Source organism: Thamnophis sirtalis, unplaced genomic scaffold (genome assembly GCF_051295495.1).
Source record: "Thamnophis sirtalis isolate CommonGarterSnake01/CBP01778 unplaced genomic scaffold, rThaSir2_p1.2 scaffold_6, whole genome shotgun sequence".
Lineage (NCBI taxonomy): Eukaryota > Metazoa > Chordata > Lepidosauria > Squamata > Natricidae > Thamnophis > Thamnophis sirtalis.
The window spans coordinates 119,643,468-119,787,646 of NW_028261386.1; the positions used below are offsets into that span (position 1 = coordinate 119,643,468).

General features: G+C 37.2%; 2 protein-coding genes across 2 annotated transcripts; both read right to left on the bottom strand.

The window, feature by feature from the left end:
- Positions 1–11,562: 11,562 nt before the first annotated feature.
- Positions 11,563–61,343, bottom strand: BCKDHB (branched chain keto acid dehydrogenase E1 subunit beta). The gene is made up of 11 exons (XM_087718822.1): positions 61,154–61,343; positions 58,863–58,940; positions 58,221–58,289; positions 57,067–57,200; positions 52,300–52,455; positions 50,815–50,923; positions 47,261–47,358; positions 46,672–46,782; positions 33,550–33,636; positions 17,413–17,560; positions 11,563–11,846 (listed from the first exon to the last, which is right to left on the bottom strand). Exons 1-10 carry the CDS (start codon positions 61,284–61,286, stop codon positions 17,420–17,422), a joined length of 1,116 nt encoding a protein of 371 aa, XP_087574948.1. The 5' UTR covers positions 61,287–61,343; the 3' UTR covers positions 11,563–11,846; positions 17,413–17,419.
- A 14,893-nt stretch (positions 61,344–76,236) lies between these two features.
- TTK (TTK protein kinase) lies at positions 76,237–120,421 on the bottom strand. The gene is made up of 22 exons (XM_087718823.1): positions 120,373–120,421; positions 111,303–111,446; positions 110,258–110,483; positions 107,091–107,197; positions 104,904–105,047; positions 101,797–101,893; positions 101,627–101,708; positions 101,414–101,511; positions 99,517–99,604; positions 96,752–96,863; positions 94,750–94,928; positions 92,789–92,955; positions 92,305–92,425; positions 89,486–89,578; positions 87,756–87,913; positions 87,511–87,662; positions 85,002–85,126; positions 83,813–83,893; positions 79,424–79,600; positions 79,120–79,210; positions 78,803–78,900; positions 76,237–76,849 (listed from the first exon to the last, which is right to left on the bottom strand). The coding sequence occupies exons 2-22, from the start codon at positions 111,442–111,444 to the stop codon at positions 76,760–76,762; spliced, it is 2,628 nt and encodes an 875-aa protein (XP_087574949.1). The 5' UTR covers positions 111,445–111,446; positions 120,373–120,421; the 3' UTR covers positions 76,237–76,759.
- Between the last annotated feature and the right edge of the window lie 23,758 nt (positions 120,422–144,179).

Sequence of the window (144,179 nt, forward strand, 5' to 3'; positions counted from 1 at the left end):
TGGGCTTATATTTTTGCCCATGCAAAAAATGTGGCACGGCATTAATTTCAGGACAGGTCATATTTTCGGGAAAACATGGTAATAATACCTAGGCTTAATGGATGTTTAATAATTATAACAATTTACATTACATTAGATTAATGATACTAATAATGGGAAAAAAAACATGGAATTGAAAATTATTAGAGAATGTTGTCAATGCTAAAATAATAGAATGACTTAGAATAGGATAAAAAATAACTCTTTATTATTGGATATATTGAAGATGATATAATGAATCATTATAATATTAATGGATATATATTTAGAATACCGTGTCTAAATTGGAGAGACATAGTGATAATCAAACAACAATGTATACAAAGATATCTTGATTGACAATATGTGAATTCTGATAAAATTCAAGTGATGACTATGGAAAGGATGCAGAAAGACCTTGTAATCAATTGACACACTGTATATAGTTGAAGAGGCTTTTATGTTACATGTGTTGTGTGTTTGTTTGAAAATAAAAATTTTATTTAAAAAAAAGCAGTTTACCTTCAAACGCATCCCTGATTTGATTAAACCGCAGAGACATCAAAACATCAACAATAACCAGTTTCTTTGCTATCTTCTTTCCAGTATCCTAAGCTTGCATTCCCATTGTTATAAAAAAAACAAAAATAACTTAAACCTGAGAGGTTATTTACCCATTTGACCACCTGTAATTTTAATATACATTTCACAGAAGTGTCTTTGAAGATTATCCTAATTTTTGGTAATCTACTGTTTTATCTTGGAAGTAGAAGAGAAAGTGCTTGTCTTTTAAGTGGGACTAAAAATGATTAAATGAAATGTGCTTAATGGTGTTTTTGAAAAAATTACTTGCCAATATTCGTATAACTATTGCTCAAATCTTGTCAAATTTGCTAGATTTGATTAGAGGAAGCATTCAATGACTGCTATCCATTTAGATCTGTGCTTTTTAAACTTTTTATGCCATAGATCCCTTTCAGAGGCTGCTGAAACCTATCAATCTGTTTTCAGAAAAACTGTGTTTAAATGCATAAAATAGAATACATACACTTTATTATTATTTGAGCAGATACGCTCAAAAACAGTTATCATGGCATTAAAAAAATTAACTAATTAATTAATTAGTTACACAAAGCAGCATCCAAATGGATGCTTCTTTATGTAGCCATTAAATAAATAATAAGACAGTAAGGTTTTTAAAGGTACAGTAATTTTAGATAGATTTATTAGCCTAGGAAACATTTTTGGTCTACAGCCCATAAATTACTTTGGAGATTATTGAGTGAAAAGCTACACTTCTGTTACAGGTTAGTGAAAATAACACTGTAATTTTTCCCCTACTTAAGTTCACAGACCCCATAAATCTAACTACAGAGATCATTGGTCTATGGTCAAGAACGTCTAATTTAAGTGCTGTGCCAAAACTTTCTTCAAAACAGAATATATGTGACTTGAAATATGATCTGCAATCTGAAATGATTTGTGCTTGCTATGTGACCTGCTCCCTTAGAATTCAGAGTTGCAGAATTCATTTTGAGTAAACAGGAATACCTCTAAAGTGGTATTCCACCAGTAGGATCTATAAGAGCAAAATATAAAGTTTAATTCATTCTCTCTTTGTTGTATATATACTGTACGGCTATAAATACAAAGTGGATTTACACAGCTCTGGTGTGGTCCTCCTGGACTCTTGACTCCTGCTTGAAGAGCAGATGTCAGATGTGGCTAGGAGGGGCTTTCAGAGTTTTGTCTTGGACATCAGTTGTACCTGTTCTTAGATCAAAAGGCTCTGCTCACACTTACTCATTTTTTGGTCACTTCCCAACTGGACTACTATAAAACATTTCATATGGGTCTACTCTTGAAGACTATCCAAAAACTTCAGCTGGTGCACAATGCAGCGGTGCAGTTTATGCGCGCCCCTAGAATGGCACATATTACACCTTCGCTTTGTAAGCTGCATTGATTACCAGATTGTTCTGGATGCAACTCAAAGTGGTGGTTAGGTTAGGGTTAGGGTTAAAGTCATTCATGGCAGGAGGCCAAGTTATTTGAGGGGGTTATTTCCCAATTGTATCTGCTTGCACCATCAAATCCAGCAGAAGTATATACTGTGGGTCCCATTTGTGAAAGAGTTCCTGTACATCTGCTGTGGCATTCATACTGAAATGAGATAGGTTCCATCTCCCCCAATCTTGTGAAAATCCCTTAAAACTTGGTTGTGTCAAGAAGCCTGGGCATAAGAAAATAGTAATTTGATTAAATTTTATTAGTAATTCCATATCTGATGATCTGATGCTCAGTCTTTTATTATAATCTTCACTTTTTGTAGTTTTGAATGTTTTTAAATTTTGTATAGTTCTTTGTATGCCATCCAAAGACACATTGCAAGTTGATTGGCCATTACATATAACTGTTGTTTTTTAAGAATATATTCTCCCAATAAACATCCCATAATATAAGGGGGGAGGTAAATATCATATATGACAAAACAATTGCTTCCAAAATTCTTATTTTAGCAATCTGGCTTTCTAATGCAATTCGCAGCCTTCTAAAATTGAATGGTATCCAGGAGTGTAAGCTGATGTTGCAACGATATGACATGCAATCTTGGAGCTCCACGATCGCATTCAATATTTCTGCCACTGGACGGTCCTTTTGGACCTATACTGTCCCGAAGAGACAGTGACAGAGAAGAGTAGGTCCTGCTGATCTCAGGGACACCGCAAAGTCCCTGATTGATCCAGGAGAAGCTCTTTTTTCTGATGATAGAAATCCAACCCTGAAGCTGCTGAAGTTGGGACAGCTCCGGAATGGAAATATAATGAAAGAGAAAGTGTGTCAGATTGGTGAGGAAATTTTATTATTAGAAAAGAGACTTTTTCTCCATAAATCTGCTATTTAAAGAGTACTGTAACAGCAGAGAGAAAAAAGTAACACTGCCACTTTAAGGCTGGAGGCCTTCAAAGCCTTTCAGTTTGTTTATTGAGAGTGATAGTGGAAAGAGCACATGGAAAGAGCACAAATTGTTTACAGGGGTGCTCTTTTGGAGTTTCTATTAGTAGCTGGACTGCAGTCAAGATAAAGTTTTGACCTAAAAGACTATAAAGAATTTGTTTTGAATACAATAAAAGCCTTGAATGCTATAGTGGCAGTGTTTATAAATTGGAAGGATGGAGCAACATGAAAAAGAAACATTAATATTGCAAATGATTATGTTTAAAATTCATAAAATATTAGTAATTAGAGAAAATTGAGGTGAGACTGGATAATGCAGAACAAAGAACAGCAAAAAGAGATGGAAAAATTGATGACATTTATCAAAGGAAGAAAGTTGAGGACAGAGTTCCAAAAATTGAAGGAAAAAAGGAACAAAGAGGTAAGAAAATTGTTGATATTGACAGCACACTGTCCGTGATTGGAAATAGTAAGAGTGGACTATGGAAAGGGGAGATAGGTGGACTCGAACTCTACCTCAGACCTCAAAGTACAGAAGACAAAAAAAGAGAAAATTTGATGGAAGTAAGGAGCAAAAACCTTGATTGGAACATTGGTGATAACCAAAGATAAGTTGATGAAAGAAACAGATGGAAAGTTTCGAGTGCCCATAAGATATACAAGATATGAGCAACAAGCTGCGAAAAGAAGTCCATAAAAGACCTACTAAGAAAACAACCAGAATATTAATTTCACAAATGACATGAGATATAAAACTGCACTATTACTGGAAAGATACAGGTTGATGTAGTGAAAGTTTACAATAAAAATTGAGTCAAACTTAGTTAAATTTAGACTATTATATATAGCCATATAAATGAGTAATAATGATAATAATACATATATATGTACTAGTTTGAGGATATGAAATTTTATACAAACTGCAAATGAGAGCTATGAAAGGAGATGTAAAAGTTTTTGTTTTTAAATATAATCAAATTTTATTTAGAATATGTTAGAAAGATGAAATGTTATTGGATGATTTTAGGAAGATTTAATGGAGTGCTATTATATAGTTTTATTTCAAGTTAGAATATTTCATACAAAAGGTTGTAAAAGTAATTTACAGTCAAATGAATTTTTAATAATTATAATATTTTTATATAATATACTGAATTGATGATATGAGAATTTGTTTGAAATGAGTTGATAATTTGTGATTTTATATACATTTGAAAGTGAGGATTATGGAAGAGATGCACAAAAACTTTACAACCAAATGACATGCTATACGTGATTGAAGAAGGTTCTATGTGTTATGTATTGTCTGTCTTTGTCTGACCAAAAAAGAAAAATATTCTTTTTTTTTAAACAAGAAATTATATACAAAGATTTTTGGGTTTGTGGAAATACCACCCCAAGAAAATAGAAATTAAGAACTGGAAGAGACACCTGCAGCAATAGAAAAAGAAAGGAAGAGAGGAAATGAGAGGAAAAGGAGGGAAGGAAGGTGAGGAGAGGAAGATGGAAGGGGGAAAGTGAAAAGGAGAAGGGGAAGAAGGGGAAGAGGTAGAGAGAAGTAGAGGAAAGGTAGGGAAAGAAGGAAGGGAAAGGAGAGGAGGAAAGAAGTAAGTAGAAAAAGGAGGGAGAGAAAGGAAGAGAGGAGAGGCGGGAAGGAGGAAAGGAAGATAGAGGGAAGGAGAGGAAGATGGAAGGGAAAAGGAGAGAGGGTAGGAAGGGGAAGAGGAAGAGAGGAGGAGGGGAGACGAAGGAAGTAGAGAAGGGAGGGAGGGAGAAAAGGAAAAGAGAAGGTGGCAGTGTCAAAATAGGCGAGGGATGGTAAACAAATTAATCCGAATGGAATATTACAATTTTATAAATGGAATGACAAATATATTAGAATTATGAATGTTAAAAAAGTAATAATTATGTGAATGTATATATAGAGAACAAAAAATAAAAAAAAATATTTTAAAAAAATAAAATTGAATTGTATCCTATCTGTTACTGCTTTTATTCTTTTTCTTTAATATTAAAGAAGAAAGAAGCAAAGATGTGTGACTAGAAGATACAGAATAATCATTGAATTATAGTATATTATAAAAATTATAGTAAGCAGACATCATGGCACTCATAATCCATAATGGCTTGCTTGTATTTTTTCCTTGCTGACACAATTTTAAATACCGTAATTTCCACTTACCAAAAAAAGAGATGGCAAAATAAAAGTGTAGCAACAAAAGACAAAGTTTAATGCCCTATCTGGAAGTTAGTGCTGTGTCCAAGGTATTCCAGCTATACTTGGCTATTGGGATTTTAAAAATCGTCTGGCACTTTGGCATCAAGTGGCAGCTCAGAAATTCTGGAATTCAGAGCCACAGTTCTTCTTTTCATACTGCTTCCTAATGATATCCTCAGGTGGCCTCAGGAGTTTCATGTAGTTAAATAAATTGAGAGGAGGAGGAGGAGAAGACTGAACCCTGACACTTGATGGTTTGACATCTCCTTCTTCAGCAAAACTAAATGGAGTGGTCTTCCACGAAGGACAGTGCCTCCGACTGGCAACCTTTTCAGACACTCCAAAATGATACTAAATGCCACCAAGAGATCTAACAGGATGAGAAGTGGTAGCTATCTCCGTCCACATCCCAACATAGGTCATCCAGAAGAGTAATCAATGTGGTCTACGCTCTGTTATGAAGTCCAGTTGCATCTGTTTCAACCTGTTCAACCGCCTTCTCAATAATCTTTCCAAGAAATGAGGTTGGGAATTAGACAAGGTTATGTCCAGAGATGGCTTAAAGAGGATGTACACTGCTGAGTTCTTCAAGACAGGCATCATTACCATTTCCAATACCCATGCCAGTGTCTTTCTGGCCACCCTTATTATTCAAGGAAGGAAAAGGTCTGTTTAGAATTGAGTTGATTCTGGAGAACTCTGTCAATTTCCTCAGTGTCATAGATTTGAGAGTCCCAGGTGGCCTCATAAGATGGTACTTTTGTCTTTTTAATGAAACTATTCATTGTATATTCAGTTCAAAACTCCTCAAAGTATTCAGCAAACTGTTCCCTTACCCAAAAACAATGTTATCAATTGCCCTGGCTAGCAGCAAGCCTCAAGAGAAAACTTATTTCCTATAGAACCTTAACTAGTTTCATTTTTGAAAAATCACATCTTCCAATGTATATTATTTTGAAATTTAAAATCTGCTTTGTAGACTCCTTGTTCAGTATTCCACTACCCATATTGTTGGACACAAAGCATAGGACATTCTTTCTGAAGCAATTCTACCTATGGAAATTTCTTTCTACAAACGTGAGGTGAATTATTTTTGTTTAATAAAGATTTTTTGTGTGTGTCAGGTTGCTTGGTTTTTTTATCACTAATTACTGGCATACAGTTCTCAACAACAAATGATCTATTAGGCTTAAACTGAGCATGTAAAAACTATACTCAAAATTATTCTAAATATAGTACACTATAGCAAAACTCAACTTAAGAGTGTTAACATTTAGTCATAAAACTCATAGCACACATGAAAAAACAAATCTTCCTCAAATTGATTTTGTATGAGTGGATACTAGTACTGGGTCATTTAATTTGAAAAACTTAGAATGGTTATATGCATGAATAAATATCATTTTGACATTGGCTGACTGAAAATTTTCCTATTACAAGAAACTTCTCTTCCCATAAATCACATGCATTAATCAAGAGATAAACTGTAACACAAATCACTTCATTGCCCTAATACAGCAAATAAAAACTTCAAATTAATTTTGAAGCTATAACTATACTAATAAAATCAAACAATCACGATACATATTAGGAAATCAAATACAGACATCTTTCCAATAATAGCATAGGAAAGGGCATACTTATAACTTGGCCATAAAACATTAACAACAAAAAAGTACATTATTTTTCTTTTAAATCATTTGCTGACCATTGGATTCTATATCGGGGGAAACATTTTCATAACTACTTTAGCAACTGTGATTTGTGCCTATCTAAAAATTCAACTTTGCAATCCTTCCACATCCTCATTCATCTTCTTTGCTAGCCAAAAGACATTATTATCTTTTTTTTTTAAAGAGATAATGTTCATTATGTTGGAGGTGAAATCTTTTGCAAAACAGAAGCTATTTTGGGAATTGATGCAATACCACAAGATAGAAAATAAAATACTGTAATGGAAAAACTACCACAAATAATATTAAATGCTATCTAGCAGAACTGCAAAACATTTGATTTATGGCAAACAGAAGGTTAGATGTTCTGTACGAGTTGTCAACATACTTCATTGCAAATATTATTTTAAAAGTTATATTTGAGAAAGTCCCTATTTTAAAAAGTATATGATGATCACTGCTCCATATTCTCTTGGCTTATGAGTTTTCAAGGTAATAACTTTTAAGGTGTCGGTTGTAGTCCAAACCAAATATTTCACCACATAAAAAATAAAATCATGGGGAGGAATTTGGGCTTTAAAATTCTGATCTATAATTAATCAATCAATCATATTATACACAAGACAACCTAAAGAAACAAAGTATATACAGTACCTTCAATCCATATTGACGTTTTCATTAACAGTTCCCACTTATACCGTATAGACACAACTAAGTGGACCTAAGCTGAATGCATATTTTTACAAATCGCTTTGCTCCTACATAGCAAATTATTAAAAAGAAAGAATATTCTTAAACACTGAATTCTTACCTGGCTATATGTAGACATAATATGGTCAATTCCAAATTCAGAGTAAAATATATATATATTTGAACATATTGTTCAATGTTGGTCCACTACCAGAATCAGTTATTTCACTGAACTAGTTTTTATACTTTCCAAGTAACAAATCTGTAACACTTTTATCAAATGAAAACACGTAAAAAATAATGATCGTTAGCTTTTAAAACAAAATGTTTAAATTATTATTTGTTCTTCGATTTAGTTATATTAAAAAGCTGGCAAGTTTTATTTTAGAGAAATGCAATATTGAACTATGTTTTTGCTTGTGGTTCCATATCTCCTGGAAAGCAATATATCATTTTTACATCCACAAGTAATTTTTTTTTTGCACAATAAACTCACAAGGCATGTATCCTGCAGAGCAAAGGCATTTATCCATAAATACAGGTCAAATAGATGTACAGTGCCATCTAGACAATATTTAGGGAGCAGCAGTCCTTCTGTGAATAAGTTGCAATAATCAAAGCAGTGCATCCAATTTATATTATTATAAATGCATTAAACTGTAGTAATGTATGTTCTTTGAACAGAGAGTGTGTAGTAACATTCAATGTTTTAGAGTAGAGACAAATCTATGCAGAAAAAAAATCATATTTTTCTCTAGAGTTATTTAATGTACAAAGTAATTAATGTATTGCATGGGGTAAATAGAATCATTAATTGTCCAAGTTAACTTTTTGCATGACAAATCCTTATGACTTAACTTCAGACTTATCTGAAGATACATTTATATAATTTAAAAACAAAAATACTCTTTATTAAAGATAAATTTCTCCTTAAAGAGAAATTGGATTTAAAAAAACTTTTTAAATTCCCCACATTTCAAATATCTCATAAGCTGCCCAATATTATTTTCAAGAATACAATGAAGCACTTTCATTTTAAGGAACAATATAGTGTTGTGTGAAGATTTGAGCCCGAGATTTAATCTCAAGAAAATTTAGTGGGTATTCCAAACTGTTCACTTTCCCAACATTGAACATTCCAAGGTTTTCTAAAAAATTGATCCAAATTAGGGCTCAACAGCATATTTCACTGCCTATTTTTATATAGGTAGTGTTGCTATTGGGATATAATACTGTGCTGAATATATTTCAGTTTATGTATACAAACTCAGCTGTAGTAAGGAGGTGACATTTTTTGTAATAGTGTTGAAACATTATGGAACAATCCTCATCTGGAGATTAGAGAAGTTCTCACTGGAATGCTTTGTCAAAAATTTAAAAAAATATTCACCCAACTTCCTATTTATTTTTCTAGTTACTATAATGATCCTTTATTTTAAACTTACTGGCCTTATCTTTGTTACTATTAGCATTACCCTAATATAAGACACTTGAATATCATCACATGAAAAACAGTTGCATATAATTTCTTTGATTTTAGGGGGAAAAAATAGCAACAATGTAATTTTATTTCAAAACGTTCAGGAAAGGAATAAAATGTGTTATCTCAATTTTCTAGTCAAGATCTAGCCAAGAACTTTTTCACCTAGTAATAACTGGATCGAAATGGGAATTATTCTACTAATGCCTCTGCTTTCAACCCAATGAACCCAGCTCTTTTTAATTCCATAAGAATACACTCCATACATTGCAAGTTTCAAATCTCCCAAAACAATCATGGTTCCCGTTTTACAACTTTGAAAAACTTAACTATTCTTTCACATATATTTTATTCTGTATATTCTCACAAGTACACATCAAGACTGCCGTGTTAACATCTGAATTGGCTAGAATCCATTAATTTTGTATTCACATTCATTTTTGGTATGTCAGACTGAACTGCTCTGGATAGATTTAAAATTCTTATCTAGCAATAAAATAGTACTCTGAACTGCTCTAAGCACATTCAGGTCTTGTCATAATTTTCGGGCAATTTGGAAAAGTAGAGGATGATGAAACGTCTAGAAAAACACAAAAATTCCCCTCAGGTTTTCTATGTAAGAAAAGTACTGAATTGAGGAAAGATAAAAGAAATTATATATTATGCGTGACAGATCTAGTTCTAACTGCAGGGAATTATTTTATAAGAGATGTTATGACAATGCCTGCTTGTTCTTACTTCTCTCCTGCAAAGTATTTAAAAAAGGGCTACAATAGCCATCAGTTTGAGCTTGTGTTATCTTTCTCATGTTTTCCTAAGATAAGTTTCCTTCTTTTTCATCCAACCTTTTCCTGTTAATTTTCCTAAAATCCTTTTCTGTTTGCTTGTTTTTTAGCTTTTGCTTCAATATTTCTTGTTAAATGTAGTTTTACCTCAGAAATGTCATCTTCCATTCTCCCTTATTTGTTCCATACTATTTTAGTTATAATTACATAGATATCATTTCAATTTGATATCAATTTTCTGTTCCAGACTGGCATAGTTATGCTGTTCCATGTGTTGAATATTCACTTCCAGCATCTTGTCAACACTGGCCGCAATTCCTAAGAATGCTACGAGACCTAGTTTCATTAACCTTTGGAACAGGTTAATGGAATGGTTAATGGACCAGGACTCAATCTTGGTAACTTTTAAGACACATCCTTCTATTCCCCACTATCCTGTTACAGCTAGCTTTTTGGATGAGAAGCGAAACGTCTTCAAAAGAAAAAACAAGGAAGTCCAGGTGCCTCCTGGAAAAGACCTTTGGGACAATATTAAGACACATGGACTTCAATTCCCAGAATTCCCCAGCCAACATGTTGCCAAGGTTAAGAAAGCCTGCTCTAGAATGTCTCCATTGTCTATCCCACTGTACAACATTCTTTGTTCTTTAAATAATATTCCTAGGACTTACTATTAAATACTTATTAAATAATGCAAAATAATCACTATAAACTTCTTTTTGAAATTGGGTACATTACTTACATCTTAAGGAGGTGTTTGCATTTACAGGTTTCTAGGAAGAGAGCCGAGGTGGCACAATAGTTAATTGCAGCACTGCAGGCTACTTCAGCTGACTGCAGTTCTGCAGTTCGGCTGTTCAAATCTCACCGGCTCAAGGTTGACTCAGCCTTCCATCCTTCTGAGGTGGGTAAAATAAGGACCCGGATTGTTGAAGGCAATATGCTGACTCTGTAAACCGCTTAGAGAGGGCTGAAAGCCCTATGAAGCGGTATATAAGTCTAACTGCTATTGCTATAGGAGCAGAATGATAATATCTCATCATCACTTAGTTTTTAGTACAAACAATGGAAAAAAGAACCAGAAGATGGATGTGTCTACCCTATGAGTAATCTATGAGTCTGAAATGCCAAATGCTTTCTTTGCTAACGAGAGTTATTATGCATGCAGATTTCATTTTCATTCCCTTCTGTCAAAAAGCTTAATAATTTATCACTTCTTAATTTTGCAATGATAATCAACAGAGGAGGGAGTCTTAGGCTGATAGTTACAAACCAAATCAAATGAGGTAATCTCTGAAGTGCTTTGACCTGACTTCTTCCCAAATTGCTGATCATGCCAGACAGAATAAATCTAACCAATCAGTTTAATTTTCACACAGCAACGAAATATTATATTTCTTACATTTCTTATAAAAGGGATCAGATTAGGCCAAATCAAGTATGTCTGGTTTTTTTAATTGCAAATTATTGAAATGATCACGTCCAGCCTCTCAAGAAGCCATCTGTTTACATGAAAGAATTTGTCTTACTCTTTATTGATGCACCTGTAATGTATATGTCAGCCTACCCTAGAGGATCCTTCCAAGTGATTTTTGGAGAGCCCCAGACAACCTGCATGAATACAATAACCAATGATGATATGAACACTCTACTGTATTTAGGATTAATACATACATAACAAGTCTACTGTAAAAACTGCAACATACATTTGTCAGTTAAGGCAAAAAATTAGACCACAGGTCTCTTGATTACAATTTATTAAGTTCAACCTGAGCCTTGATTTGCATGATAAAACAAGTTAGCAGTCATGTGCAAAATTGGGAAAGAATCAAAATAAATATTTTACAACAATCACATGGCCATATTAAACTCCACACCTGACAGAATTTTGGCTTGATGACTAGTTCAGGTTAGTATCCAGAAAAGAATCTTGGTTATTCCCAATAAAGAAAAAACAAAATAAGCCCAAGTTTAATGGCAACCATTCCGTAGATAGCAGTTGGATTTTCTTTTTTTCCTTTCACCTTTAAAGGAACAGAAATAGAATATGTTATAGGTTTTGTTTAAATATCATTTTAAATAAACACTTTGAACTAATTTTTAACTTTTTGCAAAGTAATTTACCAAATTTTTTTATTTGGTTCTGAGATCAATTACCCATATTTTTCAGAGTATAAGACGCATCAAGATTTTGAAGAAGCAAATTAAAAAAATGTTTTTGCACTCTGTAGACCTCCCAAAAACGGCCCGCTTTTTTGCAAAAATGGCCCCTTTTTTTTAAGGGCATGAATAACCTTTAGGAGATTTGTAGAGTGCTCCTGGGGGATGGGGGAGGCAAAATTGAGAAAACAAATGGCTCATTTCCGCCCTCCCCAGCCCCCAGGAGCACCCTGGAAGCCTCCTAAAGGCTATACACAGCCATTTTGGTGGGTGGAGTTTCAGGAGGCAAAAAATGCTGTATTCAGTGTATAAGACGCACCCAGATTATCAGCCTCTTTTTTGAGGGAAAAAGGTACGTCTTATATACCGAAAAATACAGTAACTATAATCAATAAGAAAACCAACAACTTTGCAGAAACTGTCAAATTTGTATATATTCTACAGTTTAACTTTGTACCATACAGAGGCTGCGTTAACTTTGGTTGAGTGAGGGATTTACTGAAATATATAATTTCATTGGGGATGCCTAAACTTGAATCTACAGATATTCAGTAAATCTATATAAACTTAGCGGACTGACTTGCATACGCTACATTTCATATTTACCATTGCCAAAATCCAAAAGCGTGTTTATCTGTATACGATGCTTTGTAAGGCACATCTAGATGGACTTCTAGATCTGATGATGTTATCTAGCTGGGTAATGAAATGTCTGCGAGAAAACAGCCAAGGTCAAAGAGCACCTTGGATGCCCCATTTTAACCCTGAGCGATGAATATTCTCTTCCACTGCCTCTTTACTTTATAAGGATGTTTACACTATGTGAAGATGCATTGTTTTCAGACACATTCTTCATAATATGGGAAGAAAATAAGAACATTATATCCTCAAGCTTACAGTTACAAAGGTTCTGGTATTTATGGGTTCATCTTCATTTAAAGTGACTAAGCAGACAACTGTAAGCTACATAACAATTTTTTTAAGAAGCCTCCTATGATCAAAAAAGTAGACTATGACTCTCGGTGCCCCCCCTCCCCATCCGAGATCAAGGCCTCAAAGAGCTCCAAAGAAAACGAAATACATAAAGCAAGCTAGCAATGTTTATCCCAGGAGCAGGTAAGTATTACTCATATCAAAAATAAATCCTGCTATTACTATTTTTGTAGCTTTTCATGTCTTGTCCAAGCTTTAAAAATGATAAAAGAAATAAAAGAAATTTCAATTCCAGAGCTTTTCTGGATCTCCACAGTAAATGGCATTTGTTCTGAAGAAACTCTGGAGAGTCACATCAATCCAAATGTAGGTTTAATTATAAGGAGAAAAAGTAACCAGGTCTACTTTGGTAGATAATCTGCCTTAGCAAATATTTTATCATTTGTTATATATTAGAATTCTTAAGTTTCTACTACTGTCCCCTTGGCTGGTCCTGCTAAATATTACTATGCAATATTTCCTTAAAGGTAAATTTATTTTTGTTGAAGAAATGAAAAAAATATTGAGAAAAATTCTGAATCCATCTTTTTCATATCACTGATTATCTTGACATATATCACAAATGCCGGAATATAGTCCTAAAATATTTAATAATATTTTTTCTAGCAAGGCCCTTAATGACAATTACACAAAGCAAGTTGAAGCACATTGCAAACGGCTTTATGTTGAGACACAATTGCTTTCCTCATAATTGGTGTGTCGGTGTGCATATGCATATAAACACATATATTAACTACAACAAACTTTTACTCATTCTAATACTTCTAATAGTATTCAAACAACCCATACAAACTATAAGGCATTCCTTGGCACCACAAATGGGGAATTCGCTGTGTTACTATTTATCACAAAAGTTTGTGCATATTTTGAAAACGTTATAAATTCATATTTGTACTGTAGCTTTTAATAGGTTCAGGGAAGGAGGTCACAAGGTAGATCCAAAATATTTGTTCTGCAAGAATAATTCTGAAAGGAGCAGGCAGGCTGAATCCTCTCCATGACATATACAGATGTTAAACCAGACATTTCAGTGAATAATAATTCTACTTTTCTCCTGTGCCTCATTGAACAGTTCAATTATTTCTCATTCTTTATGCTACCATGCTGGCTATGGCCACCCTTTCCCTGCCCTGTGTACTCATGATAGTTGAGAAAACTATCTACAATATAACTGGGAATAACTGAAGATATGTGATGTCTGAGGTCTCTTTTTATTTCATTGCAATGCTTCCTACAATTATTTATTATTCTATTCATAACAAGAGTACCACCATGTTTTTTTTTGGGGGGGGGTATGTTTATTGAGTTCAATAACCCTTCAGTCTAAAGCAGGGATGTTAAACTCAATTTCATTGAGGGCCGCATCAGGGTTGTGGGCATAGCCAGAGTGAGCTTGGCCAGCTCAACGTCAATCATATCGGGGGTGCCTGTGGTGGCCAGGCACTCTACCAGAGAAAACGGGCTCCCGAGCTCTGTTTTCAGCTACAACTGCCTCCCGCAACGTTTTGCCAGGACCTCTGCTTTCACTGGCAGAGGCACTGCGGGCCAGTTCTTCACTGTTTCCAGGATGGCCCCATGGCCCACATCTTATCACCCCATGGGCCAGATCTAAGCATCCTGCGGGCCAGATCTGGTCCCCAGGCCTTGAGTTTGACACCCCTGGTCTAAAGGGTCTGTAGTGCATTATTCAGGTGACCCTTTCTTTATAATCTTATGAAAATTGGAAGTAAAGGAGCGGTAATGGTTAAGAAGACAAATAATTAAGTTAAATTGAAGAGACTGAATAGAAAGGGAGGGAGAGACAGAGAGACAAAGGGAGAAAGAATAGGATTGATCTTTCAGGACGTTCTAAATTACATCAACCACTAGTCCCAAAGGTGCTTTTTCAAGAGGCAACTGGACTTTCTGGTTTTTCTTTGAAGACATTTCGCTTCTCTTTCAAGAAGCTTTTTCAGTTCTAATTGGATGATGGAGAATGGAAGGATTTATACTCCTTGCAGACAGCTGGCCATTTGCATTCTTTTAGGGAGTTGCTAAGGTTTACCTCACTAAAAGAATGCAAATGACTCACTAAAAGAATGCAAATGAACAGCTGTCTGCAAGGAGTATAAATCCTTCCATTCCCCACCATCCACTCAGAGCTGAAGAAGCTTCTTGGATGAAAAGCAAAACGTCCTCAAAGAAAAAGCAGAAAGTCCAGTTGTCTCTTGAAAAAGCACCTTTGGGACAACCATGATCTGGATGACTGAGAATCTCCATTGACATTTACCCCAACCACATTGCTCACAAGGCTGGGCCCAAGTGGATTCACCTTCTTCCTTAGAAAATAAGCTAGCTGATAAATTTGTCAACAAAAGCAGAGGAAGAATTGGAGGGAATGCAAGAGTAGGAGAGAGGGGAGGAAAGGGAAGAAGAAGGGAAGAGCAGAGGAGAGGAAGGGGAAGGAGAGAAGGGAAAGGAGAGGAGGAAGGAAGGAAGGAGAGAAGAAAGGAGGGAAGGAAGGAAGGAGAGAAGGAGAGAAGAAAGGAGGGAAAGGAAGAAGGGAAGGAAGGAGGAAAGGAAGGAGGGAAGGAGGGAGGGAAGCAAGGAGAGAAGGAGAGAAGAAAGGAGGGAAGGAAGGAGGGAAGGAAGGAGAGAAGAAAGGAGGGAAGGAAGGAGGGAAGGAAGGAGGAAAGGAAGGAAGGAGGGAAGGAAAGGAGAGAAGAAAGGAGGGAAGGAAGGAGGGAAGGAAGGAGAGAAGAAAGGAGGGAAGGAAGGAGGGAAGGAAGGAGGAAAGGAAGGAAGGAGGGAAGGAAAGGAGAGAAGAAAGGAGGGAAGGAAGGAGGGAAGGAAGGAGAGAAGGAGAGAAGAAAGGAGGGAAGGAAGGAGGGAAGGAAGGAAGAAGAACTAGGATTGTTGTAAAATAAGATGGGTGTATGGGATGGTAAGAAAGCAATCTCAATTATATTGTCAATTGTAGGGGAGAAAAATTGTTATAAATACATATTATTAACAAGTTATGAGATTATATAATTGTGAATGTATATATGAGAAATAAAATTTTTAAATTTTTTTAAAAAAAATTGTCAACTCAGAAACCAAGGACACCCAGGTCATGTGGAGAAATATCAGGAAAAAAAACAGAAGCAAGCTACACCATTCTTAATTTTAATGTAAAGTATATTGCCCTGCTACTACAAAAGAAAGCAAAAAGAGTGGCATGAGAAAAAGCAGAAGAAAGCAAGGCTAAGGAATAGTTAAGTACCAAAGCTTTGTTGGACCCATTAAATCAGAACTTGGATACTTAAGACCAACTCACAATGGGAGATTCTCTGCTGAAGCTATTTCTATGACACCTTTATCTTGAAAATGCTGCATGAATGATTGATCCCCAGAATAAACCCAACCGTTATGACTAAGTCTACTGTGAAACGTGACTTCTATACTCAAGACTGTTTATGGGGAACTTTGCCTGTGTTACTGCCTGACCTCTTGCAACCAATATGAAGAATTAGATCCTGATTTATGGTTTTATGAGCAAGAATAACTGTAGAGTGGTTTTCCTGATTTATGACCGCTATGAAAGCCAGTCTAGGAATAAAGACAGCTTTTCCTTCTAGAAAGGTTCTTATATAACAACCTCTATGCATTATTTTCAACAAGTAATTATATATTTTTATTAAAGAGAGGTAGGCAACTTGTGGTAGTTCATATGTTGCTGTATTGACCAATTCCAGGAGAGTTTGTCATACGTTCAATGATGAACGATGCCAAGACTTCTATCAGAGATATCTGGAAAGCTGAAATTTATTTATTTTTCTTATAAATAAGGCATTTTCAGTTTTATTTCTTCCTATATTTGGTGTAAAACAACAGGTAAAACTGTATACTGCATTTCTAACGTGAGTTTAATAACACAAATAGCTCAGATCAAGGTTTAAGTTTGTAATCTGAGATCTCACTGCATTTTTCCCTATCAAAACTAAGGGTGAAAATGAAAAGTAAAATAACATCCCAAATCCTTCCACATCCATCCCGAAATGGTGCTCTGTATCTTTCAGTCCTATTTCAGCTCTTAAAATTCCCCTCCAAAAACACTCCAATACACTCCAATCATTATCATCATCTTTTTGGTGACATGGTTACAGACTTTCCAGACCTTTGGAGGAACAAGTTGCAGCCATCAATCTCAGGGAAATTGCTCGATCTTGTCCTAAGTGTTGACTGTAAACCTATGAATTGTGCTTACAGTTTACTCTCTAAATCCGGGGTGTCAAACTCACGTCATCACAGAGGCATCACATGACGTATTGGGACTTTTTTCCCTTTCACTAAACCGGGTGTGGCCGGGAGTTTGGCAGTCCTACTCTAAATTAAGGATCAAAATCTTAACATATTTCCTATACGTAGTTCAGCCACCATTTTAGATTTAAATTACTTTGGGAATTTTTTTCTCACCTGGACATCAATAATTAATCATTTTCCGAACTGCATCATAGCACTTCCATTTGTCTGGGATATAGAATGGTTCATAGATGTGAGGAAATGGAGTGTCATAACCACATACTCTTGTAATAGGAGCTTCTAGATTCAAGAAACATTCTTCCTGTTAAAACAAAACAGTAAGAAAATGAGTGAAGTCTATAAGATCATTCTTCACATTTTAATACTTACTAAAATATACCACATTGAGATTCCTGAAATTCAAGATATAACCCAAGGGGAAAATTAAATCTTCATGGAAAATCCATTGAAGTTATCTAGAACATGCATATGCAAAGTAAGATATATATAGAGAGAAATGGGATCACAAGATATTAAAAACAAACAGAAAGACAATGGCTGATGTGTTTTCTAAGGACATATGAAAAGGATTCTGCTAAAGACAAAATGCTGAACAGCAGTGAATATATTTTTTCCTAGAAATACAATTTTACATTCTTCATTTGATCTGTACCGTATTGATCTAAATACAAATTTTATTTGGAAAACTGAAATAAATAACCTGTCATGAAACAAATGTTAGGAATAGTTTACATTGCTTACATAATATATGTATGTACAATAAATCAAATAATATATGAGAAGTCAATATGAAATCTGCAAAGATTATAGAGGACAGAATTTCAGGTAGTGGAAACAAGGGAGTGAAAGTGCAGTTGTACAAGTAATTTTCAATTATAGGATGCTCAATTTCATCTAAACGCATGCACTAAAGCTTAAAACTGATTATTCTACTAATTTCCTAATTCAAAATGAGTTTGAACAGAAGATGTTAAATCTTCTAATTGTGAATATGTCTCATTTTTCTACTACCTGAGTTAAACAACTGCCTTGATTAAAATTCACATGTGGAATGTCCAGGATCTCATCTCAAATTGCCCTGTGCATTGCTGTCTCTGAAAGCTAATCTAGTTTATAGAGGTCATCATTAAGATGTCCTAATGCCTCTGGATAAATTAAACATGTTTATAAAAGTCTTTGTTTTCTTTTGTTTTTACCTCCAATAAACACAAAACAAACAAGTGCTTACAATCTAAATCTCATTATTTAAACCTAACTCTTTTTTGAGCATCGTAAATGTACTGTCAAATTCAACAATCCATTTTTTCCTGGTTCATATAAGAAATACTCAAATTTAATTTCAATACTTTCATAATGTTGTGTCATTTTATTAGTTTAGATCCATATGAATTTCTGCAGAATCTTAACATAACTAAACTGTAGAGTTATATTCATTTATGGTTAGGTACCTTACAATTTATTCTAATGTGCTTATTGTCAAACAATTGTAAGTGTATAGAAAAAGTGCAGAAACAGCAGGTTATACTCCCAGAAAACACCAATATTTTAATTATACTATCTATTTTGTCTCTGTGAATGTACAGGTGAAACTCGAAAAATTAGAATACCAGGAACCCTTTGAAGGTGTTATGGCTTAATTAGCTGATTAGAGTGGGACACTTTAAGCCTAGAATATTGCATCTAATATTCTAATTTTCTGAGATTGTGGATTTGGGGTTTTCATGAGCTGTACGCCATAATCATCACAATTATGACAAATCACAGCTTGAACTATCTTGCTTTGCATGTAATGAGTCTATCTCATATATTAGTTTCACCTTTTAAGTTGCATTACTGAAATAAATGAACTTTTGCACGACATTCTAATTTTTCGAGTTTCACCTGTATTAGAGATGGGCAAACCACTCCAGGGCTGAAATGTTCCAGTCCCAAACATTTGTTTTGATCTTGGACACCTGTTCTAAGGTAAAATACCTAGAGAGGTTCTGGAAGACTACCAGAAGCTCTTTCAACTTTGAAATGAGGCATTCCTTATGAAAGTTTTCAAGTCAGATTGCTTTTTAAGGTTGGGTCAGGTGCTATGGAACACTACCAATAAAGGCAGAAGATACATTGGCAAAATATGCTGTGAGTTCAAGATGTTTTAACTATGCGTTAGAGATGTCTCTGTCCGTGAATGCAAATAAATATGTCTAATGCCTACATTTTAGGACAGCATTTCATTTGGGAGATCAGAGAAATGTAGAATAACAAGAAGACTAAGACCCACACATTTTGACTTGCTAATCATTTAAATCTCACGTCAAATCTTTATTCACACATGCTTTTGATGTGTGAGCTGGTTTGCCAGATGGATACTGTATGTTTATTTATGATCCAAGAGTAATCATCAAAGTAGCATTCCAAAATGTTGCGAATAAAGGAATCAACTTTTGTTTTAACTATTTGTTTTTTTGTTTGGAAGGGAAATGTATTTATAACTTTTATATTAGCTGCTCATCTTCTAACCCATTCTGGGCAGTTCCCAATCAAGAGTTAAAACAACATATAAAATCATCTTAAAATTATAAAACATTAAAAACAACAAAAATGTTTTATTTACTGATTAATTTTTGGTTTTAAATCCTGCCTTTCTTTTGGAGCTTAATGCAACAGAGGATTCCTGCCTCTCATTTTATCCCTCAAGCGCCGTCCTTGGAAAGTAGCTTGGGCAGGAAACATCTTAGCTCATAGATTTGAGATGGGTCTCTGTATATTAACTACAGTGCAATTTTTCAATTTCCTTGTTAGTTTTATTTAACCTTTTGTTAATTACTTATCCACTATTCATGAGAAAATAGTGAGGTATAATTTTAAAAAAATATATCATATTAGCAATATTACATTACATGTACAATGCTAAATTATATTTCAACAGTGAAGCAGAAAAATAGTTTATACTGCCCCTCTTCTTATAATGCACTGATAAATCTTGTCCTGTTTCCTATATAAAACTATATATGTGTAGCAAATACAGAGCTGGCATAAATTCAAAGGCAGTCCTAGCCAGTTATATATCTTTGAAATTAAATTTTGTTTAAAAGTTATGGCAAACTTCTAACTAAACAATTATTATATAAGTGTCACTATGGGATTATATATCTTTGAAATTGAAGCTCATTAAAAAGTTATGGAAAACTTCAGATGGCTAAAATATCGGCATATCTTAAAGATCACTCAAATGAGAGATATAAACGAGACTGGGGAAAAAGGATTGACTATATACAAAATAAATACGGGACCAAGAAATTCCAGTTAGCCTATGCTTAAGATCAGAAATGATATAAACTGTTTAAAGTTAGTTCAGTAAGAATAAGCTAAGGTCAATGTAGAATGTCATTAATTTCTTTATTTCTTTTTTCTCAATAGATTTTAGACTGTGTTAGTTAAAAATCCATACCGTGTACGGGTTCTGGGAATTTGGGGGGGGAAGGAGGAGGGGGGCTGGGGGGGTGGAGGGAGGGAGGGGCATACAAAAAAATTGTACTTCAATGTTTTAATGATTGACGAATGATGAAATATTTGTGTTTTTTAAAAGAAATAAAACTCTTTTTCTGAAAAGATTAAAAAAAAATTATGGAAAACTTCTAACTAAATATGTAATTGTCTCAATGTAATCATGTTAAGAATGTGTTAGGATTCAGCTATTTAATGTTTATCAGACGAACCGTAGATCTATTAAATAGTCACCTCATAATTAATTCAGACTTTGTTTTCCTTGAGAAACTGCAAGCATAGAGGTTTCAAAATAATCAGCAAGAATGATCATACAGTACTACATACAGAATACTCAACCTTGGAAGGATCACCTATGCAGGATCAGCAGAAATGAGTCTGCAAATTAGTTTGACATTATAGGAAGATGACTTGATTCAAATAAGGCAAATACTGTAGTCTGTTTTATACCTACTGAAAAATGAATTTCTTTAAAACCAAAACTTTTTACACTTACCATTAACATATCTATTTCAAAAACAGATTTTTCATAGTTATTTTTTTTTACCAATCAATACAAGTATAATGTTATACGCTATTTATTAGTTTCTTTTTAAATTGCTTTCTGAATACAGTCAACATATATAAAACATATACTTTTGGCTCTGGAATTGTAATCTAGGAAACTCAGCATAAAACCGCAGTCCTGCCGACAAATAGATGATTGGAAATAAAAAATATTACTCAAAATTTTAAATACAGAAAAAAGTAAAAGCATAAAAAAGCCTAAATTGTTGCCTGCCTGACAGATCCCAGTGCATAAATGTATATAAGAACTTTCAGACAGCTGTTTCCAAAACTAATTAGTATTTTGGCAGCGATTTCTCCAGCATTTGTTCTCCTAGTACCAATCGTGTTTGAAATCTTGAATAATACCAAAGATAGCATCTAATTTACAATGATCCGGCTAGGAGAACCACAACAATTTTCTGATTCCAATCAAGCTTCTTCAAAAATGTCAACCTTAGATATGAGACCACTCCTCAAAGTCAGACCCCCACGTAGAACACAGAAGGCTAAATTAAATAATATTGTAAATATGATCCCTTTGTGTTATGGGGTTTCAAATGACTCTCTCTCAGTCTGATTCACAACACAGATGCTGTGAAGAAAGCAGGAGGAACAGAGATGGGTTGCTCCTGGTTTGGCCCAGATCGGGCAAACTGGTAGTAGCGGTGGCTACCCACCCAGGTGCTTCTGCACATGTGCAGAAGTGGCAAGTACGCCTGAACCACTAGTAAAAAAATTGGCAACCCACCACTGAGGAGGAAGGAGTATTAGACACATTCACCACTTTTGAGTTATTTATAAATTTAATAAAGTTGGGATAAAATAAAACAAACTGAATTAAATTAAATACTCCTCCAACCATTTCAGAGCATAGGACTGGTTCCAAATTCCCATTCATGAATGAAAAGATTTCTTTTGGAAGAGTTTTTCAGGAAACACAAGGGAATGGACAGATCGGTCTAAATTGTCTCTGCAAATTTCATTGGTTGGTTTTCTTATAAATAGAAATCAACTTATGTGATGCCTGTGTCCAACACTTATAAGGAGGAGTATGCCAAAGCTTCTCATGCCATTGCACAATTTGGGTAGAGAGTATGGAACATAAAACAATTAAGGCTTAAAGGTCAGAGTGAATTTACATAGGATGAGGTCACAAAGAGTCAAGTATAATCCCAACAAAATCCTATGTTAATGGATATGCTAGTTCTGCTTATCTGCTTTTCACATATAACATCATTGTAACCGTTGCAGGACAAATTAATAAAGCAGAAAACTGGCAATATATTTTACAAACTAAACACAGGTTTACAGTGAAATATCAACAGAAGAGCACGGTTTACAGACACACTGCAACAGGCTTGTCAATTTAAACTACAGACAGTGGCATAAATATTTCACTTTTTTCCCCCCCAAATGCATTTTAAACCCAAGTGCACTTAAAAGAAAGATTATTTTTTATATATATAATACACACACGGCATTCTAACATGCACATTTTAAAAATGAAACGTGATACTAGCCTCTTTTTAATAATACACCATTCAGTGCTAGCCACCCAAGGGGCCTTCCAGGAATGAAATCCAGAAACTTGGGCTTGTAGATAGCTCCTTTGTGTGACAATACCGAACAGGAAAAGTTTGGTTGCATGTGGATGAGCAGCCAAGCTTTACATATTTAGGATTCATACATTTTAGCTTTCCAATAAAAGCATGGAGCTTTCAAATTATTTTCTTTTTTTCAAGTTCATCATCTGAGTTGTCCTTGGAATATCATATACGCAAGCTGTTTCTCGTATTCTATTTGGACTGCGCTGACACTGTATTTTAGCTTTCCCAATCTAATAAATTATAACTCTTCCCACTTGAATTAAGGTGAACAATTAAAATGAAATGTAAACTTTAAAATGGTTTACTTTTGCTATTCAAGTACATTTTTGTTGCTTTCAATAATTTTTTTAATTCCTCATTGCATAATAACATGCATTCAGATTTTTTTTTGCTTAATTTTTTTCTTTAGCATAACCTACATTTATTTTTCTAGAAAAGATAGTTTAAAATATGTGGAATTTTATATATTCGTTAATTGTCTGACTTCATTTGTAAAACTGTCACAATGAAGAAGAGAAAAATATAGATGATGTAAGATTAAATATGTTTCAATAAAGGAGAATTAAATATGTATTTGTGTTTAAAGAGCCTAAGGAGACAAATCCCTAATCTTTCTTTTCTCCACAGGTGAATATTCCATTTCATGTTGATAGATATAGATACATAATTATAGAATAGCAATTTCAACTGACAATGTATATTGAATCTTTGGTAAAACGGTGAAAAATTTCCGCTCAAATGTATGCATTTTAAAATGTAGAATTACATTTTGTGGTGCTAGTTTCCAGAAGCAGACAAGAAATGCTTAAAGAAAAAGTGATAATCCCTTTAGGAATTATTTATATCTACAGCGTTCGTTACAAAGCGCTTGATTTAATACCCTTAATTCTTAGCACATGTTATTTAAATTTGAAGACTGTTTAAATTTTAATAAATATTTGATATTGCCTTATTATTATAGTTCGAAACTGTGATAATAGTTAACTGCACATGGGAAAAAAATTATCCTTCTTATATTTCAAACGTAGCGTAAATCTCTCCTTAACGGTGAGATTATGTTTAAAAGAATGCAATGGGGGAATAAGAAAGGAAAAAGAAAAACATCTGTGCTTATACAGCTAGCCCTGAATTACAAAGTACCCTTCCAGGACTAAGGATTCCCTTTTTATTAACATGTGGTGAAAATCTTACACTAAAATGTGCTTCCTACTACAGATTTAGACAAATCAAATAGGTTAAGAGGAATACTGTCAATACAAAATAATTTCTGAAATACTCTGGGCACATCGTTTCAAGTTTGATACATTTAATTCACAATTAAATATACTGGAAATATCCCACTAGGGCTTAAAAACATGACAAACTCACATTGTAGCAGATAATGCAAAAATATGTGTTCTTAATTCCTTTCATGAAGACAAAATATCTAATTGTTGCAGATACTTTAGAAGCTAGGTTAGTGGCAGTTTGTACTGGGTAAGAACAAGTACAAAAATGACACATGGTTTATTCAGCTAGCAATGATCAATAATACTGTTCCATTTGCATCTACAAAATTATCAAACACTGTTTTAGATGGTTTAGTTTATGGTAATTAGTGAAACAGCACTGGTATTAATGCAATGACCTTCAAAATGATCTATAAATTCTAAAGCCTTACTTTACTATTAACTAAAGTTCTGGGACATTACATATACTAAAAGTATAAAATAAAGGAGAAAAAACACTAAAAAATATCTTTAGAACATATTGAAGTATTAGCCTACATATGAACTTAAAACCATATTTATTTAGACTTAATTTATATTGTCATTAATTAGTTTTGTCCACTTAGCTTCTTCCCCACTTCACTTCTTTGATATTACTAATAAGTTGCCTATACTATAAGCAGCCAGTAATATCAGCAAGCTACATTGGCAAAAATGATCTTTAATAAGAAAACTTACCCTTTTCACATGTGCTTTCTTAAAATGTATAGAATTGATCAGTTTTAAGAACTTCAGTTTTAAGAAGAGATTTTCAAACTGTTTACAAATACCAACTATGAAAAATGTTTAAAAATCCCAAGTACAAATTTGAACCAATATGAAAAAAAGTTTATTTACCATAAAACTAATGCAAACAAACAGCATAGCCAATGGCAGTATAAGATGATTTAATATTAACTAAACAGAAACTCATAACAAAGGAAAAGTCTAGACTTTATTTTTAAAAAAATGTGTTTAAAGAATACAACATGCTTTAATGCAAAAGCAAATTTAATTTTAGCTATTAATGTTTTCAAAGTCAAAATGTACACTCTCTCTTGAACTAAAATGAATCCTTAAGTGTTGAATTTAAATTATCTGGCAAAGCCATCAGTTCCAAAGTGTGTGTGCTTGTGTGTGTGTAATATTTAGAGCCTGGCTTCATAAAGATGCTTTGCACATATGTCCTAATACATCACATAAACTACTACGTTGGGGGAGAAGAAGGATTTCATTTCTGTTTCTACAAAGTACTCCGTAACAAAGGTAGAATTTGCATCTACTGTTTGTTAGGATGGGACCATTTCAATACATTTGAAAATCTTACTAAATGTGCAGTTAAGGTTATAGGCAGAGCAATTATTAAACAAAAGTACTACTTCAATATAAATAGATGTGCATATTATTACTGATTATTACCAGCATATTTGCTTTACTATATAGATATATATGCATCATTACTAATATATTGATACAAATTGTTATATTTCTAGTAATATAGAACATACACTAACAGCTTCAAATTATTATTTCAGTTATTTGTAACATTGCAGAAACTTAAATAATTCAGCAAGTTGGTGAAAATAAGATATAACAATTTTAATTTACATATTTCCACAAAGTTTAGACTACTATTCTATAACAACTGAGAAGCTATATCCAAATACATGAGTTCCTGTGGTGTATCATAGTCATTCTCCTTCAGTCCCCATTAGCAAAATGTAGTATTAATTTAGCTTTCAATAAGTACAGGTAAAATGGAATGTTAACTTTTAGATTTTTATTTTTGCTTAAATAATACAACTTACATTTTAATAAAGTTAAAAGAGATGTTATCTTAAAACACAGCAGACAAAAATACAAAATAGTATATTTAATATACTAAAATACTAATTACAGAGTTTTAAAAATCAAATCCAATAAAATGCATATTTTCATAGAAATAATATTGGAAGCTGTTGCTATTTGTATCATGCTTCTATACTTTGGGGAAAGTGTAATTTCATTTTTGAATGAAAAAACATTGCACATACTTTTTAATGTGTGAAATACTGCAATTCCTAGGATGTTCTAAAATATTGTATGTTTCATAAATTATTTCCTGTCAACATTTCTGCCTGATTGCAGACTTAAGCAGTTCAAAGATGGTTGGGTTTTTGCAAGTTTTATGCAAAACTTTTCTAGCTATGAACAGTTAATGTCAACTTGCCAGGAATCACAGGTGCATAGTGTATAGTACCAGTTCAAAAGTGTATCACTAAGAATAGAATAGAATTGGAAGGATGTACAATAAATAACCAAAACACTGTTTAAATTTCTATAAAATTATTCTGAAAATCATGAAAGTTGATTAAACTAAACTAACATTGTTCTATGTTTTTATATTTTACCTTCTAGGAAATGTTATGGAAAAATTTAATTCTTAATCAAATTAACCTGTTACTTACTAAATGACCTTAGTAAATAAGTATTCTTCAGACAAACACCCACCTGATGAAGTATAGAACATGAAAAACTTGCCATTTATTCTAGACTGATGTATCTCAAAACTATTTTACCCATATATCTAAAAATGAAATGAGTGACACACTGATTTCTAGTAATATAGAACCTACACCAACAGCTTCAAATTGCTATTTCAGTTATTTGTAACACTGCAGGAATTTAAATATTTCAGCAAATTGGTGAAAATAAGATCTAACAATTTAAACGTATACATTTCCACAAAGTTTAGAATACTATTCTATAACAACTGAGCAGCTGTATAAAATAACTTTTAAAAAAACAGTACAGACTAGCTCCATTTTAGAGTTAACAAAAGCTTTTAACAGCCAATACGATTTGATTCTTTACACTATAAACCTATATATTTCAAACCACTTGAAGATCTTAAATCTATGAGGATTACAGCTCTAAGAGATTAATTAAAGTAAAAGATCATTACTCACATTTTACTCATTTCTTTTCTTGGCCTAAAAACAACGTATCTTTTAACAAACATTTCCAAGTTTTTATTCTGGCTGAAATAAATAGTTTCCTTCCTTTACTCACCTCCTCCAACTCTAACAAAATCAGTATTTTTTGGAATATATGTTTGTATATTTGTTCCCAGCAGCAAACTTTTCCCAGGGATAAACCTCTTTGACATTCCCCACACATAAAATTTTCGTTACCAAACAGTTCTGATAACTGTTTACATCGGTGGTAAATTCATTTTTTTTTTACTACCGGTTCTGTGTGCGTGGCTTGTTAGGCGTGGCAGGGGAAGGTTACTGCAAAATCTCCATTCCCTCCCAATCAGCTGGGACTCGGGAGGCAGAGAATAGATGGGAGCGGGGCCAGCCAAAGGTGGCATTTGTCGGTTCTCCAAACTACCCAAAATTTGCACTACCGGTTCTCCAGAACCTGTCAGAACCTGCAGAGATTTCACCCCTGGTTACATGTAATAAAATGTTAGGGTTAACTTTCCAAACTGATAATGTAATAATGTTTAAATTAGAGGTAATTTGATGTGATAAAAATATCAAATAAATCAATACCTACAACTAGTCTGAAATCAACCAAAATGACTTTTAAAAAATTGAAATTCAAGCTGACACATTAGGGCAGAGGTCACCTTGAAGTTAAATTATCAATAGGTTATGCATTTATTCAAAGTGTCATTATTATCCCACTGAATTGTATCTTTCAACAATTATCTTCCATTGGAGACAGTTAAGTTCTCTCCAATTCCTTTTTAAAATGGTTCTGTGAAAGGAATACTAAAAGATAATTAAAGAAATGGCTGAAGATATTTGAGTGAGTGGAAATTTCCTACAAGTTTGAATGCACTCGTATATATCATTTTATTTGAGAGATTTGGAAATAAATACTTTATTAGAAATCAGCTGGCCTGCCCTTTCTGGCATGCAGATATCTCTAAATGTTGAGGGGAAAAAGAGCTGAAAAATTGAAAGACTATACAGGTTTAAAAGATTGTAGACCAGTGGTCTGTATAAAATAAGGAAAATCCATAAGGAAAAAAAAGAGGTTAAAATGGTTCTCACTGACAGCCATATGTTTATTTAATTAGTTATCCCATTTCAAGAGAGCCCAACTCCATAGGCGGCTTACAAATAATGTTAATTTTCAAGCTAATTTAAAGAAGCTTTGAAAGAAGTTTCTGTATAATCAAAACTTAAAACACATAAGCTAAAAAAATTATAGCACAACACAAATACCATCAACTAGCAAGCCATGCTTTCACATTTTGATACGTTAAGCCTATATACATTTTTTGAACCTGAATGTTATATTCCTGGTTTCCTTTTGTAAGCATTGAAAGCATGGTTGAAAAATATGGTTGAACTAATCATGAGAGTTTTTACCTCAGAAACAAAAAAACTATAACTGAAAATTAGAAGAAATTGTGATTTAAATCCATTTATTATTTCTAAAACATTATAGCACATGTGTTAGCCTTATATTTTGTACTAAATCAATTTCTTCTGCTAAAAGTAAGTAAAAGGCATTTTCTTTGTAAAAGAATATATGATAATCTTTCAAATATAAATATCCCCATTCAATGCAGAAAATATAGTCATTTCATAGTCATTTGATCACACAGTACTTTAATTTTCCTAGAAATTTTCCTATCAGACATATAGGACATATTAATTTCATGTTTCTTTCCTAAATACAAAGTAAGTATTTAACCACATCTACTGACAGAATGATAGGCTAAATAATCACATCAAGTATTCAGAAGATAGTTCTCAATGGAAGTACATCTACATGGAAGGAAGCATGCAGTGGGATGCCTCTAGATTTCTCTCTTCAACATCTTCATAAATGATCTACATGAAACATAAGGGGAACTCAACAAATTTGCAGATAACACCAAGCTGAGGGGAATAGCCAACACTTTAAAAAACAGGCACAAGATTCAGGAGGATCTCAATAGGCTTACAAATTGGGTCCTATCCAACAAGATATACTTCAATGGTGAAAAAAGGAAGATTCTGAACTTAGAAAAAGGAAAACCAAATGCACAAGTATAGACTAGGTGGCACCTGGCTCAACAGTAGTAACTGTGAGAGGGGGCTCTAGGTGTCCTAGTGGATTACCACTCAAGTATGAGCCAGTAGTGTGCTGCAGTTGCCAATGCTGGGCTGTATCAATAGAGGGACAGTGTCAAGACAACAAGAAGACCACACAACATACTTTGTAAAACAAATTCTCTTCCCAATTAATCTATACTAATCAAGAAGAGAACCAACCTAGAACTAAGGAGAAATTTCCTGACTGTTACAATAATTAATCAGTAGAACAACTTGTCTCCAGAAGTAGTGGATGCTTCAACACTGCAGTTTTTTTAAGACAAGATTGGACAACCATTTATCTGAAATGATATAGGGTTTCCTGCTTGTTCATGAGATTGGACTAGAAGACTTCCAAAGTCCCTTTCAACTTTCTTATTCTATTCTTTTGTTAATTAGGAATTGGTTACCCAAACAAGGTAAAAAGCTAAAAGCCCAACACAATAAGGGGAAAAAAAGAGTGCTTTTCCAACACTACCATTACAACGTAGGCTCAAAGCTGAACTCACAACCATCCTTGATCAGATTAACTTCTAGTTTTTCTCTGCTTGTCTGACTAGTTTGCCAAGAACTTCAATGATAATTAGGGAAATGAGTCTTATCATTGTCTACAGGTTTAGCCCATAAGCCTAGATTCTTGCATGCACATAATACAGGTAACTTATTATTACTGAGCACCTTAATACTGGCTGCTTATCTATAATGAAACATGAAGATTTGGAAATTAGTGTGTCTCAAATTTCATCCTTCAAACTCTGTGTCATTCAAACTGTATAATTAACCATTAATATGTCAGTCCTATCTTTATTCAACTGCTTCAGGCTTTAATTTTGTCCACATAAAAGAGAACAACTCCACATAAAAGGAAATCAAAAACTGTGGCTGACATCTAGCACCTGCACATAAATGCTATATGAACGCATGGGTATTTATTACCTAATATTTCTTGCTCTACTGCACAAGGACACGAGATGCAGGTAAGTATGCATCATATCTGGACCCAAGAGTTAACTTTTTTTTATAGCATGGTAATTTCAGCCATTGTTATAGGTTATAGAAGCATAATAAGTATGAACTATCTAATCAATATGGAAAGAATTGTGACAATGCAAGAGAAGAATGTCTCAGCCAATAAGAAAATGTTAAGTCACATGCAATTCCACAAATATAATGAGATCTCACTGCTTAAATTCATGCACAGTGAGCTCAAAACTAAAACACCACACCAAAATATCAGATAAAATCATTTTTCTCTTTGTCATATTACTTAAGAACAAAACAATTAGAAGACAAATAAAACATAATTCTTCTTGTTTCAAACAACTATAACCTTGAACAAAATCCATTAATTATACTGACAGAAAAGATGAAACAGAAAAGACTATAAATTGACCTCAATGCTAATATCATTTAACCTAGGAGTAGTTAGTCTCTAATAAAGATAAAATGGACAGCGTCTCTGGTCAGACAAGATACACATTGATTATATGGTGATATTCAACACAAACACGTATATAAAATGCAAAACAACATCCATATAGTAAATTGCAAGAATTGTAATTTTGTTTCATCCTTCAAAATAGGGATGCCTTATTTCTTTCTCACAACCTGAACAACATAAAGATATGAAAATGTGTAATTTATTTTAACTGGACATGATGTAAGTTTTATTAATTCCATGTGCAAAAAAGAAAAGAAAAAGAAAAAACAGCTTCAATTTCAGAGACTTTCTGGCTTTCTTACTACGCATTTCATCCAAAAAATGGTTTTTATAACTGTTTTTCTTTTATATTCATGACACACAACATGTCTAACACTGAAACCTTACTTCCACAGTCAAGTAAATATATGTTAGAAATTAATAAGATCAGCTCTTCTGCACGCCTAAAGCAACATTCCTCTGTGAATACGTTTCATAAATCGCATATCAAATGTATCTTATTTTTATATACTGTATGAAAAATGACAATGATATATCTACAGCAGAAGGGAGAAACTATAAGATGAAACAAAAATTTGAAACAGGAAACACCATTTCCTAAACTCTTATGATTTAAGACTTTGTAAATCTTTATTTTTTTTTTAAAGAAAAAAAAGATGCTTCATAATATATAGGGATCTCTTTATCCAGGCTTCCATAGCAACTTTGGCAACTGCTCTCAGCTGTCTTTAGAGAGTTAAACATTAATAGCCATTCCACTTTGCATTTTTCTTAGCAAAGCACTTATCTTTTAAGGATTATTATAAACACTCTGTTGTGTTTTTAAAAAAAATAAAATCAAAGGATCTTGTCTAAAGGATTTCCAAAACTCTACTTTGAACTTGACACCAAGCAAGAAACAGGAAGAGTGGATATTTTTCCTGGTATTCTACTTCTTGACCATTTGACATAAGTAGGGGAAAAAACCTGCACAGCTGGTATTGTTCGTGGCCCTTATTGGGCCAAGGCAGGGAGTAAGGAAGCATATGACCCCCAGAAACTCCTGGATCACATGATTCCTAACCTCATTGCAGCCTGGTAAAGAAATCTGCAGGATTTCTCCCACCGCATTTGGTAGAACCCACCCCCACCCACCCCCCAGGCATTTTTCACAGAATAGCATATCTACAGTTTTCAATGGTTTTCTACCATTACCACAGAATGCTATAAAGAACAGATGTAGTAAATTTAGGATTGTAACCTAAAGCTTATAAACACTATGAAGCCAAAGGCAGAGTAAGTTCTCAAGAACTTTTTTTTTCATAATTATTAGAGCAGAACAGTGTTATTTTTTTTTCTATAGGATGAAATGATCTTGAAAAGCAATCATGACCGATATAATCAATCAGTTAAAAAAAAGTAGCAAAAATAACTTTGGAAGATCACAATGTTCAGATTTTAAAAATACAACGCCACAAGTAAAACGAAATGCAAGTTGATTTAGAGATAGTTTCAATAGACCGAGATTTTCTCTGTCACTTTTTGAGAAAGTTGTCCAACTTCTCTATTTGCCAACATTGTTGGATACAGAATGACACTGAAAGATTATTCCCCGCCTTCCAAATACAAGTTGTGTAGCAACCACTTACAATTGTCTATCTATTTGTTTAGATAATTTATACGACTCCCCATCTCACAGAAATGATTGTAGGTGGTGTGCTAAGATATTAAAACTGTATACTGTTTGTCAGATTTGCTGGTTAGAATCTTTACTGGTTTTTCTTCTGCTGCTTCCCTTTACTCCATAGATATTCCATCAATTCCTGTATCTTTCCGACTTGCTAATAACTATCATGATCTACTTTTAAATTCTAGTACTAAGAATGCGTGTAAGGAAATATTTTGGATAATAAGGTGTTGTGACTCGGCAGAAACCTCCTGTGAGTTGTTTCGGGATGCACACAGGAGAAGGGCTGACTGACTCACAGGAGATGATAACGAGCAGCTGTGGCTCGTTAGGATCTCCTCCTGCAGATAAAAGACGGATGGTACCACGCCCTGGTTGCAGAAGTCAACGTTCCAATTCCGTTCCATTTCTGTTCTAGTCAAGTTCTCCGCTTGTTTGCAACCATCGAGATAAAGCACTTGGATAAGTGATTTGATTTATATAATCCTGTTTTGCTGTAGTTTACTTTTGCCAGAGCATTTATCTGTGTTTATTTTGGGCTCGCAGCCAGCAAGAGCCGGGACTGATAAAAGTATTCCTTTGAAGTTCTGTTTGGCTTTCGTTTTTGAACGGACAAGGTGGGGGGGGGGGGTCAGAACAATAAGGTATCTTGGATGTTGCCATTTCCACCAGGGCAGCATTTCACTTCCACCTTTTGTTTTTGAATCAGTTACAATGTGTTCAATCAATAACCATATTAAAAGAGTATCCTCAAAGTCTCATTGATAATGTTTGTTCATTGACTGCATTCAACCCAATATTGCTATTTTCCTCTTGACTATGGGAGCATTATTACTATCTATTGTTTACAGTGGTATGGTATGACCGGTACGCCCTGGTACAGGCCATACGGGTGCCTGCTGAGAGCACCATCGCCCGCTCTCCTTACCTCTTTTTGAGATGACCGAGGCATTTAAGCACATGCATGGGGCATATGGCTCCAAGCAGCTGGAGCGTCACAGGCGGTGGGTACGCATGCGTGGCTTGGTGGGCGTGGCATGGCTTGGTGGGTGTGGCAAGGGAAGGATACTGTAAAATCTCCATTCCCACCCCACTCCAGGGGAAGGTTACTGCAAAATATGTATCTTAAAATGTATTTTTTTTAGTTGTGAAAATCCCACTCAAGTTGAGTTTCTTCAGAAAAGAGCTCAATAAATTTAGAAATTACCTGCACTGTGGAGCTAATTTCTGATGCAAAACCTCCAGTAACAGGTGCTTCATGAGTGATGAGCAATCGTCCAGTCTTTGCCACTGACTAAAAAAAAAAAAAGGGGGGGGGGGGAGAGAAAGACTTTTAAGATTTATTTATAAAGACACTTTCTATAACTAAAAAATGGCATAATACAGGTAATCCTCGAGTTATGACAGTTCACATAGCGACTGTTTAAATTTATGACATAACCCCAAAATACTTACAACGCAGTCCCGAACTTACAAATGCTACAGCACCACGGCAGTCATTCACACATACGGACGACTGCAGAGGCATTGCAACATTGCACCCTGCCTATTCCCCCCCATCCGCTGGGTCTCCACAGGCATTGGGCCTGTAGAGACTCACTTACCTTGTGCCGATTTAGCGAGATGTTTGTTCCTTTGCTACTTCGGTGCATTCATGGAGAACAGAAGCCTAAAGTATTACGAGATCATGCAAGATCTTACGCTGCTGATCTCACATGATCTCACACTATGCAGCACTTTAGACCTCTTTTCTCTGCGAACCAAGGCCTGCATGAGATCCATGGGAAAAGGTTTTGCAAATGGTGAGGCTTTTCCTCCGTTTGCAAAGCCTTTTGCTGTGGATCTGGTACAGGCCTCAATTTGCAAAAACAGAGGCCTAAAGTACTGTAGTGCGAGACCATGCAAGATCAGTAGCACAAGATCGTGGCCCTCAGAAGCTTCCAGTCTTGGCGCCAAAAGTGTTTGCAAGCCAATGGGACGCGAGTTTGCTGCTCCAAAGTCTCATCAGCTGGCAAACACTTTTCGCGCTGAGATTGCAAGCAGGCAAAGAAACCGCAGCAGAGAGACTGGAAAGAAGACAGTTCGCTAGATCTTCACAAGGTAAGTGACCCAGTGCGGCAGGATGGGGGGAGCAATTGATCCAAGGGAAGGGAGCATAAAGTATCTCAGTGGGTCGGGAGAGGACCGGGTGGTCTGAAGCATGTAGCTTGCTCCATCACTAGCCCCCCTCATGGCCTTCCCCACCCTGAGATACCTCATGTGCACTTAACAACCTGCACATTTGATTAGTGAATGCGTAGGCAAAAGCAGGGAATGATCACATTCATTTCACGTGATTCACACCAATGAATCCTCGGGTTACAAATGTAATTGGCAGGCTTCGTTACATTTGTAGCTCGAGGATTACCTCTTAAAGGCATACATAAGTTATTTTGAAATCCTGGCAATCCAAGTTGATGACGATAACTATAGAAAGCATCTGGGTTGGGAACAAATTGTTTAACAAGCTATGAAACAAGTTATAGCCACTCTATTAATATATTGAGATAAATAACATATTATTTAATAACTATTAAACTTTTCCAAAGTAATGTGTGCAACTTTTTTTGAGTTCTGTGTTATACTGTTTATATTTTGAAAATACTAATACATTAAAGTTTCCAATGCCAAATAAAAGATAAGAAAAATTAGAATATTAATATATACCAAATACTTTTAGACTAAGAAAACTCATGCTTACATTATATGCTACTTATATAAAGAACTTGATCAGCACAATTTGCCCAATGCTAGTAATATTCTTTACATCATAATCAAATATTATTTTTAAAGTGGTCTAATGCAGTGTTTCTCAACCTTGACAACTTGAAGATGTCTGGACTTCAACTCCCAGAATTCCCCAGCCAGCGAATGCTGGCTGGGGAATTCTGGGAGTTGAAGTCCAGACATCTTCAAGTTGCCAAGGTTGAGAAACACTGGTCTAATGCTCTTAAAACTAAAGCCAAAAGGCTCTATATTATTTACTTTAAAAAAACATTTTTCCATGGCAATTTACAACTAAACCCACATAAAACATTGAAGCAGTACAAATATACAGTATAAGACAATAAAACAATAAAAATACCAGCCGAAATTAATATTTCTTGACAACAGTGTGTTACAAATCAACACACTGATTTAAATGCTTACGGGGGGGGGGGGGAGGTTTTGTCAGTCAAGGCCATTTCAGAGGCTGGCAGATGCTACAGGAAAAGTCCATTCTCTGATAGCTGCTTGCCTCATCTCAGCTATAGGTACCCCTCCCCCCGAGAAGGTGAAAATTATGTTAGATTGCAGATAAGAACACACTTTCAAATATTATAGTAGTCCTAAGCAGTGAATGTAAAGGTAAAGGTTCCCCTCACACATGTGATAATCATTACCGACTCTAGGGGGCGGTGCTCTGTTTCAAAGCAGAAGAGCCAGTGCTGACTGAAGATGCCTCCGGGGTCATATGGCCGGCATGACTGAACGCCTAAGTTGCACGGAATGCTAGTTCCTATTTTTCTACTTGCATTTTTTACATGTTTTCGAACTGCTAGGTTGGCAGAAGCTGGGACAAGTAACAGCTCACTCCGTTACGCAGCACTAGGGATTCGAACCTCCAAACTGCTGACCTTTCTGATCGACAAACTCGGCATCTTACCACATCCTTTTTAAACATAAAGCAGTGAAGGGCTTTATAAATTAATACAACACTCTTAACAAAATCCAGAAATGAAATGGAAGCCATGAAAAATGTACAAGAATATATTCACAATAACCAGTTCTAATTAAGTAATTCATAAGAAGCAGAATCTAAAGTTGGCCATGTTTGAACATAAGTCTCAATGGTTTTTTTTTAACAAAAAAAACCGAAAACACCCAAATGTGGCTTACCTGGCTTTTTATAATGGAACAGATGGGCTTTGCCATGTGATTTCCTTATCAGATGTTCAACAACATATAGATAATTCTACTGCTTAAGATTAAGCTAAGCAAATTAATTCCAGTTACTCATTTCATTAAGCAATTTTGTGTGTGCAAGACCTAAAGTGACACCTTATCTCTTTCATTTTAGAAGAGCTCAAATATTCTGAAATAGTTGTTGTTACAACCTCTTCTTCAAATTCATTTGAACAGATCAAATTCCTTCCTAACCCATACGTAGGGCTAGAAATGGCATATCTGGAAGACAGAGCATCTCATTTCGACTGACTACACAATAATAAAGTGTAAATTGCAAGGGTAAAGACTCCCTCAAGTCAAATTCAACTCCTGTTGAGTGCATGTACAACACATTAATCTTATTTTCAAGTTAGAGCACTGACAAGTTCAAAGCTCTGACTGGCAATAAACTGGCTGGACCAGAAGATAAAAGAATTAGTCTTCTTTTTTATGTTTTATTTGGTAACCTAGCCAGCCAAGCAACTGGTAATTTTCCTCCTGATGGAAGTTGAATGGATGGAAGTTAGAAGCTTTATCGAACTACCTTCTGGAAAGTTGGGAAATTTAAATTTATTGTTTCACAAAGCAAGATTCAGAATGTGGTAACCACAGATTTTGCTTTTAACTAATTTCGCCTTACTCAATATGTCTTGATAGGTTTAACAGATTTAAACATACAATTGTCAGAGTATGGTAACTATCCAACTTATGGGCAGTTTATGAATGATAAAACATTCTTGTCCTCTAGAGGAAAAATACCTTTCCAAGTTATTAAAAAACAGCATGGAAATTGTGTGCAAGTGGGGAGGGAGAACCTAACCCAGACTTCTTCATAAGACTTAGTAGTTCCTCCATCATACTTTACCCTCATCACAGACTGGCATTTATAGAGTTTGTTTTATATACTTACACACATGTCTCTCAAATTATGTTATTTAAAAAAAACAAGTCTACATCTATAACTTGCTCAATGGAGCGAAACAGTATAATGTATTCAATAAAAATGTAAAAATTATTCCAAAACAAATAATTGCCCACAGCAAACTGAGCCTAGTCCTTATGCTGCAATTCTTAACACATTCACTTGAGATTAACCTCCAATGAACTCAATAGAGTTTATTTGTGAAAAGCAGAGATAATACTGGTGTGTCAGAGACTTGAAAAGCACACCCCCCAAAAGTTAAATTTTATAACTATTAAATAACTACCCTTTTCTAGCACCTTAAAGCTACAGGACATGAAATTAATTTTGAAGGAAGCAGGTTAATCTTCAAAACAGAACACTTCAACAAGAGAATAATTATGGAAGCTATCAAAATAGAGAATGAATAAACGTGACGATATATCCCGCCTACCAGACATCTAGAAACCAGCCCTAGTCAACAAACAAGCCCCACCCACCACCCAGGCCGTTACAACACGAAACAACAATAGACACACAGCCAGCACCAATCAGCACCAATCAGCACCAATCTACCAATCATGATACAACCACACAACCAATCATTTCACTTACTGAAACAAAGCCAGCACTCCACCACCACCCCATCAAGCTCCAATCACACTTTAAGTACAAAACCCAGTCTGAAGATGACAAATGAGACCTCACTGAAATGTTGCCAAGACAATCTCAATCTTACATGGGAAAAGACCTGAATACAACAAGACCAGCATACCTACACCTGTGAAAATCTACAAACACACACAAACACACACACACACACACACACACACACACACACACACACACACAAGCCAGGAATTAATGGACAACCAGAACAGAGGTGCAAGTTAATTTCATTAAGAATATTTCTTAATATCAAACCACCTACCCATCCAACAGAATAAGGAATCCAGGGGTGGGCTTCCATAATTTTAGCAACAGCTTCTCTGCCCTGTTGCTGGGTGAGTGTGACTTAATTGGCCTCCTGCACCATGGCAGGGGGGCGTTTTCGCCCTCTCAGGCTCCAGAGGCTTTCCTCATGCCTCCAGCAGGGTGAAAACGGCCTCCCCCAAGCTCTGGAGGCCCACCAGTGGCCAGAAACAGGCCCATTTCTGACCTTCCAAAACTTCAGGGAGGCCCATTTTTCACCCTCCCCAAGCCTCCGAGTGGGTCATGTACTTACCTGACATCCCAAACCGGCCACGTGGGGTCTCCTGGAGGGGTGGGCGGGACCAGCCAGGAGTGGGATTTGGGGGTTTTCCGAACTGGGCAGATTGTTAGCTAGAGGTTCTCCCGAACCCGTACGAACTCACAGCAGCCCACCCCTGAAGGAATCCCAGCACCCATACTTCCACAGTGGTTTCAATTCCAACTAGTAATGTATACAGAAAGATATTAAAAGGAAAAAAAATTGCACTCATAACTCATGAATTGGAATGTAACCAATCCTTCAAAGTTCCAGAAATTCTTAGCCCAAAGAAATATGAAAGACAAATACAAGAAGCAGCCATTCTCTCTGTCTACAACTTCATTTTAACACTATCTAGCATGAAGTTGAAGAAATCAATTCTGCAACAACATCATGGGTATTCTCTGACTGATGCCTCATATTCTTGAGCAATCGTTAAGGAAGTCTAATTATTAATATGTATAGCCATCCCTTCTTCATATCCTACTTCTTATTGAATAGAGCTAATTATTTGTATGCCATTCTGTTAAAAGAAAAAGTCCAGTGCTGTCTAAATTAACTTGGAAGGAGCAGGGTACTTGCTTTTAAAAAACGTCTTTTCCTAAGGTTCAAGAATTAAGGAGCAGATTAAAAATAAAAGGTGCTGAGCCATTTAAATATTGTCTCATGCCACAGAGAGCTTTAAAGGCCTTGAACTTGCACGTGGAAGCAAATCGGGAGTCAGGGCAGCTGGCTTGTGCTGTGACATTTTGCAGTAGCCGAAGCTTCTGAATGCCTTTCAGAGCTAATCCCATGTAGAGCACATTGCAGTAGTCGAGACAAGAGATGATTAAGGTTTGAATGACTGAACACAGGGAGCCCTGATCCAGGAAATGCTGCAGGTGATATACAAACCTAAGTTGTAGAAAAGCTCTCCTAGCCCTGTCAGCTTCAAGCAGGAATCACAAGTACAGGAGAACCCCTAAATTGCAAACTCAACGTAAACAGGTTAGGACCACCACGTGCAGAACTAAAGATGAGAACTAATCTGTATCTTGAAGCTCCATGCACGCAAAGCAGGGGTGGGTTTTAACCGGTTCGCGGCGGTCCCCGCGAACCGGTTGGTTGGCAAACCCGGAAGTAAGTAACTTCCGGGAACGGCAAAGGGCCCACCCGCCCGTGCTCCTTACCCGGTTTTGACGGGTTCTGCGCTTCCACGCATGCGCAGGACGCATACAGCGCCTGCGCGATCCTCCAGGAACAGCTGGAGCATCGCACAGACACTAGTACACATGCGTGCACTGCGCGCGTGCACGAGGACACCGCCGGCCTCGTTCCAACCGAACTGGTTGGAACAGGGCGAGAAACCCACCCCTGACCCAAAGCCACTCAGCCTTGCGAGGGTTCACTGGCAGCCTGGACACGGTTATGCTTAGTAATTATGATTAGGCTTTAAATTTAAATTAAAGGTGTCCGTTTTATTTCATCTTTACACAGTCTAAATCATTTCATGGTAAATAATGGATGTACTGTATTTTTCAGACTATAAGACACACCGTAGTATAAGAAATACCATGATTTTGAAGAGGTAAATTTTTAAAAAAAGTTTCTGCACTCTGCAGGCCTCCCAAACCCTCTGCACGACTCATTTTTTGCAAAAGAAAAAAAGGGGGGCCTGCAGAGATTTGGGAGGCTTTTAGAGTGCTCCTGGGGGCTGGAAGGGGGCAAAAATGAACAAAAAGGCCTGATTTTTACTCATTTTTCCACTCCCCAGCCCCCAGGAGCACTTTTCAAGCCTCCCAAACCCTCTGCATGTCCATTCTGTATTCACTGCTGTATTCAGTGTATAAGACACACCTAGATTTTCACCCCTTTTTGGGGGGAGGGGGAAAGGTGCATCTTATATCTGAGAAATAGGGTATATATTTATAAAATTGTGAGTCTTATTTGTTATACTTTACAACAAAATGATTTTCAGTATTGTATTGTGTATTGCATTTTGATAACTTTAAGTTTATTATGAGCAGTTGACTAGAAAAGAGGCTTACATAAAAAATAAAACCAGTCTTACTGGTATTATTCCAATATCCAAGGCCAAGAAGAGACTCTCTCTTAAATCTTGAAACATTCCTATTCTGTTTTTGTTTTCCTTATAAGGGTTTGGGGGCTTCACTTTACCCTCTTCTTTCTCCACCATGCTACCATTCCTCGTTTAAATGCTTCTGCTATAGGTCAAAAATGGATAGGAACTACTATTCCCTTTATATTTTAGATATAATCGTTGTCCTCACAATTTCCATTCTCTTTTACACTGTTCTTAATTATAGTAATTCCTACCTCTCCCTTTTCAAATTCCTTTCTGTAAATGTAAAATTTTACTGTGGTTAAACACTTTCCTCTTTAATTGTTCCTTTCTTCTTTTTCTATAGTCTTTATTGATATTGGATAGTTATTTTATTTTTCTTCCTCCAGAGAAATTCAATTTTCTTAAAAGTAACTCTCACATTCTAATGTCTTCCATTCACTTAATTTTCCTTTTGATTGTCCAACTGAATCCTCTCCTCCCATTTTTTGTTGGCAACCTCTGTGAGAATCAAGCTCTCACTTAACGTTTTTTAATTATTTTATTATTTTAACCCAAGCACTGCAAATCTAACTTAAATACTAAACATGCATTTTATCTATCAACATAATCAACTATAAACCAATATAGTAGTACTAGTTAATCTGATTTATGTACTTCACTTTCTTGAAGAATCAGTTCTTTCACAATGGATGTTGACCCCAAGACATATGGGTAACAACTTAATTCCTTGGCATGACAGACAACTTATCTAAAAAAAGAGCCACATCATCTAGAACCAGAGGTGGGTTCCTACCAGTTCGCACCTATTTGGTAGAACCAGTTCGTCAAATCTACTGAACCGGTTAGAAGAGGTTCCACCAGTGGATCCAGAAAGCAGGCCATACCTACAGAAGAGGTTCCAAAATTTTTTGAAACCCACCACTGGTCCTTGGATATGATTATTCTACATTATCATGCTCATATTTATAAAACTCAGTGCCTCTGTGAAAGGTAAGGATGACTACTGCGTTTGTGGTGCAATCAGAACATTGCGTGTGTTGAAGTTGTTTTAACGCAAACCAAAGATGCCTTTTAAAAAAGTTTACATCATATTCTTATGCATGCCAGTGCTGTGTGTGAGGTAACTTAAGGTGGTTCTGACAAGTGTCGTCGGCATCTTCATATCCGGTCACATGGGTGGCAAGCCACTCCCACAAAGGAGGCCACACCCACAGAGTAGGTTCGAACAATTTTTGAAACCCACCACTTGTCTAGAACAGTGGCCCCCAACCTTTTGGACACCGGGGACTGGTTCCCTGGAGATGGATTTTTCCGGGGACCAGAGAGGTTGTGGTTTGTCATGCAGCCTGCATCCCATGAATGGCGCTTTGTTTGTTTGTGCAACCCAGTTTCTGGCATGTCATGGACCGGTTCTGGTCCACAGACTGGGGGTTGGGGACCTCTAATCTAGGGCAATGATGTGTGACTGCAAATATCCAGGCAACCAATAGGAAGAATTAATTAATTTAATTTAATAGATTTATAGGCTGCCCAATCCCGGAGGACTCCGGGGGCAAAGAAATCTGTTTTGTGTCTGTATTTTTTCAGCCCAGAAAAATAATAGCCCTATGAAGTTGTTGGTGGTGATGATGTGGTAGTGATAAATTTGTGATCTGCGGTTGCAAAGCAGTTGAAAAGCAACTATGTTGGGCAAATGTATTTTCAGATCATAATCACAGAAACTTTAAGTCTGATCAGAACAGACTCAACTGAACAGTGAATTTCAAAATCTCAAATGTCAACAAGGTATATCCGAGATTGATGTTCACAAATCCCTCAAAATGCAGGTTGATTTTAAAAGAAGTATTTCGAGATAGAGAGCTGATTCCACTGCGCCACCTGCTTTGTGGAATATGATTCCCTGGAGATGAGATTGGCCTTGAGCCTATTGGTTTATTGTAAGGCTCTGAAGACAGGCATTGGGATTCAGGAGTCTAATGGAGTCGATATAGTGGTTGCACTTATCGTTTTGAAGAAAGGGCTTATCTTAGCTGTTTTAGAGACTTTATTATGTTTTTAATATGCTTTTATATTTTTCCCTCATTTTTCAATTGTATTTTTTTTTGTTGCTTTCATTTTTGTTTCAATTTTTTGTAAGCTGTCCAAAAACCTATATATGAGATGGGTGGCTATGTAAATTTAAGTAATATTTAAATTGTTGCACACCTAAACTGTTTAAGAACAGTTCCTTTGCTTTTAGAATAAAAAAGGTATTGATATATGAAATTATAAATGAAAAAAAAGAAACTACAGTACATAATCCTATATATCTCAATTAATTTACATCTCATTTTTTCAGTCTGAGTACTAAAGGTTTCCAAAAGAAAGAAAAACAAAAATTTGATTTTGCATTGCTAGAATGCAATTAAGCAACTAATCTTGCATTACCCATTGATTTTGGGGATAATTAATCAAAAAAAGTGTTAAGAGAGTGTACAACAAATACATGGAAAATTGCCACCTTATTTTTAGCCTCACAAATTCTTCTCCCTTTGTATAGTTTTATATATGTCTAGATTTACGGGAAAACCTCAACTCTCTCCACAAAAAACCTTCAATATGAATAATATTGGGTAGAAAATAATGTCACAATAATTATATTACCTTCTCATGTTTAAGTTGTTACAAGACGTATCTTATTTATACTGTATATACATGCAGTTTAGCAAATACTACACTTTAAGATCATTAATATTCTCTCAAAAATTGAAATTTGCGCTGTAAAATAAAACAAGTAACAAAAACAAATACTATTATCACATTTACAATTTAAAAATATTATGCCAGAATATAAATTTGCAAAAATTTGTATTGCTTTTGTAGAAAGTTATCCATGCCCTGGACTATAAGAGTTAAAATAATATCTCAACCCTTCATTCTGCAATGCGTTTTCTAATTCCCACAAATGAACATAGACTCAGCAAAGCTTAAATTGTGTTTAGCTTACTTATGTCTATGAATGCTCTTACAAAAAAGAATAATCCGTGCCAATGGAATCACAAGCTGAAATGGAGAATAGGGAACAAGAAAAAGTTGGTTTCACTAGATGATGGATGCCATCATTTACAAAGAAAAAATGTCTCAAATGTAAATGTCATCCCCATGTTCAAAATTTAAAAGAACAAAGAACCTCTTCCTACCCTTAATCATACATTTTTAAAGGGTTTTAGGAAGCTGCCATCATCCAGTGTTTCTGGAATGCAGCAACTTAGGCGGATGACTTGTGGCAGGCACCTGCCAATTTTATTTCACCATAACTCAACATTTGATCGACTATTACATAAATCTCTATCAAATTTTTAAAAAAAAACTACTTGTGTAGAAAAATCTGGAAGAAAATGACAACTTGAGATGAATGCAGACATGCTTTTATGGAACTAAATTATAGAATTACCCAGTGTTTTCCCTTTTCATTCTTCGGAGAAACCTAGAATTAAGAATATAATTATAACTACAAAGCAGGCTAAGGATTTCAACTAATATGCTCTGAGTAATCTTGAGCTATGGGTTTGGAAGCCTTTTGATGATAGAGATGCTCCATCTTTTGACTCCAGACAATGTGACACTTCCCCATGCAGAAGTGGTTTATAACTTGGCTAATCCTCTGGGCTCATAGGACCAACTTGAAGAGCAGGTGGCAACTGTGGCTTGGGAAAAATCTTCATCTTGTGCTCCAGTTAGAGCCTTCCCTACATGAGGAGGTCTGCTTATGGCCACAAATGATTTAATCAGCTCTTGCTAGGATGAGTACCACAAAGCTCTTAAAAGAACAGTATGTCATCTAAAATGTAATGGCTCGTCAAGCGATGGGAACTTCTACATCATCTTAGGGAACATAGGGACAAAGCTCTCTCAACCACTTTCTTCCTTTGGTGGGGGGGGATACTGTTCTCCCTAATATTAGGTTTGTTTCCATTCTAAGCCAAAATATGAAATCTGGACTTTTGATTAGTGCATTCTGTGAATTCAACCACTCTTGTTTGTGAGCCATGGCTGTAGATTACCATTATATACAGGTAGTCTTCGGATACAACAGCACCTTGGACCCAGATTGTGGTCACTAAACATTGTAGTTGTAAAACAAGGTATTGCATGGCTTAGCAAAAGCACTCCAGGCAGTCCCAGATGTCGTTCTAACTCCAGGACACATTAAGTGGGAAGGAAAGGGAATCCCAGGTAAGGAGCCCCCCCTTCCCCATTGCAACAGGGAAGTGGGGGAGGCCCAGCAAAGGCTATGTGCAAATTGGGGTGGGGGGTGATCCAGTTTTAGCACAAGTTCAGGAAGACTGGGGAAAGAGAGTATGGGCTGCATGTGTTCATGTGTGGAAATGCAGGGGAGCCTGGAAAAGAGGACATGGTATGCATGTGTGCGAGTGCAGGGAGGTCAAACGGGAAGGTGCTGGTGGATGCATATACTTATGTAAGTACAGGAAGGCCCAAGAAAGGAAGATGCTGGTGGGCAGTGGTGGGTTTCTGCCTGTTTGGACCAGTTTGGCTGAACAGGTGGTGGTGTGGTGCCTGGGTCACTGGAACCAGCAGCGACCCAGGCCTGCCACACCCCCGAATCAGTTCACCAGTGCGGGCATGAGCGAAGCGAGCAGGGCATGCGCAAAACGCCCTCTCAGCAAACCGGTAGTAAATCCGTTAGGAACGAACCACTGCTGGTGGGTGTATCTGTGCGAGAGGGCGCTTGCAGGAAGCCAGCAGAGACGGTCAGCAACAGCAATCATGCTTGCAGTAGGTCATAAGTGTGGGCTGGTTGCCAAGAATACAAATTTTGGTCATGTCACTGAGGGGGTCCTGCAATGGCTACAGCTTTGAGAACCAGTTGTCAATCACTTTGTTCCATCATAACTTCAAACAGTTGCTGAACAAATTCAAGGATTGCCTCTTGAGTTTGGAATTGGATTCCATGTTTATTTAAACATAATTAAGGAATTCATGGTTAGCACTACAACTGGATCCAGCCCCTGATTTATCTCTAGTGAAAAAGAAAACACATTTCTAAATCAACAGTACTAAGCGATTTCATCTGACAAGGACATTTCTTATTACAAAGAATTTCGAACAGCCTTTCTTAGATAATAAGATATGGGGAAGCAATCTGTTATGGTACAGAATACAAGAATTCACTGAAATAAAATGCAATAGATGGTAAAATGTATTGGTTTTTTTTAAATATAACTTAGTTCAAATTAATACTCAGTACAATCAGTTTTGAGAAGCATATTCATGATCTACAGGTGACCTATTCATCATTATCTTGAGATTTAATAATATATTACTAACATGAAATTATTGCAAAAACAGTTCTAATTATGAAACAGATTAAATACTCAAATTATTTTGAAAAAAATAGGATCAGCTTTTAGAAACTACTACTCAGTAAAACATATGTAAAACCCAGATTCAATTGATCTAACAGAGACCTCTAGTGGTAGGAACATGGTTATACTATTTGTAATTTTAGAAAAACCAAAACTGTAACAAATGTCTATGGAGATTCTCAGTCATCTAGGTCATGGTTCTCCCAAAGGTGGTTTTTTTCTCACCAAGACGCTTCCCCGCATTCCCAAAGACACAGTCTACATTCTTTCATATTTGGGACTGAAATAAATCCAACATCCCAATATATAACTGTTCAGAGACCAGAAACCAGAGGCGGATTTCTACCGGTTCGGCTGAGTAGGTAGCAACTCAGCCTGCCATGCCCCCGAACCAGTTCTATCAGCACTGCCATAGGCGCCGCTCTCGTTTTTTCCTTCTGTGCATGTGCAGAAGCATTTTTTACTACTGCGCATGGACACAGCAAGCATGCCCGAAGCACGTCCCTGAGCGAACCAGCAGTAGAAGCTGGAACCCATCCCTGTCTGAAACAGCACTTGCAACTCTTGGGGTGGGGGGACGGAGTGGGGTGTAATTAAAGGCTCAAAATCCCTCTTCAAAACCCACATTTAATGTTTTTTTCTAAGAATTTGGTTTCCTTGTACCATAGATTTCCATATATGAACAATAGAGGCTTGTTCAATATATTTTGTATCAATTTTACATATTACATTGTATAATAATCAGATCATTATAATAGAGTTTGATTAAATGGATATGAGAACATGAAATGTACACTTACCTTGCACACAGTCTCTGCATCCCAAGGCAAAATCGTTTTCAAATCAATTATTTCACAGGAAACTCCTAATTTTTCTTGTGCCATAACTGCTACCTCTTTTATAACATGAACCTAAATATTAGGAGAAAGTGTGCAATAAACTTTAAAATCTCATGAATTTCAACAAGATTTAAGTCTCACTAACATTCTAATCCTATCTATTTGGGTCTTATTTAATTTCCATCACTTTCGTTAGAAGAATATTCTAGAAGATTTACATACACCCATAATGGAGGGCCGAACGAAACATAAATATCTGATGAAGTGATTGCTTCAGATAGCAACACTATCCAGATGAACATGGCAATAAAGTGATCAGCAGTTCAGCAGTTCAAATCTCACCGGCTCAAGGTTGACTCAGCCTTCCATCCTTCCGAGGTGGGTAAAATGAGGACGCAGATTGTGGGGGCGATATGCTGACTCTGTAAACCACTTAGAGAGGGCTGAAAGCCCTATGAAGTCTAACTGCTATTGCTATTGCTATTAGGAACTACTAAGAAGTATTTGGGGCATTTCCCCCACCCCTCAAATCCTAAAAAATCTTACTCACCTGAGTACCCCAAGCCACCAAAGTTACATCGCTTCCATCCTGAAGCACTTCTGCTTGAGACAAAGGGATGGTGTAAGGCTCCACAGGGACTTGTTCCACTAAATAAAAGGAAAACAATGAAGTTTATAATTTGAGTATCTGGAACAGAAATACAGAACTACAACTTCTAGCAGCCCCAGTCAGCATGTATGTAGTTGAAGGATGCCGGCAAAACTTGAAGGGACAGCATGTTCCCCATCCCTGATGCAAGATTTCTAAATTTAGAGCCATAGCGGTAACAGAACTCACGAGAGTTCCATTCTGAAGAATCAGAAATCCAGTGGCAATGTGTGGAGATAAAAAATTAATTCACTTGTGTCAATGGGAAATTTATTATCAGTTGAAGCTATGAGTGCAGAAAATAAAAAAAATAAATCCCAGATGTAATTTAGGAATTTCCGTTGATTATATCAGAAAATTATATCAGAAAACTAGCAGAACAGCATAAGATTTACTGAAAAACTTAACCACAATTAAAAGTTGGATGAAATCCAAGTTTTGGAAGGAAAGGAAGCAATAACTAAAACTCACTACAAATTTAATAGGCCGATAAGTGCCCTTATAAACCAAAAAAAAAAATATCTGTTTGTGTTCACAATTATTCAGATATATTGCAGTAAAAACAAACAAAATTAAATATAGAGATAATCCAACAAGATCCCATTTTCACAAGCACAAGTGCCTATCTCTAGGACTGTATTACAGTTCAGCCTGAACAACAGGGCGTCACAGTAATGAGAAATTAAGCTATGCATGATATATACTAATATGACAATTTATGAATGGGGGTACAGATCTAACAGCAATGGCAGAAAGCCAGCAGCAATGGGGGAACTATCTAACATAGTACCCATCCTGTTCTGATTATTCATATGCTGAACTTTTATGTGCATGCAAGAGATGGATATGTAGTTTCAGAAAAATAAGACACCAACTAACTTTACTCCTTCACAGAAACAACTGCCTCTTTTTAAAAGCCAGTGCCAACTGTCAATTGAATTGTTTGCTTCCCTTCCTCTCAACCTCATTCTACTATAGAAAAGATATTCCCCCAATCACTTGTTTCTTGGGGTTCACCTACTAAATTTTCTCAGTCAAAACATTTTACGGCAAACTCCTAATCTTTGGAGATGTCTTTCAGGGATGCAATGTTTGGATCAAATTTTCAATGAATCGCCATACTCTTATTTACTATTCAGGAACCAAAACTAGTTTAGCTTAGGGTGAGAGTACAAAATTATTTCAGTTTCCACTCTTCGGAAATCGAGGAAATGGAAAATGAGATAAAAAGATCTTATATTTTATCTAGTACAGTCTACAAAGCTTGTGCTTATTCTTTGTATGTTGTAAGAAGTTTGCAAATTGAAGTCTCTGCACTCACAATCTGCATCCTTCTTTCAAGTCAATCTTGGGCTTGGAAGCACATATCCAGTCAGACTTCAAGAAGTCAATTCCCAAATCCCTTGATAGAATTCCCTGATGAGATTATGCCTTATTGCATAATTGTATTTTATGGAAGTACACAAGAGTTGGCACTTAAAACTCCACTTCCTACACTTGTACAATTCATCCACAATTCATTCCTATCTTAATCATACTGAGTTCATGTAGTCTGACGTCACTATGGAGCATACTGATATATCCCAATATTCTAACAGTTCTGCTATTACGGTAAATCCATAGGCAACCTATTTCTTCGTTGTAATTGTCACTCAATCTCTTGATACAGTAAAGCTATAAGAGACAATCTAATAATCTTTAGAAAAGAGCCTCTTCGTATATTGAAGAAAATGTTTTGTTTAAAAAATATTAAATTGACAATATATAAGCAACCATTGCAAGATTCTAGTTCTTACTATGAAACATTGTTACTAAATGCACTAGCTTGTTTGCTCGTTTTAAATTTTTTAGAAAAAGTCAATTTTTTCTAACCTTCACATAATTTACTTTAAGTATTTTCAATTGTTTTACGCTTGCTATTTTTCTTCAACTTGTTTGCTTTCTATATTTTGTGTATCTTCTATTTAGACTAACATTCTCACTACTTGGAAACATTATAAAGGCTTGCATTTATAATTGTTATTTTCATTCAGGTCTTTAAATATTTTGTGAACACTTAACTATAGATATAGATATAAGCTACAGCTACATAGACATAAATTTGGGAAATATAGGAAAGAAAATATTTTATATTTCATTGTATTAATAAATGTTATTATTCAGATGCATTAATCTGTATCTGCTCATTCATATACAAGTTTTAATTCTATTAAACCTTAATTGTAGTAGGAAATCACGTGTAGATCTTGTGACAGGATATTTTGAACACTGATTGAAAAACTGGTTGTTTTTAATCTTACTTGCCACATCACTATAACAACCACTGATGCAAATCATTTATTTCTATACTATTTATGTCATATAAGGTGGAATTAAATAGAGCTGAAAAGGTCATAAGAACAAATTCTCCGCAAATTTAAACTTGATAATGTCAAGATGACTCATTTTTTCCTCTAAGTACCGCTATTTGCTTTTGAATCATTGAACAATTCATTTGAAAACCCTTTATTATTTAAAGTTTAATTTCTGAAAAACAACTGTCATGTTTGAGTAGAACAGTTTCTCAATACCCCAAATTTGTGTTATAAATACTAAAATCATAAGAATGTCCTTATAATGTAAATTACCTGTCTTACATAAAGCAGTACTGTTCAAAAATAAAATCCCCCAGTTATTTAAAGAGGTCATAAATATATGCACCTTATCATAATTTCTATATCTCACAAGCTAGGGAAAGAATTTTGGTTGAATGCAGATTCAGCTTAACTCAATTAAACCAACTATAAATTATCAGTTATGACTATATGAACTATTATAACTGGGGGGGGGGGGAATTCAGCTTTATTTTCTTGTTTCACTTGACAGCAGTTAGGGATATGTAGAATATTCCAAAAATGAACCTTTTCCATGCACAGAATAGCTATTTTTCGTAGTCACTAACCAAACCAAAATTGGAGTGGAATGGTTTGTTCATGCATTGAACGAAACTATTTTCATTTTGGTAGAAATGGTATGGGGGGAAAAAAGACAAGGAAAAAAACAACAAAGTCATCAGAAGTTGAGGGGAAACATAGGAGAAAGGGAAGTTGCTTAGAAGGCTGGGGAGTTGGTGGGATATACTGCACTGGATACTGAAGGGAGGCAGGGGACAGCTCATACCTGAATTGAGATTCCATGCTTGTTTGTACACCACAGTACAACAATGACTTTATAGTATTAGAAAATGCACTGCAATGTTTGACCAACACTAAATATAGTGAGAATAACTCTTCAATCAACAGGATGGTCATTTTTTAGATATAGTTAGTAATACTGCACTGAGCAATTTATGACTGAACTAGATGATATACTGTATAAGGTCTGTTCAACTCATACATTCTATGTTTCTACCATCATGTGAATAAATAAGATGTAGGTTATATTTTTTTACCCTGAATACAATGAGAAAAACTTACCTGCTGCTCTATACATTATTTTAGGTTCAAAGAATATGCAAGGGTTTTTATCTTCTATACATGACAATAACAGTCCCTTGGCTTCAATAGGTCCTCTTGGAATAACAATCTTCAACAAAATGAACACATAAGCAAGTTAGGGAGTATCTTGACTAGGAAAAATATCAAAAGTAAAAAATAAACATTGTTCCAAGAGATAATTTCCTATTTCAAATTATCCCATTAAGACTCAGCGAAAAGATGCTAAATGAATGGCAAGGACAAATAAATTTATCTGGTTAAATAAATGACCAGGCATTAAAGAGTTTTTAAACTGAGTAAGAAAAAGGGAGATTGGTGGCACCAAGTTATACTATCAGGGTAATTATTCAACCTGGATTACCGACTCAATTAGCACTATACACATGGATTGCATCTATGGAAGAAGTAGTATGTGCATATCTATTTATCAATCTCTATCTCTCTATTTACCTATCATATCAATCAGATCCTATTAAAATATGATTAAGAGACCAAACATGTCAATGTCTGTATGATTAAATAGATGTAGAATTTAAGCAGATAACTGGCATGCAAAAATGGGAATATCAATGAAACCGAATATCAACTTTTGGGTGAATAATAGAGAGAATGGGTACAAAATGTTCTATTGTTCCAATGATGATTATTAAACTAGATAAATATTGAAATACAAAATGTAGATGTAAAATGTACATGTCAAAATGTCAAAATGAAAATGGAATCATAAATTGTATCTGGTGGCAAAGTCAAAAAAACTCAGTTGCACTGATTAAAAAAACTACTATCGGATGGAACAAGTTTTAAATGTTGCTTTTCCTTTTCCATCAGTCATTTTTTTTCATTATTAGCAAACATCATATACTTTCAAAATACACTGTTATATATGAAAACTGGTATCAGAATACTTTATACTTCTCACTGGAAATCACATCTACTCTTTCATTAGAGGAATGGCAGCTGAAACTAAGGGAACACTAATCAATATGAAAAATAACTACATATATGAAAAAAAAGACCCAAGTCTGATCATAATTTAAATTTAACCCAGAAATCATTTATGAATTTATGTACATAGCTTGCTACCACATCCAAGATTTGAGTTTCCTTAAAATAAGATTTTTAATCTCTTTAATCAGGGTCAATCACTACTTAGCTATGCTTTAACATGATTCAAAAAAATAGCTTTGAAGGTGTTAAACTGACACAAAATTATATTTGTTGTAATCCAAGTTGATATATAAGTATAAAACAAGAGATTGGTTTTTCTTCCAAGGGGATTATTTTATAAATACATAGGTTTAACTTTACCTTGTGGTGCATTATTCTGCTAATTTTCCTGCATAATATTTGTATTCTATAATTTCCTTGTTTTTAATATAAAAACTTTTTATATGTAACCTTTTATATTTAAAAAGAATTATTTGAACACTCTAAAAGACTATCTAATAAATGATTACTCTGTACCTTCAGTCCTGGACAGTGAGCAAAAAAGGATTCTGGGGACTGCGAGTGATACAATGCCCCATGACCCACACAACCCCAAGGCGCTCTTATTGTAAGGCTTCCACAGTTAAAGAGATCTCCAGAACGGTATCGATACTTTGCTGCCTCATTAACAATCTGAAGAAATATAGAGATACATTTAAGATTACATGTGGTTATCAAGACATATTTATGCAGTTAAAGCACATTCATGTTCTACTAGAACTGTAGTGGCACAGTGGTTAGAATACAATACGTCAGGCTACTTCTGCTGACTTCGGGAGTTCGAGTCTCACCGGCTCCAGGTTGACTCAGCCTTCCATCCTTCCAAGACCAGTAAAATGAGGACCCGGCTTGTTGAGTGGCAATAGTCAACTCTGTAAACTGCTTAGGGTGTAAAGCACTATGAAGTGGTATATAAATCTAAGTGCTATTGCTATTATAGCTTAGGGAGAAACAAGGGGCAAATTTTGAAATTATGGATACTATCAACAAAAGCGTAAAGAAACTAATATGAAGCAAGAGCATTATGTGCACAGCTTGGAGTTGTACAAAATGAAAGAAGGAAATCAAAATAATGATAATAATATGCAAATTAGAACCTTACATGGAAAAAAAGATGCCAGATGTACAAACTAGCTGTAGAAAAGAAACACAAGCCATGATTTCTGGTGCAATCTGGATAATTGAGAAAGCCAAAGAATACCAGAAAAGATGTCATTGCTTCCTTGATTACAGAAAGTCCTTTAATTGTGTTGATAACATCAAGCTGTGGAATGTAGTTAGAAAAATGGAAATCCCAGAGCATCTCATTGTCCACAATTCTGACAGCCAAAAATGCAAAGGATTTGCAAGAAACATGATAGTGAAAAAAATAGTACTAAAATTAAATATAAAGAAGACCAAGCTAACAACAACTGGTAGAACAACCAGGATTGACAACAAAGATACTGAAGTGGAAGATAGTTGTTGTCTTTTAGGATTAATCATCCCTGAAAAGGAACAAACAGTCAAGAAAAACACTGCTGACAATTATTTCACACCACAACCATGAAGGCCTTGGAAAAGATATTCAGATACCATGATGTGTTTAAATATTGTCCCCACCACCACCCTTCAGTGGGACCCATCTATCAGGGAAACCTGGTCAATCCAATTATGAGACAGAACATACTGCTTCTGTTTTTCACCTTTCTGCCTTAATCCAGGCAGTTGATTTTGCAACAAACTATTTTTGTGTTAAATATATGCTTTACCCACAAAGAAATAAAGGGAGACTAGTATAGATCAATTTCAAACTATTTAGCTCTCATCACAAAAAAATCAACACTTAATCTCTCCCCTGGTACAATTGACAAAACAAGGAGAACCCATGGCTTAGAGGTTAATACATCTACCTAATATGCAAGCAGTCAGGGTTTGAATCCCAGAAGGATATAGTTAGCTGATGAGGGCTAAATAGCTTCTATATTAGTCTCCCTTTATTTCTTTGTCAGTAAAACATAAATTTAACACATGATATGTTTATATCTACAAAGACAAGAAATGTTGAAGTCATAGTATTCCTTATGATACACTATGGAATCAAAAGTTGGACTTTAAGAAAGCAGGATCGGAAAAATATTGAAGTTTTTAACTTGAATGCTCAAGAAGACTCTTGAGAATAGCATATTTATTATAAGTCATCCAGAGTCATTTGGTTGAGTTGGATGACTACAGAAACTGAATAAATAAATAAAAAATAAACATAAGAACAACATATCATGAATTAGCATGAAATATGTTATCATGAACAATAGGGTAAGATAAAAACAAATAAATAAGATTAAAACAAATAAAAACTAGACCAAAGCAATCCACTTAAGGAACGCATACCCAAGCTCACATACAGGTAGTCCTTGACTTACATCATCTTATTTAGTGACTGCTAGAAGTTACAATGGCACTGGAAAAAGTGACATGAATGTTTTTAACTCTTACGACCATGGTGATTTACATTCAGATGCTTGACAAATGACTCACATTTATGACACTTGCAGTGTCCCGGAATCATATGTTGCTCTTTTGCAACCTTCTAACGAGCATAATCAATGGGGAAATTAGATTCACTAAACAACTGTGTTACTAATTTAAGAACTGCAGTGATTCACTTAACAAAGGTGGTGAGAAAAGTTGTAAAATGGGGCAAAACTCACGTAGCAAATTTCTCACTTAACAACATAAATGTTGGGGTCAATTGTGGTTGTAAGTTGAGGACTACCTGTATTTTGGATATATTACACAAGGACCTAATTCTCTGAAGAAGTCTGTAAGGCTGGGAAATGTAGAAGGAAAGAAAAGGATGACTAGCAGCCAGGTAGATTACTCAGTTATAGAGGCAATGCATGCATTGTTGGAAGATATGAAAGATCAGGTTAGGGACAGATCATCATGAAGAATATCTACAGACAGTCGTCGACTTTTGACCAGAAAAGACCGAGTGGCTGTTGTGTTTCCCTCCCAAGAATTGGCCAAGTACTCCATCTCTCAGGCTGGGGGGTCAAATTATACGCCCCTCAGACAGGGTTCGCAACTTGGGGGTCCTCCTGGACCCACAGCTGACCTTCGAACATCATTTGTCAGCTGTGACCAGGGGGGCATTTGCCCAGGTTCGCCTGGTACACCAGTTGCGTCCCTACCTGAACCGGGAGGCCCTCACAACAGTCACTCGTGCCATTGTGACCTCTAGGCTGGAATATTGCAATGTGCTCTACATGGGGCTGCCCTTGAAGAGCATTCGGCGACTCCAGCTAGTCCAGAACGCGGCCGCGCGAGCGATAGTGGGTGCACCTCGGTTCACCCACGTAACACCTATCCTCCACGAGCTGCGCTGGCTACCTGTGGATCTCCGGGTGCGCTTCAAGGTGCTACTTATCACCTATAAAGCCCTACATGGTAGTGGGCCTGGGTACTTGAGAGACCGCCTACTGCCAATCACCTCCACCAGACCGATTCGATCGCATCGATTAGGCCTCCTCCGAATCCCATCTTCCAGCCAGTGCAAACTGGCAACTACCCGGAGGAGGGCCTTCTCGGTGGCTGCTCCGTCCCTTTGGAACGAACTCCCCGTGGAGATTCGGACCCTCACCACCCTCCAATCCTTCCACGCTGCTGTAAAGATCTGGCTGTCCCGGCTGGCCTGGGGCTAAGATTATAGCCCCACTCGAATGGTGTGATTGTTGTGGTTTTTTTTCTCTTTTAATATGCTGTATTGTTTACTGTTTGTCATTTCCCCCCTCCCTTTTGAATTGTGAGCCGCCCTGAGTCCCTTCAGGGAAAAGGGCGGCATACAAATAAAGGTAAATGAAATGAAATGAAATGAGTTGCTTAATGATGATTCAAACTTACAACAGCCTCTCAGAAAGGATGCTCTATAGCTTTTCAAGCAATTCCAGCTATCACAAAATACTATACCACCACCATCCCTGAAGTCATGTGATTGTAATCTGGCAACTTCTTAGCACTGACAACCAGTTGACAAATGCTCAGTGATCAGGTGATTGACATTTGCAATCTTCCCTGCCGGCTTCCCAAGGAAGTTTTCCATTTTGCCAAACCCCTCTCCTATTTGCAGCCACTTCACACAATCCATATAGGGAATGTATGTGTTTTTCAGTGAATTCAGGAATTCAGTATAGGTTCTATTGGTACAACTTCAAGCTATTGTTCCAGTGACTGAAGTATTTAGAGATGCTTTCTCTTTATTTGAGCCAACTACAAATATAAAATTGATTTTTAAGTCTTAGAAGTTACTTGGGGTTCTCAAATGTGACAATGCAGCTCATTTTATCAAGTAACAGGCAGTTGCAATCATAGATGTACCCCTACCATCATTATTTCTTACTATAGCAATAGCACTTAGACTTATATACCACTTCACAATGCTTTACAAGCCTAAGCGTTTTTATAGAGTCAGCTTACTGCCCCCAACCGAGGTGGCGCAGTGGTTAGGGTGCAGTACTGCAGGCCACTTCAGCTGACTGTTATCTGCAGTTCAGCGGTTCTAATCTCACCGGCTCAAGGTTGACTCAGCCTTCCATCCTTCCGAGGTGGGTAAAATGAGGACCCGGATTGTTGGGGGCAATATGCTGACTCTGTAAACCTGTAGAGAGGGCTGAAAGCCCTATGAAGCAGTATATAAGTCTAACTTCTATTGCTATTGCTAATCTGGGTCCTCATTTTACCAACCTCGGAAGGATGGAAGGCTGAGTCAATCTTGAGCTGGTGGGACTTGAATTGCCAAACTGCTGGCAATCAGCAGTCAGCAGAAGTAGCCTGCAGTACTGCACTCTACCCACTGCACCACCACATTTCCTATGGACTCCTTCCTATGGATTACAGGAAGAAAAATATAGCACTGGTATGCTCATGCTTCTGACATTACTTCTTCTAGAAGCATTACTTCTATAAAAGAATACACACATTCTCTTCAAGAACAACATATGAGGATTTTCAACGGTCCGTAGCAGAAGTGCCAATTCTCTTTTTGCACGTTAATTGATAACAGCAAGCTCTTATCAACATATTCTCACAATAATTTTTGTTCCTTTGGTAACATACAAAATGGCACAGATCCTTCAACAATTCTAAATCATATTCATGGAGCTCCTTTCAACTGTCACTCCAGTCACATTTTCGTTCTTTTAAAAGAGTCAATATAATATCTCTAAATTTCTTTCTAATTTTTGAAGTCTTAAAATATGCTCTAACCTGATCAAAGGCGGGGTAAATATAGTCAGCAAACTGGATTTCGGCGATAGCTGTAGCACCAGTAACTGCAACTCCAATGCCAAATCCCACAATTCCTTGTTCACATAAAGGAGTGTTGAACACTCTGTCTTTACCTATAAGAGATTTTTATTAATAACTTTTAAATGAATGTATATAAACCAGGAAAAAATATTTTAATACATGGTATCTGATGGAATGAAAAGGGCTTACACTGTTTGTGTATTTTTAATTAGTCTTTAACTAAAAGTAGAACTAAAAAGTAGTGTTGAAAAGGGCCACTGTATCTCCAATCCTCTTCTCTATGGAGGAATCAGAATTAAAACACTAGAGACAGATTCGAAATCCATTACTTCCCTGGAGTAATTGGCATCACCCCTCAACTGCTCTTGTAGTCTCAAAGCTTTTTCTAACATTCTGCTGAAATCTGTCCTGTTACTCAAAATCTATAGACCATGTAATACACACTGAATTCCATGTACTTCAGGCATTTTAAGAGTGTGGTCATATTTCCCTTCAATGTCCTCCCATGGTTAACTATTCCCAGTTCGTAACTTTTCTTCTAACTTTCTAAATTTTCCTCAATAATCTATGCAATAATAATATCAAAACTAGATCGACTAATTTATTTTATGTAAAACTATGCCTGTGCAGCTAGATTCCTCAGTAGAACTCCATACTCGGCATGTATGAGCAATGTATTATTTTCCATAGAAGTTATTGTTATATTCTTCTGAAAACACCTCACATACTTTTCTGTCAACACCCATTATATGTAATGCTCTCTCCACCTAGATGAGGTGAACTCCCAATCTAGGTTTGTAATTGTTTTCATTAATAATTAGAACGTTTATCATTTATTTATTTTATCAGATTTAGATTCCATTCAAAGTGCCTCTGGATGGCAAAATAATATCCATTTGCAAGACATTTTCCCTAATTCATGCCAGCCATTCCAGTAACTACTCTAGAGTTATATAAAATCACGGTTTTAATCGATGATCTCAATTTTTCATTATTGCTATTTATGTTTATTTATTGTACACCAGTGAGACCTTTATCAAAATGAAAAACATAGTTTTATGAAAATAATAATGTAACACGAGATATGATGAGTTATTAAATTGTGAACTTACCAAATTTATCTCTCAAGCCAACGGTACATCTGAAAACTCCACCAAAGGATACATCTTCACCAAATATTACTGTGTATATTAGAAATCAAGGAAATAGTTGTTCAGAAAGGAAACTGGATTGTTAAAATTGAAAGTCACCTTCATCTAACTTTTTTTTCTATCTACTGTACTTGTTTTTCTTTATATAATATTAATTTGATGAATGATAAGAACCAAGACCTTTCATAAACAATCCTGGAAATGACAGGGATTAGCCAATTTACACAAACCATGAAAGAAATGACTTTCCATTAAAGCTGTCCTTTTTAAACTTACTTCATTTCCTAATTTCTAGCAACAAAGGCTATCTTCAATTTTTTTCCAGCAAATAAAATTATATTAATGTAGCAGCATACAACACTGACCTACGCTTCAAATTTAAAACAGAAATTTTACTTAGGAACAAATTCAAAGCCTAAATATAATTGTTTTATCATCCAAAAATGATACCATGGAGAACATATGCAGATAATCTTCAGAGTAACATAATTGTGTTTGCCTTGCATAGTATGGTAGTGAGTGAATTGTGTAGCAGTGAGTATTCTCAATTGAAGAGGCACTAAGTAAAAGTTTCTCTTAAACAGTAAAGCATAAAAAACTTACCTGCAGTTGGATCTCTAGATAAGGCATTATCCAAGGCACTTGTTATAGACTGGAAAAGGTTCATTTTTTGTGTCTGGCCTGTGAAGAGATTATTTGGTTAAACAAGGCCAACTATTGAACTTATTGCTAAATGGCACCATATAAATTGCTAAATAGTATCATATAAAACACCAAGATCCATTTGGAAAACTTTAAGACTTGTCAGTTTCCAATAGGATTTCCATCTGTCTTCCAATGTAGGTATCACTAATGTAAGTACTCAATGACTGTGTTTGTTCAACAATGAGTAACAATTTGAGGGAATAGGAAGGGAAATCCACAAAAATCATCCCCTTGGTTGGTTAGCCAGTAAATAAAAGTTCTCCCAGATTAAAAGTTTCTTTAAAAAAAAATCATTTCCATTTATTAAAAGATCTTGCTGGTTCACCTGCTGCTCATGTTTACATTTTATTATAATTATGATTTAACCCTTAATTTTTCTGAGATCATAGATATCTCAAATTCTGTTGATCATAGAATTCTCCTGTCCAGGCTTGGTTAGCACAAGGAGACTGGTTAAAGTTGTGGTTTATACTTTAGTTAGGAGATGGAGGGGAATTCCCTCAGAACTAAGCAGCTCTCTGCAACACACCACCTTAGCATGGAAGGACCAGTAATAGATTAAAGTCCCAGAACAGGAATTATGACATTTTAAAGGTGACCTCAATTAGTACATATCATATATAGGTCTGGCATAAGGTGTTACTTTCACTCCTACCTAAAGCGGGCTTTTTAATATCACTCATGTTCTTTCCGTATTCAAAGGGACAACGAAATGCAGATCTTTTGTCAAAATGATACATCAACATGCCATGATGATGATGACAGAAATGGAAGATTGAAGGGCACAAGAGTGTAGCTCTCTGTATTTACAAAGGCAATCAATGCAACACTCCACAGAAGGTGCCAGGCCTCAGCTATGAATGAGAAAGTGCATCTACAGATAGTCCTCAATTTACAACAGTTCATATAGTGACCATTTGAAGTTACATCATCACTAAAAAAAAATGACCTGACTGTTTTTCACACTTATGACCACTGCAGCATCCCCATGGTTAAGTGAATTACATTCAGATGCTTGACAACCAGTCACATTTATGACGGCTGCCCTGTCACGTGATCCCCTTTTGTGACCTTCTGACAAGCAAAGACAACAAGGAAATCAGATTCGCCTAACAACCATGTTACTCATTTAACAGCTGCAGTGATTCACGCAGTGGTTAAATGCAGCACTGCAGGCTACTTCAGCTGACTGCAGTTCGGCTGTTCAAATCTCACCGGCTCAAGGTTGACTCAGCCTTCCATCCTTCCGAGGTGGGTGAAATGAGGACCCAGACTGTGGGGGCGATATGCTGACTCCGTAAAACCGCTTAGAGAGGGCTGAAAGCCCTATGAAGCGGTATATAAGTCTAACTGCTATTGCTATTGCTAACTGTGGCAAGAAAAGTCGTCAAACGGGGCAAACCTCTCATTAAGAAATTTCTGACTTAACCACGTAAACTAGTGGTCGTTGAGAACTACTACCTGCACTCGTAGTTTCCTCTTCTATAAAATTCTTCCCATAAGTCCTTTATCTGTCTCTCTCTTTACTTTAAATAAGGGGAAGGGACAACCTGCATTTATAACCAAGCAACTTGGTAAGTTGCCATCTATTTTGATGTATTGTCATCCCGCACGATTTCCTAAACAACCATAGCTCGTTTGTACTACATCAAACCAGTGGCTGCATCTACACAGGTGGTGGAAACTTCGTTTTAGGCTGCAAGGGAAGAGGAAGTGCTTTGTGACTCGCCTGCAGGGCTTTTTACAGGCACAAACCCAACACAGCGGGGTCGCCGTTGTCATCAGACCCTGGCTTAACCCAGTGTTTGTCAACCTTGTCAACTTGAAGATGTCTGGACTTCAACTCCCAGAATTCCCCAGCCAGCATTCGCTGGCTGGGGAATTCTGGGAGTTGAAGTCCAGACATCTTCAAGTTGACAAGGTTGACAAACACTGGCTTAGCCTATTGCGCTCTTAAAGGCTTTCGAAAAAAAAACCGTCTCCCCTTTTGCAGAGATGCCAGTTTCCCCATCCCACCATCCAACTGGGAGGGGGGAGAGCCGCAGCAAGTGGGGGGGGGGGAGTCCTTCCGACTGACTCGCTTCTTCCCCTTCATTCGCCAAGGGACTGCAAAGAGGTCGGGAGGCAGAGGAGCAGCATCCGCTCCCTTATGATACTAGCACGGACCCGGGGACGATGAAAGCGCTCACCATATTGGGTGGGCTCCGGGTCCGGCTGGAATGCGAAATGGGCCGCGCGCCTCCGGGGTGTTGACCCCGTAGCGAGACGGAGCCGAAGGCTGGAGACCGCCGCTCTCCGGAGCGCGAGACCGGCCAGCGCCATCTCGACCACCGCGGGGGTCCCGTCCCTGGGTCGAGCGCGAGCACGTTGCGGGGCAGGCGGGGACCTCTCCTCCTCTCATTGGTCGCTGCGCCGACGATAAAGTAACCAATCGGAGCCCTGCCAGCTGGGGCGGTGCGTGGTGCTTTTTTGTTCTTTTTTAAAGGAGCAGAGCTTTCCTTTAAGAACGAGCGAAGCTGGGCTTGATTTACGCGTGCGCAGAGGGCGAGCGTTGATACGCCAATGGAGTAAAAACCCAGACGGTGAGAGGAGAGTGTTTGGGCGGAGCGTTTTGTAGGGTCAAGAGAATCTGTTGTAGATTTACACTTCGGGTTCTAGTTTGATAAGTAGTGCCTGAAGCTAGTTAGTAATAAGATCGTATAGACGGCATGTTTTCCTTTGCCGGGAAAAGCAAGCGTCATACTCCAATGTTGTGGTTCGCACCTTGGTAGCAACGATAATACAATACAATAGCAGAGTTGGAAGGGACCTTGGAGGTCTTCTAGTGATCTAGTCCAACCCCCTGCCTAGGCAGGGAACCCTATATCGTTTCAGACAAATGGCTATCCAACATCTTCTTAAAGACTTCCAGTGCATATCAAGCCATAAACTAACTACACATAGCAACATTTACAACAAAATGCAATGATGCCAGAAATATATGTGCAGTGTTGTCATTGGACAAATGCCACCTTTACATATGGTACTTGTGTTCTGACATAAATCACGGCATTTATATAAAAATGTCTTTTCTTGTCTCCCTTGTCCATGGGTTTGAACCATGTTCTAAATTAAAGCAGGCCATGGTTAATCTAGATGACCTATAAAGTCCCTTCCAACTCTGTTAATCTGTTAAATCTGCATAGCATGTAATTGTTGAAGTAAAATAATTATTAATTGCTACAGAGGCTGATAAGAGATGCTTAACACCTTACACAAAGTAATGTAGTAATTTTGGAAGATGGGATCAGGATTGCGTTACTGGTTTAAATAACATAATTATCAAATCCCTACACTGCCCATCTCACCTGAGTGACTGGTTTGTAAATAAAAACAGAAATAAAAACAAAGTTAAAAATTTAGAGGGTAAAAATGTTAATGAGTAAGAGGGAATGCACTCCAGTGACCAATCACCTCCGCCAGGGTTGCATATCATTCCTAGACTCCCATGCCAATTGGCAGAGCCAGTGTGGGAAGTTATCATCCAGCCCTCTCCCAGAAAAATGAAATATCCTAGGAAATATTGAAAAGGCAGAATATTTCTCTGGATGTGAAAAGAAACATGTTTCAAAAGACAGAATAGTTGCCTATAGCTTTTTGCCCATCCCCAGCTAATGGGCCATTAAGATGGCCAGGCTAGCCCACTTTACATAATAAAGACTTCTCCTCACTGCAGCTGTAGGGGGAAGGGATATTACTCAACTGACCACAAGGCAACTGAGAACTCATCACAGCCTAGAGAGTAGCCCCCTGCATGGCACCATGGGAGTCTGACAACCAGTCAGAATACATTTCTTACACAGGAACAGGAAACAGAGAGGTGGGACTGAACAGGTTATAAAAAGCCTAGCAAGCCCCTTCCTCAGCCCTTCTCTCTTCTTCTCCACCAACACTGAAGCATGTGATCACCTTTTCTGTTCAGGACTCAAGCCATGTGGCCCTGTCCAACAATAAACCATCTTTCCAAGCAGCCTCCATGTCTCCAGTGTCTTCTTCCCCACTTGGAGCTGAACCCAGAAGGACATTTCTTTCAACACCAGATCTTGATCTTCTGGAAGTGCACTCTTGTCCCAATCACATTGGGAAACATCGTGTCCCAATTACATTAATTCATCCCACCTGGGGTGGGTCAATGCAATTGATTAGATGGAATGGGCCTGTTGAAATAAATGTCCTTTTGAGTTCAGCTCCAAGTGGGGAAGAAGACACTGGAGACTGCTTGGAAAGATGGTTTATTGTTGGACAGGGCCACATGGCTTGAGCCCTGAACAGAAAAGGTTATCCGTGATTAAGGAATCTATATTATAATCTGCAAGTACATATGTGTAGAGTCAATTTGGTTAAGACACCTGACTAGAAACCAGGGGATTGCCAGTGCCAGTCCCATCTGAGGCACAAAGCATGAATGACCTTGGACCAGTCAGTCTCTTTCAACTTTCAAATGGAGAAAAGGCAAGCCACTTCTGAAAAATGCTGCCAACTTTTAAGCAAACACGTTGAATACTGGATTATACTTTCTGGTTTTTCTACATTAGCAATATATTGCTCTTTGCATTGAATTTGCAATGTTTAGTCATATTGTGGTACACAGATTTGTTCCTAGTTTTGGTAAAGATGCACAAAATCTTTTTTCCCGCATACAGCATTTCAAAAATATGCAGAGCATTGCTCCCACCTGTTTTCACAACGTTTCTTGGCTCTCAATATTTGTGTGTTTCGGATTTCTGCTCCTCGGACTTATGATGGGCTATTGGGTATTATAGATATTGAGCAGATACATCCTTAGATTAATTGGCTTGGATTGCCTCCCTCAGTTTCTGGGAGAAACTTACATGAGACTGATGTTTATACAATGTTGAAATGTTATTCTTTCTTTGTTATGGGATCCACTGATCATCGACTCAGTTTCTGTGATGTTTAGATTCCTCCAGGTTTGAAGCTGGAGGCAGGACAGCACCAGTGGGGTGACACCAAAGAGATTACCCTTGTAAGGGGCACTGCACGAATGACTTCAGTATGGCATCATACAATATCATATTTCTGCTGTGTACACAAAATAATGCTGATGGTAACCTGGGATGGAACAAAAAGGTTTAACAATGTAAGTATTAAAAAAAATTGCTTCAGGGAATTATTGCTAATGAAATAGATATCTTGTGCTTTTCTCCTCTTCTGAAGAATAGAATTGTGAGGTTCTAAAAAATGTGTCCAGCAACCTCCTGGTATTGTTAAATGTCAAGGTGGTAAACAAAAATAAAGTTGTATGTCATTGTCTTTTTTCACAATGATTCTTTACAAATGTTGTTTTACAAAAAAAATGATATTTTACAATGATTCTTTACAAAGTTATCTAGTCTACAACTTTGAGATCAGATGTTCTTCCAGTCTCCCATCCAAGTACTAAATGTAAATTATCTTAGTATCAAGTAGTGAGCAAAAATCTATCCATGACTCATGAACATACCTTTTATTTCACACAGCCACCCAAACGATGCCCTCGACGTGATGTCCCGATGCCTGGAGGCTGTGCGGATCTGGATGGGGAGGAACAGGCTCAAACTCAATCCCTCCAAGACTGAGTGACTGTGGTTTCTGTCATCACGATTTGTGCATCTTGTTCCCTCTTTGATGATAGGGGGAGAAATTTTAGCCCCCAGAGGGGGCCCGCAATCTGGGAGTCGTCCTGGATACGCAGCTTAGTTTAGAAGAACATCTGACGGCCGTGACCAGGGGGGGCCTTCATACGTCAGTTGCGCCCCTTTCTGGATCGGGATGCTCTGTGCACAGTCACTCATGCCCTCGTCCTTTCTTGCCTAGACTACTGCAATGCTCTTTACTTGGGGCTGCCCTTGAAGAGCATCCGGAGGCTTCAGCTGGTCCAGAATGCGGCCACGCGGGTTATCATGGGGGTACCTAGGTGTTCCCATGTTACACCCCTTTTAGGCAGCCTGCACTGGTTGCTGGTTGTCTTCCGGGTGCGATTCAAGGTACTAATTCTGACCTTTAAAGTGCTCCATGGCTTTAAAGGTCATAAATTAGGCACCTGCGAGACCACCTACTGCCACCAGTAGCCTCTCACCGTCCAATACAATCCCACAGAGTTGGCCTCTTCAGGGTGCCATCGGCCAGACAGTGTCGGCTAGCGACCCCCAGGGGGAGAGCCTTCTCTGTGGGAGCACCTTCCCTCTGGAATGAGCTGCCCCCGGAGCTTCGAATAATCCCCGACCTCCGGTCCTTCCAACGCGCCCTAAAAAGTTGACTTTTCCAGCAAGCCGGCCTGGCCTGAACAGAATAAAATAAATGATTAATTTAATTGTTAATTTTAATCTAATTTTTAAAATTGTATTGTTAATATTAATTGGGTTTGTTTTTGGATACTTTATTTAATTTCCTTTTTAACTTTTGTAATATGTGTTTTTTTTAATGTTGTACACCGCCCTGAGTCCTTTGAGAGAAGGGCAGCATATAAATCCAATAAACAACAACAGCCAGGTACAAATGACTTAAATTATCACATTTTGGATATGAGAAGTTCAAATTCCATTGAGAAATCCATAACACTGAGAAAAGTGAAAGGAAGAATGTGATGACAACCATTAGCATGGTGGATGAATTTAGTGCACTGTTTGGAAGATTTGAAGGACCAAACTGAGGACAAATTACCCTGTACAATATCTATGTGGTCACTAAAATTCAACACTGACCTGATAGCAAATAATATTTAAACTAATAAAGCTCAAACAATGCAGGTCTCCTTTAATACTTCACTTATTCCTTTCTCAACTCTAAATTTCTATTTGCACAGTAGCTGGCATCTTAAAAGGATCACTGTTTTCAGGATTAGTTGATTGCCAAAGGATCTAAGATGCAACCAACAATTATGTGGCCTAATAATTGACAGTTATATAAATGGGGCAATGCTATGCTAAGGTAGATTAAAAGGTCTGAAGTAATATCCAGAGTAAAAAATCCTTGGGAACAGAATGCCATGTTTGAATTGCATGCAGATCATGTTTAAGGGTTCTTGAAGTTTCTTCATAATATCAGTTACAACTTTTGATCTCCAGTGATTTTCAGTGGTCTTTAATCCTGCCTCTTTCAAAGGCCATCATTTGTCAGTGCCTTGCTAAATCCTAGGTGAAGTAAGTCAAATGTAGGCTGTGTTGTGAAAACCCAGATTCTCGATGAAAACATCAGAGTATGTTAATACTTAACTGATCAGTTGAAACACTGCATCTGATGAAGGAAGCTGCAGCTCATGAAAAATTATGCCGTTTGTCAGAAAAGACGCTAGGCAGGAGAGGAAAAGCTGCAGCTCCGACAATTTTTGAGTTTTTAGGATTCAGAATGAAAATTTGTCCTAAGGAGCAGGGGGGGAGGGGGTTGCTGCCGGCATTACTTTGGCACTCATTGCCAAAAAGGTTTGCCAACACTGGCCTAAGGCATCCTCAAGAAGTCAGCTTAATATTATAGCAATAGCAATAGCAGTTAGACTTATATACCGCTTCATAGGGCTTTCAGCCCTCTCTAAGCGGTTTACAGAGTCAGCATATTGCCCCCAACAACAATCCGGGTCCTCATTTTACCCACCTCGGAAGGATGGAAGGCTGAGTCAACCCTGAGCCAGTGAGATTTGAACCGCCGAACTGCTGAACTGCAGTCAGCTGAAGTAGCCTGCAGTGCTGCATTTAACCACTGCGCCACCTCGGCTCATATTGCAGACTTTTTATGAGGCTGTCCAGGTCATATAAAAAATGCTGACAAGATTCCTTTGGATCTCTCTCAAGATAATTTCAGGCTACTTTCAAATTTAGCAATTGGTGCAGAACAGCTTTAATGCAAATTCTAGATTTGGTTTGGAAAATTGATTCAGTTTAATTATTTAAACCCATTTAGAAAATCAATATGAATTGCCAAATTGGATCAACTTAATCTGGATTTGCAAAAAAAAAGGCCTGTTTCTACATATGACTAGTAAAAAAGTTCAAAAGTACCTCTTTAATCCAATATTTAGATTTGAATTTTTGTTTTCAGAATATCAAGTCCATTCGTGGAATTTATCAAACTGCTTTCACATTAAATTTCCAAACGGAAGCATTTTAAATTCTTAAAATTTGAAAGCATTCTCAGCTTCAAAGTGATGCAGAATAAATACACATGCTTTAACATGACAGTTTACATAAACCACCACCATTAAAATACTGACCTACCTACAATGGTGAAAGCTACTTGTCCTGTTCCAGACTGAGTAATCTCATAGTAGCAAGATACAACTGATTTAATGATGGGATTGTAATTAAAACATCTAAGAAGGCAAACAGAATGATCAGCTGTGCCATCACATACAAGTTCCAGAAAAAACACAGCGAAGATGATCAGGTAGTCAGGGGGGAAAGTCAGGAGGGATAATACCAGTGGCAGCCAGGAGTCCCAAAGGGGCTTTTCCAAAAGGCAACTGGACTTCCTTGGGTTTTGTTTTGAAAAAAAAAATCATTTCCTATCTTTCGCTTCTAAGATTCTCGGATAAGAATGCCAGTCAAATGCCTGAATATTTTTTTCCATATTCCTTTTTTTTAAAAAAAAAAGAAATTTCTGATACAGCATAATTACTTTGCTTCGCTCATTACAGTAATACCTTACTAAGGCCTTAGATTAGCTTTGCAAATTGGGTACATCAAGGTTTAGTCAACGTGCCATGATTAAATAAATCATCACTTATTCACTGCCAATAGAGCCCTGTTTGTATTTACACAAATGAATGAATAGTTGCAGAAAGTTACAAGGGGTTCAAACCACATAGCAAAATTATTTGTGGCTCAAACATAGCTTGGGATCTTCTTTGCGCCAAGCAGAGTTCATAAACTGGTTTCAGTCAATTTGCTACATGTTCTCATACAGTATTCAATCTGTAATCAGTATCGCTCACTCCTGGTTTGGGCCTTAATTTTTAATTTTCAAAATAGTAGTAACAAATCATTGTTGATGCACCCAACTCACAGAATATCTACAGGGATACTTAATAGCCAATTCACTCACCTCTGCACTTTCAAAGCAAATGTTGAGCTGCTGTTCTTACCCTTTATAGCAGCTGAGACGTGACCCGTGAAAACAGTGAATGACAAAACCGCGCCCCACTAAACCGCGTCACTGATGTCATCAACGCAGCGACAACAGCCAGCGCGGAGAAAGAAGGGCTTTAAATAGCGTGTTGAAAGAAAGCGGATTCAACTTAAGGTAAGGGTTAGGGTTAGGGTTAGGGTTAGGTTAAGGGTTAGGGTTAGGGTTAGGTTAAGGGTTAGGTTAAGGGTTAGGTTTAGGATTAGGTTTAGGGTTAGGTTTAGGATTAGATTTAGGGGTTAAGTTTAGGTTTATAGTTTACAGCATGCTTCTATCTCCGCGCTGTTGTCGCCCTGTTGATGACGTCAGCAACGCGGTTTAGTCGGGCGCGGTTTTGTCGTTCGCCCTTTTGTCGGTGAACCCTGAGACAAATGTAATTCTCTGCATTTGTGTGTATGAAAACGATATTCCTCTTTTGCTAGTGAAGTGTTTTCCATCAGCTGAATTGGAAGTTCTTTTCCCTTCCCCGCCTTATAAGCCCATTATACCACAACCTGTTTCTAGTCCCCTACAAAAATGACTTTTAAGAAAGGTAATTACTTTTTCTGCCTCCAAAAGCTCCAGCAACTAAACAGACAAGTCAGCCTATTTTGTATTTTTCCTTGATTTTCCCTTGCATTTCCATACCGTGATGTCTTTTTTACAGGTAATTCTCGACTTACAACCGCAATTGAGCCCAAGATTTCTGCTGTTAAATGAGTTTTTGCACCAGTTTACAACTTTTCTTGCCACCACTAAGTGAATCAATGCAGTTGTTAAGTTAGTAAAATGGTTGTTAAGTGAATCTGGCTTCCCACATTGGCAGGTCACAAAAGCTGATCACATGAATCCAGGACACTGCAACCCTCATAAATACATGCCAGTTGCCAAGCATCCCAATTTTGATCAGGTGACCATGGCGATGCTGCACATTGTAAGTGTGAAAAATGGTCATGTCACTTTTTTCAGTCTTCTTGTAATTTGAACAGCCACTAAATGAACTGTTATAAGTCAAGGATTACCTGTAAAAGGTAGCACAAAACAGGTTTGGCAGCTGATTGTAGCAGTTCCGTAGATGGCTTCATTCAATATAGCAATCAAGTGTATTATAAAGAAAGGCTTAGTAGATCAGCTCTGATGTCAAAATAGACTGATTAACAAACATATTTATTGGGCCATATTTCTCACTTTCACTAGTAAGAGTATCAATTTTAGCAATTGATGCGATTACAGTACGCTTAGTTTGTGGAGAAACTAAACCTATACTTAATCAAAAAAATACCGTTAAGGAAAATTGAGGACAAAAATGCCACCCATCAGGTCGCAATAAATGGAAAAGAGACTCATACAAGCAAGTTTACCCAATGCTTGATAGAATTAAGTGGCACGGTGGCTAGATTGGAAATAGTTTTCAGCATGTTGTCTGACACATGTTGATCCAACAATCTTCCTTGTCCATTTGATAAAATACTAACACAATGAACAATACTTTTACAGATTAAGTTGACTTCATTTACTGAATGAGGGGAAAGAGACACTGTTGTTCCCTGTAGTGATGTTATCCTTTAAAAGAATGAGCCACTAGAGGTGGGAGATTTACATTAAGATATGCTTTTGTGGCCATATCTGGATTTTCTCTTCTAGTCTCTTGTTTGGGCAGAGACTATGTACAAAAACTGCCTTTCCTCTCTGCTGTCTTTTCCCTAAAGCAGATAAATGCACATGTGGATTTGGTTGCGTAGCTGGTGGTTGCTTCCTTCTTCGTTGTTTAGGAAGATCAAGAAGGCGCCATTAGGGAGACTTCTAACTTATCACATCTCTTCCCTTAAGAGAGTACAATTTGTCTATACAACATATAGTTGTATAGGTTTAAAAAAATACTAGGGCATTTATGTTAAGCCAGCATCAAACAAACGCGATTAGGGTAGCATATTGTATAAATATAGTCTATAATTTAATTGGTTATATTTCTGCTGTTAAAGAAACTTTGTTTTTCTTTAAACAAATCTCAGACTTCTCAAAGCCTAGGGAATTTTGGGCTGAGATTTAACTAAAGTAGATGCACACCCCTAATATATATGCATCCATGCAAAATTTCCTTTATGGTTTGTTCCATTGTATATTGAAATGGAGCAAAATTAGACTACACAGATGAAGAAAACGATAGCGTATTCATTTTCAAGTCAATGTTAACAGCACAATCCTATGCTTTCTTTTCCTCTGTTCAGTCATGTCCAATTCTTGGAAACAGCCCGGATAGGTCCTTGCCGTTTCCTTGGCAAGGTCTTTCAGAAGGTGTTTGCCCACAAAAGAGCCGAGGTGGCGCAGTGGTTAAATGCAGCACTGCAGGCTATTTCAGCTGACTGCAATTCTGCAGTTCGGCGGTTCAAATCTCACCAGCTCAAGGTTGACTCAGCCTTCCATCCTTCCGAGGTGGGTAAAATGAGGACCCGGATTGTTGTTGGGGGCGATATGCTGACTCTGTAAACCGCTTAGAGAGGGCTGAAAGCCCTATGAAGCGGTATATAAGTCTAACTGCTATTGCTAACTGCTATTGCCTTCTTCCTAGGGCTGAGAGAAAGTAACTGTCTCAAGGTCACCCAGTTGGCTTTGTGCCTAAGAGAGAATTAAGTCACAGTCTCTGTTTCTATCTTGGTGCCTTTAACCATTATACCAAACCGGCTCTCTTATCTTCTCTGAAGTATCAGTAGATACAATTAGCTAGGCTCACACATTTTACCAGGCCTGGTTTGGTTTGAGCTGATCTCAAAAGGGTAAACAGGATAGGCTTACTTAGCATATGGGTGGGAAAGCCAAGAAATAGCAGGGCTGGAGCTTAGCTTGGAAATTTGGAGAATTGTCTTGAGGAAAGCAATAATAACCGGTGCCCGTTTTGTAGCCAAAACAGTGCATCTGATCATGTGGCCGCGAGGATACACGCCTGACCCAAAAGAGACTGTACAATTTACCACCTACTTAGAATAACTTTGTCACTTTGAATGTACACTAATCGGCATACATTAAAATGAAATTTTGTTGCATACAGCTCTCAAAGGGTCACCATTTTCTACATAAACATGACAAAATAAATACAAAATGATATGAATTTATAATACGAACCCATCATTATATTAAAACCATGGCTCATGCCTACCATTCATCTTTGATTTAATCAGCACACTATGGTTAAGTAAAACATGGTGTTACCTAATGTGTGGACCTAGAATATAATTTATTCCAAGAAAGTGAACACAGCCAAGTGTTTGGGTCATTGACCCAACTGCCGTACATTTTGAAATTGGGCACCTCTTCTAACATAAGAGCCACCCTGATTTTAGTAATCAGCCCGATTAGAATCAGCATATCATGACTGCAGCACTCGCGCTGTTCTCTCAGCCAGCAGGAAGTATTGAGGTGAAGAGTCAGATTGTAGATCAGGTGTAGTCCCTCCCAAGAAATCCCTGAAAAATACTCTGCTTCCATTGCCTCTTAGCATTTGGGGATCAAATTTACATGTTCATTAATGAAGGAGAATATTTATAGCTCAGGGTTGAAAGGAGGGGTGCTGGGTGCTCTCTGAGCTTGATTGTTTTCTTGCTGGTACCACTGATGATGTTACCTAGTTTGGGTAATGACATATCTGCAAGAAAACAACCAAGCCCAGAGAGGGCTAAGGGCCCCATCCTAGCTGTGTGCCTACGTGACTGAACATGAGAGAAAAATCTCCTGTGTTTGCTCCTTGAGCGAACAATTTCTCATTATGTGACTTGTGATTAAATATCGGACAAATACATTACGTAGATCGGTGTCTTTCAACATTGGCAACTTTTAAGATACGTGAACCTCAACTCCTAGTAAATTGCAAGGTTGAGAAAACAGTGACGTAAACTATTCACTGGCTTATTTTGAATTGGAGGCCTAGCATTCCGTGGGCTCTCATAAGTCTTCTGTACACTCCAACTATCATTTGTACACAAAAAGGTAATGTTTTTTTTTTTTCCCTGGAGGACATAGGAAAGAAAAGCGATGGGGATGTTTTCTACGTTTAATATTTTCATCACTTTGTTTACCATAAAGGAACATTTCTGTACAAAACTGAAAAAAACAGCACATCTAGGCTAATGTGTTCTCTTACCTCATTCACTAAATAATGTGAAATGATTATGCATATAGTAGAGGCAGTCCTCAACTTACAATGATAATTGAGCCTGGCAATTACAGTCCTAAGTCATGATAATCATAAAGTGAGTCGCCCGGTTTTTTATGATCTCATTTGTGGCAGTTGTTAAGCTAATCCATTATTCACTATAGGGTAGTTCTTGCCAGAAATCAGAAGTAAAGGCAGGTTTCCAGTAAAACTGTTATAAATCATGGTCACGTCACTGTGGGGCGCTACAGACAGACACAATTGCAGGCCGGTTGCTGCACCCCAAATGCGGTCAGAAGCTGAGCGCTCTAATTGATGCCCTGATGTTGGGAAATTCAAAGCCACTTTGTAAATAGCTTTTTTTGGGGGGGGGGGGTGTTTCTCCATCATAATTTTGAATGGTCGCTAAGTAACCAATAGAAAGTCAAGGCTCACTTGTACTACTCTGTCTGTGTATTCATCATCATTTGGAGCATTTTTAAATTTAAGAGTTAAACTTATTAAAAATATGTGCAGGCTTTCAGCAAAAATGCTGTAATACTCAACCTATGCACAATGGAAGCATGCCCCACTGAATTCAGTGATAGGGAAGTCACACTAATCTAAATGCGCAATCACATTGTATATATTTTACGACGATGTGATTACATGAATTTTATGAGGATACCACTTTCCGTAAAAATAATCTAAGGCCGTATCCAGAGTTTTGTCCATCAATTGACCTTGATAAATGACATCTTAACATAGGTCAAATAAGGCGTGACCCGACAAAAGGGCGAACGTCAAAACCGCGCCCGACTAAACCACGTCGCTGACATCATCAACGCGGCGACAACAGCCAGCGCAGAGAAAGAAGGGCGCTTTACAATAGCGCGTCAAAAGAAAGCCGGTTTAACTTAAGGTAAGGGTTAGGTTTAGAGTTAGCTTTAGGGTTAGGTTAAGGGTTAGGTTTAGGGTTAGGTTAAGGGTTAGGTTTAGGGATTAAGTTTAGGTTTAGGGTTACTTTTACAGAGCGCTTCTGTCTCCGCGCTGTTGTCGCCCTGTTGATGACGTCAGCAACGCAGTTTAGTCGGGCGCAGTTTTGTCGTTCACCCTTTTGTCAGTGAACTCTAATAAGATACATGCGCGTGTAGGTTAACTTACAGTATATCTGGAAAGTTCTGGCAAATATCTGGCTAATTGTTTGATTTGAATTGAAATTTGGAATGTAACTATTATGAATTCAGAAAAGAACCTGTCTAAAGCAAGCATGAGTTGATGCAATGTTGAAATACCAACATTTCCAGAAATAAACTGGGGAGGGTGTGTTGCCTAAAAATTCTTTAGAAATTATTCCTTGCTGTTATTCATACCTCGCGATAAAACATTTATTTAATCATAGTCTACTGAATAAATTACAATCAAATAATTTACACGAAAGGAAACACCACCATTGAACTAAATGTCAATTTTAGACTCCCTTGACCAAATTGGTCTAACTACAGAAGCATCTAGTCCTGCTTTGTACTTAGATGGGAAATCACTAAAAAGAAATCCATGGTTGGAGACTGCACTGGGAACAGGAGAAACCGATGGGGGACCTCACATAATTGTAAAAAAAGATAATGGCAAACTGTTCTATATTTCCAAGACATCCATGAAATTACCAAGTCAAAACATCCTAAAAAGAGACCTATTTTTTTAAATGAAGGCAATAGATCAAATCTGCTTTAAAAAAGAGAAACTGTAGAAAGAGGCTAGACTAGTTTTGTCAATCTACCATCTCCTAACTAACACCTAACCAACTATAAGGGCAATAGGAAAAAAATAGCCAATGCTGATGCCCTGCTAGTAGAGGAGCTAAATAGCTTCTTCACCCGCTTTGAGGTCAAAAGATCAGTCTCTGTGGCCCTCTGACCTCCAGCCACTCACCCTGGATGAACATCAAGTGAGAGCTGAGCTGAAGGCTGTAAATCCCAACAAAGCTGCAGGTCCAGACTGAGTGTTGGGGAAAGTGGTAAAAACCTGTGCTGACCAATTAACAGGGGTCCTGACAAGGATTTTTAACCTCTCCCTGCAACAGGCTAGAGTCCCATCATGTTTGAAAGCAGTCACAATTATCCCAGTTCTGAAGAAAGCAGCCGTAAAAAGCTTGAATTACTATAGACTCCTTGCACTGATGTCTATAGTGATGAAGTGCTTTGAGAGACTGGTCCTACAACACCTCAGGTCCTGTCTTCCACCAAATTTTGATCAACACCAGTTTGCTTATAGAAGCAACAGGTCGACAGGGGACGCCATCACTCCTCTACATATTACACTGAGCCCCCTTGAGAAATCTGGGAATTATGTCAGAATAATTGACTATAGCTCGGCCTTTAACACCATCTTATCAGGAATTCTCATTGAAAAGTTGACTGACCTGAATTTTCCTCCTCTCACTTGTGAATGGATCAAAGACTTCCTGACAGATCATCCACAAACAGTAAGGGTTGGGTCCTTTACATCTTCCACGCTGAAGCTCAGCCCAGGTTCCCCTCAGGGCGCTCAGCCCATACCTGTACTCGCTGTACATCCAACATCATAGTAAAGTTTGCAGACAACACAACAGTGCTGGGTCTCCATAACTGGAGGGGACAAATCAGCATACAGGGAAGAAGTCCAGAAGGTATCCGCATGGTGCTCAAGAAACAACTTACATCTAAATACTAGTAAGACAAAGGAGATGGTGCTAGATTTCCGGAAGCACAGAGAGGAATCTGCCCACTGTATACCGAGGGGAGCTGTGTGGAGAGGGTTTCCTCTTTTAAATTATTGGGAGTGCTTATTAGTCAAGATCTCACCTGGAAAAATAACACATTTCTGGTGATTGGAAAGACCCAACAGAGACTTCATTTCCTTAGAGTCCTACGAAAAAATTAGGTGGAATAACGGCTGATGACCTCTATCAGTCCACCATAGAAAGTGTCTCACATATTGTATTATAGTATGCTATGCTGGTTTAACAGCTGCCGACAGGAAGGCACTACAGAGAGTGATCAATTCGGCACAAGAAACCATTGGTTGCCCTCTGACATCACTGGATGACATCGCCAGATCTCGCTGCTTTAGCAGAGTAAGGAAGATACTCAGAGATGATTCACACCCTGGTCAGTGTCTCTGCACTTCTACCATCAGGCAGAAGACATCAAAGTATAGCCAGCCGAACAAACAGGTTTAAAGATAGTTTATATCCTTGGGCAGTGAGACTTTTAAATACAACCACAATCACTCCATGCACAGGCAGTTTTTTTCTTTTTCTTTCTTTTTTCGTTTCTGTTATAATTTTGCACCAGTGAGGTTAAAACCAATTTCATTGTATTTAAGTACAACGACAATAAGGATTATACTTATACTTATTTGCGTGCTTATCCAGTTCCCAACCCATCCCTTTGACTCCTCCTGTGATGCCTCAGACCTGGAGGATTCTGCCTGTCATCTTCTACACCCATTCCTTGGGAAGGGAGTGGCATCCCAAGGATTTCTGAGAGTATAAAATATTTTAGAGGAATCATCTGTGATTAAGTAGTGTTATATTTCAGAGTGAAAAGGTAATCCATGTTATTTCTGAGAACTTAAGGAGTTAATCCAGAACCTTGTGAGGATTAGGACATTTATCTGTGTTTTAGGCACATGCCCATTGTGATTGTTAGGGAAGAATTAATTGAGTGAGTCCAGGGAATAATGTATATGCACAGGAAATTGTTCTTAGTTATTGTTGTTTTGTTTTATCTTTTTTAGGATATGGAAATGGGAATGCAAATTTCACATCACAAAAAGTTAGTCTAAGTGATAACATTGTTACAGTAAATCAAAAATTAAAAGAAAATCTCCAAGCTTAATAGTAAAGAGGAACAAATTTGTAGAACCAGAATTAATAGATTACAATTTCAATATCATTAATTTGTTAAGCTTTTCAAATCAAAATATTTGATTTTTATAGGATGCTCTGTTTACTTAGAAACTGCAAGATTAACACAGGATGAGTATCTTTTTATTTACAAAGTTGAACATCAGTATCAGTAGATTGTATCATCTGTACATCAAAAAGATTTCCACAGGAATATGTACAGGGTAAAATAATGAATAAAAGCAGCATAATTTGAAGTACTGCTTTTATAGTATCTACCACCAGCAAAATATGAAAAAAATGACAGCTGAATCTGATAGAAAAGAAAATAATTGACTTGATTGTTAGACAGTTGTCCAGAACTAGAGTTCCTTAGTTCATGTTAAAACAAGTCAAAATATTTCTCTCAAGATTCAGAATCGCAGCTAAGCTTTAATCAACTAATCCACAAGTATTTGCTATCCAAATATAACAGCAGACCAGCATGTTATATAGCAGGAATGGTCCATAATAGTCATATGCAAATACTAGATGAAAAAAATGATGATAAACATTTCTAAGTGGCAAGACAAATATACCCAGATGTGACCAGCCTTTGCTTAGAATATCTTATTTTCATTTATATCTTTTGTAAATCAGGCCTTATTACTTTGTTTTCCAGGTTGTCCGACTGTCAGATTTTGAAAAAGCAGATACATCTAAACCTTCACCTTTGTTGCACTGCTCATATAAAGTCTGAAATTTAAAAAGACAAGACAAATGATTAAATCTCTCCTCTTTACTTTCAAATCCCCTTATTTTCTTCCCCCCCCACCCCATGGAACATTGAGCTTAATCCTTTTTGTCATCTCAAACAGATTCTTAATAAATATTTACTTCCCACCCCAAGTTTTTATTTTTGCTTTTATTTTTCTTCCATTCTCTCAGCCACTTAGAGATAAATTTTTGCTATTCTTTTCTAAAACTTATGCAGTAGTGGTGTGTAAATGCCAGTTCAGTACCTACACAAGCACAGCAAAAGCATACAAAGGGAGTTCCAATGTTACACACATCCTGCAAATAACAGAATTTGTAACACAATTTGATGCAGCCCTTATTTTTTTCCTCTTGCTTTCTATGTAACATACTTTATTCTTCTGGAGGAAAAAAAGAAATAAGCATCAAAGAAACCTCTTGTTGTTACAAATGCAGCAAAACATAGCAAAATAATTTTCAGGATCAAAAGCAACTAGTGAGAAAGTTATATTTCTGAGGCTTAAAGTGTTTGTGCATTTATAAAAAAAAGGGGGGGTTTGCAATACCTGCGAATTTACAGTTGAATCTCATTGATTTACATAGCCTTGGAAAGACACAAGTTACTTGAATAAAATAAATTGCACAGCTTCTGTTCACACATTTTCCTTACTCTTCCCAACACATATTGCAAATAATCTTCTGGAATTTATTTTGGTCATGTTCAGGAGAGCTAGGTTTAATAATTAATTAAATTTAGAGTATCTTCATACTTTCTTATAAGGATTCTCTACCATTTTAGTAAAAACAATTTTAATTAAAATGTTATTTAAAGTTTTTATTAAAAGAAAGGATTAATGTATTTATCTGCAATTATTTTCAAAAGGAATTGGAGATCATGTCCATAAATATAAGTCATTAGAAACCATCCCACCTACCCACCCCCATTATATATTGCTTATTTTGATCAAACTAAGTAGAAGCACATCATCTAATTAAATATTTTATTTATGTATCTAAACTCAAATAGGCATGATGAATTTTTTCTTTAAAAAAAAATCAAGAGAAATCCATGAGAAATCAACTGGCTACTTCCCCATTTATAAACTTGTTCATTTAAAAGAGTTTACTTGGTATTTCAAAGCACACTTAATGAATGCGCTGGAATTAAAGACATTCAGGAATACTATACTCATGATACTGATCCCCTCAAGATTAGAACACATAGTGTAAATTGTAAATCTCCCCCCCCCCCGGTCAATTTCCTGGAATAAAATTAAAAAATTCCCCCAATTATCCACAGCTCATTTTATCTTTTCTTGCTTTGCTGCATTGGTGGGAAAGGAGGACTCTTTTAAGGTCTTCTGTGCAAATACAGGCCTTGGCCAGGGCACAAAGTGTCCCTGGTTGTGGCATGAGAGAAGCCCTGGCAACACCAGCATGAAAAGTGGCACAAAGGCTCCCCCAATACAGTAGTGGCACACAGTGTGGCAATGGATAGGGCTGGGAGATGGGAGCAACTGGCCGAGAGGCAATCATAAATATAGACAGATGCAAGTAAGCCTGAATTTTGTCCGTGTGACCATGAGAGCAAGGAAACAGCCAGAAATGTGGGGACTGTGATAAGTCCCTTTGTTTAGCACTGTCATAATTTTGAACATTTGCTGAATGAACAGATGTTAAGAAAGGACTACTTGTGTAGAAGAGTGTCCCACTTCATCTAACTCAAACTATTGACTATTGTCTACTTTACAAGAGCTTCTATTTCATTAACATAATTCCTTATCATTTACTTACTAACAGTTGAAACCATTTCTCACTACACATTCACCATTCTATCAGTCCTTTTCTCTCTCCCCTGAAGAAACTCTGAGCAAGAAATATATAGTTCTAACATGATTTTATTATTATTTATCATTTTAATTATACTAGCAGTGATATTACTTATCTACTTACTCTAGCAGCTTTGGAAATAGAGTTAGGAGAATTCAAGCCGATAAGTTGACCAAGAATACGCTTCATTTCTTCTGATGTTCCTTTTGCATTTTGATGTCCTAGAAGAATTTAAAGTTAAATTGTTTGAGATGCATGCCCTATGATTTGATTTAAAGCTGTTTGAAAATTTTGGTACATAGCACTTGGCGAACTAACTTAAGATAGCATACATAATTTAACCTGCAAATAGTTGTTTTTTTTAAAAAAAATCACCTTTAAACAAAATAATTTTGGTAGAATAAACACAATAGTAATATCTATTAGAAAAGTTGAATTACCTGTTTGTGAATTGGACTGTAGATGTACATAAGGATGGATCAAAAGTTCAGAGATAGATATTCTTTGCTTGGGATTCCTAATTAAACAATTCTGGGGGGGGGGGGTGACATAAAGTTAGGAAATAATTGAAAATAAAACCAATCATGCTAAAGAATATATACATAAAATCAAGAAATATGAAATCAAGAAACCTATTATGCCTTCATATTCTAGGATAGTTAAACGTAATTAAAATCAATCATGACTTGGAAAATTATCTCTAAGAGCGTGAAATTATTATAAAAAAGAGATACAAAACATTACCTTTAAGACATCTAGAAGATCCTTTTCTGCAATATCAGGAAACATTATTTCATAATTAGGGTCAATTATGGCATGAAGTTTTGTTATATAATTTGTTATGTTCTGAAATGGAGTTTTTCCATAAGTCATGGAATATAAAATACAACCCAATGACCATACATCACTTTTTGGGCTAATCTAAAAAACAGAAAGAAAAACATGCTCATTCAATCACACCATTATTTTGACATTCTTATCATTCTTAACATAATCATATCTGCTACAACTGATTATGCAGTAAGGTGAACCATTTATTTTATACAATCATACATTATGATTCTGCATACCGCCAAAGTGGTATATACAACACCTGTACATGTTGTTTATTCACAGCCCAATCAATTAAAGTGAAAGATAATGAACCAAAAGTCAATACTGCTTTCAAGGTAAACTCTCTAAGTGGCATTAACAAATCAAGCTTTTAGGAATATGATAAAGGAATGCTAAAAATTTGCATCCATTAAATTACAAATTAAATACCAAAGTGTCTGCATTTAAGTCTGTGTAATTTATGATCTAACCTCCTTAACAACAGATTCAGCTGAATCTCAGGGATGATAAAGAACACAGGTCTGCAAAAAAAAATTTGAAAGCTGTTTTGGTTATTCCACGTAATCTTTGTTTTTTGGTGCGCTGAATCCAAAAATGACCTCCATTTTGTCATAGGACATCACGTTTCCTGACAATTTAGGTAACTATGTTAAATAAGGCAATACCTCAAAATAAATGGAAATAGACTTATAAAATTAAAGTTTTATTACAATATTTTTTATGAAAATCCTTTTTTGAACTGAAATGAGCTCACCTACACACACTAAACTCGATTCTTCTTCCTTGTGAGGCTCCTCTTGGTGCATTTACGCTTGTGAGTAGCATCTGGAATGTCTCTCTGAAGCATCCAACAGTAGTCTGCCATCATTGTAATGCTCCATTTTCCCTGGTATCTCCTTTCCATCTCTTTAATGTCTTGGTGGAATCGTTCAACTTGTTCCTCACTCACAGCCCCCAAATTTTCAGGAAAGTAGTCAAGGTGGGACTGGAGGAAATGCACTTTCAAACTCATCAGGCAACCTAAAGCTTGAAATGCTTTCAGCATTCTTCCGACAATCTTTTTGTAGTGAGGATCTTTGTTATTGCCTAAAAATTTCTGTACTTCTTTAAATGCAATCCACCCTTCTTTTTGAGGATTTGTCATGGTATTGACAAACTCTTGATCAACTTTAAGCCTTCTAATGTCTGATCCGACGAACACACCTTCCTTCAATTTTGCCTCCGACAGGCATGGAAACTTGGTGACCAAGTATTTGAAGCATTCTCCATCTCTTGGAAGTGATTTTACAAATTCCTTCATTAATCAGAATTTTATGTGGAGAGGTGGTAGAAGAATTTTATGGGAAGGTACCAAAGTTTCTCCGAGGACATTTTTTTCAATGACTGTTAGCACCCTTGGCTGCCAACTCTTCTTGGTCCAGTGATTTTGTCGGTCTCGAATGTCCTATAGACACAGAAAACAAGGGTATTTGGTATACCCAGCTTGTTGCCCGAGCAGCATACACAAGACCTTCAAGTCCCCACACACTTGCCAACCATGGTCTTCATATTTAAGTTTATGAAGAACCAATTCCAAGTTCTCATAGGTTTCCTTCAAGTGTACGGAATGACCTACAGGTATGGAAGTGTAAAAATCGTTGTGGAGTAAAACTGCTTTGAGACTTCTTTTTGAAGAATCTATAAAAAGACACCATTGCTCTGAATCATATTGTATTTTAAATTGACCCATCAGACCTTCGATATCGATGCAATAAACCAACTTGTCTTCCTGGGCGAAGTAAGGAACAAACTCCTTTTTACGATGTCTGAACCATGAAGATGACACTCCCGGCAACAATAAATTCCTGCTTTTCAGCCTTGATCCAAGTAACTCAGCAGCATCTTTGGGAAGATTCAAGCCTCTTACCAAATCATTCATCTCCTCCTGAGAAAACAATTTTGGTCTTGTATCATCTTCAAAGTCAGAACTTGATTTGTCATCTGGTTCAGGTATGACTTCACCTTCATCAGAGCTAGGTATCTCTTCCAAGGTAGCAGGGGGCTTGGGTACTGGTATATCTGTGCCATGGGGGATGGGACAAATTGCTGAATGAAGATAGGGATATGAAATGGAATGCTTCCATTTGGAATTAAATCCTTTCACATCGCATGAACAAAAGTAACAGTCATCACTATGGTTCTTTTGCTCTCGCCATACCATAGGAATCCCATAACAGAAAGATTTTTTCTTACCCTTGAACAAGTTTCGGAGGTCCTCAACACACCGTTTGCACACTTTATAAGGCGCCCAAACTTTATCTTGATCTCCAATTTTTAGTTCAAAGTATGCAAAGTATACTTTTTTCACAAAGTCTGTAATATTCTGCTGATGCTTCAACACTGTATATTCACCACAGATGAAACAGAAACTGTCTGGCGAATTAATACTCTTTCGCGGAGCCATAACATAACGGTTGAAGAATGACGAGCTAACATGAATTGCAATGAAAAAGTGTGAACAGCCTAGAACCAAGAACCTGATGATGATTCGTGCACAAGTGTGGCATGCAGGAGAGAGCAGCTCTGTGTCTGTACACGAGACGTCACAGTGCTGGCCACGCCCCCTGCACTGACCGGAGATGCTCCTATCTGCCCTGTGTCTCCCTCCCACTGGATTTTTCAGGAAAGATTAATCCCTTCTACCATTAGAAGGACAGACTTAAAACTTGCTTAGCTTATGTATATATTGCTGACCATCAGATTTACAGTGCTATATTTTTTTTTACATAACTCGGACAAACCTTTAAGATTTTTTGGCATTTTATATCTTAAATGCACTTATGTGAATTAATTAATAGTAATTTGGACTTTAAATTTGGTTAAAAACCCATAATATAAAAAAATACCAAAAAATTTAAAAAATTGATAAATTTGAAGACAATTTTGCATGTTGTGGCAAATCATGATGTCTAGGAGTTTTTTCAATATTTTATTTGTTTTCAGCACACCAAAATACATGGAAATTAGATGAAAATAATCAAACAGCTTTTTTGTCGCAGATCTGTGGCATAGGTGAGAGTAGGCAGAGAAAACTGGACCAGGAAAGCAAAACATCCACCCAAAACATCCACCCTTTACAAAGTGATTTTGAATAACTGCAGCAGCAACAGCACAGCATGATGTGAAATCACATGGAGGTGGCAGTAGTTCTACATCATACAACTTGCCTATGTATCAGTAGAAATGTACAGTAGATTAAAACTAAGTCAAGAAATCAAGCTTTACTATCACCCCAATTTTATTTTTGTACTTGAAAGCAACATTACTTGAAGTTGCTATGGGCTAAATTTTGGCATCAAGGATCAAATAGTTCAGACCAAACATTGGAGGGGGAGGTGTCCCTGTCAATCTTCCTGACATCAAGAAGCAAAGCCAGTTCACTATGGAAAGCCAGGCATGGAGGAACATAAATATGAGGACAAAAGAAAGCAATGGCCAATGCCATCCAGTGCATTAAAAGGTCAGTGGATAACAAATTGTACTCTCAGATGCAGATTACATAACTTCATCATTTGCATATTTCAACACAGATGTCATAATTTTGAGGTCATCATCTAGTTGCAGATGCCTATGGGAATAATGCCCCTTACTCTCTAAGCAAATCATCTTCTATTAATATTAAATCTCTGCTTGCCTACAAGATGCTTCTTATTTTAAGAAGTAAGATGTCTTCCACTTGCTTAATGTCAGTTAAGCATGGAGGCGTCATGCTTCTTTTTAAGGAATCCACTCAAAAGTTAATACAACTCTTAAAGCCACAGCAACCCTTTTTTCTTAGCACCTGTCGAAGCCTGAAAAAGTTGGGCTGCTTTTGGTACTTTTATAGGAGAGAAGAAAAGTGCTGCAGTTTGGCAGTTCGAATCTCACCAGGCTCAAGGTTGATTCAGCTTTCCGAAGTCAGAAAAATGAGAACCAATGCACTGACTCTGTAAACAGCTTAGAGAAGGCTGTAAAGCATTGTGAAGTGGTATATAAGTCTAAATGCTATTGCTATTAAAGCATGCACAGCCCTCACAATTTCATGTTGCATAAATAAATCCCATGGGTAAAATCAGTCAATCAACAGCTGGCCACATTTAAGATGAACTTTTTCTTCCATTTTGTTTCAGAAGAAAAGAGAGATGATAGGAATAAGGAGTTTGCCTCAGCTTTCTTCTCAAGTTTCCTTATAATTTATTTCTAGCTCCTTGTTCAAATAAAATTTGCTCCAATTTGGAATATCAATATTTTATCTTTTGGACTATATGAAGAAAATATTACCTTTGATCTTGACTTGCCATTTTCTGCACTGGCAGACATATCTTTGATCGACTCTGGTGGCATGTAATTAATGGTGCCAACCTGTTAACATAAAAAAATAGAACTATGTACATTTAAATAATAGTTACATTTAACATTTCTATAACTGATTAATAATGTAAAATATAATATTAGAGATTTAGTTCCTTTTTGGATTTTGAGAATACTCATGGTGGCTACAAATCAAACTTTCCCCCTCAAATAGCATTACATTTCAGCAATTTAATCCCAAAGATTTTACAGACAATTCAATAGACGTCCGACACCTCATAAGAATTCAGCCATTTTAATTCTAATATATGTCTGGGGATGCTATGTAACTATACCCTGCTCTAATATTTTTTACATCAAGTCAGGAATGCCTGATACGATGTTAATGGATACTAATATTAACCATGCTAAAGGATAATTAGGTTCTCTGGTTAAGAATTCTAGTAAAATAAAAATCCTAATTCATTCTAGAATCAGTAATAACTACACTAATTTAGCTACTGTCATTACAGGAGAAACTCGTTTTACTAAGAGTGCAATCATACAACCCATTCATGATTACTTAACCTAAATTTAACATTAGAACAATTCTACAAATAACAGCAAAATGTGTTACCTTTTTAATAATATTGTAATGGGGCAGCAGATACTCCACTTTTAAACCTAAAGGTAGCCATTTAAATATTAAGCTTGTTGGATTCTAGATTCTCATCAGCTTTAATCAGAATAGCCATCCATGAAATAATGAGAGCTAAAGCAATATCTAGAGACCAGCCTATTGTCTTCTTAATGTTTTTAAAACCTTAGATAGATGTTTAATATACTTCATAGTCCCATACATTTACATATTCAAGACTCTTCTTAAAGTTTTCAGCAACAAAGTGAAACAACTGGAACTGTAATAGCTAGGGCAATTCACTTTTCTCTCTCATTAGAAATCATTATGAACCCTTCAACCTAAATCTTTGGAAAAATAAGATTTGACTCTGGTCCAAGTGTACCAAGAAAAAAAAATGAAACACACAAATGCAGTGTGTGTGTTGCTGAATGTTTTCTGATTGCAACATGTTCTTATCATACTCCATTATCAAACAACAACAATAAGCAATTATTTAAGATAATTGCTTCTTTTATGTTTAATAGTTCACACTTGTCTCACCTGGGAATCTTTAACAATGCTAGTCACATCTGGCTGCATCTGATTTGCAATGCCAAAATCTATTAGTTTCAGCATTCCATCTACTAATAGAAAGTTTGCTGGTTTCAGATCACTATGAACAATACCTGCAAGTTAAAATTTGTTCAATTAATTCAAAGTGTGTCAAGAATTATTACTTATCCACATATTAAAACACAAGGTAGGGGAAAAAATGAAAATCCTATGTAAAGTATTCAGGCAATCAGGAGTGGAGGGTTTTTGTGTCCCTGATATCACTGGATCTTTTCTGTTATATGACATTGTAGAAAAGCTGGCTTAAAAAACACTCTGGAGACACATATGCAATTTTGAATTACATTGTTTTCTTCTAGTTTGCCCACTTCATAAATGACCACATTCCTACACATCAGAACACCATCTTCTCTATTGATTGCCTCTGAAAGCATCTGGAATCCTCAAGTAGTACAGAATATTTCTATTACAATGTGTAATTCCAATTGCAGTTCAAATTTCTGCCTTTTATTTTAAAGAATTTTAAATAGTCTGTAAATTGGGATCTAGCTACTTGGAAGACTAGAGTCGGGAACAACTAGCTCATATGTGTGAGGGGAACCTTTACCTTACTTGACAACTGGTTCATATTTATGACGGTTGCAGTGTCAGGCGATCCTCCTTTTGCAACCTTCTCACAGGCAAAGTCAATGGGGAATCCATATTCACTTAACAGCCGTGTTACTAAACAACTGCAATGATTCACTTAATAACTGTGGCACAAAAAGTCATAAAATGGAGCAAAACTCAACAGGTTTCTCACTTAGTAACATAAATGCTGAACTCAATTGTGGTCGTAAGTCAAAGGCTACCTGATCTTAATACGTAGTTTAATTGTAGAATACAGCAATAGCTATCTAAGCTAAAAGGAGCTAAAGAGCTTGCTGATTAAAAAAAATATTTTCTCACCTGATACTATTATCTTATTAATTTCAATGAAACCTACATATGCATTTGGTATTGTGTAAATTATTGTGTCAACAGCAATACACAGTCTGACAGCTCATACATGGCCAAAGGAAAACAACTTTATAGCAAATCTGGTTATTCTCAAAGCAAGATTCCAAGTTTCCCACCCAAAATAAGGCCTTATTCTATAGCTCAATTTGGAAAAAAAGCACATAAAATTAAACTTGACTACAGGATTTGTTTTATATAGCAGCAGTCACTGAATTCTTTTGTAAGGCCTTCTCAGACATTCTAGAATAAAATTATTTATTAAAAATATGTGTACCTATATAAGTGATTCCTATCAGTGGTATGCATATAAATATATCTAACTGAAATGTAGCATTGTTTAATATTTAATAATAATATATTTTTACAATTTATCTATATTTTTTCACAGCTAGCTCCGGGAAACCCATTTTTTAATTGTATGTATGAATTGTTTTTCAGGCAAAATTTCATTCTCATATGCTGACATATTGTTCTTCTTTTCTCCCTTCATCTTCTGATAGGATACTGTAGTTCACTGAAGTGCCTCAAATCCTCCCAGAATCATATTTATTCTTAAGCATCACTTTTCTTCGTTTGCATGGCTGAATATTAATGACTCTAATAATGAATTGTTGTGGCCCAGCAGGAGCCATTGGAGCTGCCACTAGACTCCGACAGCGAGGGGCCCTATGAGTCGGCTCTGGAGGATGTGGAGGACCCTGGACAGGGTTCCGACTCCGAGCAGGGCACAGAGAGACTGGTTGGCCACTAGGAGGCGCCTGAGCCTTGGACCAGTGGGGAGGAGACAAGAGAGAGTGATCCAGAAGCCAGCAGTGAGTTGTTCCTGGATGCTCAGCATCGAAGAGCTAATAGGCGTCAGGAACAGTTGCGCAAGTACAGGAAGTAATTGCACTCAGCTGGTGGTCATTAGGCTCCTCTCCAGACTATAAAAAGACTGCTTGTGCACACGCCCCTCTGGCAGAAGTCAACACATTAACTAATGTTTGATGAACAGTATTGTGAGCTTGGCAGGCTGGATTGCTTCCAGGGCTTATCTGTGCTGGATTGCGGCCCCAGTTTATCTGTGCCAGTTTGCTACCAAGAACCTGTCTTTGCTACCAAGAACCTGTCTGTTACAGATACTTCCGTAAAGTATCTTTGGCTTGGAGTGTTTGGTGTGGGACAAGGGGGGGTCAGAACAATGAATTATAGCACTTTCTCTCATATCTAACTATACCTTATGATGGGCAATCTTTTTCTTGATATGGCAGTAACCAGCCTAACATATCCTGTAACTAAGGCATCATATCATACATGTGAGTGAAAGTGGGTCTAACAGAATTTTTTCTTTTTAGAAACTCTTTGAATGTGCATTTTACTCGTACCATATCATGCATCTATTGTCTTGCGGTTTTATTTTCTCTGACTTTAGTTGTATTATTCTAACTGTATTCCTTGAAGTTGTTCCTGGGAGAAGCTATTCTAAACAACAGAGTTCAAACATGCAAACGGTAGTTACCATGTTGGTGAATTGTATGTACAGCTTCCAGCATGTTTTTCCAATAACTTTTCCGTTCCCATGGATTAATTGTCTTTTTCTTTTTAAGCCAGCTGTTAAGATCAATATTGCCACATTCCATCACCATATAGATGTTCTTCTCATTGATTTCACTAAAAGTTGCAAAAATAAAAGTTAATCTGAGGATGCATGTTTGGGGAGGCAGAAAGAGGGATTAAACTGATTTTACAAAAGCATTAACTTACTAGTCATAAAGTCGGATGATCTTATCACTATGTTGCTGAAGTTTGTTTAAGTGAGCAATCTCATTTTTATAGCTTTCGATGGTCTGTTGATCTGCTTCTTCTAGATTAACATGTTTGATGGCAAAAAGCTGTTTCTTTTCATCAAGTACTTGAAATACCTTTACAAACCAATTAAAAAAACATAACTAGATTTTTAAAAATATATTACTATATTTACTCTATTGTTTTATTTTGGATAGATACATAACTTCACTGCACTCATTAACCAGCACAAGGCTATGAATTTCAACATACTGTGTAATAAAAAATACCTATATTTAAAAGAACAAACAAACAAGATTCTCAATCATGTATGAAATAATAAATACAACAGGTTTGGCTGAGGTCCATTTCCCATTTAATACACTATATTAAAGCCAATGAACCAATGTTTTATTTTTCACTGCTTCACCACTATCCACAATCTTGTTTGGAGTTCTCTTTTTAAGAGCCTTTAAACAATATATGATTATTCCCAGATTACTTTCAAAGTCTCAAGTTATTTATGGCATGAAATATATGCATTCTTATCACTAGGAGAGTCAAGTTTTTATCACTGACTCAAGAGTATCCACATATTTGCATATTTCTACCTACTGGAGCAATGTTAAGGAGAATTAATATGTATAACATTTAGCATTGTTATTGTTGGTTTGAACGCATTTGCTGAAAAAGTCTTGTCAATTTTTTAATTAAAAATCCTTATGAATATACTTTTCAACCAGCTTTTTTATCAATTTATATATTTAGAGATCTGAACTTTTTGAGCTCTAAGGTAAGAGTAAAATGCTAGATTAATTTTGGCTGATGATAACTGTTTTTTCATTAAAATAGTTTTCAATGACTCACACCTAATAAACTCATAATTGAATGTGTTCCATATGTGTTCCAAATAAGCTAGCTTTGAAGGCTGTCCAGAAGTTCCATCTGGTACAAAATCCAGCTGGGTATGCTATTAAAGGGGGTAGGAGGAGAGATAGATAGCATTATACGTGAGTTTGATGGTAGAAATGTGTATATAGAAATCTCAGCCACTGAAATCACATAGAGCATTAGCTTTGCTTACACAGGATTACAATTTTAGGATTACATCCAGTGTTATGGTCATATTTGGGACTTTCATTGATATCAACTATCTGTACATACCCTGAACTAGAGCAGAGAAGTCCAAACCATACTTTCTAAAATAGATCTGGCATTTTTTCAAGGAAAAGATAATGAGTTGCTAGAATGGTTTAATCTGTGGTTGGAAGTATATAATCATATATAAAAATGTATTTTTATGGTTATACACAAAACAATATTTTTTCAATACAAAATATTTTACTACCAAGAATAGCTATGATTTGTTTTCAAATAACAGATAAAATAAGTTCCAAGCTGTCAACAGTAGCAACCTTGAGGTGCTACAGTGAACTCCATAGCAGTAAAGTGCTATGGGATATTTTAAATTTTTGAGATCCATATTTTTGCAACACCAAGGGCGTGGTGAACTGAGCTTTAGGAACCTCTGATTTAATCTATTGATATTTTATTTCTCACATACTATCTTAGTCACTTTATTTAAAAAACACACAGGTATATATCACTGTTGTATTGTACGTGTTAACATGTTGAATTAATGAATACATTGGATTCTTTTTTTTTAGCAGATTTTTAAATTATTTTTTACGAATACATTGGATTCTTACCTTACTAGATCCTCCTCTGCCTATTTGTTTTAACACAGAGTACAATTTTCTTTTAACAAGTATGCATTCACTTGGTAGTACAGAAGCTGAAACCTGAATAAAAAAAGTTTGTATATGAAAAGAAATGTACATAGAAAGAATCAAATGAAATCTCTGGCCTTGTTGCATTTACTGTATTTTATTTTATTTTTACCATTTCATTTAATTGGTTTTATTTATATCCAGAGTCACTGAGTTGGATGACATACAGTGTATATCAGGGGTGTCAAACTCGATTTCATTGAGGGCCGTATCAGGATTGGTTTTGACCTTTGGGAGGGGGTGGATGTGGGCAGGGTGAGTGTGGCCCGCATGATGTCAATTGTGTTGGGGTGTGTGTGTGTGTGCCTATGGTGGCCTAAGCACCCTTGACATTGAAAAGGGGCTCCTGAGCTCCATTTTCGGCTGAGACAGCCTCCTGCAATCCTCTGCCTGTGAATATAGAGTCCAGGAGGGCCATGCACCACCCTCACAAACTCCGTTTTCAGTGGCAGAGGCACTGTGGGCCAGTTCTTTGCTGTTCTAGCGCATCCCCATGGCCCAGATCTAAGCACCCTGCGGGCCAGATTTGACCCCCGGGCCTTGAGTTTGACACCCCTGGTATATATATAATGAATTGTTTATTGTTGCTGTTGTTAAAATAAAGGGTAGATGTATAATAAGCAACATTATTTTATGAAGCTGTAAACAGTAAAATCAAGAAAGACTCCCTTAGATCTTTTTGTGTCTCTCTTTGTGATTTAAAATTTGGCAGCAAAACAAACATCAAAAGTGTTATTTTCCAGCTTCTTTTTAGAAAATAACAAATAAAGAATTTGTTCGCTTTAAGACTGACTATACATGTAGAAAATCTTCAACTTATGATCGGTCACTTAGCAACCATTCAAACTTATGATGTCTTATTCAAAGTTCCAACATCTCCCCCACAGTCACAAGGCTGCATTTTGAACACTTGGCAACCAGCCCATTTATGGCTGTTTGCAGCTCCTTGTGGTCACAATTTATGATGGTTTTGCTGGAAACGAGTGTTTACTTCCGGTTTACGACAAAAACTGCCCCATAGTGAACGAGTCATTTAACAACCATGGCATTCATTTAATGGCATCTGCATTGCTTTAATAACTGCCGCAACAATAGTTGTAAAAATCCGATTCAGTCACATGGCATTCTGCTCTACAACCATCACCATTTATGACCATAATTGCGAGGCTCAATTACAGTAGTAACTTGAGGACTATTTGTACATAAATGTATTGATAAATGTTTACAAATCAGTCCTTTGACCATGTAAAAAAAAACAAGCTTCCTGAGAGTCCAAGATTTAAAATCAGTCTCAAAACAGCGCTAGCATTACATCCTGATGAAGTCAAAAGAGCTTAAGGGATTTAGTTTCCAATGATTTATGTATAATTAAGAGAACAATTTAAAGTAGACAAAAAAGAAAAAGACCCTTGGAACGGAACATAAGGAACATAAGGAACATAAGTCAGCATTTGACACTAAATTACCTGCAAATTGTGAACATGTAATTGCTAAAATGTACAAGCTTTTACTAAAATTAGAAGAACAAATAATTAAAGAGTGTATGATAAAATGGGCTAAGAGCTTTGGTTATAATATACAGATGGATAATGGGAAAATATGTGATTGTAAAAAATAATTTTTACAAAATGATGTACCGCTGGTATGATACCAGAAAAACTTTCTAGAATGTAGAAAGATACTGCCAACTTTTGGAAATGTGGAAAACATCAAGGGTTGTTTTCTCATGCCTGTGGAGTTCTAAAAAGCTAGAAAAAATCGTGACCCGACAAATGCGCGCCCGACAACAGCGGGCCATCAAAACCGTGGCGATAAAACCGCGATGTCGACAGCGCGCCCACAAAGGCGCGCCGACAGAAGCGCGATTAGGGTTAGCGTAACGGTAAGGGTTAGGTTTAGGGTTAGGTTTAGGGTTAGGTTTAGAGTGCGCTTCTGTTGGAGCGCTGTTGTTGACACGCTTCTGCGCTCATTCATCGGTGTGATTTCGAACTTGCGGTTTTCTCGCAGCGGTTTCGTTGGCGCACTTTTGTCGAGTGCACATTTGTCAGTGAACCAGAAAAAATGGTTTCAAATACATACAGTGATACAAAGAATAATATTCAAATGAAACCAGAACCTTTTTGTTGGGACTAATGAATATCCAACTAGAAAAGACCTATGAAAGATAATTTTTGTACATGGTATCTGAAGCAAGGTTATTATATGTACAAAGATGGATAGGCTTCGAAATACCCAAAATGGAAGAATGGTTGGTGAAGATGACAAACTTTGCAAAACTGACTTGCTTGATTAGGGAAAAGACAACTACTACATTTATCAGTGACAAAACAGGGGGAAAATCAATTTGTTATTTATGGGTTTGACAATTAGAAAAGATAGAATATGGAAAGAAGGAAACTAGTGTAATTATATAGAGGATAAAATATAACTGCATTTTATTGCATTCATAACTGCAATAAAGACGATTGGAAGCTGTTTTTTATATCTTTTCTGTCTTACTTATTCACTAACTTTCTAATTCTTTTGTTAATTATTCATTTATCTTTTTCTTTTATCTACAAATTTGTATTGTTTTACTCTGTAAAAATATTTTCAATAAAAATTTAATTTAAAAGAGTTAATGTTAATATCACATTCCAGCAAAATTCTTAACTCCTCCTTGCTCAAATGAATAAAACATTATTTAGAAAGCAACACTTCTTTTGCATTATCTTATACAATTTAGAAATAGCTTATACCTGAAATCCACTCTGTAGATGAAATGGAGCTGTTGGAGTACAATGTTGCAAATATGAAAGCTGGTTGTATGGTGTAGTTGCCTTATCCATAGATAGAAAATTATTTCTTACAACTGGAGTACTGAAACGGGAAGAAAAGATATAATTATTGGACAAAATACTGTATTTCCTAACCATATTTGCAAATAATAAACAACCTGGGTTTTTTCTTTCTCTTTTTTTCTTTCTCTAAGACTTTGTTTTATTGGACTATTGTGGAGTATATGCCCTTTCAATATTTTAAGAAGTACGTTAGGCCAACATGAAATAAATTTCCAGAATTACTTTTTCACTTTCAACCTCACATGAATCCCTTAGAACATATTTCAACTCTTCATTCACGTGTCTATTTTCTTATGATGGCTTAAACTGTCCAAAACCTAATTTAAATAATCTATAAATAAATCTGAATGTTTAAAAAAAAACCAGCCTCAAATGAAATTACCAGGCCACATAATCATGAACCATGCTGTTGCGAGGTGTTCCACCAACAAAAGCTTGACTCTTTCTGTCTGAAGCAGTCTCTGGTGAAATGATACATGAAACTTGCTCTGACGGTGAACATCTTTTAGGAACTGGAAAGGCAGCATGTTCAAAACTTGAGTTTTTCCCCTGCAAAATGGAAAAGACTTTTATATGGCTGGTTCTTAAGAAAAACATATATGTTCACTTCCATTGATTCGCAGTTGACAATATAAATTGAACTGGAAAGCAGAAATGGATAATATTACTTTCTACAATGAGTACTACGATCTTAACACTATTGGGGAAAAAACACATCATTGGAGAAATCACAGAATCATAGGGCTAGAAAGGGCCTTGGAGGTCTTCTAGTCCAACCTCCTGCTCAAGGCAGGAGTCATTATTCCACCCCAGACAAATGGTTGTCCAGTCTTTTCCTGAAAAGCCTCAATGATGGAAGCAAAAGTAAATTGAAATCACAGATTTATTTTGCATTTCTAGATGATTAAATGCATTTTATGACTTCAACAAACAAGATTAAAATAAACATGGAATTGTATAATATATAATCAAAGCCAGTCCATTTGACACCCCCCCCCCCCCAAGATTGCAAAAAGGTTACGTTTTCAGTTTTGCAAATCTAATCAGAAGGGCATATACACATCAGAATTTTCATTCTGGCTATAGTTTTCTGACAATTCTGCAAATGCTTGGCTGCAATAACCAAACAATCTATATAGTAAGCTTATGTCAGTTTAAAAAGTACCTCTGTTCTCCATTTTGAGTAAAAACTCAACCAATCTTCAGGCTTATTAGCAATCATCATAATCAGAGTAACATCTCCAGAATTATTCATTGTATAGCTTTACTTAAAACAATTTGTGTTTCTAGTTAGCATAAGAAACATGGTCAATTCCCTTCCCTAGTGGGAAAGATATAAAGGTAAAGGTTTCCCTCGCACATATGTGCTAGTCGTTCCTGACTCTAGGGGGCGGTGCTCATCTCCGTTTCAAAGCCGAATAGCCAGTGCTGTCTGAGGACGTCTCCGTGTTGATATGGCCAGCATGACTAAATGCCAAAGTTGCACAGAAAGGTATATAAAAGCGCAAAACAAAATATGTTTTATCCCCCTACCGAGGATACCTGCTCTAGACTAAACACTACAGTTTAACATCTACTTTTAACACACGTTTATTAAAGTGGAGGCTAAACTTAGTTTTTAGTCTACAGCAATCTTCTTTGTAGGAAAAATCTTTTTTTTTCGCCCCAGTGTTTTTTTCCCTGCAAGTCAAAGATTCACTTATTTGGGCCAATCAGGTGTCGATCTATTGGTTATAACAACAGGAATTGACGGAGAAGCTTGTCTCTCAAACCTAACATTATGGGCTGAGAGAGAGTGACTGAATCAAAGTCACCCAGCCAGTTTTCATGTCTAAGGTGAGACTTGAATTCAGAATCCTCTGTTTTCTAGCACATTAATTTTTTCCTGGATGCTCTCTGTCATTTTAGAGCCTATCTGAATATGCCTATTTGTGACACTAAAAGCTAGTACTTTCCAGATTCCTCTTTACTTTTCTTGATATTTTTTAACAAGTAATAATAATTTATCAGGTCTGAATGCTGATCGACTCTCAATGACTCTGGGTGGTTCACAATAATCAGAAAAGAAATTAAAATAAAGATAAATATCAAGTGGAACAAGGAGTCCGATGGGAACTAAATGAAGTATCTGGGATCATACTAATATGACTCCAGGCAGTAGACTGCATAACCTCACTTTGAAGTAATGTGGTTTTTTCCTGGACAGGAAAACATGGGATCAAATGAAAAAAGACACGAAGCATCACTATATTATAATTCCACAAATATACAATCTCAAAAGCTGGGTAGCTCAAGATCAATGTTTACATTGACTAAATTAATAATTTGCATTAACAGATTTACCTCTGAGTTTCTTTTATACTGTGCTTCAAGGTGGGGCCAGTTATTTTTAGATGCAAGAGAATTTAATTTGAATTGCTCCTGCTCCTTTTGGTAACTTCCAAGAGAAAGAAGGGGCTGCTGTTGCCCTTCCAGACAGGCGGATTCTATTATTCTTGGTTCCTCCTGCAGTATTTCAGTTTCTGAAACAAATAATCTAGTTATTAACATGAATATGACAAGAGATTTCAGTCATATATCTAAATAGAATATCTAAATAAAACAGCCAGTCAAGAAAAGGACAAATCATATAGAAAATACAAATGTTTTTCAAAGTAATTTATTTGCCAATTTCTATTGTTTTCTATGGCGGAAACACATGAAAAAATTTGAAATGGAAAAGGGAATGCGTGAATTTCCTTGAATTTTGCTTCAGAAGAACATAGCCAGTTCAGAATATTTAGACAGAAGATTGCAAGTACAGGTCATCCTCAACATACAACCCAATTAATGACCATTCGAAGTTACGGTAGCTCAGAAAGACTAGCTGTCATAAAATATTGCACCACCAGCCCTGATGGTCACTTAAGCATGATCAGGATGCTTGGCAACCTGTTTGAATTGTTAGAGAGCCGAGGTGGCGCAGTGGTTAGAGTGCAGCACTGCAGGCTATTTCAGCTGACTGTAGTTCTGCAGTTCGGCTGTTCAAATCTCACCGGCTCAAGGTTGACTCAACCTTCCATCCTTCCGAGGTGGGTAAAATAAGGACCCGGATTGTTGTTGGGGGCAATATGCTGACTCTGTAAACCGCTTAGAGAGGGCTGAAAGCCCTATGAAGCGGTATATAAGTCTAACTGCTATTGCTATTTACACTTACGGACGGTTTCTAAGCGCTCCACAATCATGGGATTACCATTTGCAATCTTCTCTGTTGGCTTCCCCAGAAAGCCAATGGGGAAGTTGGCAGGGAAAGTTGCAAGCTGCTGCCCTCTTGCCGAAGGATTCCCCTCCCCCCACTTTCCTTCTCTCCGTGCACGGAGGGGCAGAAATCCTTCATTGGGCTGCATCGATCTCCAAGATCTGTATCATTTCTGCAGTCTATTGCAGAGGTTCCCTTCTGTGCACCCTACCCCTAACTGCTTACCCTCCTTACCAATTATGGCTGTAAGTCAAGGACTACTTGTAGTTCCTAGAGAAATCATTAAGAATCTATATCCGTGATGGTGAACCTATGGCACGTTTGCCACAAGTGGCATGTAGTGTCCTCTCTGTGGGCACACAAGCTGTCGCCCTAGTTCGGCTCCACCACGCATGCACACACGCTTCCTGCCAGCCAGCTGGTCATCAGGTCTCCAGTGCACATGCGCAGGGGATGGGGTGCATACAGGGGAGCACATGTACACATGTGCAGGGGAACATGAAGGGGTATGGGAGGGACGGCTCTGGGGGGGGCAGAGCTCATGCGCAGGGGCCACACACGCATTGCATTTTGGGGCTTCGTGTGCACGCTTTGGGCACTCACTCCGGAAAAGATTAGCCATCACTGATCTTTATTATTATATTTTGATTTGACTCAACTAGTAGTTTCCTATTTTTCCTCTTTCTATAATTCATATAAATTGTGCTATGTCTATTTCTATGCTCTATTCGAACATAGAAATCTATACATACCAGCTTAATTGCCCACAGAAAGTGTATCTTAAATCAGCACAGAATATTGCTTCCTTTTCAGAATTAAATTTTCAATACAAAATGCAAAATCAAATTTGACACACAATATTCAAGGTATAAATCATAAGCCTTTGCACTTCCTTGAATTCAAAGGGAAAGTGTTACTTTGGAGCATCTGGAGCAGTTAAGACACACCTTTCAAACGCCTTAAAGCAGCTGCATCTTTACTCAGGCTGTGTGCTCCATAGATGCATTGAAATCCTACCTTGTTTCTTTTCAACCCAGAGCCCTGAACAGTGCTAATAAATTATAAAAACAATAAAGTTATCATAATTCCACACCCATTAAAACAAACCTCTTTTTTTAACATAAACAGGATCATTCTTCTCCTTTAATGTTAGAGTTGAATTCATAGCAACTTCTGAATTCTCTTCATCTGAATGTATAAGATTTCTAACTGGCAAAGGCTAAATAAAAGAGGAAGAAAAATAACGCTCCAGTTAATGGCTGCATTTCCCCATTTCCACTTGCCCAAAATCCATAGATAAAAATCTGCAGCACATCAAGGGCTTCTGAGCCAGGTTAAGCTGATGTTCTCTTCAAAGAAAACTTATGGCATAGAAAAAGTTTCCCAATCTCTCCTTTAGGCAAGCTACCACTGGCCTACTGAGTTTAAAGACTCTACTGAACAATGTAGAATGAGACACAGAGATTGCTGGCAAAACCTCTCCTGAAAAACTTACAGCACCAGAATCCAGTCTCAATCAAAGGTCTAATGAGTAGAAATTTAAAGCAAGTCATAAATATTCCAGTTAGTGTCACAATATATCACTTGACCTTTCGGTTGAGATGTTCTCTTTTTTTTAACTGCTGTGTTGTTAAAGCTGAATATCTAACCTTTAATTTTTGATTGCATTCAAGAGAAAAGAGGGAGGGAAGAAGGTACAGTTCATCCACATTTGTCCACACCAACTGATATATTTTATTTTATTTCACAAGGTATCACTGAATCGTATCAGTAACTGTGTTTTAAAAATAGGGGACAGCAACTTAAATTCAAAGTTAAGAATACAGGTAGTGCCCAACTTACAACCCTTTATTTACCGATCATTGAAAGTTATAACAGCTATTAAAAAAAGTGATTTATGACAGTTTTTCACCCTGACAAACGTTGCAGAATCCCCATGGGCACATGATCAAAACTTGGGTGCTTGAATACTAGCATGTATTTACCACAGTTGCACTGTCCTATGGGGTCATGTAATCCCCATTTGTAACCTTCCCAGCTAGCTTCTGACAAGCAAAGTCAATGGGGATTCCCTTAACGACCATGATTCACTTAACAATGACAGTGACTGGATTAACAACCCTGGCAAAAAACGTTGTAAAATGGGGCAAAACTCACTAAACCACTGTCTTGCTTAGCAATGGAAATTTTGGGATCCAATGTGGTCATAAATCGAGGACTACCTGCAACTCATCAGATTAGGAAGTTTCAGTTTACAAATGCAAGCAATAACCCTATTTCCCAACATTAAATCATTCTTGTGCTTAAATAGCAATAGCACTTATGTACTGCTTCACAGTGCTTTACAGCCCTCTCTAAGAGGCTACAGAGTCAGCATACTGCCCCCAACAAGCTGGGTCCCCATTTTATTGACCTCAGAAGGATGGAAGGCTGAGTCATCTTATAACAGGACTTGTTGATACAACAGGATTATCTTCTTCATTTGAATCCCATCCCAAAAACTGCTTAGGAAAGATCCTCCTACCCCTATCAGTAGGACTCTACTAATAAATTCCTATTTTTTTCTATGAGAGCCAGTTTGGTGTAGTTGTTAAGGCATCAGGCTAGAAATCAGGAGAAGGGTAAATTCTAGTCCTGCTTTAGGCATAAAGTCAGCCCTGGGCCAGTCACTTTCTCTCCCCCCTTGTAAGACGCAATGGCAAGCCACTTCTAAAAAACCTTGCCAAGAAAACTGCAGGGACTTGTCTAGGCCGTTTCCAGGAATCAGACACAACAGAAGAGAAAAATAAATGGTCTATAGCTATGATGGTGAACCTTTTCGGCACTAAGTGCCCAAACTGGACCGTGCGTGCATGTATGTGCACCAGAGCACCGTAAACCCGAAGACCAGCTGGTCGGCATGCGCATGCCTGAAAAGGCCTGAAAAACGGCAGGTTTTTGCCCATTTTCAGGCACTTGTGAAAGCCAGCTGGCAACAGCACGTGTGCCCAGAGAGGGCTCTGTGTGCCACCTCTGGCACGCGTGCAATAGGTTTGCCATCAGAGGTGGCGCAGTGGGAAGAGTGCAGTACTGCAGGCCACTTCAGCTGACTGCTAGCTGCAGTTTGGTGGTTCAAATCTCACAGGCTCAAGATTGACTCAGCCTTCCATCCTTCCGAGGTGGGTAAAATGAGGAGCCAGACTGTGGGGGCAATATGCTGACTCTGTAAACCGCTTAGAGAGGGCTGAAAGCCCTATGAAGCGGTATATAAGTGGTAACTGCTATTGCTATCATGGATCAATATTGTATGCAGAATGGAGATGTCCAACTGTGGACCGACTGGTCTGCCCCTCTGCCAAGGATGGCTGAAGTAAGGCTCTTTATTTGCAGTGTAAGCCACATTTAACAATTACTCTAGCTAGAACATCTGCAAGAGAGACTTTCCTTCAGTTACCATTTTATTTTCTTGATAAAGGAAAGAGGTGTTTGAAAGTATCAAGGCCCACATCTGCTAGAAAAAAAGTGTTTTTTTTTTAGCATTGCAAGCAGAAGTCTGCTATTTTCTCTGCGATATGAAATGTCCCATTTGGGGCATTTAGTAACTTCTAGATGCATTTCCCCACAAAAATTTTCTCAGTGTGTAGGAGTCAGCAGCAGGAAACCCTTTCCCCGTGTTCCTGGGTGGAGAAAGGACATCAAGAAGCAGATTTTCCATCCAGAATTAGAACTTTGATATCTGCGCCCCCTCCCCCCCCCCCAGCATCTCTTACTTGTATCTGTAATTTCTAGATGCAGTTCCCCACAATTTACACAATCAAATTCTATGCCTCTTACTCTTCTTCTTACAACTTTATAAATGATAAGAATAGACATGAAACAGAGTATTCTATTACCTTCAAGTCTCTGGGCAGATAAGGACCACTTTGGTTAGGGTTTGATTCAGGCTGTAGTAGCTGGATCAGATTAGTTCCAGATGTTTGCCTAGTTTCCCAGAATATTAAAATTTAGTTACAAGGTTCCAGACAAGCAACAGTACTTAAAAATTAGCATGAAAAAAAAGCTACTAGTAATATAACTTTTAAAAAAACACACACACAAGATAGCCAAACTGTCTCAATTTAGCACTTTTTCTTATTAAATTAATCCAAACACTTTAAAACAAATAGAGTTCAATAGAAATTTTCCAAACCCGGGGCCTTGAGTTTGTCTTTGTAATCCTTTCTGCCCTTTCACAATCCTAATTCAAAATTTTCTTTTAGAAGTAGATTTGTAGATTTGTAGATTTTAATAGCATTTATAGGCCGCCCTTTTCCCTGAGGGGACTCAGGGCGGCTTACAATAATAAAGGAAGGGGAGTGAAGACAAAACATAAAAAGAAATGTGCAATGACTAAAAAATACTAAAAACACAACATTCTCTCAGCATTCGGGAGGGGCGGAAGAGTTTATCCCCAGGCCTGACGGGCTAGCCAGATCTTGAGGGCTGTACGGAAGGCCTGGACTGTGGTCAGGGTACGAATCTCCACGGGGAGATTGTTCCATAGCGTCGGAGCAGCAACTGAGAAGGCTCTCCTCCGGGTAGTCGCCAGTCGGCACTGACTGGCGGATGGAATACGGAGGAGGCCCGCTCTATGCGATCTGATGGGACGCAGGGAGGTTATTGGCAGAAGGCGGTCTCTCAAATAGTCAGATCCACTACCATGGAGCGCTTTATAGGTGGTAAGTAAGACCTTGAATTGCACCCGGAGATCCACAGGCAGCCAGCGCAGCTCGCGGAGGATAGGTGTTATGTGGGCGAACCGAGGTGCGCCCACAATCACTCACGCGGCCGCGTTCTGTACTAGCTGAAGTCTCCGGGTGCTCTAAATGAATTTGAATAGAGTAATTTGTGCCCCTGAGTTGTATTTAAATCTAAGCAAAAAAATTTAAAGCTATTCAGAGGTCTGGAAAGTTATTTGCTCCTTCCCTGTCTACTACATTGGGGGGGGACATGAAAAAAGACCCAATTGTTCTGGTATTTTATCTTATTCACCATAAGCATTTAACACCTGATACATTACCCCAAAGAAAACTTAATTGCTCCTTACATACACATCTATTCCCTTTCAGGATAAGTATGTTATACAAGCCACAAAAATGGAGTAAGAAATAGTAAGCCAAAAAATTAGAAAGCATGAGGAAAAGAAATTAAAAGTAAATCTATTACATCCTTCCCCTTCCACAAACAAATGTAACTAATTTTGCAGATATCTAAAAATCTATTATTATTTTTTTATTCCACCTTCCTTCATCTCCAACTCAAGGTGGTGAACATACCAATACTCCTTCCTCATTTTCCCCACAATAACCCTGTGGGTTGAATGGGCTAAGAGAAAGTGACTGGCCCAAAATCACCCAGCCATTTTTTTTCTTTCATTCTTTCATTAATTCATACTCTTTACCCTTCAGTTCAAGACCGAATCTTCCATGTGGCCTGGTCATCACCAGAAATTTGACCACAAATATTTGGCTTCTGCTGCCCATCATTTACTTGGTCAATCAAGGCTTTACAAATAACATTTGGTAAGAGATGGGGTGTGGATTAAACTATTAGCCTTAGTTTTCTCATATTTCAGCTAGCAAGCCACAAATGCAACCTAGCTTGCTCATGCTATTCTGTACAACATAGGAACTCTAGACTGAAGCCAATGTACTGAGGACTCTGTCCTTTCAACTTCAAGGTACACATAGGATACTCTTTTCTGTCAATATCCCCAAATCCTTCTCTATAGCCAGTTTCATTGTTTCATACCTCTTTACAACCGTAGGAATTTCCACCTTCAGTGATTCATTTGTATTACTCTCACTTTCATTTGTTAATTGAAGAGGAACTCTCCCAAACATACATTTCTAAATAATAAAATACAATGGAACTGATCAGATGGAAATCAGTAAGTAAATATAACAGAAGCATAAAGAATATGTTGTATTTGTGGAATATTTATAGAAACATAAAGCTTTCTACCTGATTAGACTTATTTAATTGTGTTAATGGTTTGCGTCCACCAAAAACCAATTCAGCCTCTCTCGAGGAATCATTTTTCTCTCTAAAATGAAAACATGAGACATGCAGTTGTATCAAGGCGACTGAAGCTAGAACAAAAAGAATGTTGTGTAATATTTTAATCCACTTACCCCTGGAAAAAACTGGGCATACTGGTAGTGATCTCATTAAAATCAGTGTTTTTTTTCTTATTCTGCAAGTTTCCAGTTATATTGTGCAAGTCTGGTCCTGTAAATATGTAATTTATCACGATACAAAATTAAAATATTTTAGCCAATCTCTGCTGAATACTCTACATTTAAACATTACAATAAAATTCACAATATTTCAGAATACATGTTTTAATATATTTTATAGCACTATGAAGAACTTTAAGAAGTTTACTCATCTTTTTCTAGCAAGTAAGGCATGTTGAAATAATGTCACATCATGATTCATAATTACACTTAGATCACTCTAAATCAATCAACATTATCCTCATTCTTCTAAAATTCATATTACCTAGTAGTGCTATGTAGTGATGCGATTCAAAGGGCAAAACGTATTAAGTGCATGTGGACTGGCATACGGCACCTATCAGGAACACCTTAAAGCAATTGCATCTTGGCACATTTATATTCCATGGCTGATCCATGATATCCAAAAAAATACGCATTTGGTTTAATGCAGGAATGAAGTGTCATGTACATGCCCATTTGTACAGAATCTAAAACACGGTTCCACCACAATACCGCGAAGCCCTTATCCGCGGAGACATAAGCGCGAGTGCTAATCCGCGGCGTCCGAATAGCTAAAGCAAATGCGACCTTACCGCGCTGACATAAGGGCGGAGGGCAAATCCGCGCCTTCCGAAGCACTAACCCTAACCCTAACCCTAAACTTAACCCTAAACCTAATCCTAATCCTTACCTTAATTTAAATCGGCTTTCTGCCGCCGCGCTGTTTTAAAGTGCCCTTCTGTCGCCGCGCTGTTGTCGCGGCAGTGATGACGTGCGGTGATGACGTCGCGGCTTTAGCGATGTGGTTTTATCGCCGCTATTTTGATGAGCGCGGTTTTGTCGTGCCACGCTTAAACACATATATAATACTTGGTAACATCTAGCTAAATAAAAATATCTAGTGCTTGGGAGCAGGCTTTCAATGCTTCCATATTTCTTGCTCCTTCCCCTTACTAAAATAAAAAAAAATTGATGCAGAATACAGAAAATGAGGAAAATTAAACATAAGTATCTAATCATTTATTAAATGCATGCACTGCCCAACTCCCAGTAATTCTGGACAATTTATAAAATGCTAAAAACAATTTAAAGTTGAAGATTCTGGGTGGTCTATGTTGAGATGTGAGATATCTAAGGCATGAATAACTGCTAAAAGGAACCTTGATCTAGCAAAAAGCACAACTGACATACTAGACGAAGCTGTGCAAAGATCTTCTTAGAATTCAATTCATTTTTATTTTTTCTTGTTCCAATATAGTTTTCCTTGTCAAAAAAGCTACACCTTGTAACAACCAGCAATAAGGATTTGTAATAGAAAAAAATGTGACCCGACAAAAGGGCAAACGACAAAACCGCGCCCGACTAAACCGCGTCGCTAAAACCGCGATGTCATCAGCGCGGAGACAACAGCGCGGAGACAGAAGGGCGCTTTAACTTAAGGTAAGGGTTAGGTTTAGCGTTAAGTTTAGGGTTAGGTTTAGCATTACGTTTAGGGTTAGGGTTAGGTTTAGCGTTACATTTAGGATTAGGTTTAGGGTTAGGTTTAGCATTACGTTTAGGGTTAGGTTTAGCGTTACGTTTAGGGTTAGGTTTAGGGTTAGGTTTAGCGTTACGTTTAGCGTTAGGTTTAGTTTTACAGCGCGCTTCTGTCACCGCGCTGTTGTCGCCGTGATTCAGCGCTCATTCGTCGGAGCGCTTTAGAACACGCGGTTTTGTCACTGCGGTTTAGTCAGGCGCGGTTTTGTCATTCGCCCTTTTGTCGGTGAACCGAAAAAAATGGCAAAAAAGAATTGGAGGGCAAGAGGGGGGTCTGGGGCAGAGTGGGGGCATTAGAAAAAAAACAGGAGAAGCGGAGGAGGGAGAGGCCATGAGCAGGAAAAGTTGGAATAAGCAGCGATTGTGTGCCAGGGTTGGTCCCGCAGTGGCAAGCCTGGGCACCCCAGGCAGTCACTGCCATCTTGACTTCCTCACACTGTTCCATCTGTAATACCACAGATCAGACCAGCAAGCAGGTTAATACTGCGACCGATGCAAGTGGTTGACCATCTTGTAACACTTCTTGTTGATGCAGCCACCATGGATGCCCTCCTTGCCCATGACAAGCACGATTGTCTTGTTGGTCATGGTGGCCATGATGTTGTAGGTGGGGGCCCCGCCGGTGCTCTTTGTGCAAAGATCTTCTTGGCTACAGTTTCTACCTGCTCATCAAGCAGGAGCTGACAGTCCAGTGAGATTCCCAAATTGTACATCAAATTTAAATGATACCTCCAGGCATTGGAATATTGCTATCCTAACTTACTTAACGAATAGACATAAACCAAGAATTACCTGTATAGATTTTAAAGTAAAATTCCCTCTATCTATAAGGTTTGTGTGTACTAAACATCCAATTTAATTAGAGTTAACCAGGTCACAAGCATTGTAAGCAATAAAATGAAAGTTGGAATTGTCAGAGTGTTTACACTCTGACTATTTTGAGACAACTCAGGAGCCAAATACAGTAAACAGAGGTTTGTCTTTTAAATAGTGGTTTATCTACAAAGAATATATACATACACATACTAGACAAAGTCAGGCAATCAAACATCAACTATAGCATGGAAGCACACATGGAAAGAGAGATATGCCCCAACAGGGCCTCTCTTATAATACAGACTCTTAAAGTGGTAAGTCAAATAACCCTGCTGATTCATTACTACCATTGCATCATCATTACAGCATTACAGAATTACAGCAGCTGGTCAGCTATTAAATCTTCATTACCCTGACAGGAATTATGATTAATACATTTGAATGAATACATTAAAAATGTGAGCCATTTTTTGTTCAAAAATAAAAGTTATTTTCTAAATAGCTATATATATATTAAGTATTTAATTTTCCAGTGAAGTGAATGTCAAACTTTAAGTTTATATGAAAATTCTAAAGTCTACAAGATTAGCTTAGAACAGAATGAGGTTACTTACCCAAGTTACAATTCTTTTAATTAAAATTCAAATGATCAACAGTTTATCGCTCACCTGACAAATTTTCTTTTTCTTCAACAGAAAGTAGTTGCGTTTTTTGTAAGTATAAGTTTCGTAGAGCAATTTCTAACATTTCTGCTGGAACTGCTCTAGATTCTACACCTTTTTCAAGCAGCTGTTTTGCTTTCTTGATATTTCCTAGTAAAAGATAACAATCCTTTTATTTTTCCAAGAAAAAAAAATCATATATTTTTGAAAATAATAAGAAAAAAATAAGAAAAAATGAGTTCCTATTATGCAATTATGTGGATATCCCAATGCAAGTTTCTTCGCAACCGCACCAAATCATCTTCCAAGATGCCCTTTGATTTCCCAATCTAACCTAAAGCAACAGACTTCCCTAGAAATCTTCATCTAATCAGAACCAATCCCGTCTGGCTCCCAAGTGCAATTTAACAAAGAACTACTTCTTGTTGCAATTATTTTCAAAAATATTATTTCTCAAAGCATTCGGTCAAATGTTTCCTTTACAGCACATCTAGCCTTTCTGTTTATTTATCATGAAACATTAATTTTAAAAGTAAAGTATCATAGAGAAGCTTTTATACAGAATTAGTATAATAGCTTTTATCAAAAGACACAATCCATAATTAGTCAAATAAATTAAATTTACTTGAGAAAGTTTTCAATGTCACACAGATATTTAAAACAAATCAATGGTCAATGCATTTCCTCTATTTAAAATTTGACATTATCAAGCTAAGGGAAAACAATGTAAAATATAAACATCAAATCTGATTTGATATTTATTATAGACTGAGTTAAGTAAACATGGTTTTTGCTTAATGTTCATTTGTTCAGCTATCTTTCTAAGATATAATGGTGCTAATGAAAGGACTTATGACTGGTCATTTAAGTTCCAGCCATTATAGAACCCTAGGTGTCAACAGACCAAAATTCTGGATTACCCGCATTTATAATCCCCTTTTGGCTGCCCTTCTACTTGCCACCTTTGGCTGCCCCCACAGTCTGGCCTTGCCTGCCACTATCATGTCAACTCACTGATTTCCACCATTGTGCAGACTGGGGGCATTCTTTTTGTGCCAGTGCAGTTAGGGCCTTCCTCTTGCACACCGGTTGGGGCTTCTCTTGCACTTTGGCTAGGGATTTCTTTCGCGGATGGGGGATAAGGTTAGCATCCAAGAGAAGGTCTTCCCTGCACTGGCACAAAAGAATAGGGCATAGAAAATGTCGATCAGTACAGTGGTGGCACTCAATATGGTGGGCACTGTAGGAAGAGTTGAGCAGCAGTGGGAATCAGCAGAAAGGGATAGGTGGAGGGGGGGGGAGAGATGAAGTGGAGGAAGCCCCTTATCTTTTTCCAAGAATGGATTGGATCCAGGTGGGTCCTCACCTAACAACCACATGAGATTCACTCAACGACAGCAACCGGAATTGCCAGAACTTCTATCGCTAAACAGAGTGGTCACATGACATTTTGCGTAATGATCGCATCACTTAGCAACAAAGTTGCTGGTCCCATCTACGATAATTACCGTATACAGGAGCATTCCGCACATTCTGAAGTTTTCTTTCCATCCCGCGCTTCTTTCACTAGCCGAAATCCCAACCATGGCAATAGCTTTTTCCAGAGACAAAGTGGAGATCTAGGGTTCTGAGAAAAGCCTTCGTGCAGAGATTGGTCCTCTTCCCTTGCTCCACCCGCCCACCCCAATCCCTCCGGACCTGTCGTGCAGTGCTTATTGCTATTGCTGCTATTGAGCTCATATACCGTATCTCTTTGTTGCATGACAGATCGGGGAGGATTGGGGTGGGGAGGTGCAGCAAGGGAAGAGGACCAATCTCCTCTGCACAAAGGCTTTTCTCAGGACCCTAGATCTCCACTTTTTCTAAGATCTTAACATAGTTGTTTTGAAAGTTTAATATTAAACTAAATTATTTAAATATGAGCGCCAGTTTGGCAGGTGGTTAAGGGCTGAGATAAAAATTTGAAGCTTGAGTTCTAGTCCTCCTTTATGCATATGGAGTGATTTTGGGCCAATTATCCTCTTAATCCAACCCGCCTAAGTGGGTTGCTCTGGTGGATAAAATAGGAGATGGGAGGATTATGTATACCATTTTGAATTATATAAAATAAAGATGAGATATACATCTCTACATGGCTAAAATAGGCTAAATAGCAGCAAATCTCCATTTAAGTATAAACCTGTTCCTACAAACCTTGTGAGAGTTCAAATTGTGCAAAAGCTACATGGACAAAAGCAAATTTCTTGCAGTTCAGCCTAGCAAGATGGAATTGATCACGTGCGTCTTCTGGTTCTTCAATACTGCAAATAAAAAAAAACCCAATACAACACTAATTCAGAAAGAAAAAAATGTTACATATGGTTTTAAAAAACAAATAAAATCCTTACAGGATTGCAGAAGCTATAACATTTACACAAAACTATCTTCTTCATACCGTAAAGGTATATCCTTCAGGTCGAACTTAACTTTGGGTGGCATTGGACACATCCATCTGGATTATTTGATAACAGTACAGAACTGTTTCACTATTACTTTTTCTCTGGAATTTTTTCACCTTCCATTCTTGCCTATATCCCTAGCACAATGGTCTCTAACAGAAGTATCATATCCAGTTGTGCTTACTCAAAGCCAGCAAATGTTATTTAAAGTAGCATCTGAGGCTCAATAGAATATATTCCACAATAATTCCACATGATCAACCAAATCCAAGCATGAGCTACCATGGATTTCTAGTACCGTAGTGTTCAGGAAGCTGCCACAAAATGGATATTCTATCCTAATGAGGAAAACAAAAGGAGCTGAAAGTGGAAGGAAGGAATTTAGAAAGAGGTGACAAAAACAACAAAATGCGCAATAAGAATTGCTAATGTCAAATCCTTAAAATTTGACATTAGGTATTGTCAAGACTACCTCTTCCAATAACAATCAACCTATTGAATGCCTGTTTTCTGTGATAACCTATCATATTTTGGGGAGTATATGACGCACCAAAGTATAAGACGCACCAAGGTTTTGAAGAGGCAAATTAAAAAAAAAGTTTTTGCACTCTACAAACCTCCCAAAAACAGCCTGTTTTTCATGAAAAGGGCCTGTTTTTTTTTAAAGGCATGAATAGCTTTTAGGAGGCTTATAGAGTGCTCCTGGGGGTTGGGGGGGGACAAAATTAAACAAAAAACGGCCCAATTTTTGCTCATTTCTGCCCTCCCAGCCCCCAGGAGCTCTTTAAAAGCCTCCTAAAAGCTATGCACGGCCATTTTGGGGGAGGGGGAGGGGTTTCGGGAGGCCAAAAATGCTGTATTCAGTATATAAGACGCACCCACATTTTCAGCCTCTTCTTTGAGGAAAAAAGGTGCTTCTTATACTCCAAAAATTATGATGTCTTTTCTACTTCCATGAAGGGAAGAAGGGAAGGCCAAGAAGTAGGTTTTTCCTTTTCAAAAGAACTCTGTCGAATAGTCTTCCTTCATGAAATCAGACTTTTGAGCAATTAAATGAAAAAGGAGGGAAGGATATGAAATTTTGTAACTCGTGCCTCCCCAAACTTTTGGAGACTTTCTGAGAGCTTCAATAAATGTAATGCTGGGGATCACCCTATCAGCTTTGCTTACTTGAATATTCAAAAGCATTTGAATTAGTGGTTAAGGGACAGAAGGTACAGAACTTGTAAGAATTTGTATATGCGGTACATAACACAAAAATACAAATAAACTGTCAGAAAATATTAATAAAAGTGATTAAAGAACCTGTTTTAGTTTTTAAGTGACTTTTAATTATCATGATTTAACAGTAAGCAGTGAATTGGCCAAGTATGAAAATGACACCATCTCTTTGGGGTGGCGAAAAGTAACGTGATTCTGAAGAGCTCCAGAAGGATCATTTTGAACAGAGTGAATGATCAGTCAAAAAGCAACTGCAATCAAGTTATGTAAAGATTAAATAATAGAAATTATGGCAGAATAACTACATAACTTTACACACGCAAAGGTTGCATGACAAATACCTCCAATGTTATAAATTGTCCACAGATGGCAGTACTGGTGTGGCAGAATATCTGTCATGTTCTTTAGATTGTTCTGTCACTTCATTGGATGGGAAGCAAGAAGCTTATGTTGTTACTCTTTGAAAGTAGAAGCCAGCAGTAAGTACCCAAAGTAGAAGCCAGCAGTAAGTACCCATTCCTTTAAGTAATGGGTTGAATTTTTGTAAGTATTCTAGGTTGTTGGTCCCAAACAATGTGAAAATGGTGAACCAAGAAGAGCTGTGTAATCACATACAAAGTGGAGGGGTGGTGACAGCAACAAACAAGTGTCATATCAGGAAGGTTGATAAACTGATTAAAGACAATCAGTGATTCGCTCACAGGGAAATTGTTTGGCTTTTCATATGTCATACATTACTGAGTTTCTATATATGAGGTAGTTTGTGGAAGATAGATTTTATTGTACAGAAGTATTTAAATTCTTGGTTTTATTGTACTACCACCCCGAGTCAATTTGGGTTAGATGGAATGCCATATAAATTTGACAAATAAAGATAAATTTTAAAAAGTTGTAAAATCAATTACCATGATGATAGCCAAGTATGTGGATGGCTTTAAAAGAAAACTGGATTAATTCATGAAAGACAAGCCTATCAAGGTCCATTAGTCTTGATGGCTTAAAATTTCCAGACTGAGGGAAAGATGCCTCTAAACACCAATTGCAGAGGAACAATGGAAACATAAGATTGTCTCCACCTCCTCGAGACTACCTCGGAGGCTGGATATATAAAATAAAAAGTTGAGTTAAGGCCTGATACAGCAGGAGTAGCTTATGTTCTAGATCAGGGCTGGGTTGCTGCTGGCGTTACTGCCTGTTTGCTTCATCCCCATGCTGCTCGTTTCGCTCGCGGTTGCACGCTGCACATTGCTTGTGCATGCACAAATGCTTGTGCATGCACAAATGCTTGTGCATGCACAAATGCCTGCACATGTGCAAAACATTATAAAATGACACCAAAAAAACATGCCGGCAACGGCATGGGCGACCAGGGAACCGGTTCATGGCATGGCCAGCCTGCTGTCCCTACCACTTCGGCAACACATTCCCAAGTGCCACTACCGGTGCAAACCAGTAGCAACCTATCACTGTTCTAGATGGGGCTTGTGTAAAGTCAAAGCTTCTAATCCAGAAATGCAAGGGCAAAAGCAAAAGCAGCAAAAAGGAAGCAATTAAAATTGAAATCTCAGGATTATTTTGCTTTCCTAAAAGATGTACTCTTTTATGACTTCAACGAAACATAGTTAAAATAAGCATGGTTTTGTGTAAAACACTATCAACGTGAGTCCATTTGAATTTTTTTCCCAGATTGCAAATACTTACGCTTTCAGTTCCGCAAATCTAACCAGAATATGAGCATAATTTTCATTCTGGCTATATTTTTCTGCTGACAGTGCTACAACTGCTTGGCTGTAACGACCAATCAATCTATTTAGTAAGCTTGTGTCAGTCTGAAACGTGCCCCTTTTCTCCATTTTGAGTAAGAAACTCAACCAATCTTCAGGATTATTAGCAGTCATCATAATCTGATTAACAGTTCCAGAATTATCTAAAACACAAACAAAAAGTGTCTTTAAGGCACTGTCAAAAAAACCAAATTCATCTTCAAAATTAATATAGGAAATGATTCCTCACAAAATAGTAATCAAATATACAAACAGGTGTGTGTGTGTGTGTGTGTGTGTGTGTGTGTGTGTGTGTAGAGATATAACAATTCCCATTATATATCCAAGTTATTATTTTAACTTATAATGCAACAATTGTGAAGAGGGACTGGTGGTTTGTGTGCATTACATAACAGCATCAGATAATGCAACTTAATATTTAAGTTTAATATTTAAATGCTTTTTAATGTAATTATTTCTTATTAAATATGAAGATGCATTACACCCAGAAATGTAGGTTTGGGAATCAAATTGATTGAAAGAAACCCAAAATATCTAGTGACCACTGGAAGTCCTCTGTTTGTGTGTGTGCGCGTATTCATGTAAGTACAATAATACAGAGTGAATGAATAGGCAACATATTTCAAAATAGGCCATTCCAGCTGAGGTCATTAACTGACAAATAAACAAATGTTTCTTATATTTGGCTATTAAAAAATAAGTATTACTTAAATCTTTAAGATTCGAGGAACAAACAAAGTTAAACAAGTGTCAATACAAAAACATATAGCTACCTTAGAAAAATGTTGGAGGGAAAATAGAAAGTAATAGTTATAGAAGAGAAACTATATTTTTAACTGTCAGAAGAAATTTAATATATGTCTACTGAACATAATTTGTTAAAAAAAATTAAAGAAAATAATCATTGGGGGGAGGGAAGGAATTCTTCTATTCAGTTGATCTTTAGCTAAAACGTGACATACCTGTTGTATCAGTTGATACTTTAGTAAAGTTAAGTTCATCTGTAACATTATCTTCATGTTTACATTTGTTTTTTAGGTCTCTAACTCTACTCATAATAGATGCGACAAACAGACCCTTTTCACTCAAATCATCTTCCTGCATCTCTAGAAAAAGAAAAGTCATATTAAATACAGAGCTTTGTAAAAATCTGAATGGTTTTTTTGCTTTAAAAAGAAACCGGGATAACTTTATAACCAGTATTTTACAGAAATAATTAATTGCAAAAACATTGCAATGCTATACATTTCAGTAGAATAGAATAATTTAGATCTATCAAATTCTGCTTTATTCAGCACATATACTAAGAATTCAGTTAAATGAAATTTAAAACATTTTAATTTGTACATTAAAAAAATAAGTAACTTGGTAGGAAATATTTGCATTTGCCTAGCTTAGTTTTTAATGCAATATTTTCTGTGTTCCCACAAAGCCAGCCAAGCAACTTTGCTGAGAATGTGGCATAATCACGTGTAGCATATACATTCAGGTTTTCTGGCAAGGGAGCACATTAACAATCTGGTCCTGCTGTACTGAGATGGGGAAACGTTGCAAAAGCAAACAGTGACGCAGTACAAAGCCACTTCACAGAATTGCCACATTTGCCTCTCCCCAGTCCATCCTCATTCAGAGTCTAAATCAAAAGTATACAATCTAGGATGTGAGAGATAAAAATGTCATATATTTTTAAAGTCTACTACTAAATGTATCACTGATGTTTTGCTAGGAAAAAAAAACATTCAAATCTTCCTTTATTTCTACTTCTTTGTAATAGTTGTGTGAACCACTTTAATGGAAAAGGAAATAATTCTGCTCTCAAAAATCAATTGTTTCTTTTCCTTTTTATAGAGGTGTAACCAAAGACTCCATCCATTTGCTCTGAAGGGAGAGGAGAGGAACTCTGTTTAATAGAGTCCTCAAACTTTCATCCTCTTAAATGAAGTCCATTTATCTCTGAGTACATGTTTCTCATTGATCCTGCCGGACGAGAAGGTATGTAAGTAGGAGGAGAATGCTGAACCATTACAGAAAAGGTATCTGGTTCCTGAGAAAGTAGAAAGCCTGAGGGGAAAAATCTGAAAACAGCTCCATCTTGATTGGGTCAAGTATAAAAAGAGATAGAAAGGGGCTTTGACAAGCTTTCAAGAGTCTATTGCAATAATCTAAACCTCATTATAGTGTATTAAAGACTCCTAATACTACCTCTTTCTTGACCTTGTCTACTTTGAAGAGCTGACAAAGGCGGTCACTTCTTTTTGAGTCATTCTTGCTTAACCATCTTTTCTAGGCTGTTTGGAGATTTACTTTCACTTGGCAAACCTGATTTTCTCCAACTTCTTAGAGTCTGAAGATAGTAGATATTATTTGTAAATTGGGAATGACTGGCTCTTCTGTTTGATCTGTTGTTGAGATTTGCTTTCATTCATTGATTTGCTAAAGTTAGCTAGTGTAGCTCTTCTTGTTCAGCCTCTTTTCTGACTGGTTTTTTTATTCACTCAAACAATTCTCTTCAGTACTAGCACAGTTTCCCTACCTCTTCTTGGGGGGGGGGAATAAAGCACACCCCTTAATAGTCATTTGTACATCTCAATATTTTTCCTGAGGTTTTTTTCTAAAAATCTTGACTGTTTTTCCTTCTTGAAAATATTGACTAATGAAGTTTGTGTTAATTTATTAGAATATACAATAAATACACAATGATTCCCCTTGCATAAAATTAATTCATATGCAGAACCAGCCACACTGTTGCAATCTTAATACACGCAAACATATTCAATTTTCTGATAACAGAGGATTGATGTCTTTACTTCCACACAGTGCAGAGTCATAAGAACTAAGAACTATAGTAACTGAAATACCAGATTTGATCAAAACAGGAGAAAAAATATTGCATGAAGAATTTAAAAAGAAACGTTGATGCTAATGTTTTGTTACAAATCGTTATAAATAATGAAATTTATCTAGTGTTGGAAAAAGTGGGTTTTTATCTTGTGGATCCTTTTCTACATCCATAAAATTCCTCAATAGGCTCTTCCATAATGTAGATAGTTCATAAGAAGCTGGGGCCGAAAATATAAGTGAATGAGGAAAATGGTACCAGGCTGCCAAAAAAATTATTAATAGAGAAAAACTTTGGATTATTATAAGAAAGACTGACTTACAGTCATATGGATTTTGATATGGTCCAGTTATTTTTCCATATTGTGGAAAGCAATTTATTAAGATATTTTAGGTACTTAGACCTTAATCTTGAATCAGATGAATATTAATTTTATGTGATTCATTGTAACCTGATTGTAAGAACTGAGACTGCAGTGATAATACTTTCAAAGACATCCATAAAAATCTTACAAAAATCAGGCCTATTCACCTTTCAATCTACAAAAGTGAAATGTGACCCACAGGATACATTGGGGTAGATGCTTGACAATCACATCTGGTTTTGTAGATTCAAAGTATATCAAGCTCTTTTGTCATTAGCTTGGTGGATTATAGCCAGGGAAATCCATAGTTAAAGAAAAAAATGGGATATATTTTTAGATTATATCTTTGAAGTATCAACAATACTTGATCGTTATCTATTACTCTGCAATTTAGCCAATACATTATTTTGTTTAATGTAATTTTAAAGCAACTTGAAGCTTAGCATATTGGCTAAGAAAACACTACTCTTTTACTCATACTGGGCAATGACAATAAGCACAACATAATCCTATAAACAACTCCACCACTATGAGTTGAAATGGAAACAATTTGGAAAGCAAATGTCAACAGTAATCTCACATTCATTTTCTAACTTAATTGCATATGCACATGAAGGCACAAAATCTTTCAGTCTATCTTAAATAATCCTTGAAAATTAAGCAAGATTGCTACTGCTCTCGACAAAGCATTCCCACACTCGCACACAAGAATTAAGAAACATAGTTTTATACTAATACCAGACCTAATGTCCCAAATCTCAGTCGTGTGGAGGCGAGAGGAAGCATAATTTGCATTTACACCACCACAGTGTTAGCCAACTTCTCCCACTGGCAATAAAAGATTTTGCTCAGTTTGTTTCTCTGATTGAATGATTTTTTTTTCACAAACAAATCACTCCCTTGCCTTAACTGATCCTAGCATCTTGAACAAATATGGACTTGCAAGAGTTTGGAAACAAACAAATGCTTTTTGGATCTCAATTGGCACACTTCCTGATGACACACTATAGTGTTCCCTCTCTAGAGAGGTAGATACATTTAGAATGCTGCAACAAATACTATATTTTTCAGACTGTAAGATGTAGCAGAATATAATACACACCAAGATTTTGAAGAGGTAAATTTAAAAAATAAGGTTTTTGCCCTCCCCGCCCCCAGGAGCACTCTACAGGCCTCCCAAATCCTCTGGGCACCCCATTTTTTGTGAACAATGGGGCGTACAGAGAGTTTGGGAGTCCTGTAAAGTGTTCCTGGGGGCCAGAGAGGGCAAAAACTTGAGGAGTTTGGGAGATCAAAAACAGGGCATGCAGAGGGTTTGGGAGGCCTGTAGAGTGCTCCTGGGGGCTGGGGAGGGCAAAAACGAGCAAAAAACAGCCCATTTTGTACAAAAACAGGCCTGCTTTTCCACAAAAAATGGGAAATGCAGAGTTTGGAAGGCCTGCAGAGTGCTCCTGGTGGCTTGTGAGGACAAGAACATCCTTATTTCTGTGAAAAATGGGTCCATTGTCACTCATTTTTGCCCTTCACAGCCTTCAGGCCTCGCAAAAACCTCTGTGCATCCATTTTTGTGAAAAACGGGATATGCGGGGCGAGGTTTTGGGAGGCCAAAAATGCTGTATTCAGTGTATACAACGCACCCAGATTTTCACCCTTTTTGGGGGGCAGGGAGGTGCGTCTTATACTCTGAAAAATACATAAATGTATTGTGACAAAAGCCAGCGAGGACAAAAGCCAATTGTAATAGGTAGATCAAATGTTTTTCTCAGTTGGCAACCACGTATAAGAACACAGAAGGGGGGAAAAGATGGCAGAATGGGCTGCAAAATGAAAGGTGTTAAGGAATATGACATATCATCTATGTTTATTACAAGACTTATTTCCATAAACCACCAGGACCTTTCTGCCACTGCAACTATCACATTTAGATTTTAACTATTTCTATCACTAACTCAAGTGCAATACTGACATCTAAAATGAGTCGCAATGGTCCCAGTTATGCAAAATCTGAGGATAACCATAGAAACCATGATTAAATCTATGTCCTTATTTTCATCCAGTAAGAATGTTTAGATCACTCAACTGGATACACTAATTAAGTATATCCAAATCAGACATTTAATAAATAAGAGCCTTATAATTATGGCTATGCTCTATAGATAAAACAGCTGTTATTCTTATCAAAGAGCCAACATAATGCAGGATTTAAAGCCGGGGTGGGAAATTTATGACTTGTGGACTTCGTCTCCCAGAATTCCTAAGCCAGCCAGGAATTCATCTTAAAATTGTTAGGTAGACAATGGAAAGACCCAGGATTACCAGATCTCACTTGATGACTTTGAGTCTGTCGTTCTTTTAGCACAAACCACCTCATGGGGTCATTGTTATGGGAATAAATTGGAGGAATGTAATACTGACTTGAGCTTTTAAATAAATTGGAGGAATACTATACTGACTAAAGAAAAAAATAGGATATGAACCTAATAAATTAGATTACGAAACATTGGAATTAATTAAATCACCCTATAAAGGAAATTTGCTATACCTGTGTAGAAGTGAATGTTTCTCAATATATTCTAAGTCTTGATTTTGGATCTCTCTGTATTATTTAAAACATACAAACTAAATTGCCATTGTTTTGGCACAAGCCTTAAATATATAATCCACTAACAATCATCACCAATATGATTTTCTCTAGGAATGAATTTCTATATACTGATACCACAAAGATGCACTATAAACCATTATGAAATAGTGATGATAGCAATACTGTGAACCTAATAAAAGCCAATTTTCTCATCCATTATTATTTCAATTTTCTTCAAAACCTGTAATAATTATAAGAGATGTTTATTACTTTAATAATCCTTGAGATTTCACCAACCTATGATTGGTTCAACCCAAAAAACACTTTATATCTTCTTCAAGTATCTTATCTTTTACCTAAGATGAACCAACCACAGTATTCATCAACTGACTCTATGGGAAAAAAAGCTTTTGAGAAATGAAACAGAATCATACCAAACAAAAATATCACTTTCTCCCTGCTGTTTATCTAACTGATGCATATTATGATGTCACAGCATATATCAAAATATGTGCCTCAATGCTCTCAGAACATGTCACCCATGTATGGTTTCTAACAAACACCTAATTCACTAGAAAGGAGAATTGCAAAAATTAATTATTTTCTTCAATGCAAATAATATTCTATAGAATTTAGATCATCTAACTATTCACCACAGCCTGTCTTCATGATATATTTTCCCTTATGTTAATTTCTTCAAATATCAGCTGTTCCCATTGCTAAGGATCAAAGTACACAAGTCACTATTATGAATCAATTATAGTTTTTAAATTATTTTTAAGAGCAATCCAATATACAGGTACCGTATTTTTCAGAATAAAAGACGCACTTTTTCCTCAAAAGAGGCTGAAAATCTGGGTGCGTCTTATACACTGAATACAGCATTTTTGGCCTCCCGAAACCCTGCCCCCTTCACCAAAATGGCCATGCATAGCCTTTAGGAGGCTTCCAGAGTACTTCTAGGGGCTGAAGAGGGCAGAAATGAGCAAAAAGGGAGCCGTTTTTTGCTCAATTTTGCCCCTTCCAGCCCCAGCAACATTCTATAAGCCTCCTAAAGGCTATGCGTGCCCTTTTTTAACAAAAAATGGGCCCGTTTTTGCAAAAAATGGGCCATTTTTGGGAGGTCTGCAGAATGCAAAAACTATTTTTTTTATTTGCATCTTCAAAACATTGGTGCGTCTTATACGGTAGTCCTAAATTTAAAACCATTTGTTTAGAAACTGTTCAAAGTTACAATGGTACCGAAAAAAAGTGACTTATGACCATTTTTCGCACTTAACAACTATAGCAGCAACCCCTTGATCACATGATCAAAATTTGGATGCTCGGCAACCAGTCCATATTTATGATGGCTGCAGTGTCTTGGGATCATCTGATCACCTTTTACGACCTTCCGATAAGCAAAGTCAATGAAGAAGACAGATTCACTTACTAACCATGTTACTAATTTAACAACCTCACTGATTCACTTAATAGTGGCAAGAAAGGTTATGAAATGGGGTAAAACTCACTTAACAACTGTCTCAGTTGGCAATGGAAATTTTGGACTCAATTTTGGTCATAATTCGAGGACTTCCTGCAAAATGTGCTGTAATGGTGCAATTAGGTGATGATGAGAATTTGTTTACAACTAAGTCCTCCTGTAGTAGGTAAATATACAATAGGCATACCAGCTGAACTAGGCAAAGGTCCTTCTAACCATTGTTTCCACCTACAATTTTTACAAAACCTTCGAGTCCAGAAACACCAAGGATGCTATCAAAGATAGAGTGATTGCTTGTCAACAGAGACAATATCAATTATTTCCAATTGCAGTTGATCAAGCAAGAGAGTTATGTTAGACGGGGGCCTCACATTTCTTCTGCCGCAATCAGCTTCATTTCAATTCACCCAACCCGCTGGGTTTCTAGAATTGCTTCCAACATGAGCTGCAGAGTATATGCTGTGTCCCTGGGAAGCCTGCAACCTTCAGTTTCCTCCCGTTATGCCACCATTCTAAACAATGCCTCCCAACAGCCTCCAGCTTTGCCCAAAGAGCCACTGCCAGCTCTCCTTCCTTAACTGACCAAGAGTACTTCGCAACCCTGTTGTCTTCTCCCAGGCCTGGTCCATCAAACTGTCTTTGGCAGATGAGGCTCAGCTGTCATCTCAGACTCACTACAGAAATCCTAGAACTAGATCCAGGGCCAGAAGACAGTGGAGGTCAGTTGGGGGCAGCAGGCGTATGTGACAAAGGGTAGGGTACCCAAAAGTGCACAAATGTGGGAATATGGAGTGGTTGAAATTAAAGTTTCCCTGCAGTTGTAAGGAACACAGAACATTTGGGATCGTTAGAATATAACACACAGAGAGAAATAGGATATGCCTATGGAAACCCAACTTCTAAACCCAGTCAGAAAGCTTTGTTCAGTCACTCTCTCCCAACCTGATATATGAAGTTGAAAAAGTCACTTTTTATAAAGAAGATGCATGATGTAGAAAAGCGGGAATGCTGCATTGACTTTATTGAACAAAAGGCAAAAAAAGTCATATGCTTCACCAGTTATGGAAAGCTTCCAAGAAAAAAATATGGGTGGGGCACTGTTAAAATGCAGCAAAAGATAACTGGATGAGTGTTGATGTGAAAGAGCTAAGCAAGTAGTAAGGAGTACTTTGTGATGGGAACATGGCATGATTTTGACAGGAGAGAGAAAACACTATATAAAGGATAACAAAACAATGATTAAAAAACAGCTAGGACTGGCCCTGGCTTATGTCTGCTGTTAATATTGCAGAAGAGACTGTTCCTGCCTAAATCACCATGGCTTTAAAAAGTCTTAGATAAAACTCAGTTGCTGGACTTCTCTATGGAAAGTCTGTGCACATTAGGTTTGATAATGCTAGAAAGCAACAAATCTGGGATACAGATTTCCAAATAGGCTAAGTAAGGTATCATATACACTTCCCTTCCAACCACATATTTATCATCCATTCCAATTTTAAAGTTTCATAAGACGTTCCCTTTAGCCAGGTTGAATACTACATTCTTAGCAGTCCTTGGACATTTTAAAGGAATTCCTCTATATCTTTGGTTATTTCCACGTAGTGATGGTTCAACAGAAACTCTATGCCTGTGATGGCGAACCTATGGCATGCGTAGCTATATCGGAGGGCACGCGAAGTGTCAGCTCCTGCTGGATCATTGTTGGGTATTTGCTCCCAACTGCTGCTGTGGGAAGAAAAAAAAATCAGCCCCTGATTGAAAGTTGGTCAGGGGTTGAGTAAAAGTAGGACCCTGAGGGGCTATGCAGCAATCCTTTTCTTTTGAGAAGTAATGAATTTGGCTGCTTTAATTTTAGTTATTTTGTCAAGCATGTATAACAAATATGTATAAACATGATTATGAATACAAGAAATGGATATGAAGTAAGGAGGGATGGTAGAACAGGCATGGTAGCCATGTTATGCACAACCTCTTAAGAATGGAGTGAGGTCAACATCTTTTTCTTCTTTTTTCTTTTTTTGAAAATAAGAGGCTTCTACCATTGTTTTGCCTAATACATAGATTTAAATTTGGTTCCCAAGTGTGTGCTCCTTTTTTGTTTTGTTTTTTTTAAATCTAGCCCCAACGAAATCCTTGGGTTTTGTTCAGGTAGTGGAAGTAGCAGTCATACAGATTTGTAAAGGGAATGAGAGTTGCAGCAACCCGAAGTTGAGAACTATGAGCCAGCTGTGGGAAAGAGGGAAACATCTTGCACGTTCAATGCCACGCATCCTACAGAAAGCCATGGGATATTTCAGAAGCCCTTTTCCACCAAAAAAAAACCTGAACGTCTGAGAGCAGCACTTCATATGACTCGCTTCCCCTGACCCTTTTGAAATACGTTCTTGGCCTTCTCTGGGTCGACCAACACCCCCCCCACACACAAACATACTTTTTTTTTCTTTTACAGCGAAATCAGGCTCTTGCTCCGATCAACGGGACCCAAACGGCGAGTAGGGAGGCTCGGCTTTCCGTCAAAAGCAAACCCGGGAGAGGAGGAAGAGGACATGAGACGAATATGCCGAAGGCGGCAGCGACTCAAAGAGGGGGACGAGGAAGGGGAGCAGCAAAACGGGCCGCGGAAAAGCCCCTCCAACCGGGAAAGGCCTGCAAGGACATCAAGAGCACCGCGCTCGACTTCAGAGGAAGGCCGTTAGGGGAGACTAATGGAGCAAAACTCCACCGAGGACCGAAGGGAAGAGCGCAAGGACAGAGCAACTCACCGCGTTTCGTGTTATTAACACTCTTCGTCACTTCGTGGAGGGGTGGGGGTGGGGGTGGGGTGGAGGTGCCGCCTTCCCACCGTTTGAATCTCGTCACCAAGTAGAAGCTCGTCAGGCGATTGGCTAACTCCACAACGGAAGCATGCGCCGCATCGGATTGGATCGTCGTTTGATTGACAAGGGGCCCGGGCCACTTCTTGACCGGAGGAAAAAAAAAAGGAGGATGACCGGAGAACCTTGAGGCGACCGCAACCTGCGCTCAACTGATCGCGGCCTCCAAGCGGTAAGGATTGGCTGAGCCGTGAGTTTATCCTCTTCGCGCGCCCGATGCTTCCCTGGCGACCGATTCGGGCGCGCGAAGAGGATAAACTCACGGCTCAGCCAATCCTTACCGCTTGGAGGCCGCGATCAGTTGAGCGCAGGCTGCGGTCGCCTCAAGGTTCTCCGGTCATGCCGTTCAGAAACAACAGAGTTGGAAGGGACCTTGTAGGTCATCTAGTCCAACCAAACAGGAGACCCTATACTATTTCTGACCGATGGCAGTCCAGTTTTTTCTTGAAATCTTGTGGCTAAGGCACTAAGCTTGTCGATCAGCAAGGTCGGCAGTTTGGCCGTTCGAATCCCTAGTACAGGTTAGGTTAGGTTAGGTTTATTTAATTTATATGCCGCCCTTCTCCCAAGGACTCAGGGCTGCGTACAACATTAAAAAAACACATATTACAAAAAATTGATAATGATAGTAATGTATACAATGTTGAGTTGTTATGATAAGTAATAATTGGATATGAGAAGGGAAGGTTAGAAATATTATTGGACTATCTATAAAGATTATTAATAATAATAAGTATCATTAAAAAACCATATACAGTTAAATTTTAACTAATAGGGGAAAATGCTATGATATAGGATATAGTTAAATAAAGATAGGATAATGATAATAAATTATATATATGGAGGATTAGAAAACGTTGGTATTAAATATTATGGATGTTTAGCTGAAACAGGATATGAGGATTTAATGTTAACGGAGGATTTTATAAATAAGTAAATGAAATGCCAGCATGTGGTTATGGATTGAATCTTGGTAGATTTAAGGATGAAGGATGTTTAAATAACTGTAGTCAAATAAAAGTGGAGGTATGATGATGTTAATATAGTAAATATTTGAGTTAAGATATTTGAATTAATATGAATTATATTTGATGACGGTGGAAGAGATGCACAAATGCTTTTTGTAACCAGCTGATATACTTTTTACAATATATGTTTGTCTTGGAAATAAATAAATAAAAATTATTTTAAAAAACACATGTTACAAAAGTTAAAAAGAATTAAATAGAATATCCCAAACAAACCCAATTCGGATTAACAATAACATTTTTTTTAAAAAAATGATTAAAATTAACAATGATCAATAATTTGTTTTGTTTTGTTCAGGCCAGGTCTCTTGTTTGAGCAGGGGGTTGGACTAGATGACCTCCAAGATCCCTTCCAACTCTGTTACAGTGATGAAGCTCCCACAGCTTATGAAGGCAACTTCTGTTCCATAGATTAATTGTTCTCACTGTCAGAAAATTTCTCCCTTATTTCCAGGTTGAATCTGATCTTGTTCAGTTTCCATCCATTATTCCTTGTCTGGACTTCAAGTGCTTTGGAAAACAGTTTGACTCCTTCCTCTCTGGCAGCCTCCCAAACATTGGAATACTGCTATTATGTCTCCCCTGGTCCTTCTCTTCACTAGACTAGCCATGCCCAGTTCCTGCAACCGTTCTTCATATGTTTTAGTCTCCAGTCCCCTAATCATCTGGTTGCTCTTCTCTGGAATCTTTCTAGAGTCTCAACATCTTTTTATAGTGTGGTGACCAAAACTGGATATAGTATTCTAGGTGTGGTCTTACAAAGGCTTTTTATTGTCTATGGAGATTCTCAGTCATCCAGGTCATGGTTGTCCCAAAGGTGCTTTTTCAAGAGGCAACTGGACTTTCTGGTTTTTTCTTTGAAGATGTTTTGCTTCTCATCCATGAAGTTTCTTCACCAAGAAGCTGAAGAAGCTTCTTTGGATGAGAAGCAAAATATCATCAAATTAAAAAAACAAAAAACCAGAAAGTCCAGTTGCCTCTTGAAAAAGCAACTTTGAGACAAGGCTTTTGATAGTTGATAGTTGATTGTTCTCAAAAAATTTCTCCTTATTCCTAGGTTGAATTTCTCCTTGATCGTTCGAGGATCCGCACATTGTAGCAATAGCAATAGCAGTTAGACTTATATACCGCTTCATAGGGCTTTCAGCCCTCTCTAAGCGGTTTACAGAGTCAGCATATCGCCCCCAACAATCCGGGTCATCATTTTACCCACCTCGGAAGGATGGAAGGCTGAGTCAACCTTGAGCCAGTGAGATTTGAACCGCCGAACTGCAGCTTAGCAGTCAGGTGAAGTGGCCTGCAGTACTGCACCCTAACCACTGCACCACCTCGGCTCTTGTAACATTGCTCTGATGAAAAAAATGGAGATTTCCGTGTGTCCCTCCCTCCCTTCATCCCATTTCCCCATATATACCAATAAGCAAGAGAGATTTTGGAACACGCAAAGAGAATGGAGAAGGGAATGCACGATAAAATATGGCCGTGATTAAAAGCTGTGATTCAAAGAAGTTCTTCGGCGTGCTTAGCAGAATTCAAATGCTCATCAGGCTTGGCCTCCATCTTTTCCAAAAGCAAACCCCAAACCTGGGGTTTTGTATTTATATATCCAATTTAGAGACCGCCCATCTTGCTCATAGGGTGACTGCCAGCCGGGGAGGGCTGGGTATAATTAAAATCATAATATTGTCAAGATTTTTCAAAGCCTTGAAAGACAAGTTGTCTCTGCAGGCCAAGCTGGCAGAAGTTTCATCTAGGAGCTGCACCTAGCCGGGCCTTGAGCATTTTTATTGTTTGCCAACAACAATAACAGAGTTAGAAGATATCTTGGAGGTCTTCTAGTCCAACCCACTGCTCAGGCAGACGACCCTGCACCATTTCAGAAAAGTGGCTGTCGAATCTCATCTTAAACACTTTCAGTATTGGCGTATTCACAACTTCTGGAGGCAAGTCGTCCACTGGTTCATTGTTCTAACTGCCAGGAAATTTCTCTTTGGTTTTAGGTTACTTCTCTTCTTGATACAAAACCCCAGGTTTGGGATTCGCTTTTGGAAAAGATGGAGGCCAAGTACCGAGTACTGTTATATGGACTACATATTTGTGAGTCCAGCACTCATATCATGAGCCAATCAGAGTTCAGTTCCTTTCCATCCTTCCAACCCATCTGAACAATATTAAATAACATCTGACCAGTACTTTATTTCCTTAGTTATGATAACCTCTATCTACTAGAGCTTGATGACCCTACATATGTATGTGTGACTGGTACAAAAGTGAACTGCCATAGCCTCCTGGTGTGTGTGTGTGTGTGTATGTATGTATGTATGTGTATATGTGTGTGTGTATGTATGTATATACATATACATATACATCATATACATATACATATACATATACATATATATATATATATATATATATGTGTGTGTGTGTCACAACCCCTGGTAAGCCCCAATTATGGGAGGAAGCTAACTGCTTCCATCATCTGTCAATCGGCTCGTCACAAGAGTTCATCACGACAGAAACCCAATATTTTTACTGTTGCCTTTGTTATATTTGTGTGGGTTTTTTTATTTGTGCTGATAAATAAAGGGAGACTAGTATAGATCTATTTCAAGCTATTTAGCTCTCATCAGCTAGCCATACCCTTAATGGGATTCGAACCTGTGCTGTATTGCATCTTAGGCAAACGTCTTAGCCATTATGCCACAGGTCCTCCTCCTATATCAGCTTGAGCCAGGGAGGTAGGTATATATTTAGTGTCACAACCCCTGGTATGCCCCAATTATGGGAGGAAGCTAACTGCTTCCATTCTCTGTCCATCGGCTCGTCACAAGAGACCATCCAGACAGAAAGCCCAATATTTTTACTGTTGCCTTTCTTACATTTGTGTTGTATTTGTGCTGATAAATAAATAAAGGGAGACTAGTATAGATCTATTTCAAGCTATTTAGCTCTCATCAGCTAGCCATACTCTTACTGGGATTCGAATCTGTGCTGTATTGCATCTTAGGCAGATGTGTTAACCACTAAGCCATGGCTAACATCTTGGCATGTTTAAAATCAAAATTAGCTGCAGTGAGCAAAAATATCAACAAGAAAGTTTTGGCATGGCGCACAGTTCACAAAGGGGTAGATCCATCCTTTCTTGGGTAGATATTCAGATTCTTTGACCCACCCTTTAGAATGCTCATCCCACAAAAAGACGTGTTAAACAGTCAGGAATCCGCAAGATGCTAGCAGAGATTGTTCACCTTGTTAAGCCCTTAGAAGAAAGGCAGAAGCTATGCAGGAGGCGAAAGCAGTAAGCAATTAGCTTATTAAGGTCAGAGTGAGGAGGCCTGACATTTAGTAAGCAAAGTAGTGCACTCCTCAGGAAAGTACACTGAAAGAGTTGTCTTACTCAAGCCTTTCTTCATGCCATTAATTAAACAATCACAGGGCAGTGTTGGTAAGAGTGCAGCCTGATCACACTGTTTAAGCTTCATTTTAATTGGATGGATGAAGCTCTGGATTACTTCATACCCAGTGGGGCCAATAATCAGAAATAGTGGAGGTAATAGCCCAAAGCATTATTAGTATTAGTATATTAGTATTAGGACAATAGGATTTACTTCTCAATAGACAGGCAAATGATATGTGATCCACATCAGTGTGTAAGTCTCACAGGTCTGACTTTATAAAGAAAAGACAAGCTGTGGGAGGACGAGGAAGACCCATCTAAACAAATGTGTTTTAATTTTGACAGCATCTTTTTATATAATAAACATAATATTTACGGATATTTACTATTATGGATATTTAAGGTGCAATTTTATGCATATTTAATGTAGGTCCACTGAAATTCAAAGACTTACACTCAGAATAACCTTATTGTCACTTTAAATGTACACTAATCAGCATATATTAAAATGAAATTTTATTGCATACAGCTCTCAAAGGTCACCATCTTCAATGTACACTACAATAAACATGACAAATAAATAAAAAAAATATGCATACACCCACATATATTATTATATGACACAAAAAAACATCTAGTTCGGATGTATACATGTCCATGGCAAGAAAAACTTATCTTGCAAGTTTCTCGGACAGATGGCATAGGGCTGTGATGGCAAACCTATGGCACACGTGCCACAGCAGGGACGTGCAGGCAGGGGAGGTGGGGCCTCACCAGTGTCCTGAGGAAAAGAAAAGAATAATTAAAATAATTTAAAAGGCTAAGGTAGTAGCTGCCAGACTCCAGAGTCACAGTGGATGACTCTGAGTCTGCTTAATGCTAACTGCAAGGGGAGGCGAGAGAACTATGGGCCTCCTATGCATAAGGAATTTTTTGCCTTTTAACCCTTGCTCAGAATTAAGCAAGGGTTAAAAGGCGAAAAATTCCTTATGCAAAGGAGGCACGTGGTTCTCTGCCTCCTGATCTGGGAGCAGTAAATCGTGCCTAAGTTGCTTTTTTATTTAATTTTTTACATTTTCATCATGGCGGGCGGACAAGAGGAGAGTTGAAATCCACAGCTGGAAAAGGTATGTGGATCGGACAGAGGGGGGGGGATTCTTAAGTGACATCTTCTCCCATATACATACCAGCTCAATCATTGTTTATCAGTCCTGGTGGCTTTACTCCATGCGACCCATCAAGTATAATTATCTTGGTGGCTACACAGCTTCTTTGCTGTGGGTTTGCAATTGGGAAATTGTGAAATGCTAACCCTAGAGTACCCAAACCATCGTTCATCATACATCTCCCAGGCATTTACATAGTTAATCTTTTATTTTAAATTGTTTACATGAATTTTGATGGTAGCTTTTCCATGGATTTATTCTTATACCTATTCTGATCTATTTACTAATAATTGGGAGTGGAGCTTGCAGATTGTAAACTTCAAATATTATGGCATTTGCTTGGTTTCCAATCTCCAGGTGTAACTGTAAAGCTGCTTTTCATTCTTATCTTTAAACAGCCTACAGCAGCTTTTTCTCTTCATTGCCTTAATGCTAAATCTATTCTACTGGCTCTACTACGTATCCCACCACTCTCAAGAAATGCGGGTAGGAGAGAATGAATGCAGAAAATAGGGCAGTCATTACTGTGAGATAAATATTCTCTTAGTGGAGATCAACATTCTCCATATCAGTTTGTGTTTTGGAAAAAGACACAATTTTTCAAAGCATTTCAGGGGGGTGTACCATTTTAATAATGACATTCTTTTAAAAGGGGGAGTAAAATAGAAATGCAGGGATGCGGTGGCTCAGTGGCTAAGGCGCTGAACTTGTCGATCAAAAAGATTGGCAGCTCGGTGGTTCGAATCCCTAGTGCCGCGTAATGGAGTGAGCTCCCATTATTTGTCCCAGCTTCTGCCAACCAAGCAGTTCGAAAGCACGTAAAAATGCAAATAGAAAAATAGGAACCACCTTTGGTAGGAAGTAACAGTGTTCCGTCACCTTTAGCATTTAGTCATGCCAGCTATATGACCACAGAGACATCTTCGGACAGCATGGGCTCTTCAGCTTTGTAACGGAGATGAGTCGGGAACGACTAGCAGATATGTGCAAGGGGAATGTTTATTTACCTTTAGAATAGAAATAGAATCTTTCCATCTTTGTGCATTAAATAATCTTGCTGTGCATTAAATAATCTTTGTGCATTAAATAAACTTGCTGTGGTTATCATGCACATAAATAAAGTTCCATGACCTTTTCCCAATTGTTTTTCTATTAATCCCAAAAGAAAAACTTTTGTTTCAATTGTATATTAATCTTTAAATTCTTCAGAATCAGTGTATTAAAATCCATAACTTTCTACCTTTTTACACGTATGGAAAACATGATAAATTGCCCTTTCTTGTTCACATTTACAATATAAATTTGAGGTCCCCTTATACATTCTAGACCACGAGTATCAAACTCACACGTCACATTGCTGTCACATGATGTTTCGGGACATTTTTTTCCCTTTGCGGAGCTGGAGTGGGTGTGACCTGCGTGTGACACATCTGGCCCATGGGACAGCCCTGTTCTAGACAATTTTCTGATCACATATACCAATGGTACATAATTTTTTTTTTAAAAAAAACCCTTCTCTTTCAGAGTACAACATAATGTAAATTTCAATCCATTCAGCCACAAATTTTCCCATTGTTCCATCAGTATATTACCATGATGGTGAACCCATGGCACATGTACCAGAAGTGGCACGCAGCACCCTCTCTGTGGGCAGGTGAGCCATCGCCCCAGCTCAGCTCCACTGCATCCCACCAGCCTACTAGCACTCAGGCCTCTGCCAGGCATGCATGCACAAGCAGGGAGCCATGTGTGCATGCATGGGGGCACATGTGGATGCATATGTGCATGCTCAGGGGCAAGGTGCATTCTAGGGTCTGTGTGCATGTGCAGGGAGTAGTGCACATGCATGGAGTTGCTACATTGCATTTTGGGGGTTCACGGCTTTGGGCACTTGGTCCTGAAAAGGTTGGCCATCACTGGTACATTATAACCAAAATTTTTAGCTCGGTTTATCATAAATTCCACTGATTCTTCTGTTTCAAATGTCAATAAAGTTTAATACATATATTAACTTTATTAATACATGTACCTAATTCTATTTCAAACCTATATAACAATCAGTGGTGGATTGCAGGCGGTACGCCCCGGTACGGGCATACTGGAGCCAGCTTGGAGCACCGGATACCATTCCAGTAGGGTGCTCCAGAGGGCCCACTCGGCCACTCTAGCTTCCTACCTGTGTTTTAAAGCTTCTGCGCTGTTGCACAATCGCATGGTACGTACAGCACCTGCGCGATGCTCTGCGGAGTAGCTGGAGGGTTGCGGAGGTGGTAAGATGCATGCATGCACTGCATGCATGTGCGCGCGCGCGCGCTGCACGCATCCATGAGGATACCACCAGCCCCGTTCCAACCGTACCAGTTGGAACGGGATTTGAAACCCACCACTGCTAACAGTGTTCAAAAACATGAATTCTTTTGTGTAGTATAATTCTTTATAACAATTGTAGGAAAGGGTATTTTGTGAAGTGCTTAAGGCATCAGGCTAAAAACCAGGAGACAGTGAACCTATCCCTGTTTTAGGCACACAGCCACTTTGAGTGACCTTGGGCCAGTCGCTTTCTCTCAGCACTAGGAAGGAGGCAATGACAAACCACTTCCCAAAAACCTCACCAAGAAAACTACAGACTTGTCCAGGCAATCTCCAAGAACCAGATATTAATAAATGGATTTTTTTTTTTAAAAAAATGTAAATAAGAAAACAATTGACAACTATATTCTTCTGCCATAAGTTCTTCTCCTGATTTTATTTTATATTTCCTCTTGACAAAATTCTATTATTGCATGACAGGCTTTGTGTTTATGTTTGTCTATGATTTCTTGTTCATAAATGCTTCATGGGGAGATATATAAAGCTGGTTTTAGGCATAACCTGGATTTGTATCTATTCCGATATTCTCAATGTCACATGCCAAAATGATGATATATTAACCTTGACTTTACCATATCCCTATTATCCATGTCGCCACGATACGGATGTGCGGTCTTGATGAGACCGCAGCCGATACTTTTGCCACTGGATGGTCCAACCGGACCTAAACCGTCCGCAGAGACGGTGAACAGGAAGAATATGTCTTGCTGATCTCAGGAACATCACAAACTCCCTGATGGATCCAAGAGAAGTTCTTCAAGCCAGTGACAAAAAATCCAGCCATTAGGCTGATGAAGTCGGGGTGGCTCCAAAACGGAAGGATACAGAAAGAGAAAGTGTTTCCAGCTGATGAGGAATTTTTGCCATTTTAAAAGAGACTGCCTATAAAAATCTTAAAAGTTCATTTAAATTTGAGAACAGAAGAAACAAGCGGCGGAATTAAGTTTTGAATGGTTTTGGACAGTGGGTTATCTTACTTTTTAAATGCTATCTTCATGGATGAAATTTATGCAAGCCTTTTAAAATGAATGGATTAAGTTTTCTTCTTCTACCTTTCTTTCTTTTATTAATCTTTGTAACCTATGGACTAAAATTCTCCTCTTTCATTACTGTGGGTGTTTTTCTAACTCATTCAAGAATCAGACTTTTTTTAAAACTTGAAATACAAAAAAGATACAAAAAGAAACAAAGAAAATTGCAACAATAACACTGCTATTCAGAGGCTGGAAGGTTTGTGTATTGGGAACAAAACACTCTTACCTTTCTCACTGATTATCCTGGCTTGGCACTTCAAGGTCTCATTGCTTGTTTATAGAGAGTGATAAGAAGAAAAGCATACAAACGTCCCTTTGAAGTATATCTTTACCCAGAGAAAAGTGAAAATAAAATGTTATTGTGAATCTATGTTTAATTTTGTTAACCTTCTAAGCTAGAGTAGCAGTGTTTGTTAGCTGGAGATAATGGCACAATTTCAACAGCAGAAAGAAATTTTAAGTCTGCAAAAGATATTCTCAGAAAGTATCAAATACATATGAGAGGATAGAGAAGAAGCTGGAAGACTTAGAGCCTATAACAGCAAAATATGATGAAGAAGTTGAGGATGTTTATCAAGTGGAAAAAGTGATGATTAAAACCCTAAAAATTGAAGATGAATATAAAGAAATTAAATTTGCTGATATTTATGGTGATTGGTTTGTCTCTGAAAATGGAAAGTGTGGAATACTGAAAGAGGAACTAAATAGAGGGGAGATTTACCCCAGATAGCAAGATACAGAAGAAGAAAAAACAAAAGAATTTATGGATTTAAAGAGAAAAGTTTTATTGGCAATATCATTGATAACACTACTGACAATCAAAGATAAGATGATTAAGGAAACAGAAGAAGGGCATCGAAATTACATGAGAGATTTCATAAGCTAGGAGTTGCTAAGAGGAATCCATACAAAGTTGATTAAGGAGATGATTAGAGGACTGACACCACAAATGGTAGAAGATATGAGACTGTTTTGCTACTGGAAAGATTGATAGATGATAGTTGATAGATGGAAGAGTATAATTTAAAACTAGTTAAATTTAGTGAAATTTAGTGACAATAGATATAGTTAAATAAATAATTGATAATGTTACTAATGTATACAATGTGTAGTGTTATGATAAGTAATAATTGGATATGAATATTGAATGGTACCCATGAAAGGAAGATTAGAAATCCTTTTGGATTATATATAAATGTTAATAAAAAAGAACTAAGTTAGATACAGTTAAAGTCTTGATTATCAGGGGGAAAATGTTATGATACAGGATATAGTTAAATAAAGGAGGGATAATAATAACAACGTATATGGTACAACATAAAGAAACTGGATGTAAATTGTAAAAAGTGATTTGGAAAGGAGGATTAGAAAATTTTGTTATTAAATATTATGGATGTTTAGCTAGAATAGGACATAAGGATTCAATGTTAATGGAGGATTTTAGAAATAGTAAATGAAATGCCAGTATGTGGTTATGTATTAAATCTTGGTATATTTTATGATGAAGGACGTTTAAACAATTATAGTCAAATGAAAATGGAGGTATAATGATAGTAACTTGTATAAATATCTGAGTTAAAATACTTGAGTTAATATGAATTATGTTTGTTGACTATGGAAGAGATGCACGAAAGTCTTTTTGTAACCAACTGATACACTTTCTACAGTATGTAAAGAAGGATGTGTTGTGTTTGTTTTGAAAATTAAAAAAAATATTAAAAAAAAGAAATTCTCTCCAGCAAAGACTTGTAATTTCTCCCATCTTAACATACCCTTCTTAATTTCATACCAGGTCTTAACATGGTTATTTCCAAATAACATATAGTTCATATCTGTCAGAGTGACAGGATCCTCACATTAATAGCGATAACTTGATGTAACTAGCATTTTAACTAGACATATTTGTATATCTTTTTATTTTTCTAGGATGTGCACTGAAATAAGTCTCAATGTACAATAGTAGCTTGACTTAAATAACTTTCATAAATACATACGTATGTGTGTGTACATATACACATAGCTTGAAATAGATCTATACTAGTCTTCCTTTATTTATTTATCAGCACAAATAAAAACACAAATATAACAAAGGCAACAGTAAAAATATTGGGTTTCTGTCTGGATGGACTCTTGTGACGAGCCTAATGACAGAGAGTGGAAGTGTGACCTTCCTCCCACACTTGGGCATACCAGGGGTTGTGACTTTAAGTATATACCTCCCACCCTGGCTGGCTGATAAAAGGAGTCGTTCTCTGTAGCTCAAATGGTTAACTCCCTGCCTGGGAGGCAATAGTGCACAGGTTCGAATCCCAGTAAGGATATGGCTAGCTGATGAGAGCTAAATAGCTTGAAATAGATCTATACTAGTCTTCCTTTATTTATTTATCAGCACAAATAAAAACACAAATATAACAAAGGCAACAGTAAAAATATTGGGTTTCTGTCTGGATGGACTCTTGTGACGAGCCTAATGACAGAGAGTGGAAGTGTGACCTTCCTCCCACACTTGGGCATACCAGGGGTTGTGACTTTAAGTATATATACACATATGTATATATGAATAATACATATACACACATATATATGAATAATAAGAAACATAATTAATCCCTGTAGAGTAAAATTTCAGGCCAAGTCTAACTCATACGATCTCATAAATTTGTGCCTATCACATAAAAGTATATTGCAACTCTTATTTCAAAATCAAAACCCAGTAAATGTATATATATTGCACAATCAATATCCAGTCTCCCTACTCTCCACTATGTTGCCACAAGCCACTGAAGATTAGTTTGAATATTAATGCAGAAGTCATGATGCAAAATTATTCTTGTGAACAGATACACACCTTCAACTAGGTGATACACCCACTAAGGTGGATGTTGTAACCATAGCATACACCTGCTGAGTATGGACCAGCTAAGTGACATACTTTAAATCTGATCATACTTGAGACTATAATTTCAACATAAAACTCCCAGTTTGGCATATCCTTGCCTTAAAGTCGATACAACATACATATTGCAAAAATTCACCACACCTAACATACCCTAGATAGTATGATAACACAATTTTACCTTATTTACTTAAAAGATTTTCAGATTAATGTAATGACATTTGTAAGATGCAAATCCATAGCACTCTAAAGCAACGTATGTCCATGTCTATAGTTAGTAAGACAGTCCTCAATTTACAACTTGACATTTAACAGCTGGTTGGCGTTAGAACAGTTTCAGAAGACATGATTTATGGCTACTTCCAGCCATTGTAAAATATCACATTTTCCCCTCATCACATGACCTAATTTCCGGCACTAGGCCACCAGTTCACGTTTATGACTGGTTGCAGTGTCCTGTAGTACATGAACGAAATTTGTGGCTTTTTTGCAAGTTTCCAACAACAAAATGCCCATTTGAGAGAATGCATTCTGATTTTCAACAGTGTGATTTGGATCTACCACTGCATGATTTGCATAATGATTGCCATAAAAACAGTTGTAAAATCAGATCTGGTCACATGGGTGTCTCAACTTATAACCATCACAGCTTATGATCAAAATTCCAGGTGCAATTGCAATTGTAAGTCAAGAACTACCTATAATACTTTTATCAATCTACATCAGAGGTGTCAAAACTCGATTTCATTGAGGGCCACATAAGGGTTATGTTTGACCTCATGGGGGCATGGCCAGGGTGAGTGTGGCCAGCTCAATGTCACTTCTGTGGGGATGCCTGTGGTGGCCCAAGCACTCTGCCAGCAAAAATGAGCTCCTGAGATCTGCTTTTGGCTGCGATGGCCTCTTGCAACCCTCTGTCAGCGGAAACAGAGTTTAGGAGGGCTGCCTGTGGCCCGCACATTCTCCATTTTTGGCTGTGATGGCCTCCTGCAACTCTCTGCCAGGGAAAACGGAACTCAGGAGCATCTCTGTGGTCCTCCATGGTTCCATTTTTGCTGGCACAGCTACTGTAGGCTGGTCTTTCACTGTTTCTAGGGCAGCCCCGCGGGCCAGTTCTAAGCATCCCATGGGCGACTCTGGCTTCTGGGCCCTGATCTACGTCTATGACTGTGAAGTACACAAGAAAGACCTGAGATGATTTTTGATCATTCATTATTTTCAACTGTATAATTTGTTTTTCCCAAAGGAAAGCTCCCACAGCTCTGGAAGAAAAGATAAGTTTGGCTGGCAGTATTGCTCATCATTCCAGTGTGGTTATTTTTTTCATTCAAGGAACTGAAGTATACAAGGTTTACCACTCATTCCATTTTCTGCTGGGGTTGTTTATTTTAACATAAAACCTGGCTGGATTTGGTCAAAAAAGACTTTCTGATCTAGTAGTCAGGAAGAAATGGCCTACCAGCTCTTCCCATAAACAGGAGAAATCCAGCTCGGGCATATCATCCAATTCTTACTATTCAAGGGCTGACTGCTGGTCTCCGGATACGCTTCAAGGTGCTAGTCATCACTTATAAAGCCCTTCATGGTATTGGACCTGGGTACTTGAGAGACCGCCTGCTGCCAATTACCTCCCAAAGACCCATTAGATCACACAGGGGTGGCCTCCTCCAGGTTCCGTCTACTAGCCAACGTCATCTGGCTACTACCCGGGGGAGGGCCTTCTCTGTGGCAGCTCCGGCCCTTTGGAACGAACTCCCCACAGAGATTCGTACCCTCACCTCTCTCCAGGCCTTCCGAAAAGCCGTTAAAACCTGGCTGTGTTGGCAGGCCTGGGGTTGATGAGTTCCCTTCCCCGCTCGATCTGTGTGGCTGTAGGTTGTTTTTAAATGCCTGTATTTGTAGTTTTTGTGTTCCCCTTTCCCTCCTTGGATTTGTGCGCCGCCCTGAGTCCCGCTGGGAATAGGGCGGCATATAAATAAAATGAAACCTAAACCTAAAACCTAATGTGGGAGATGATAAATGTTTTTATGGAATCCAGAATACAAATGTTCTTTTGTAAAGTTCTAAGCTCCCATCCCCAATCTTTTTAGCAGTGAATTTTATGTACGTGCTCAATGAAGAATGACCATTTTTCTCCTCCTCTCCTGTATTTCCCACATTTCAACCATATGCATTCTAAACGAATGACTAATTTATTTACTGTTTGTAAAGTTTTATCTCACCTTCTTTATTTTATAAGTAACTCAAGGTGACAAACACACATAATAACCCTTCCTTCTATTTTCCCCACAACAGCCCTGTGAGGTGAATTGGGTTGAGAGAAAGTGACTGGTCAAAAGTCACCCAGCTGGCTTTTATGTCTAAAGTGGGGCTAGAATTTACAGTCTCCCGGTTTCTAGGTCACCACTTTAGTTATTACAACAGACTGCTAGTATTAATATTAATAATATGAAATTATAACCTAATATTGCTGTTCGAATAAAACTCGAGTTTTTGAAAGATCTGATACTCCAATTTCCCTTTCCAGTTTATGTTTTTCTCTGTTCTGTCAGTTTGATTTATTTATTTTTGTTCAAAGTAAAACAGTCTGTGCTGTAGCTGTATAACTGGCTTTAACTTGAGAGGCTGAACTTGTTTGTAGATATTCTAGAATTTAAATGATTCCACCCATTACTAATGCAGTGATCTAGTTCTCAGATTTCTCCTGTTCCTCTCATTGGTGGATACATCACTGGACTATGAGCTGAATATAATCTTGCAGTGGCACATATTGCTTCATCTATTCGCATATTTCCTTAACATTTTGGCAATTAATAGCAGGATTTCTCACAGGTAATCTCATTTCTATTCATGAAGCCGGAGTATTAGTGTTTAGTATTGCTGTTATTCTTTCTTTTATTATTTTAATGTATACCAGATTTAATGTTTGTAATGTGCCCAGAATCGTCTCTGATTAGATGGGTGGCATATAAATGTAATGAAGAAATAAATTAAGCCAATCAGCACGATATCGTTGACCCTCCATCTTTTACATCACCTTTGTAAAGATTAAAAAAATAAAAGTATATTTTACACCACCTGCAGTGTGAAGAATGTTCTAGAATCAAATCTAAGATACCCGATTGGTTTTTTGGGTAGATGCACAACAGTGGTGGGTTTCAAAAAAATTTCGAACCTACTCTGTGGGTGTGGCCTCCTTTGTGGGAGTGGCTTGCTGGCCATGTGACCTGGTGGGAGTGGCTTGTCGGCCATGTGTGTTCTCTCTCTCTCTGTCTCTCTCTCTCTCTCCTTTTGTCTCTCTGTCCCTTTTTCCTTTTTTCTTTCATCTCTATCTCACTTTTTCTTTCTTTTCTTTATTTCTTTCTTCCTTTCTCTTTCTCTCTCTGTGTGAGTCTGTCTGTCTGTCTGTCTGTCTGTGTATGTGTCAGTGGTGGGTTTCAAAAAATTTTGGAACCTCTTCTGTAGGTGTGGCCTGCTTTCTGGTGGAACCTCTTCTAACCAATTCGGTAGATTTGACGAACCGGTTCTACCGAACTCGTGCGAACTGGTAGGAACCCACCTTTGATGCACAAATGTGTGCTTTATTACTGAACAAGGATTCTTTCTCCTTCTCCTTTCCTGGCCCTAACAGAATATTTACAGTAATACTAAGCAGAGGTAACACAAGATAATCCAATTCATTCTGTTGTTGGGACATAAAAACTAAATATTATCCACCTTAGTGAGGAGAAGACTATCACAGGCAGGAAAGCAATGGCAGTGACCTTTCTGTTTCTTGCCATCATTTAATATGATAGTGCCATCATTCAGCACCTTTTTTTTGTAGCCTTGTAATAAGTTTCCCAAGGACCTGAAGGAGCAGATAACAAGGCAGTGTTTGTGTTGTGACTGAAATACTAGTTGTTCAACTTCCACTGTTAAGATCTCCTCCCATTGGGAAACAATTGTTGTAATTAACTGAGAATTGTTCAAGCTTGCGGTCAGCATTATGCAGCCTTCATTGGTTCAGAATGGTAGTGAAATATGATCATTAGCTTGCTCTAGGGGCACATGGTCTGCCTTCTCTGGTCAAAAGCATTGTTGAACCCAGCATAGTTGGTAGGCGGAAAACAATTCCTCATTAGGTAATACAATTAAGCAGGTAGGAAGGAAGTGGAGCAGTGGTGGGATTCAAATAATTTAACAACCTGTTCTCTGCCCTAATGACTATCTGGGTAGGTGGGGCTTGGTGGTCATGTGACTGGGTGGGCTTGGCCAACTCAAGGTCACTTGGGTCGATGGGCGCTTCGCCTTAGCTGTTACAATGTAATAAGGGTTAACTGGAGAGGTAGTTTCTGTAAGCAGGGTAATAAAGATGAGGCTAGAAACAACACTAGAATGTTTCCTTCCTGCCTTCCTTACAGGATTAGGCCTGTAAAGTGGAAAAAAAACCAAAATGAGATTTCTTCCAACAATCGGTTCTCTGAACTACTTAGAAAGTTACCAATCGGTTCTCCCGAATTAGGTGCGAACTGGCTGAATCCCACCACTGAAGCGGAGGACCATCAGCCTTAAGAACTATGAGTTCTACACCATGATAATTCTAACACCACAGAGATTGGTATAATTAAGGTTAAAAAGAATTACTGTCTCCTTCATATTTTCAATGCTAAAGGAGCAGTTTCTCTTTATGCTACGTCAGCTTTTCTTTCTACATCAACATGGTTCTTTTCTATGAAGCCCAGATTTCTTGCCTAATTTTCTGTTTTCTTTGCTATGCCACCATAAAAGAAAGCCAGTTTGGCATGATGGTGAAGATGCCAGCCTAGAAACCAGGACACTCTGAGTTCTAGGTCTGCCTTAGGCAGTGGTGGGTTTCAAAAAAAATTCGAACCTACTCTGTGGGTGTGGCCTCCTTTGTGGGAGTAGCTTGCCGGCCATGTGACCTTGTGGGAGTGGCTTGCTGGCCATGTGTTTTCTTTCTTTCCGTCTCTCTCTCTCTCTCTCTTTCTCTCTCTCTCTCTCCTTCCTTTTATCTTTCTATCCTTTTTCCTTTTTTTCTTTCATCTCTCTCTCACTTTTTCTTTCTTTTTTCTTTTTTTCTTTCTTCCTTTCTTTCTCTTTCTCTTTCTCTCTCTGTGTGAGTCTGTCTGTGTGTGTGTCTGTAGGTGTGGCCTGCTTTTTGGTGGAACCTCTTCTAACTGGTTCGGTAGATTTGACGAACCGGTTCTACCGAATTGGTTCGAACTGGTAGGAACCCACCTCTGGCCTTAGGCATGAAAACTGGGGAGTTATTTAGTGCCAACCCACCTCAAAGGGCTGTTGCCATGAAGAAAAGAGGAAGCAGGAGTATTACCTGTGTTTTCCCCTTACCATATACTGTATATTCAAAAAGGGACAAAGTCCCTTGGAAGAGAAACAAGGTATACCAGAAAAGTGTGAGGCTAATCTGAAGGTAGATTTTTAAAGTGACAGATTACAAAAATGAGAGGGAATGAGATTTTAAAAAAAGGAAGGAAATTTAAAAAAACAAACACCCAGAAATGACAATATTACTTAACAAATTAAGCTTTTTCAGAGGGAACTATCTGTGATAAAAGTGAGACAGACGGAAATGAAGATGGTCCATGCAAAACGAAGAAATTCCGAACTTGCAAATAAACCAGAAAAATGGCATATTAAAAGAAAAGTGATATTAAAATTACAAGAAGGTAAAACTGTAATAAAATATAAATCAAATATGCAAAAAGTGCTCCATGGGTATTATTTTATGCAAAAGTAAAAAAACTTACCACAGAAAAAGTGGATAAATATAAACAATATTTACCAAAGAGAATATACAGAGAATCATATACAAATTTAGAACACACCTATGACAATAAGTTAATTGTGTGAAGATATCAAAAAGACTGAAACAGGAAAGGCACCAGGTCCAATGGGCTGTCAGTTTTTTACTATTTAAGTTTTGAGGTTAAAAGCTTTTACAAACCTTACAACAAACAATGAATATTATTCTAAAAATTGGAAAAAATCCTGATAGCTAGAAAGATCCTAATATAGCATTACACTTAAATATTTGACTTTAACAAGAAAGATCAATACCTATAATAAGGAATAATAACTATGATTTTCACCTAATGATTGAAAATAATTTTACCAATCTTTATTTATGAAGATCAAAATAGACTTTTACGTAAAAGACAATTATTAGATATAATAAAAATAATAAATTTCTAAACTTGACTGTAAAAATTATGATTTCTGTAAGAGACTTGTCAAAGTCTGGAATGCTCTACCTGAGTCAGTTGTTACAGCTACAAACTTTCACAGTTTGAGTCACAAATTGACTTCCATGGACTTTTATGTCATACTTAAGTGGTGAGTAGAGGGGGCGTGCATAAATGCACTAACGTGCCTATCATCCCTGTCACTGTATTTTATTCTTTATTCTTGTTCTCATTTTTGTTTGACAAATTCTAATAAATAAATAAATATTAGAAATATGTTGGATATTTTGGAATATTTGGAGCAACATAATGAAAAATAAACTGCATTGAAATTCTTAAACAGAGAAGGTCCTTGACAATTTGAATGGTATTTTCTTGTTAAGAATTTGGGAATATACGAACCTTCAAGATAATGTTATTAAATGGGTAAGATCCATTGATATGTCAGTGAAAACACAAATTGTTAACAAAGAACTACCGAAACATCATGAGATTGAAAAAAGGACAAGACAAGGATGTCTACCAACTCCACTCTTGTTCATTGTAGTTCTTAAAGTACATAATAGAGACATAAGACAAAGTCAGAGAATCATGGGAGTGAAGATTTAAAAAGAAACTTATAAGTTAAGGGTATTTGAGGATGACTTGCTGTTGGAAGATCCACTAAAGCAGCAGTTCTCAACCTGTGGGTCGGAACCCCTATGGGAGTCGAAAGACCCTTTCACAGGGGTCGCCTAAGACCTTTGGAAAACACATATTTTTGAAAAAATACGGAAAACATAAAATAATTTTATGATTGGGGGTCACCACAACATGAGGGTCACGGCATTAAGAGGGTTGAGACCCACTGCACTAGAGGGAGTAAAAACATCAATGACAAAATTAAAAGACTGGTATGTTCACAGGTTTTAAGATTAACAATCAGAAAATGAAGGTGTTAAAAATACGAAATTTATAAAAACCAATTAGAACTAATAGAACAAATTGGTATTAAGACTGAGAAAAAATTAAAATACTTTGGTATTACTATGGCAAATATGAATTGTTTGTTATTTCAAAATAACTATGTTAAGACATGGGATGAAATCAACAAAAATATGCATGCCAAGATGGGAGAAATTAACATTGTCGCTGTTGGGGTATATTTCTGTGATAAAAACGAATGTTTTTCCTAGAATGGTGTTTTTTGTTTCAAACTATTATTATAATGCCTTATTCAAACAATGACAAAATATGTGTCTGTTTTTAATGACAAGGTAAAGAACAATGAGTTAAATATAAAGTGTTAAAAGATGCAAAGGTAAGAGGTGTACTCAGTTTATCTGATTGTAGTTTGGTCTGGGTAAAAGAATGGATTTGTCAAAAAAAAACCAACCAAGAGACTTTTGGAGTTAGAAGGTCACTTTGGTTTGGATGGCGTAGGTATTTAGGTTACAATAAAGTTAAAATTAATTTATTAGATGTGCCATATTGAAAATGTGGAATAAAGCGAGGTTGTGATCAAAAATACATTTATGAAACTCAGCACAAGAAACATTCCATAGAAGTGAAACAGCAGGCAAAAACAAATGGTTAATGTATGAAGTATTATTGGGAAACCATCAAGGGTAAAATAAAATTAAATCAAGGGAACAATTAGCAGCAGAAGAATATCATTATCAATGGTCTTCCCATTTACAATTATTAGAAAGATTCAAAATGGATTTAAAAGATTTATGGCATGGAAAAAAGTAAGACAAAATTTGAAGTTCAGTTGTGTATTGATGTGGAACATATCATTGCTAAAATGTATAAACTCTTGTAGAGATTTAAAACAGGAAGAAATAGATTAAGGAATGAATGATAAACTAGGTTAAGAGTATAAAACATGGAGCTGTGGTTTTGGTAAACTGAGATTCATCTACAAAGAGCTATTTGGAATTTCCTGACGCACTTGTAAGTATCTGAGCAGTAATTGAAAAGGCTTCCTTCTTTTCTTCCTTCTTTCCTTCTTTCTTCCGCCACTCCTATTAACACAGTAGGAATGAGCGGGATAGTATTCATAAAGTATATTTGATAAAAATAAATTAGAAATAAATTGTGTTGTAGTAGTATTATGTGGAACATTCACTATTGCATGCTGTAACATTGCATATATGAGCCTTAAAAGTTTTGTAATATAATGGGCAATGCAATATGGGCATTGATCCTGCTACCAATTTCTAATTCAATGTTATTCATATTTCATAATATGATTTCAATTCGACCTGAGATGACAGATGATACATTGCATTTCAGTGTTTGAGAGATTCAGTGTCAGTTGTGTAAGGCCTCTGTCGAACTATGACATTGTTCCATTTCATTTCTTCTCCAAATATGGTACCCATAACTGGATCCAATGCTCAAGCTGGGCTCTCATTAGTGTAGAATAATTTGGAACTATTATTTCCCCAAGACTGGGAAGCTATACATCTATTAATTGAAACCTGAAACTGTGTTTTTTCAGCTACATCACAATGTTCTCTCATATTCAATATCTAACCAATTAATATTTAAATATTCTATATTCTAAGTTCTATTACTAGGCCATGTAGCTCCCTACCTAGTATACATATGCATTTGATGTCTGTTTCCTAACTTTAAAAAATCACATTTTTCTCTATTATGTTTCACTATTATTTTCAGCCCACCTTTTTAACCTATGAAAATATTTTTATTCTCTTAAAGGAACATGAGCTGTCTCATTCAGTTTTGTGTCATCTGCAAATTTGATAAATGTTCCTTCCACTCTACATTTGATTTAAAAAGAGCTTATATTTGAGCCCCACTTCATATCCCATCCATTTTTCTTTACTTTATCTATAGAATCACAGCAAAGAGGGCTGTGTTCATGTCTCGGTGAATTGATTATTTTGTTTCCTTTAAATCTGTCTTTATACAAAGGGATAAAACAGTCCAACCTATAAAAAAACAGCACCACAAAAATCAGATTAGGAACACAAGTTGAAATAGGGAAGAAAATGGTAAGTGAGTACCTGTCTACCCTAGACAAGTTCAAATCACCAGGACCGGATGGATTACACCCCAGGGTTCTGAAGGAACTGGCAGACGAGATCTCAGAACCACTGAATTATATCTTTCAGAGATCCTGGAGCACCGGGGAACTGCCAAAGGTGAAAAGGGTAAGGTTCTACATTTAGGTAAGAAAAACAAAATGTACAGATACAGCATAGGTGGTACCTTGCTCAATAGTAGTAACTGTGAGAGGGATCTTGGAATCCTAGTGGACAGCCATTTAAACATGAGCCAGCAGTGTGCAGCAGCTGCCAAAAAAGCCAACACAGTTCTAGGCTACATAAGCAGAGGGATAGAATCAAGATCACATGAAGTGTTAATACCACTTTATAATGCCTTGGTAAGGCCACACTTGGAATACTGCATTCAGTTTTGGTCACCACAATGTAGAAAAGATATGGAGACTCTGGAGAGAGTGCAGAGAAGAGCAACAAAGATGATTGGGGGACTGGAGGCTAAAACATATGAAGAACAGTTGCAGGAACTGGGTATGTCTAGTTTAATGAAGAGAAGGACTGGGGGAGACATGATAGCAGTGTTCCAATATCTCAGGGGTTGCCACAAAGAAGAGGGAGTCAAACTATTATCCAGGGCACCTGAGGGTAGAACAAGAAACAATGGGTGGAAACTAATCAAGGAGAGAAGCAACTTAGAACTGAGGAGAAATTTCCTGACAGTTAGAACAATTAATCAGTGGAACAGCTTGCCTCCAGAGGTTGTGAATGCCCCAACATTCTTTAAGTCTTTAAGAAGATATTGGATAGCCATTTGTATGAAACGCTATAGGGTTTCCTGCCTAGGCAGGGGGTTGAACTAGAAGACCTCCAAGGTCCCTTCCAACTCCGCTATTGTATTGTATTGTAAATTGTAATTTTACAAGAAATCCACAATTTGAGTAATAGTTAACACCAGGCTTTTTTGTTTGGTTTTTTTTGCTGATTAAATAGAGCTGCTCCATCTTAATTTGTAGAGTATGTAATCCTCCGATTGATTTAATCCTGTCCATCCATGCACAGATTACTTGATCCAAAACAAGATGTTTGTTTGATGAAATGTTCATAACAAACAACAACATGGGATGATAATCCTTAAGATTATCACATTGATCCAGAAGCACTTTATTAACAAATTCTTTTATGATCTGCTGTATAATTTTCCCTGCTATCAGTGCCAAAACAACTGTACTATCTGTATCTGGCCAATTCTTTTCTCTTTTTTTCCACCCAGACACTTCCCTTACTACACTAATCTGTCACAGAAGTTGCTCTTTGGAATGTTTCTAAAATAAATCTGGAGCTGGATCACATTCTACTTGGTTCAGTACCTTAGGATACTATCCATCTTGCCCTGAAGATTTAAATTTGTTCAAAGCCAGAGGCATTTTCTTGTAATTTTACTATCAATTTTAAATTTTACTCCTGCCTATTCATTTTTTGTGTTTTTCTCTAAACAGTGCTTGACATAAAATTAAGTGAAAGTTATAGTACAGTCATTTTGTTTATTGATTTGATCTATATGCCTCTAACTGCTTCATGGTGGCATATATTTGTTCATATAATTTATTAATTAAATTTGTACACCATCACAGTCACATGGTTAGCAAGATATAAAAGTATAATATAGTGCTAAAACCTAAGATAGAATAGAGAGGAGTGGAGTGGAATGGAATGGAATTCTTTATTAACCGAGTGCAATTGGACATCCAAGGAATTTGATCACCAGTGCTTAAGCTCACAGTGCATGCATAAACAGCAAGTATTAGGCCATAAATCATAGTTACAATCATTCATCATAAATTACAAACAATTGCTAAATCATAAGAAACCAATAGGAACAAGGTAGTAGGAAAAATGAGAAGATGAGAAAATATGAGAAATGAGACAGTGCTGTGGGAATTAATGATTAATGAGTAGAATGATGGTACGGAAGAAAAAAAACCTATCTTTATGTCTAGTTGTTTGGGCATGCAATGCTCTATAGTGGCATCCTGAGGTGGATGAAACCTAAAACAGAAATATGGCATCAGACCCTAAAAGCATTCTAGAAAACTTCACTGTCTGCTTTTTTCTAGAACAGGTTTCCCCAAGCCAACCCCAGTCCTTGGATCAGCATCTGTCTGCAGCATGCCAGAAAGCAGGCTGCACAAAAAATGTGAAGCTCCATCCACAGGATGCAAGCAGGACATGAACTCCTGCCCCCTTCCGGTCCACAGAAAAACCTATCTCGATGGAACTGATCCCTGATGCCCAAAGGTTTGGGGGCTGCTGTTTTAGAAAGTAGGCAGTATTAGGAGGAAAACGTATCTCCATTGGGAGGCCATTCCAGAGGGCCAGTTCCAAAAAGACAGCCCTTCCATTCTTCCCCCCACCCAATGGAAGCAAGTAGCTGCTTCTCCTGGTATGAATGATTTGGTTGGACTGGACTTAATGGAGAGATCTAGTTCTGCACTTAAGCAACCTAACAAGGGATTATAACTAAAGGCACATTGCGTTTCATAATACATCTACTAATAAATAAGGTTAATAAATTAAGGTTTCCCAGG

What these genes read in the sequence shown, in the direction of transcription:
- TTK (XM_087718823.1), bottom strand. Translation starts at nt 111,444, where the DNA reads ATGCAGGAAGATGATTTGAGTGAAAAGGGTCTGTTTGTCGCATCTATT. An exon ending in TGTTTATGTTAAAAAAAGAG is followed by an intron (nt 94,929 to 96,751) that starts GTTTGTTTTAAT and finishes TATTTGTTTCAG; the next exon opens with AAACTGAAATACTGCAGGAG. An exon ending in GTTCATGATTATGTGGCCTG is followed by an intron (nt 92,426 to 92,788) that starts GTAATTTCATTT and finishes TTCCCGTTTCAG; the next exon opens with TACTCCAGTTGTAAGAAATA.
- BCKDHB (XM_087718822.1), bottom strand. Translation starts at nt 61,286, where the DNA reads ATGGCGCTGGCCGGTCTCGCGCTCCGGAGAGCGGCGGTCTCCAGCCTT. An exon ending in TGGTGGCTTGGGGTACTCAG is followed by an intron (nt 46,783 to 47,260) that starts GTGAGTAAGATT and finishes CCTAATATTTAG; the next exon opens with GTTCATGTTATAAAAGAGGT. An exon ending in AAATTAGCTCCACAGTGCAG is followed by an intron (nt 17,561 to 33,549) that starts GTAATTTCTAAA and finishes TTGTTTTAACAG; the next exon opens with GAAGAATGTTTCTTGAATCT.